A 142,206-nucleotide genomic window follows, 5' to 3' on the forward strand; every position below is an offset into this window, starting at 1 on the left:
TTTAAGGGGATAAAGTTAAATAAACTATATGATATTATATATGACTAGCATTTTACCCGTGCGTTGCAACAGGAAGAAATTCATCTTCTCTCGTGTAATCGGGATTCTATGATAATGCCACGCTGCTAAATTCCATACCGAGTCGAGGTCTAAGATGATTCAACAGAAGTAGATTGGATTGGGCATAAGGCTGACATGGCATTTGATGACTTCATCCATCTCATGCGCAACTCGTCGCTAGGTGGGGCTCGATTCGATAGGTAACAAACCTAATTACTATTAACTGCAAGCATATGCATATATTTTGAATCAAGCAATGATATATCTTGTGTGAGTAGTTTGGGCAAAGTCAGGGGGGTCTTGTATAGAACTGTTAGTCGGCTCAGCTTAATTGGAAACAGAAGATTGCGATGCCGTTTCGATCCGGATAGGAAAAGACATAGAAACACAGCTGCGGTGGGCTTGCACGAAGCAAAACGTGCGGCATGCGTTGGACTGGTGCTAAGAGATGAGGTATCCATAATATAACGTCCGAAATTAAACAAGTGACTTTCAGTTTCACTAACTCACAAGCATTACGAAGATATACACCAAAGCTTTTAGAACAATGGGTATGGTGTATGAGTATATATAATAAAACCATCTGTGAGCATGAAAGAATTACTTAGTTTATTACTGAATCAAACAGTTGGTGTCGTAGTGAAAGGGAGGGAGCAGTCTGCAGCATGGCCACCACTGAAGACCACCTGTGGCAAACATTGAGGCCTACATCAGCGGCTTTGGCAATGGTGTCATTGAATCATGGGCCAGCTTGGGCATTGCGACGGTAATTTTCCTAGACATTCGTGGGTATCAGCGGCGAGGCCTGAGATGCTGGCATCGACGAAACACGACAACAACACGACGTGGTGGAAACAGGTGGAGGCTAGGAGCGAGTGATGATGTGGTCTTCGACGACGGTTGGTGGCGGCCCGGAGGAGATCGGCAGTGGCCACTAATTGGGAAGGGGAGGGAGCACGGGAAGAAAGGTGGGAGGTGGAAGAGATTAGAAGAGGGAGCGCGTGCATGAATCAGGGGATGTGATCAAGGGACCGTGATTAGGGGATCCAGATCGCTCTCTCTTAAAAGGGTGACCTCGATACAAACTCGGTGACGACAGACGAAAAATCATACGGAAGCCTTACGTATGTTTTAAGTAGGTATAGATGTCATGTATCTTATAGATACAGATCTACTACTACGATATGTATTTAATATTTTAATATGTGACCAAATGTTATATTTTTGGGACATGTTTTGATATATCCAACTGATATGCAACTGATCTATGCAATCATTTAAAGTATGATATAATGATATATATTACCGATATACAATATGTGCATATATTAATACAATTAATAACTTATATGATCTATACAAGCATTTAATATATGAGATACTACTGTATCTTACAGATATGCAATATATGCATATATCAATGCAATTAATAACTTATAAGATCTATGCAAGCATTTAATGTATGAGATACTACTTCTCCCTCCGTCCCAAATTAGATGGCATGTATTTTTCCCCTGGTGTCTCAAAACATAAGGCACATTTTCAATTGTTGCAGCTTCTACCCGGTAATGCCCTCTCATTTACATGCATATGTGAATAAATGCTGATAGAGGGCGAGCTGGTGCATGCAGCCGGAACGTGGGCCCGCACCGTGTGGCCGTTTGGATTGACTTATTAGCTTCGTAACAGAGCGCTTCAATCTCTATACGAGATTTGCATGCTTAGTTAGTTGATTTGAATGCCCGTTCACATGGATCCTGCTAAATAGGGGTAAAAATAGATAAAACTAAACTGCATGCAAAGTCTTTGGTCTTAGCAAAATAAATTTCACACCCTCTAATTTGGGACGGAAGGAGTACTAGCAAAGACGGATCTCATACCAACATGCTTTACATGATCATGAAAGTTGAAAGGCTGCAACTTTGGTACTCCCTCTGTCCCAGATTGGAGGGCGAGTATTTTTTTCCCCGTTGTCTCAAAACATAAGGCGCATTTTCAAATTTTACACCTTCTACCCGATAATGCCCTTTCATTTACATGCATATGTGATTAAATGCCGCTAGAGGGCGAGCTGGTGCATGCAGCCGGAACGTGGGCCCACACCGTGCTGCCATTTGGATTGACTTATCAACAGAGCGCTTCAATCTATACAAGATTTGCATGCTTGGTTAGTTGACTTGAATGCCCGTTCGCATGGATCCTATTAAATAGAGGTAAAAATGGATAAAACCAAAGCATGCAAAGTCCTTGGTCTTAGCAAAATAAATTTCACGCCCTCTAATTTGGGACGAAGGGAGTATATCTTATAGATATACAATATATGTATATATCAATACAATTAATAACTTCTATGCAAGCATTTAATGTATGAGATAGTGTTATATCTTACAGGTATGCAATATATGTATATATCAATGCAATTAATAATTTCTACACAAGCATTTAATGTATAAGATATTGTTATATCTTACAGATATACAATATAATGTATCAGATGTAATATCTTATAGATATGCAATATATGTATATATCGACGCAATTAATAACTTCTACGCAAGCATTTAATGTATAAGATATTGTTATATCTTACAAATATGCAATATAATGTATGAGATGTTATATCTTACAGATATGCAATATATGTATATATCGACGCAATTAATAACTTCTACGCAAGCATCTAATGTATAAGATACTGTTATATCTAACAGATATGCAATATAATATATGAGATGTTATTGTATGTTACATATATGCAATATATGTGTATATATCAATGCAATTAATGACCTATAGATAGTAGCATTCAATTTCCACTATAGACCTCCCCTATTTAAAACCCAAGCATCCTAATCAAACCACTCACCACCACTATCAACACAACTCTTGCATCACCATCTTGAGAGAAACCAGGGAGATACACACAAGCAATAGCCATGGCGAGACAACAACTCCTAGGTTTGTTCTTGGTCCTCGCCATTATGGTGGCGGTCGTGTGGGGCGACCCTAGCGGCGGCTGCGACCAAGACCGGCAGGACATGATCCGGGAGTGCAAGAAGTACGAGGGGTGGCCGGCGGAGCCCAAAATCGAGCCGTCAAAGGCATGCTGCGCCGTGTGGCAAAGGGCCAACATCCCCTGCCTGTGCGCCGGCGTCACCAAGGAGAAGGAGAAGGTGTGGTGCATGGAGAAGGTCGTCTATGTCGCCAAGTTCTGCAAGAAGCCGTTCCAGCCTGGCTACCAGTGCGGAAGTAAGTGAAACATATCTGTAGATTTTATCCTATTATTTCTACTTGTATATATGTCCATGTATTGGACTATATGCCTGATATTGTTTTTGTATGGTTTTGCAGGCTACACTGTTCCATCGAGCCTAGGGCAATAAATAGTACGTTGTTACTGATTTTTATTTTTCCTTGTGACAGAAGAAGTACTTCTGGGATTAGTTTTCATGTCTCGTGACATGCACAATGTATAACTTCTGTGATTTGTGTGGACTGCAAAAGTGGGAAAAACTGAGAATTAATAAAAACAGAAACTTCTTCTAATTATATTATCTAGTTCGTGTATTTACTTTCACTTGTAAAGTATAGTAGCAGGCCCCGGTCCAGTAATTTATCCACCATGCGATTTTGCTGCCAACATATTCTACTGATGATTAACTAAACCATCTTAAGAATAATCCAAGTCAGTTATTCGAGAGGCATTGTTTGGCTTTAATCCATCGCTATTAGGGAGACATATGGTTCAATCATATGAATATATGCAGCGGTGTACATATATATATCTTTACTTATACAACTACTAGCCATTAGCCACAATAGGCTACGTACTCAGCACTTGGTACCACGCCCAAATCAACCAAATGAGCAGGCCTCAATTAAACCAACGTTAAGCAACACATCCCAATTCCCCGAAAACCTGGGTCGAGCAAACATTGTCAGGCCGCGCCATCTGGTGGTCAACAAATTAACCAACACACACATAAACACCGGTGATTGATTCTCGGTACAATGACACCAAAGATATATTATCTAAAAAAAATGACACCAAAGATATATATTACATCCTTCGTCTTATATTATAAGTCGTTTGAATTTTTTCTTAGTCAAATTTCTTTAAGTGTAATCGAGTATATAAAAGATTATACTAATATTTTCAATACAAAACAAACATATTATCAAAAAATATTTTCAATGTTAAATGTAATGAAGCTAATATTGTGTTGTAGATGTTGCTACTTTTTTTATAAACTTGATCAAACATAAAGAACTTTGACTAAGAAAAAAGTCAAACGCCTTATAATATAAAATGGAGGGAGTACAATTAATCATTACTCATATTAACAACATTTAGCTATAACCAAATTACTCATCACATACACAATCTTATGGATCTCTGTGGTGAGAACGGACAACATGGGAGGGGAGAGGGATGATGATATATAAGTGATCGACCAAGGTATTGTTGTGTATGCTATGTATTTACTATTTCCAGAATACATCTGGATCGACCTCATCTGGATGTTGACGTCATTAAAATGAAATGTGATACTGCCATAGAAAATTTGTTTAATAAAATGGTCACAGATGGAGATTTCAAGTGAAACCGCGTTTATATTATAACAAAATAACGTTATTTAAGCTCATGTAGAACATCTCATTACATATGTATGTTTACTGAATAAGTACTTCTACGGTGGTCTATACTGATATAATTCTACAACCAGTATTATAATTAGTATAAATAATCTAAGTCATTGATTTATGAGTTTACTACCAACAGTAAAAAGGTAATCTACTCCTATTACATGAGGTGGTAGTTTAAATAGATATAATTCATTTGATAAGAAAATATGAGAGTTCTAGATTAATTCTACTATAGTAGGGACCACTGTCTTACCATTTCCCTAAATTGCCTATGATATGCCTTTGATGGTTGGGCAAACCATTTTGTTGTTGTGACTACTGTGATGAACTATATCATCCCACACAAACATCATTGATGGTTTTCTGAAAGCTAGCCTCATCATTGTAGCGCAACCTTTGAGTGAGGATATAAGAGTAACTATATGGTGGAAACACTAACTTAGATGAAAACCGGTGTAAACTCCAAACGAAAAATCATCTAAATTCACTAAAAGATGCCTAAAGGTAGACAAGAATATATTACACGACAAATGTAAATATCTTATCCAAACTCGCTTTTGTCTGTGAGATATAAAAATAAAAAAATTTGAAAAACGAAGCTAAATTTGGACATGGATTTTTTACATGGTTGTGTAACATTAACTTACCTACATGTATAATTTATTTTGTGAATTTAGACGAAATTTCCATTAGGGCTTACACATATTTTCAGCAAAGTTGAGTTTTCACTATATATTTACCCACTGTATACCTCTGTCATGAAAGCATGTGATTTACAACAAAAGGTTATTCAACACTTTTAAAATATTTTGATTGCGGTTTCTTTTAAAAATTTGAAAAGAGGAGAGATACAGATTGAGACGCAAATCATATTTTATAAATTTATCTTAAAAAATTATCTGAAAATAATATGTTACAATGTTCACGGTCCAATAAGAATTTCTTTTTTATGCATAGAAGTATACGCATGTTTATATAAGTGTTTGCATATGTACTATGTTTTAATAATAATAATAATAATAATAATAATAATAATAATAAATGTTTTCGTAAGCTTGAAAGAAGGCATTTGGGTGCTATGCATGCCGGCCGGCCCGTACGTACCTGCACAATATATTATGCCAACTACTCACATCAAGGGTCAAAGTGGTGAGTTGTATTCAAACAAGCGGTAATCCCACGCGCATTGTTCGCTCCCCTGCCTGCCTCCCAACATGCGCTCCAAAACCTTAAACAAATTCGCACTCCAGAAGATAACCAGCGCACGCTGATCTCGTCGTCTTCCTTGCATTGGCGCCGCTCAACTCATCTCCATCTATAAATACGCACACACAATAACACCATCTCACCCATCGGTCGAGTCTCTCGCAGCTTTAATCTCCTTCAAAGCCAATTCAATTAATCAGCTCGATCATATCACATTACTGAGAGAGGGTGCAAGCTAGCTAGCAACAAGCTGCCATGGCTAATAAGCTCGCTGCTCTGCTCGTCTCCTTCGCGATGCTCATGGCGGCGGCCGCCGGCTTCTACACCCCGCCAAGCCCTTCCACGTGCGGACTCAAGGTCGGTTACTACCACGACAAGTGCCCGCACGCCGAGGCCATCGTCAGGGGCGCCGTCGGCGCCGCCATCCTCCGCGACCCAGGCGTCGGTGCCGGCCTCATCCGCATGCTCTTCCACGACTGCTTCGTCGAGGTAAAATCATACTCCATCTGTTTCTAAATATTTGACGCAATTGACTTTTTAACACATATTTGATCATTCGTCTCATTAGAAACTGTTGTGAAATATATAAAACTACATATATATATATAAGTATATTTAACAACGAATCAAATTGCAGGAAACGAATTAATAATTACTTAAATTTTTAAGACAAACAGTTAAACATATTTAAAAAATTCAACGGCCTTAAATATTTAGAAACTAGAAAGGGAGGGAGTATATATAATGGTGTCACGTTACGTATGCCAAGTGTGGCCAGTCACATGTCGGAATGTTACTGTCATGGCTGCATTGACACGGTCTTATGACTTGAGTTGACGACATGAACGCGTGCAGGGATGTGATGCGTCCGTGCTGCTCGACCCGACGCCGGCCAACCCGCAGCCGGAGAAGCTCGCCCCGCCCAACAACCCCAGCCTCCGCGGCTTCGAGGTCATCGACGCCGCCAAAACCGCCGTCGAGGCGGCATGCCCGGGCGTCGTCTCCTGCGCCGACATCGTCGCCTTCGCCGCGCGCGACGCCTCCTTCTTCCTCAGCAACAGCAGGGTGTCGTTCGACATGCCGTCGGGCCGCCTCGACGGGCGCTACTCCAACGCGTCGCGCACCCTCGACTTCCTCCCGCCGCCCAAGTTCAACCTCGGTCAGCTCGTCGCCAACTTCGCCGCCAAGGGGCTCAGCGTCGAGGACATGGTGGTGCTCGCCGGCTCCCACACCGTCGGCCGCTCGCACTGCTCGTCCTTCGTCCCCGACCGCCTCGCCGTGCCCTCCGACATCGACCCGTCGTTCGCCGCCACGCTGAGGGATCAATGCCCGGCGAGCCCGAGCTCAGGCAACGATCCCACGGTGGTGCAGGACGTCGAGACGCCGAACAAGCTGGACAACCAGTACTACAAGAACGTGCTCGCTCACAAGGCGCTCTTCACCTCCGACGCGTCGCTCCTGACGTCGCCGGCCACGATGAAGATGGTGCTGGACAATGCCAACATCCCCGGGTGGTGGGAGGACAGGTTCCAGAAGGCAATGGTGAAGTTGGCCGCCGTCGAGGTGAAGACCAGCGGCAATGGCGAGGTCAGGAGGAACTGCCGGGCTGTGAATTACTAGTTGAGAGCCTCAGACAATCATGAGCGTCCAAAGCGTTCACCATTCCAAGCCTATCTTTGCTCTGTTAACAGCTGATATGCTGATGCATCTTGTTTGTTTCATTCCTTCATTATTATTGATTTTCATGTATTGAGTCTGTTGTATGAGTGTAGTGTGTTTCAACATGAAAGTTAATAAAGTAACCATTTGGGAAGTTACATTTACAACTCCATGTTTGCTTGCAGGAGGGTGAGATTACCGAAATTTCAGAATTTTTGAACCGAAATTGCAATCTCTGGTCTCAATTTCCTTATTATTATTTAATTAACCCCTCTAGTATTTAGAGAGGATTTTTTTCACACCTATTATGGTATGTAATTATTTTCCCTCAATCCCCTCTGATGACTCTCTTTTGGGAATTAATCAAAGAATGTCTGGGTTGAACTTGCACAACCAGGTAAGCAGACTGGGGAACCTGAGCTAAAAGATGAGCCTTGGAATCCTTAGGACCCAATAGCAGTGAAAGGAAGGAATCAAGGTACACCAACAGTAGCAAAGTTCCCAACCACACCAACGAGCTGCCAATAGAAGTGCTTTCTGATACTTAGTTATTTTGATCGGCAATTTCATTGCGCTATCTTGACCCAAAATTAAATCTTTTTACTGTGGGTACTGGGTAGATGAACTATTGTATAATAGGTGGTAGAGTGGAGATATTAGCTGTGTTTTGGTTGCAACAAAATTGTGAAGAATGTTCAGTATTATGTTTTTATTCCTGTTTTAGCAACTTTGGCTCATCTAATAAGGTAGTAAATTAAGTGATAAAATTATGCCAACTTCCATAGAGCTATTAATATGTCCTAGTATTTTTTTTATATTTTTCCTTGAGCTTTTTAGTGCTAAGCATAGTTGTATGAATTCACAAATTCAATTTTATGAATGAAATCATGCATGTATGCAAGAAAATCCAAATACAAGCCAAAAACAATTCTAGCATAGAATATCAAACACCTAGTACTTCTCACTACATCATTTGTATAACTTTCCATTACGTCATTCATATAACTTTGTTCCTAGTTTATCATACGAAAATTGAATTTAATGTGTATTTGAAATTTACTTAACAACGTGATCTATCTGTCTAAAAAATTTTATTATAGGATCATGTGGCTAGTTTACGTAGTCTATAAAGTTTCGACATATTTATAAGGGACAATTGATCATTTGACCCTATTCTAAAGCTTAACTATCAATTCAACCTACTATTTTAAGTTTGCTTGTTTGACCTTGTGTTGATGCGAAAAACAGACACTGGCCTGAGAGATCTGCTTAACTCCAGTGCAGGTCCAAAGGTTGGTGAGATGCAGGCGTGCCAGTCAGTTTGATCCTGCAACTGACAAGATATGTAAACAGTAGATCAAACAGCCGATCGGCTGACAAGCCGATGTAGTAGTTCCAGCCGATGCCAATGCCAGCCGATAGCAATAGGGTTTTGAGCTATCGGCTATATGTCCAATGTATATAATGATATAAACGCAATCGGCTGATGATAATATAATATAGCAATATAATCCAGTATAAACCAATTGGCTAACAATATGATAGAATAAGCACTGATCCGAAGGTTAAAGCATACATCGGCTGAAGGTCTGATGTCATAAAATCCAAACGATTAGATAAATCAATGAAACCTTTGTCGTAATCGGCTAAATCCAATACGTATGCAATCCTTGTAAGCCGATGCAACGTCCAGATAACTCATCGGCTGAAACCTCGATGAAGCTTATTGGCAATCAAGAAGCAGGCTAGAGATTATGGTTCTAAGCACGACTTAGTAGATCAAACTTAACTGATACAGCACTAAGTATGAAAAGAAGCATAATATCTAGACAATCAAACCGTTGACTGAGTTTTCAGGGTGGTAGATGTCTAAGCTAATCTAATCTAGCAACACGATTTAGCCGATACCGGTGGAAACCCTAAAACGAGAAGTAGCTGATAGAGCTAAATTGATATGCTAAGACTAGATTAACAGAGACATATGATAAATAGGTAGGCAAATATACAGTCCAAACCAGAGCAATCCAAGAGGTCGAATGTCCTGATGCAGCCTTGAACGACGCCAACGTAAACGATACAATTGTCTGGGCCGGCGGAACGTAGGACTTACCTCTTCACCGGAGATCGAAAGCCGACGCAGCCCCGCGTCAGGTGCCAAATTCTGCCGGATGATAAATAAAAACCTCAGTAAAGAGGGTGGCGATGCACCGAGAGTAGTTGTATTGATCGATATATTGATAGATTACAATGACCCCGGGTGTACATATTTATACCCATAGGGAGATACTAGTCCTTATCGGACAAGAAAGAAACTAAAGATAAAAGGAAAAGATAAAGTCCTTATTATAGGACACTAAACACACTTTCCTAAAGATAAAAGGAAACTAACAAACTATTCCTAATTAATAGGTAACTTGCCATGCCGCATTCTCTTTGAACTCGGTCTCTTCTGGATAAGCATCCTTTAGTAGATCAATTTCCTTAACCGAATATAGTAAGAATCCGACAACTGACGACTTGATAACTCTCATCGGCTAATCTCAGGACTTCGAAGCCGATGCTGACTCTAAGCCGATGATTACTCCGGGCTTACCAAATTTCACTGATAACACCTTGTTTTTCTAAATCGAAGTTGTCGTCTGACCCTACTTTCACTACATTGTGAGTGTTTTATCTAGAAAAAAATGAAAAAAAATATGTATTTACAAGCCCAAATGACTAAAATGTCCATATAACGACATTTGCCCCTTGTAAAGAGGGAAAATTTTCTAGTTTAATTTAAATTTGACCATATCCTCCTTTCCAAAATATAGTTACTTCTAACATTAAAATTCTGTGTCACAATGTGCAATTTCTCCTCCTACTCTCTTATTTCAATCAATCACAACTATCTACCATTTAATTTTTTAACATACTTCCTCATCTGAACCAATCATAACTATCCCACACTTAATTTCCCCCTCTACATAACCTCCGTAAAAAATCCATAAGTTATTTTAGGACGAATGAAGTATTTGACAAAGTCATTTGTGATGGTATTTTGTTCACGAGACTAGGTGCTTATGGGACTTCCATTTATTTCTTATTCAGTGCTGATTTTTTCATACCAACATTCACAGAATTAATGAAACATTCTCAAAATGTATTTTAACAATTTTAATAATCTATGTTTCCATAATATAATTTCTCAGTACGTTAAAGGTAAAGATCCCATTTCAGGGTGTGTTCTTGTGGCAAAACCATATTTTTGCAATGTGTTCAAGCAAGGCCTCAATTTTTAATGTGATCCTTGTAGTTTGCCTTTGAACTACCCAATCGAATTTTCCTAGCTCAGCTATATATTGTGGCCTTTGTGGAGAAAGGTCAAGCTTCAGAGTTTGGACTTACCAAATCAGCAACGTACGTACCAACCGATTTATAGCTTGTTAATTGCGTTGAGGAAGCCAGTATAATAGTCACTGACACTTTGACAACTTCAATTCAACTCGATTTCTTTTCTATTTTCTGATTTTTCAACGACAACGACTCCCCCCTACTTTGCAATGATATATAGCGTAGTTGATTGAGGGGAGTTAAGGTAGACTATTCGGCATTGACTTGTCCTTGATCGGTAGCTAGAATATAATTGGGATTAGATATCGGCGCTTTCACTTATATGTATGTGCAGATATTTGATCAAAACCAACCCCATTGACAATGCATACGCAAAATGCAGCATGCTCCAAAACTTGTCATGTCAACGCCGTCGACTAAGCTAGAAGAAACTTTTATCAAGGTATATAAATGTGTATGACAGCACACAAAATATCGAGCCGATCCATATTATTGGACAGAAACTGTCCACTAGACCTAAACAATCATGGTAATGCTTTGTCCATGCTAATTGCTGTGCACTAGCTGTGCATTGGCTTTTTTTATGTTAATTATTTTCGTTTGAAAAGGCTAGTTGCTTGACTTGCTCGTACATATTTTTTTCGTATATAAATGTCAAGTTACATTTTACTTAGAAAATAATTTGGATTAGATGGAACTAGGGTTAAACCAAGTTTAAGAAAATTGTAGAGTAAGCGGTCGGTTGTATAGTGCACTAATTAAGTAGCTGTGAGAATGAGATCAACTCAGAATTTCATGGAAAATTTTTCTACATCTTGCTAAATGGCATAGGCCCAAATACCACTCTCTTGGATAGTTGGATTTTCTTTCCCATTAACTCGCACTAAGACTCTTCCATATACCACTATTCACACTTTTATCATTCCATGTGGCATCACTTTTGCAATCCAACCCCTCCCCCCCCCCCCCCCCCAAAAAAAAAAAAAAATTGATGTAGAGGATGAGGCAAAAAGACCAAAATATCCTTGAGACCAATTGTAAGGTGCATGGTGGCGTCTATGTTGTTTCCTCCCTGGCGATGGCATCGTTGCCACCTTCTTTGAGCCAGTGCCCAGCAGAGAACACCACCGACTTCAACTACAATCCCTATTTGACACACGCCATCATGGCTTGAGGCCCACGTCCACGGGCGTAAATCGTTGATATTATTCAGCTACCACTCAAGCGGAACTCGCTGACTCGCGAAAGTGTGAAATTATTGTCATGATTAATATTTGTGATGAACAATTGGCTTTGCAAAATGATTTAATCAACGAATTGGTTTGAAAAGATGTGTGGATGTTGGTGTGAGTGCGTGTGACTAATGTGGGTCAGGTTGTAATATCTGTGCCCAGGAACGGTTGTTTTGTCTGATTGTGTGCAGGTAACTTGAGGTCAGCCTTGGTCAATGGTGAGGACCGGGACTATGCTCATGGAGGAGCATAGGTCTAGTACGGTCGGGATACCATGTGAGAAGGTGACAAGAGTTCGGATTCTTGGAGATCAACTTCGGTCAACGGTGGAGATCGGGACTAGACTCAGGGAGGAGTTGAGATCCAAACGGTCAAGGATACCGGGTGACGAAGTTGGATACGAGATGGCATACGGTGGATGGACATCGTGTGGGAGATATCTTCGCAACGGGTTTCACGAGGTGTGCGTGCAACGTCGGTGTTCGCGGAGGAAAATTGTGGAGTATTATATGGTTGCTACAGTACTCGAGGTACTGTAGCGGTGTTACTGTATTGTGCATATATGTGTACATAGTGGCGTGTATGCGTGTATGTGGATGCATGTACACGTGCATGTGGCTGCATGCATGTGTGTTGATCTGATAGGTTGGCTCGAGGCTGTGGCAAGCCGAGTCAGCTCAGGAGAACAGGAGGACGTGTCGCTGCTGTGACGGCGAAGAGAGTCCGACTTGTCTGTGGCCGATGTGGTTGCAGGTTTTGGGAAATTGTAAAAGGTATGGAAATTGTGTATTGAATCCTAGTGGAACTAGGAGTTCTACTCCTACTTTAAGTAGAAGGTTTTTGTGGTATAAATTGAGAGGGAGCGTGAGGCTTCCCGGTATCGCTTTGAGAACAATTGAGTTGATAGTTTAGTTAGGGTTTCGAGTTTAGTCGAGATTTTTGTAAGGAGTGCTGTTGTTGCACTTTGTAAACACATAGAGAAGCAATAAAGTTGTCATTTACTTTGAGAGTTCTTCGATTTGTGTTTCTTCGGGTTCAGGCGGCAGGAAGGCGGTCTAATCGGTGGCGTGCGAGCGGTTCGACCGGCGACAACAGGACTACGTCGAGATTTCCTTCGATTTGAGGGTAACTTTTATTTCCGCTAAAAGTTTTTGGGTTTTTGGTTTTTCCTACCATTCACTCCCCTCTGGTAGGCTTAGTTTCTTGTGTTCGATCCTACAGAAAGTCCCTGCTTCATTCCCCTTCTCCATCTCCATATTTGAGCAGAAGTGAGGGGAGAAGAAGTCTCCGACAATTATTAGCCCTTAGAGAGCCGCTACTCTCCTACTTCAGCTCTCTGACTCGGCTCAGCCAACCTCGCTACCACCGGTGGTGAAGTGGAGGTCTTCCATGTCATCCCGCCATGGCATCACCAAGGTTGTGCCTATCAACGAGGAGGCACATGCATCATCGGTATCCCTTGTGCTTGGGCAGAGGTGCTTCGTCGACAATGACTTATTTGAGCACTCTGTGATGATGCGATGTGATCCACTTTCTCTCGAAGGAGCAATCGATCCAGACCAAGGGTTTCCTGCACTGCTCACCCGTGGCAGTGGGCACCCATATATTCGTCCTCCACCACATTCTTTCGCTCCTACCTCCCCCATCCTGATTTCTTCTCCTGTGCATACTCTGACATCGAGAGGATGTGGCAGTGACGCCACCATGTACCATACAGCTAGACCCAAGGGCATTTAGCTCGATCTTTTTGCCTCATCCTCCATGTAGAACAGGGGAAGAATTGTAAAAGTAATGCCACGTAGATGATTAAAGGGTAAATAGTGGTACAGAAGAGTTTTAGTGGGGACCAGGTGTCAAAGGAAACGAAAGTCCAAGAAAGTGGTAGTAATTTTTTTCGAGAAAAAGTGGTAGTATTTGGGTACATAACATTTCAGAGGATGGTAAATAGGAAATTGTCCCGAATTTCATAGAGCACAATCTCTACCAAACCCATTATAATAATCCAACATCTCTTAAGAATAATTGAAGTGTCAAGCTTGCAGGTCACAATAAATATGCGTTTGAGAGACTTAATTGGTTTGACTTTCGTCCCTAGACAGCTTAAGAAAAATAATCCGTGTTGATGCTTCAACCATATGCAGGTCGCATTTGTGTTTACGTACAACAAGGTGCCGCTCGCTCCACACTTACAACACACACGGTTCCGAGCTGTCCATGATCAAGCACGGTACCCGTCAATTTAGCATTCCATTTCATTCAGCACAAAACAACACTTTCACTTTACAGAAACCATCTTTATCGGTCGACCAAAAATAGTCCCGATGGCAATAAAAACCGGGACTAAAAATATTCCCGGTTCAAAAGGTTAGAGCTACTTTTTTATCTTTAGTCCCGGTAACTAAAGATTATTTTTAGTCCCGGTTAAAAAAACGGCAGGCAGTGTCAAACCCCTCCTTTATTTTTAGTCCCGATTGGTAACATCTATTTATAGTCCGGGTTGTTAAACAACCGGGAAAAGAGATTGGCATGCGCGGAGAGGATGAGGCGTGCGCGCAAGATCAAGGAGGAGGACGCGCATGGGATCAGTTAATAAGTTATATCTCCTTCTACTCCCTTACCTTTATCTCCTCTTCCTCTCCTCTCCTCACTCACCACATCTCTTCCTCTTCCTCCTCTGGATCCGCCCCCTCCCCTCTCCTCCCCACTTCTCAGGCGGCCTCGGGCGGCGGCGGCCTCGCGCGGCGGATCCAGGAGGGGAGGCGGCCGGGCAGCGGCAGCGGCCTCGCGCGGAGGGCCCCGCCCGGCGGAGGCAAGCGGTGGAGGCCAGTGCGGCTGCACATATTTTTTTTCTTTTTTCCTTCTCTGTGTTGAATGTATGATTCGATCTGTGTTGAGAATGAACTATGTTGTTGTGAATGATTTTGAGAATGAACTATGTTGTTGTGAATGATTTGGGATGAACTATGTTGCTGTGAATGATTCCAGACGATGGGCGTGAGCTATATAAAATAGAAAAAAAACTTAGTCCCGATTGGTGTTACCAAAGATATCGATCTTTAGTCCCGGGTACTAAAGATCGTCCCGGGTACTAAAGATAGCGATCTTTAGTTCCGGATTCGTAGTCCCGGTTAGAAAATCAGGACTAAAGAGGGTTATCAACCAGGAGTACAAACCATTTCTACACCAGTGTTTAAATTTTCAAACTTTCAAAACCTTCATATCAAACCTATATTTAAAATGGTAAAATCTGATATATCATCTTCAAAAACGATCACGCTCGCGTTCGCCAAAAAAAAACGATCACGCTCACGAAAACAATCAACTTGGCAGATTCACCTTAACGAAATCCTTGTAAAAAAATATTAATAATGATGTCGGTCCAACCGGAGTGTTTTCGTAAGCCTGAAAGGAAGCATTTGAATAGTTTCCATGCATGTATCGCCTACCTGCCCATTTAATTTGATCATTTTTGCCAACGAACACATCACAGGTCAAACTGCTGCGTTGTAGTACGCTATCTAACAAACAGAAATCCAACGCGCATTCCGCGTTCGCCTGCCTCCCAACATGCATGCATTGCTCTCCAAACTAAACAAACTTGCAATCCAGAAGCCAATTAACCTTCTCCATCTATAAATACGCGTACACAAGAACACCACTTCATCACAAAGCTAGCTAGCTCCATTGTTCGATCTCATCTCCCTTAGCTAGCTACTCGATCTTAACAGTGAGCTTCCATTACTGAGAAGCTTTGTGCATTCTTAGCTACTACCATGGCTAGGCTGGCTGCTCTGCTCGTCTCCTTAGCGATGCTCATGGCGGCGGTGACGGCAGCCCGGGTAGAAAGAGCGGGCGCCGGCTTCTACACACCACCAAGCCCTTCCACCTGCGGCCTCAAGATCGGCTACTACCACGACAAGTGCCCGCACGCCGAGGCCATCGTCAAGGGCGTCGTCGCCGCCGCCCTCCACCGCGACCCCGGCGTCGGCGCCGGCCTCATCCGCATGCTCTTCCACGACTGCTTCGTCGAGGTACGTACGTACGTACATTCATGTGTACGATATGATTGCTTGTTTCTGATCATCTTTGTGGCCGCGTGCATGACACTTGACACGTCTACATCGCCATTGCCGACATGTGGGTGCAGGGATGTGATGCGTCCGTGCTGCTCGACCCGACGCCGGCCAACCCGCAGCCGGAGAAGCTCGCCCCGCCAAACAACCCCAGCCTCCGCGGCTTCGAGGTCATCGACGCCGCCAAGGACGCCGTCGAGGCGGCGTGCCCGGGCGTCGTCTCCTGCGCCGACATCGTCGCCTTCGCCGCGCGCGACGCCTCCTTCTTCCTCGGCGACAGCAGGGTGTCCTTCGACATGCCGTCGGGACGCCTCGACGGGCGCTACTCCAATGCGTCGCGCGCCCTCGACTTCCTCCCGCCGCCGACCTTCAACCTCGGTCAGCTCGTCGCCAACTTCGCCGCCAAGGGGCTCAGCGTCGAGGACATGGTGGTGCTCTCCGGCGCCCACACCATCGGCCTCTCACACTGCTCGTCCTTCGTCTCCGACCGCCTCGCTGTCGCCTCCGACATCGACCCGTCGTTCGCCGCTGTCCTACGAGCCCAATGCCCGGCGAGCCCGAGCTCGAGCAACGACCCGACGGTGGTGCAGGACGTGGTGACGCCCAACAAGCTGGACAACCAGTACTACAAGAACGTGCTCGCGCACAGGGCGCTCTTCACCTCCGACGCGTCGCTCCTGGCGTCGCCGGCGACGGCAAAGATGGTGGTGGACAACGCCAACATCCCCGGGTGGTGGGAGGACAGGTTCAAGACGGCCATGGTGAAGATGGCCGCCGTCGAGGTGAAGACCGGCAGCAACGGCGAAATCAGGAGACACTGCCGGGCTGTCAATTAACCAAGTTATCAACGTTTTCATACTTTTATATCTATATATATGCTCCTTATCAGTTACATCTTGTTGTTGGATTCCTTATACATTGATTTCGTGTCAAATGTCAAATGTGACTTTGCGAGACGCCTGTACTATGATTGTATCATGTTTAGTTAAAAAAAATAATAATGTTTACCAAGCAATTACATATATTGATTACTTCAAAAAAATATCACATATATTAATATTTCTGCTCTAGAGTGTCAATTTCAACAACTATATACTCCCTACATGTATGACATCGTTGACTTTTTTTATCAATGTTTGACCATACATCTTATTTAATTTTTTGTGTAAATATAAAAATATTTATGTCATGGTTGAAAAACATTTGATGATAAATTAAGTCATAATAAAATAAATAATAATTACATAAAGTTTTTGAATAAGACGAACGTTAGTCAAAAAAATCAACGATGTTATACATTATAATACGGAGGGAGCACTTCTGCTAGATCAACTAGACTGGATGCCTTCAACATTGGAGCAGAATGTTCTGACGACAGCACTAGATTGCAGAGGAGCAATATACTACCTCCGTCCCAAAATAAGTGCAGCCGTAGATATCCGTGTCCAACGTTTGACCGTTCGTCTTATTTGAAAAATTTGTGAAAAGAATAAAAAAATTTAGTCACACATAAAGTACTATTCATGTTTTATCATCTAATAACAATAAAAATACTAATCATAAAAAATTTTCAAATAAGACGAACGATCAAACGTTGAACGTGAATAGTGCAAAACTGCACTTATACACTAATAACCCTACTAAACCCTGATAACAAATATAAACCTTTGTGCAAAAGGGTAGATCAAATTCCCTTAAGGGGATGTCCCTTGTTTCTTCCATGCCATTCAAATAATTATTTTTTTTAAGAAGAAATTGACAACATAGATCAATATTGTTCTAAATTTCCTCAACAAACGATGTTGTTCTAAATACAAGGTGAAATACAATGTTGTTTTTTTTATTTTTTTAGTTTTTATTTGCGAGTTTAAACTTCGGTATCTGTCAAGTGATATATATCACATATTGGTCTATGTTGCCCTTTTTTAAGAAAAAAAATTATAACTCTTTTAATGGTACGCAAGAAACGAGGGACATCACCTTAAGAAACAAAATGACTTTACTCGCCAACTTACTACTTAACACCACCGCAGTTCACCGACATTGAACTGTGGAGCGAGCGCGGCCGCGGGAGCGGGAGTGGAAACAGATGCTTCCTAGCTGTGGTGGCTAATCCCAAGAAGGCCACCACCAAACCCGACATTAGGGTAATCATACCTTGTCGCCGGAGCGTTGTGGGCAATGCTGGGATGGTGATCACTAATGGAAGCTTGAGCTTGAGCTTCAGACGGTGCCGGTGCCGCCATGTAGCTCTACGGCCAATCGATAGGGAAGCTGGGAATGGCATGCCGCCCTTCGTAGGAGTAACGCCTAAATGCGGGGTTGTGGTGTACAGAGGAGTAATTCTGGTTCATCATGCTCGCACCGCAGTAGCTGCTGCTGCCACTGCTCCCGTCTGACTATGTTTCTTGAGGCCATGGAATGGTGCCTCCTCCAAGTGGAATGACGAAGGTGGGCACCGGCGGCGTTGCTTGTGGCGGTAGATGCAAGAACGCCAACGCCGTAGTCAAGTATGGGACATCCAGCGGTAGTGTGGCGGCCATGGCTTGTTGCATCTGCATTGAGTAGTCTGTGTTGAAATTTAAGGGTAGATGATCATCGAGGAGTGTGAGCTATGTGTCCATGAAGACATCTCCTTGAGGATGGAGGTGCGATGGTTCTTCTGGCAACAGTGGCGTTGGCAACGCCGGTGATCTCTTCTCGAGAAGGAGGTCAGCATTATTCTGGTTGGCATTTGTAGATTCCTATGGAGGATTGTTGCCTTTCTTCTTCTTCTTCTTCTTCTTCTTCTTCTTCTTTCTCTCCTTGCCGCCCTTCTTAACACCGGTGGAGTTGTTGTTCTGCTCCTCCGCCGATGTATTACCTTCATTGCTGCCGGAATCAGGACTAGGTGCTTTCCTCTTCACTGCCTTCTCGTTGTTCTTGCCATAGGGCTGGACGAAAGCCCGTGCCTCGTTAGCTCACTTGGCTTGTGCCTAACTCGGCTCGGCTCGGCTCGACTCGATATGGTTTTGTAATGAGCCGAGCTGACATTTTAACTCGTTACACATAACGAGCCAGCTCGAGCCGGCTCGCGAGCTGCTCACGAGCTTAACGAGCTAGACAAATAGGGAGTAAAATCAGACTTTAGAAAATAGCAGGCCATAACTAGTGGCCCATCGCCCATCTTGGTGGCATGCCCAGACGGCTAGACCAAAATATAGAATATAAAAAACCCTAGACCGGTCAATGCCTCATCGATTCCTCTGCTCTCCCATCAGTCGTATCCTCTCTTCTTCCCGATCCAGATCCAAAGCGCCGCATCGAGCCGCCGCCCGTGCGCCACTCCCTCCAACCCACCCACGACACCGTCGAGGCTCCCATTCCGGCGGCAAGCATTGCGCTCCGTTCCCTCCATCTCGTGGCGCTGTGTTCCGCTCCCTCCATCCTACAACATCGTTACTTGTTCCAGCGACCAGTGTCGAACTTGCTCACTCGATGCCCATGGTCCATGGAGTAGGAAGAGCAGGTAGTGCTTGTGCCGCATGCACACACTGCCACGCATCCATGTATGTATGCATGGATGGATGGAATTATGTTGCTTGATACTATGAATGTGAGTTTGTGAAAAAGTCTATTGCCCGATTTCTTGTTTGAATGGGGGACAGCCACATCCATACGAAGGATTTTTATTTTATGGGGCAATTGTGTTCTTGCCCTTACTTTCTATATCAATTGTGATTTTACCCCTGTTTTTTTAGGGTTTGTGGTTTTGCCCTACTTTTTTGAAATGAAGTAACCGTCTGCCCTTGGTTTCGACGGTAGTTAGGTGGGCCTGTAATTTCCGAATTAAACGAAGGAAGAAAATGGTATTGTATTTTGTGAATGACCATAGTACCCTTGTTTCACTTAGGGTCAACCACTTGCTGGAAGACCGATTTCCCCAATCCAAAACCCTAGAGCGGCGGCGGCGGCGATGCGCGAGCACGGACTACCGGCAGCGCCAGCGCGCGGCAGGGAGGCGCGGCGGCCCCGTGGGCCAGCTTCCGCGGGGCCAGCGCGCGGCGGAGAGAAGCGGGGTCCTCGCGCGCGGGCACGGAGGCGCGACGGCCTCGTGCACGCGCAGGGAGGCGCGGCGGCGGCCCCACGGCCAGCGCGCAGGGAGGCGTAACGGCATCGGCGGCTCGTCGGCACGACGACGCGAGGCGGAGACGGCGGCTTCTCAACATGAGCACCAGGCAGCAGAAGCTCTTCACGGTGGGTACACGAGCACCAGGACGCGGCGGTGGCTCGATGCGAGCATGAATGTGGGAGGTGTCATCGCGTCCTGCACATCGACGGCCTCCCCGGACACCGCCCGCGATGGCATCGGGAACGAAAGGAGTCGGCGGAGGAGTTCGATGGTGAGGACGTCGTCGGGCAGGCCGTGGTCACCGCGTGGCCAGCTCCGAACGGCGATACTCCTGGATTGTGCTCGATGAGTCCGTGGAGACGCATGCAGTGTGTTTGGCTGCTTGCACAGTCCTGCTATGAATTAAACAAGTTAGGCCTGCATGGTTGAGGTGGGCTGCTCCTAATTTCACTTGTAATATAAATGTTGTCCTGATCCCGTTTGTGATGAAATTGCAAGTGTCAAAATTTTGCCAAAATATTTGTTCTAGTTCGGCTCCGATTTAAATTATTTCACAAAATCTCAGTTCAAAATAATTGTAAGTTTCATATACAAAATAGGGGTAAAAGCACTACTCCCTCCGTTCCATAATATAAGGCGCAACTACTTTTTTCAGATGTTTCATAATATAACGCGTGCATGCATATATGCAATTAATTAGTACCTCTTCTCCATTAAATTATTTTTTTAAAAAATCCTCCACCCTAAAGATCTCTAATTGTATTGGGTGCATGCATTTTATTTATTAGGGTAATACAAATTAGGAGGTGATAATAATTGTTTCTTGGTGTTTGGATTAAGGGTAGTTGTGCCTTATATTTTGGAATGTAGGGAGTAGTAAGCAAGGGTATGTATGTATTTTTCATGTCCGACTTAACACCATTAAACTGTCCATCCAAACCGGGGGTAAAACTTTCCTTCATTTCAAAAAAAGTAGGGGCAAAAACACAAACCCTAAAAAACAAGGGTAAAATCACAATTGAACTTGAAAGTAGGGGTAAGAATGCAATAGCCCCTTATTTTATTGTGATATGTGAATATATGATGTTATAAGCATTTTTTTTCTTTGTTGTTGTTTTCGAATTTTATGAATTTTGTGTTGTTTTTGGATTTTATGATAATATGATTTAGACAGATGAGATGTTCCATTGAGCTCATCATGTTTAAAGTGCTGATTGCTGAACAAATGTTTTCAGAATATGTTCTTCCCTGTCTGCTATCTCTGAAGTGATGAAATGGTTGTATTAGCTTACGAGCTAGCTCGAGCCAACTCGAGTTAGCTGGCTCGTTAACCTACCGAGCCAGAGCGAGCCGAGCCGAACCAAGCTAGCTCGATATCCATCCCTAATTGTCCGTAGCACCCACTCATCCAACTACAATGATCAAACAAAGAGATGTTATATGGTCTCTATCCCACTGTATAAGGTGTGGTCGTACTTGGAATGGGCGACGATAAAACTATTCTTTTGACATAATTTAGCTTTATCATCATATTAATGATTTGTAGCAACAAAATAGAAATCGAATTCATATATCAATCTAATGATATTAATGTTATCAAATAAAATTTAACTTAGTATTAGATTAGTTGTTAGTCAAATATTTCTATTTGTAGAGTTCAATCTTAAAATAAGTGTGTGTCTCCTTCTGTGGAACAGAGGAGGCAATAAAATAGGAGAGTATTAAATTGACATCTTTTCATGCCAAACTATTTAATTAAACAATTGCTATTGAAACATTGTTCACAAATTTATATACTGTCAAACCGCGTGTTCTCAAAACCAATTTGACATTTTTAAATGTACAGACTATTTTTAATATATTGTTTGGGTTTGACATATTAGTAACAGAACAAAAACTTGGACCGGCCAATTTATGAAATAAACAATCATTTTTTGTGGAATTCAAATATTTTAAAATATCTAAAACTAGACAGTGATTCTACTATTGTAGAGTCTTTGGTAAAACATATCTCTTACATCTAGTCACCAATGAGATGGAGATGTATGATCGGGGCGTTGCTCGAGGAGATTGATGAAGATGGGTAGCAACGGTGGCAGGCCGGCGATCTTGTGGCGGAGGAAGTGAAGGACGAGGTCATCGTCCGTGGGCTGGAAGTGGAAAGCCAGGGGCAGCTTCAGCGCCAACTTGTTCTGAGCAGAGAACTCCATAGTATCTACGCATGCCGACGGAAAGCTCCGATCATCTGAATGAATCGGGAAAGATTCTTGGATCTGAAGCTACGAAACTGACTCTGTTCCTTCTTCCTGTTGTTTTTATGTGTGTATAGAGGCAGGGCTTGGGAACGTAATGGCGATAGACTTTGAGAAGAAAATTTGGAAGTAGAGACGCGAACTGCAGCTGCGTTGGGAAAAGCCGCTTCTTTTTCTCTTTGGGAGGAGACACGTTGCGGGCTTTGCAGCCCAACCCAAAAGGCTAAAATGCTGGCCTTTCACCGAAAGTGAGCCCAAAAAAAAAATGCAGCAGCGAAACAATGCCGACTCCCATCGGTGCGCACCGCGCGCCCCCGGCTACCTCCGCACCGCCGCCGCGCTCGCCGCCGTCGTCCAGAGCCTCCTCGACGAGCCCCGGCCCCGGCCGCGGCCCGGGTCCCAGACCCTCCACGCGCAGCTACTCGAGTCCGGCCTCCGCCCCACCGACGACCTCTCCGTCAAGCTCCTCCTCCTCCACCTCCGATGCGGCTCCCACCACAACGCGCGCGCGGTGTTCGACGGAATGCCGGCGCCGACCCACGCCGCGCACAACTACCTCGCCGCGGGGTACTCCCGCCTGGGCCTCCCCGAGGAGGCGCTCGGGATCGTGAGGCGGCTGGCGAGGTGCACGGGGAGGCTGAACGTGTTCGTGCTGTCGATGGCGCTCAAGCTGTCCGCGGCGCTGGCGCTGCCCCGCGCGGTGAGGGAGGTCCACGCCCGCGTGGTGAGGTCGGTCGTCGAGTCCGATGACGTCCTTTTCGCGGCGCTGGTGGACGCCTACGTGAAGAACGCGTCGCTTCGGTACGCGCGGCGGGTGTTCGACGTAATGCCGGTGCGGACCGTGGTGTCCTCGACGGCGTTGATTGTCGGGTGTATGAACGAAGGGCTGTACGAGGACGCTGAAGAGATATTCAACACGATGGACGAGAAGGACGTCGTGGTGTACAACGCCATGGTCGAAGGCTACAGCAAGACGGAGGAAACGGCAGAGAGCTCGATGGAGGTGTTCAAGTCGATGCATCGGGCGAGGTTCCGGCCGACCGTGTCGACGTTCGTGAGCGTTCTCGGCGCGTGCTCGCTCCTGTCCTCACCGGAGATCGGCGAGCAGGTGCACTGCCAGGTGATCAAGAGCAGCCTCTCCTCCGACATCAAGGCCGGGAGCGCGCTGCTCGACATGTACTCCAAGTGCGGCCGTGTCGACGACGGCCGGAGGATCTTCGACCGGATGGCGGAGCGGAACGTCATCACATGGACCTCGATGATCGACGGGTACGGCAAGAACGGCCTCTCCGACGAGGCTCTCCAGCTGTTCGAGCAGATGCTGCGGCAGCGGCACGACGACGCCATCCGGCCGAACCACGCCACGTTCCTGAGCGCCCTGTCGGCGTGCGCGCGCGCCGGGCTGCTGTCCCGGGGCCAGGAGGTGTTCCAGAGCATGGAGCGCGAGCACGCGCTGAGGCCGCGGATGGAGCACTACGCGTGCATGGTGGACCTGCTCGGCAGGTTCGGCAGCGTCCGCCGCGCCCACGACTTCATCAGGGGGATGCCGGCGAGGCCCAGCTCCGACGTGTGGGCGGCGCTGCTCGGGGCGGCCACGCTGCACGGGGACGTGGAGACGGCCGGCCTCGCCGCGAGGGAGGTGTTCGAGCTCAGCCGCGCCGCCGGGAGGCAAAGGCCCGGCGCCTACATGGCGATGTCGAACACGCTCGCGGCGGCCGGGAAATGGGACGGCGTGCGTCAGGTCCGGGAGATGATGCGGCGGCGAGGGGTACTGAAAGACGCTGCCTGCAGCTGGGTTGGCTCCGAGTGAAAGTTCTCCATCCTTTTGGATGGTGTAATCATGTACATTAGCTAAAACATTCTATAAATTTTATTGTCTAGTCTTCTTCCTGCAAGCAAGCAATAGCCTGCTCGTATGTAATATTTTGAGCAGGTCGTATTCATTGTTTTTGTCGCAAATTTCTACCGTTTCAGATGCCATAGATGCAGAATTTAGCTAGAACTTTGGTATATTGAAATTTTGACTGGTAAAAGATCTCATCTCTATAATGCATTTATGCACACAACCAAAAGGCCGGGGAGTATACAAGCATCAGACGCGGGAATCTACTGACTTCATATCTAATACACCAGGGAATAAAATATACAGGCACTAAGAATTTTACAGCATGTCGTAGTATCTTATGACCGCAATTAAGCTACTCTGAAGAAACGAGCTGAACTCCGCCTGCATGGAACTTGCAAGCACAGTCATCATAGACCTCTGATAATTTCTACCGACAGCAGTCTCCTATTACTAATCTGGAAATTTTGAGCAGGCGGAGCAAGTCCTGGGATGTCGCGGATGTTCTTGTTATGTGGGTTGACAATCTGTTAAAAGAATAAAATATTGTGATTAATTGTTATTCAAGTTCAATCGTGGCATAGTAACAACAGTTAGTGGTATGATGCCTAAGAATTGCAAAAACGAAATAGAAGTTTGAACTCAATTGGCCAAAACAAAAGTGCCAGATATGTCATTTGTGTAAGCAGTTGGACAAGTAGCATTAACAACTAATCATAACTCGGTTTATAGTTAAAAAAATGTTTCAGAGAATTGTTTCACTCCTAAAGTAGTGAAGGACAAATAAGCAATATGCTATAAGAATTTTTCATCACCAATGAAATTTAGTTGTGTGTTTGATTGGATAATCCACTCATAATCCTCAGGAGATGGAAGTACATAGAAAAAACCTGAAGAACATACCTTAACAACAATAATTGCAATCACACCACAAACAATCAGAAAAAGCAATGCCATAATGCATTTGTCAGTTGCAACCTGCAAGGATTTCAAATTTCAGGTACTGCTGGACATGCAAAAGCACAAGCGCACGCAGAGGGAAGAGAGAGGGATGGGGGTACCTGACGGCCAATCTCTTTCACCAGCTGGCTAGCCTTCTTTAACGAAAAGTGAACAGTATCCAGCTCATTGCCAATTCTCTTCATTTGTTCCGTCTGTAAAGCAAAAGAGATTTGTTGTACTAGATTGCATACTAAACACACAAGTATACCAGATTGCCAAAACAGGCATGTCACAGGAAAATCTTGTATAGTATGTAATGTAGAAAAACTTACTTGCTGTGATAGCGCTGAAGCAGTTTGTGTTCCAGTTTCAATAGTTTGTGCCACAACCTACAAGAAAGATGTCCTGTAAATTTGACATGAAAGAACATTGACAAGAGTGAGTGTAGTTCGTAAAGCAACCATTTTTGAACGGTCAATAGCTTGATCAGTCTGAGTCATTTGTTCTCTTCCAGCATCCATCAGTTGTTGGTTTGTCATAGCTGCAAGTTTAGACAGGTGATTACATAAGAACTAACAGAGATATCTAGCTTTCCATAGTGTCATTGTCAGCGTGATAAGATCAATGAGCCAGCAAAACCCAGTAATAAGATTTTTAGTCTTGAAATAAATTCTTTTAGCTCCTCTTCAGTTTTTGAGAAACTTGTATCTTGCAATCTACCAGGCAAAATTAATCATCGTGAAGCGAAAAGGTATTTATGAATTATATAACACTATTGCCTTCAAATCAAACAAGATAAATACCATGCTTCATTTGCATTTCCATATAGTGGATGCTGTAATGTTACTTAACCAAACAGCTCAACCATGTTCGAAACTAATTGTTTTCTCTACTTTGTTGTTCAAAAGAAAATCTATAATATAGTCTACTTGTCATTATAGTATCAAAAGTTAAGAAATCGATCCGTCACAATACTTTGTAATTTCATATACTCTCAACATGATTGCAAGCTCTGCATCTTATGCTCAGCAATCATAAGGCAATTATTACATTTAAGAAGATTATTAGCATGGCATTAACCACATTTGAAAAAGATTCACGTGATTATTTTCACCTGATGCTATTTGGATGTTGTCCTCGGCAGCAGGTTCACTACTTCCAGCGCCCATATCAAAGAGCTCAACCCTCTTATTATTATTACCTAGGCTACTTTGATATCTGCAACAGATAGTTTGTGTTAGCATTACTAGAAGTAACAAAAGACATTACAGAAGAATATTGCAGGAGGTACGGATGTTATAAACAAGAGCATTTTTTTTCAGTTTAAGAAACTGGGTTTCCTCCCAATGGAATTGGTTATATATAATACAACAGAGACTAAACTAGAGGTTCTGTGAAACATATTTATTCATCAAGAGAACTTGCTGACTTACGTCTTCCTCAAGGTGACATAGGAATTCAACTCTTTGATCTGTACAGTTCATAAGAAACTTTTACATGAGTATGCACAGATGGGCTACAACAAATAGCATATCAAAGGGAGGTACCAACCATATATTGCTTTCTGTCATTTAGCTGCTTGTGGACCTCAGGAGGGTTGTTTGACTCCTCATCTTTCAATATACGATCAAACTCTTTGATCAAACTGGAAAGGACGTTTTAAAAACAGAATCAGTGTATATTCAACAAAGCGGAAACTCTCGTAAATCCAACAGATTACATCTTGTTGTCTGTTTAATTGTGAATTAAAAATAATAATATTAACACCGTATATCAACAAATTATGGTCTAGAGGGTCATACATTATGGAAAGACTTCCATGCTTTCATTTAGGAATAAAAGAAAGCTGAAAGGAGGAGCCTATGAATAGGAAAATAACAACAGTATAGGCATCAAAAAGAAAACAACAATTTCGGGATAGCAGACTGAAGAACGCTCAGCTTAACCTACCGCTTGCACTCCTTCATTTTTGCTGTGAGATCCTCCAGCTGTTTAGCTTGCCTACTTGAATCTTTAATCTTGTCCATCTTTTGAAATCCATTTCTGCAAAAAGAAAAAAAATAATAGGAAAATTAAAATTCCCTGCAAGATCAAGTTAGCAATTAATAAGGCAGGTAGTACAGAAATATTTCAAATGTGACCAATATAGATTCAAACATATGTCGCTATGGTCCAATGTTATCAAGAGTACAATTGACTTTGGACCAACTCGTACTGTGCAATTGTTAGGCATGCTCATAAGGTCAATACGTTAGTGCTTGAAACTTGTCCCTTGGGAAACTTGTAACTGTTTCATTGGAATTAAATACACTCAAAATAAGAATGGTTTCATCAAGAAAATATCATGTCCCACTGAATGCACTAAAGTTTGTTGTTTCAAGTTCCGACGGTACTCTTATATTTTAAATCTTTAGCTGCCATGGCCTCCCAGATGTGAATTTGAATTTGTTGATTTTAAGCATATTGATTTTTGGAATGTTTGACTGCGCAACCTATAAAGTGCCATATTAAAAAGGATGGAGTGCCCTCAAGATTCTGAAAAGCAGTAAGGTAGTATCTATGTGGTCACCCACCTTGCGGAAATCATGTGGCCTAACAGGCCACTTCTGCAGCCTAACTACCAACTATTCAGTTACAAGTTGAGTACTCATTCCTTATACAGCCTTATAGAGCCCTTTTTTTTCTTTTTTTGAAAAAAAAAAAGAATACTGAATTATACATCAGGCTGTCAAAAATATATGTTTGTCGGATACTCAAGCAGTCCAAAAAGTTCAATTTGCAAGGCGCGCATGTTATCGGACAATTTGGTATCTAAATGTTCCGAAAACAAGTCGAAGTATACTATCATTATCCAAATTCATTTAGTTAAAATCGTTGAAATCGCACCGGAGCAAACAATCTGACGATCGCTTGGGACAGATTAGGCATCCAGTTGGCTCAAAACAGGAGGGAGTAAAGAAGATAGAAACAACGATTGAACCAGCGTGGGTTGGCCTCAGCGCAGAGTTGTGTGTGCGCATATTAATAGTACTACTAGTAAGTACTGAACAGAAGAGAAGAGTAACAGTAACAATAACAGGGGAGGGAGAGATGTGGCTCACTGGAGGGCGCGGAAGATGTCCTGGACCTCGCCGTCGATCTGCTCGAGCTCCGGGCTCATGGGCACGTCGCTCGCCATGGCCAAAGGCTTCCTCCCTCCTCCGAGACCGCCGCCCCCAAACCCTACTATACTAGAACTCTACTCCAGCGGTGAAGCACCAACCACGTAGCTCAGGGTTCCATCGCGATCGGCCGCGGAGGGGAGGAAGGAGAAGCCGAACAGGGATTGGGGATTGGGAGGAGAAGAGGAGGAGGAGGAGGAGGAGCCTAGGGCTTGGCTCCGAGTGGTGGCGTGGCGTATTAGCTGGGGTTTAGAATAGAATCCAATCTGCCGCAACACACAAAGCCAAGAAACGAGAGGAAAGGGGACGGGAAAAAAAAAAACTGAAAGAAAGAAAGAAAGCGACGCGCTCAAGCAGCTTACGGTTGACAGCGAGGACTCTCAAGTCAGATAACGTTGTTAAACAACAAGAAGGTCGCAATCTATCGGAGTGTCAGGCCCAACTACCTGCTGTGCTGGCTGCTTATTCTTCTTCTGCTGCTGCGCCAATGGCATTTTTAGGCCCCCATTGAATCAAATGAAAAACCATATAAATTATGGAGGATTTTATCATATGAGAAATAATCCTGTAGATTCCTTTGAAACAAAGGATTGTTTCCTATCAAATCCTTTGAAATTCCTATGAAATAAATCTTACTAGAGCAATTTTGGAGGAAAATAAGTATGAGGTTTCACCTCATGTTTTCCTCTTCATGTGTCTAAGATTCATTCCTGCGTTTTTCCTGTGTGCTAATCAAACGATAGTTTGGAGACTTTATTGTGTTTTAAAATCCCATAGGAATCCAATAAATATGACATTTTATTTCTACGTTTTTTCTACTCCTATGTTTTTTTTTCAATCCTACAATTTAAATGGGCCCTTAATTTTTCTTTCTTTCTTCTACTAATTACTCCGTTCCTACTGTTCCATTATATGTGGTAATATTTTGAGACGGAGAAAATAATCTTCTTCCGTGCGAAGGGTTTTCACCATTTTAGGATTTTGCCTGTTTGAAACGTACTAAACGACTTTTTAGCCTTGAATAGTCAGCATAATTAATATTTTTGGTAACAACAACAATATCCCAAATCTCAACCTTACCCTTTATTTTGGATAATGCTCAACCTTACCCTTGAAAACACAAGCTAAATCCATTAGGCATGGAAGAAAAAGAAAAGAAACGGCTGAGGCCTTTCACAGCGCTCCACGGTGGATCGGTGCTACACCCTGCCACGCATGAGTTTCACTGAGGTGGAGGGGGAGACCGCGCCCACGCTTTGTACCTCGTCCCCACACATAGCGACGCGGTACCTGCCCTTCGACGCGAGCACGCACGGCTAGGAGGAGGCGACGGCGTGTGCAGCGGAGTGGGAGGAGGCACGGCAAGAGGAGGGCGAGGCGGAGAGACGAGAGGAATGGCTGGAATCGTCGAATGGATAGGGTCGACCCTCGCTCTAGGAGGGGTAGGTGAGGAAAATTTCTTTGCCCCTCCCGTGACCTCGCGCATTGTTGGGTAACGCCTACTGTGGGCTTGGTACTCTTCATCAGTGTCTCTATCCACACATATATGGGTGCTTGCACTGTGGGGTGAGTATCTTTGAGCTGTGACTTTGGGCTATGGGTATGGACCCATATCTTGCATTGCTATTGCCCTGATATGTTAGGGCTATTTTGGAACGTAAGAATCTAAAATTGCTGAAATAGGAAAAAAAAACTGTATATCTTGGTCCATTGAATCCTGCGGCAGATAAAACCATAAAATTACTCAAAATAGTAGTAGATGTTTGGAATTTTTGAAAGAATTTAAAAAAAAATGAGGCCAGACCTCATGCTAGAAATCCTCTAAAATATGAAGGGTTTTTCTTATCCTAAGGCCCCCTTTGAATCGCAGGATTGAGAAAACATAGTAATAGGAAAAACATAAGATTTTGATAGGAATGTAAGTGTAAAACAGAGGATTGCAAAACACAGGAAAAACACAGGAATGACCGTTTGATTGAACCACAGGAAAAACACATGAATTGGATGAGAGAGATAGACTCAAAGGAAAGTTAGCAAGAGGTTGAAGCTCTTGCTAAATTTCATCCAAAATCTCTATAAGATTGTCCATTCTATAGGAATTTTAAAGGATTGGATAGAATTCAATCCTTTATTTCAAAGGGTTTCATAGAAAATTTTCCTATAGGATTGAAATCCTCTAAAATTCCTATGTTTTTCCTCCAAATCAAAGGGGCCCTAAGAAGTTCTTTTGAATCAATCCTACAAGCCAATATATCATATGTAAGCTGGAAAAAAATCTCAAGGAAAAAAAAGGAAAGGAGGGATAGAGTCGGGTGTAATGGGCCATATCTTATTTTTGGGCTCATAAAAGAACAGTCGCACCATTGGGCCTCCAATGATAAACCTCTTCTATCTGTTCGATTCCGTTCCGTCCCGGCGGCGGAACCGCTGCCACTCCGTCATGCTTGAGCCGGTGAGGGTGAAACACTAAGGAGATGTTTGGATGCTATACTAATTTTACCACTATTGACCATACTTTTATGCCATACTTATCTAAGTTGTGGCTTATAAATAGTGAGCCGCACCTTAGCTAACAAAATAGAAATGTGCCACACTTTATTGAGTTGATGACATATGGAGCCATAATGTCAATAGACTTTATTGAGTTGTAAAGGAATCTTGTCACAAGTGTGGCTATGAACCAAACAATAGGCTAACTTGGTCAAACTTGCCTAACATGAGGTGCGGCAACTTTTGGAGCAAACCAAGCAACCCCTAAGGTTTTTTTTTTCTTTTTGAGTTTTTTTTCTTTTTGAGGATGAAGCAGTTAAGTTTAGACGTGGTTATGTATGTTATCTATTTGATAGCCGTCATCTGGTTTATTTCTTTGATTATAAAATTCAGTTGTAACCCCAATGATCCTATTAAATTTGAATTGTTGCAGTTTTGCATTTCTGCTTTATGGCCATTCGACAATGAACCTATGATTTTGAGGAGCTTTTCTCCGTTTCAGTACAGCCATCTGAAAGATGTCCTTGTTACAGGATACAAAGGGGCCATAGAGCAACCTGAATTTCTTGCACATATCGCGGAGCTATTAACTGTTGATACAGTTGAAGCACCGTGGAATGATATCTTTGGATACGTCATACGAATCAAGCATCAGCTTAGAGCACCATTTTCGTCAAATTGCAGCTAGTTACCTTCATGAAAGGCTTTCACCTGCAACAAAGCTTTGTGTTGTTAATTTCTTATTGTGTTTCTTAATTTCTTCTTCATTGGTACACCTGCTATGCTGGACACATGGCTTCGACAGGCTTGGTGTTTCTTTGGGTTTTTGCCCAGTCAAAAAAATGACTCTGGGTAATACCACTGGTTAGTCTTGAACATTTTGTGGGATTCTAATGATGAACATTTTGTACTCCGACACTAAACTCTACAAGAAGGTTACTTGATGGCAACTTAATTTTGTTTTTATATTTAAGCTATTGTTCATAGACAAGGAGACTCTAGAGAATGCTTTTATGCTCAAATTGTAGCATGTTTACCTGTCTATAGGCCAGCTTGAATTTCTTGTTCGTATCGCTGAAATTAAAAACACCCCTGGGCTGGAGTTATCAACTGTTGATACACTTCAAGCAATGTGGAATGATGCCTTTGGATATAATAAATCAAATATTAGCTCAGTGCATCACCATGCTCGTCAAGTCGCAGCTTACCTTCGCAAAAGACTTGCACCTACAATAAAACTTGTAATCAAATCCACTTTCTCCGAGACCTTGGATAGAGGAAAACCAGAATGTCCATATCTAAGGTCATTCTCAACCCAAGACACTAGGCATAGTTTCCATAAACTTCATATCATTAAGAAACTAGTACTAGAAACTAATCTTCCAATGCAAACGTCACTATTTTATACTTAAATTTAATGCTACTTATCTCACATGATATCTTAGATGTTATGTAGAAACCATGTCTCATTCAAGACATGGTTTCCTTCTCTTTCCTCATTTATTCACTTGCCACGTCATTTTTTATTCTATGTGGCAACTTATTTAATACTATGGACACCATCCTAGTCATTGCGTTAGGAATGACCTAACTGCCTCCTCCTCTTGCTGCTGAGGCAATGGTCCTTGATTTTGTACTACCTCCGTCCTAGTTTAGTTGTCACTTTGACTTTTTCTTTGTAACATTTGACTATTCGTTTTATTTGAAAAATTAGTGCAAATATAAAAATTGATAAGTTATACTTAGAGTATTATTGATAACAAAGCAAATCACAAACAAAATAAATAATAATTTCATATATTTTTAATAAGAGGAATGATCAAAAGTTAAAAAAAAAAACTCAAAGTGACAAATATTTTGGGACGGAGGTAGTATCTGACAATGAATTACCTGATTATTTGCTGATTTACTCAACCATGGAGTTTCACTTAATGCCTGATGATATTTGCTTTGTTTGTTCTTTGAGATGTGTATTGTTGCATTGGCCATATAATACTTGTCCAATTTGAACTATGGCAAATTATAATAACTAAAAATTGTGTACAAGTTTAAAAATGTATACCCATATAATTAATTTTAATTCTAGCAATTAATATTAAACTCGCTAAAACCAGAAGTTGACAGTTGACGCTTTATGTTCAACTTATTTATGTAAATGTTCCTCTTCTAAATTTGTACAAAAGATGTACTAGATATGATAAAATAGCAATAAATTACTGAAAATAGCTTAAGAATTATCTAAGCTAATTAATTATTACGTGTTAAATACTCAATATACACAACAGTTATGTCGCGCAAACACCATGCGTCTTAAAAACCTACATGTATTTATCCAAATAATTAACATTCTGATATTACATATAAAATATAGGTCATAGTTACGTAAATGCGTGACTTAACAGGCTAGTTTTCTTGTGCAGTTTACTTGATGGCCACTTATTTTGTTTTTTTTAATTAGTCTGATTATTTCAAAAGAATGTTTTAAGTTGAAATTGAGTAACGAGAGAGCTACGTCTCGCTATGCAGACCTCGGTTGTCAGCCATAATCACGAATAGCGTCATAAAAAAGGAATGATTAGCTGCAATGTCACCCTCAGGAAAGAACTTTATCTATCTCCTGTTCTGAAAGAAATATGAAAGTGGAGCCTTTTTACAATGAAAGCACTAATTTTCACTATTTATGATCATACAAGTGTTTCAGCTAGCTGAGGTAAGTCAAGGGTCAATATATATATATATATATATATATATAAATTTTCATTCGGTCCGTGTCCCCGAATCTTGGCAACTAATGGTACACACGTACGCAGGCATAATCAAATATAGCGTTCATGTGAGTGGCCATGTGAAGTTATAGTTTGGCATCAACTTCTTCAGATATTTAACATGTATCTTGTGAGCCTTTCCTACATCTTCACGATAAATCTTCAACTTTGTTAGTTATAGAAAATAGACAATAACAGACTAGCTGATTATTAAGCACATGAAGGCTGTTGTTAATTAGCAGAGTTGTAATCTGAAGTCAACTCCTAGCAGTCTGAAAAAGATGAACTGCGTGTCACACTACTAGAAAAAGTATTTTTACAAGCGGCCAAAAGCGATTTTTTCAGGCGGAGGGAAGGCCCGCCTGTAGCCCAACGACTGATGATTTTCGCAGTCGGGACAATGGCAATGGCCCGCCTGCGAAAATGCGTTGAAAAAGCAAAAAAAAATCGCGGGCGCCGCCGCCACGCGCCTTGCCACTGCCGCCCTCCCCCGGCCGGAGCCGCGCCGGGCGTGGTCGTCGCCGCCGCCGCCCCCGCCGGCCTCCCCCCTCCCTCCTCCGGCTAGATCTGGGAGGGAGGGGGGAGGGGAGCCGCCGCCACCGCCCTTGCCGGCCTCCCCCTCCCTCCTCCGGCCGGATCTGGGAGGGAGGTGGGAGGGGAGCCGCCGCTGCCGAGCCGTCGTCGCCACCGCCCCGCGCCGCCGCCACCGCCGGTAGAGGGAGGGAGGGGAGGGGGCGCCCAGACGCGCGTTGAGGGGAGGGGAAAGTGTTTGAGGAAGAGAGAGAGCTGAGTGAGGGAAATAAGTGATGGGGAGGGGTGGAGGAGAAGATAAGACTTAGAAATTTTTGGGGTAGGTACCATTTTCGCAGGTGCGGTTTGAGTGGTCCGCCTGTGAAAATGATTTTCGTAGGCGTCGCTTAAGTGGTTCGACAGCAAACTTCACCCTGATTTATATTTTTGTAGGCGGTCATTTGACTTCAAGGTTTATGTTTGTCTATGAAAATCAGACTTCTATGTTAGAAAAAATGCATTTTCTAGTAGTGTCAGGCTGTCAGCAACCCATGAAATGGTTAACAAAAGGCTAAGTAATGCGACTCGACCTACCAGACCCCAAAGTAGGTTCGTAACTCATCAGTATACTAGTTAGCATCTCCACGAGTATACTTAATTAGCATAAGATAAACAAACCTGACTGAAATCGAGAGTCTTATTAAAAAGTACTGACTGAAATCAACTTGTATTTTTGCTCCTGCTCCTTTATACCAACAGCGTCACACCTCACACGCAAATTTACACAAAATTTGACAATCGAAGGCCAATTCGAATACTCCTATCTCTGACCAAACGCACATCTTAAATTTGGTCACAACAGACAACTACAACTCCTTTATATATATATACAAGTCCAATGCAAAAGATCCATATAGTTAAGCTGCGTAAGTAGAGTGCTCCTTCCGTCTCATAATATAAGGGATTTTGAGTTTTTGTTTGCACTGTTTAACCACTCGTCTTATTTAAAAAATTTTAGAATTATTATTTATTTTTTTACTTGCTTTATTATTTAAAGTATTTCACAACTTTTCGTTTTTTATATTTGCACAAATTATTTTTAAATAAAACGAGTGATCAAAGAGTATAAATAAAAAAATCAAAATCCTTTATATTCTAGGACGGAGGGAGAGATCTGATCAAAAAAATCTATGCGTCGTCAAAATTGATCGAATCGAGAGTTCGTTTGCAAAGGCGACAGGAAGATACACACGCTTTGATGCATGCATGTCCGTGTAAAGATGGTGTTCTTTTTTTTTTTCTTTTGCCTCTCTGACACGACACGGACAAGTGACGTGGCGATCCCTTGTCCCCACCGATGGGGGAAAACAAGCAGCTGCATCCACCGTTTTGGACCGGCTGGGGCCGGCCAAGTCGATCCGGCGTGGCCCATCCATCCGTCCGAGTCATCCCGCAAAATCCATCCCCCAACAAGTGGCAGATGGTGTGCGTGCATCTTCACTCACACACTCTCTACAAATGTCTACATCGTCGATCAACTTAAAGTGAAACAAAATTACTGGAGCATTTATATGTGCTTAATTATGGCATGTGCTCCGAAGATAAGGTTAGGAATTTCTTCTTCAATACATAAAGTGGGGTAGCTAATTAGCGCATATTTAATTAAGAATAGTTACGAAATGAATCAATACGATTTTAAATTACTTTTCTAACTTCTTTTTCTTTTACAAAACACACTGTTTAGTTTCCTACAATCACACGATCCAGCAGCCACAGAGCCAGACATTATGGAGATTATCCCAAAGACCCACGCACGATTCGCCACGTCGACGGTGACCCCACCTGTCAGAGACACCGGCGCCCCCCCGCTAGATTCCTTCCTCAAACGTCCCGTCGCGGCGGCATCGCATACCACGGGGACCACGCGCACCCCCTACTGTAGTCTGTACCCTACGCCATCCCAGGAATCCGCGCCCTGGGCCCCACCATCCTCCCCCCGCTGACGAGGTGGGGCCCACCGCCACCGCGCTCTTCTAGTAGCCCAAAGCTCCTCCCCCGCTGCTGCTTCTTCCACGCGCTCACGCGGCTCCCGTTTTCGCGGCTGCGTTTTCTCGCTTTCGCCGCGGCTCCTCCCTTCGTCGTCCGTACGACGCCGGCCGGCCGATGCGCCGCCGGTCCAGGGGCGCCGCGGGGTGGTGCTGTTGTCGGTAGGGAGGGAGTGGGGGTGGGTGGGGGGATGATGGCGTACTCGGAGCCGGCTGCGAGGGCGGTGGCGGAGGAGGTGGCGCGGTGGGGAGGGATGAGGCAGACGGGGGTGACGCTGCGGTACATGATGGAGTTCGGGGCGCGCCCCACGGAGAGGAACCTGCTGCGGTCGGCGCAGTTCCTGCGCAGGGAGCTCCCCATCCGCATCGCCCGCCGCGCGCTCGACCTCGACTCCCTCCCCTTCGGCCTCTCCACCAAGCCCGCCATCCTCAAGGTGACCACCCCCCTCCTCTCTTTTCTTTCCCCACCAGAGAGGATGAGAGGAGGATGAGGAGTGCTCCACCGCTTTGCGTTTCTCTCTAGATTTGGGCCAACCAGTGCCTCGACTTTTCGGGAAGATTTTTTTTTTTTTTGCTCTCCTTTTGGAGAAATCCGATTTGGGACTGGGATTTTCTATGAAGTTCTTTTTTTTCCCATTTGCTAAAAGTAGTAGTACTAGCTTTCTAGTAGGAGTATTGGTTAATCTACTGGGATGTTTATTTGCGACCATTTTTAAAAATAAAAACTGTTCTGTTAGGATTTAGTGATATGTTCTTCCAACTCGACTGTTAAAATTTTAATAAATTATCACCCCGCTCCATTCCTCTTTTTGGTGAGTTTTTTTTGGAGGAGGAACGGGAGAGATGACCAGTGTTGAGACGGCCGCATTTGTTGGGGAATAACAAATTAAATTGGTCCTTCTAAATTATAGTAGTATCTGTTTTTTTTTTACGGAAAACCAAATTTTATCTGTTGTATTGCTTTCGTTTAATTATGCAGATTTTTGTGAGTGGTGACCGTCAATTCTCGACTAACACTGTAGAGTAGTTTAAATGTCACACTCTTTCATATCATTCGCTTGAAATAACATCACCGAAATCTTCTTGTTCAATCCCAGCCAGCTTTTCAAATTTTGCTAAATTTTCCATTTGTTTGGTTGTTTCAGTTCTTCGGAAGTAGTGTAGCACAGCTGTGTTTTGGGACTAGAGGAATTTGTTAGGTTCCTTCTCGCCAACTTGCTTAAATCGCTAGTGTCTTTTTTTAAAAGACGCATTGACTCCTCGAAATTATCAGCTCGGCCAATCTAAAGGCCCTGAACTTGTCAAATTGTAAATTTTCTAGGAGGATTTGCAAAGTTGAGTCATTATGTTCTTGCCAGGGAAAGATCCATTTGCAGGACTAACTTTTGGTCTTTCTCCACTGTGAAGGTGAGAGATTGGTATTTGGACTCATTCCGCGACTTACGGTGCTTCCCGGAGGTGAGGAACCGGGATGATGAGCTTGCATTCACCGAGATGATCAAGATGATTCGAGTGCGGCACAACCATGTGGTGCCCACCATGGCGTTGGGTGTGCGGCAGCTGAAGAAAGACCTGGGTGGCACAAAGGCCTTTCCCCCGGGCATTGATGAGATCCATCAGTTCCTCGACCGCTTCTACATGTCAAGGATTGGGATCCGCATGCTGATAGGTTAGCAGATTCCGCATGAAGTATTTATTAAATGATGATGGAAATGGAATCTATCTACTAATATAATGGCCTTACTTTTAGGCCATTGATATTCCTTGGCCCTTGCCTGCTGGATAAAACTGGCTAAAAGCCTTGTCAGCACTTAACAATCTGGAAAATATAGTTTTTCTTTGCACATGAATATTTTATTTATTTTGGTATAACATGTTGGCTATATTAGAACAGCAATAGCTGTAATGTCCAATCAGGATGTCTTTTTCCTCAGAATGTGGTGATTAGAGGATACTCAATCATATCGTTCTAGCTTCTTGTCCAGAAACTAAAGTTACCACAGAGCAGCTATCAACCATTTACGGTTACATGTCAATAAGAATAATCCTTTTTTACTTTATTTATGAATGGAAGAAATTGTTTTTCTTTTTTTGATGTGAAAGTGATGCTAGCATAACAAATAAGTGACAATTGCTACTGCACTTTTTTTTTACTGAGTTGTACTAACTTGCTTGATTTCAGGGCAGCATGTCGCTTTGCATGAGCCTGATCCAGAACCTGGTGTTATTGGACTCATAAGCAAAAGATTATCCCCCATGCTGGTGGCTCAACATGCTACTGAAGATGCACGTGCTATTTGCATGAGGGAATATGGATCAGCCCCTGATGTGAACATATATGGAGACCCAGATTTCACATTTCCGTAAATCCCTGATTTAAATACTTGCTACATGTTTTTGTTTAATTTGATTTAATAGCACTTCATTGTTAGTTCTTCTTTGCTATTAGAAATATTTGTTGGCCACCTAGTTTCTGTTGTCATTTAAATCTTCCATGACTTCTACGCAATTGTCAACTAAGCTGCTCTGCTTACTAGTCCATGCACAAATCACATTTTTTGGCCTTATTTCTGTTTGTCAGAAACCACTCTAGCTGAACAACCTCTATACTGAATTTTAATCAGAATATGGCTGAAGGACAGGAAGTATTAAAACAGTTGTCCTGAACTGCTTTGCCTTCTTGATTTCAGATATGTTAAACTACATCTACAACTGATGATGTTTGAATTGGTGAAGAATTCCCTCCGTGCAGTACAGGAACGATATATGAACTCTGATAAGCATGCGCCTCCTGTTAGAATCATAGTCGCTGATGGAGCAGAGGACGTAACAATCAAGGTATGACTCCTTCCCCAAGAATTATGCTGACTTCGAAGTGTTTTCTGGACTCAAATCATGCTAGCAGATATCAGTTTTCGCAATTTTTATTGATGTGTAAACAATACACAGTAGTGATTAGAAATTCTGAGCTATTTTTAAATATGGTTTTGAGTTTATTTAAATAGTATGGTGGTCACTTTGGTCTTGCAGTTTCTGTTTAAAGAAAGACTGGTGTTGCAATAGCATAGCAAGTTCTGCTGCATTTTCTAAAGTGATCGTTATTCTGTGCTGATAGTAATAAGGTCATTACTGTTACAGAAAATTGGGTCAGTTTTTATGTGAAAGCATCACCCATTTCTCCCTTTATTTTTCATGTTCTTCTCTCTTTCCTAGTTTCTCCGCGTATGATAGCTTTGTTGTGACTTTTTATATAGATAGTTCTTATGTATATGAGATTACAAAAAGATATTACGTGTTTATCTATCTTTGATAGTTTAATTATTTGCAGTTACCCAATGTATTTATTATAGGTACGCCTATTTCAGTTAGAACCTTTTTGGTGCAGATTAGTGATGAAGGTGGTGGAATACCCAGAAGTGGTCTCTCGAGAATTTTCACATATCTCTACAGCACAGCAGAAAACCCACCTGATCTGGATGGCCGTAACGAAGGAGTGACCATGGCCGGGTACGGCTATGGGATCCCGATTAGCCGTCTTTATGCTCGATATTTTGGCGGGGACCTGCAGATCATTTCTATGGAAGGATATGGTATGTCCACAGTTCACTTTCTATGTCCTGTGAATTGAAGCTCTTCTTTTTTATATGGTAAAGAAGAGTAATGGCCAAAAGCCCAAAACCCTTGGGATTTGGAGGCTTTCATCTACCATGCGTTCTCTTTCTCTATAATCTTCATAAACTGCTGTGAGAACTTACCACTCATGAAACATGATGCAGATGTTATACTATCATCATAATTTTGCATAAACAAGACAGTTTCATCATCTAATTGACTGTCATTACCTCTTTTGTGTAGGAACCGATGCTTACCTCCACCTATCACGGCTAGGAGATTCGGAGGAGCCCTTGCATTAGGAGATCTGGAGGAGGAAACCCTTTGCCTCAGTTCTGATACCACTGCTGTAATTAGGATGCTATTGCTTTTACCATTGCTGTGCTGGTATGCAAATACATAGTTCCCAAGGCCAGCCAGCTCTATGTGCTTCCAGTTTGCTGGAGCGTGATCATAATTCAGATTTCAGAATCCCCTCTTGTTCACATTGCCATTAGAACTCGTTATCCCTCGCCCTCGGTGGCTGCCTGAAAAATGTGATGTACAGTTGTCCGTTTTCGGAGTTCTGAATGGGGAGTATTTTTTTTTCAGAGTTCTGCTTCTGCGATTTGGGTAAGCAAGGATATTGTTAGAAAAAAATATTTCTTGTTTTGCTCAGATAAAAAAAAATCGGGGGCTGCTAGCTCCCAAGTAAAGTAACAGCCTGACATCTTCGGACCTTACCTTCCTATCGCGGCAGCCGGCAGCCATGTGTTCGGCAGTGAATGTTTCTACTACGGCAAATTTTACTACAGCACATTGCGACTTCGTGGTTTTAGCTGTAGGATACCGCACGAAGTCACTTTTAGAAAAAGACACTCTTAAAATGTGGTTATTTGCTAGGGGACAAAATGTGGTCATATTTTGTTTATGCAATAAAATATTAATTTCTGGTTCAATAGAAGAGATAAACAGTATAAAAGGTCAAAAATGCCCTGGGGCCCACTTGTCATATTCTTCTCCCACCCCAAACCTCCCTCCTTGCCTCCTCTACCCCCACCGGCGACAACATCCTCACCCCACCCACGGCCACGAGCAATGAGCTCGGCGCTGGGATGGGCGGCCAACTTGGCGCAGGGGGAGGCGGCGCGCGCCGACGGCGCCCACGGCGGTGGCCTCGTTGTAGCTTCGCCACGAATCGAACTCACGGGGTCGAGATGAAGAAGCGGAAGAGGCGCGGCAGTGGCACCTCCGCTGCCTTTGACCGGAGCGTCTTCCCCATCCTGCTCGCCACCCCGCCGTCGGACAGCGCTAACCCGTGACCCCGAGCAGCCTCCGCCACCGCCTGTCGCCGTCCCACCGCCCCAAGCTGCGTCCGCCCCCCGGCGCCGTCCAACGCCCTCCTCAGCGCCGCCCACCGCCGCCGCATCACGCGACGCCCTCGTCGGCACCGCCCGTCCCCGCGCGCCACCGCCCACGCCCGTCACCATCCCGCCGCCCGCCGCTGCCGCATCACGCGACGCCCTCGTCGGCGCCGCCCGTCCCCGCGCGCGGCCGTCTTCCGCGTGTGCCTACGCCCCGCCGCCGCCCACGCCCGTCGCCATCCCGCCGCATCACGTGACGCCCTTGTCGGCGCCGTCCGTCCCCGCGCGCCGCCGCCCACGCCTGTCCCCATGCGCCGCCGTCTTCCGCGTGTGCCCGCGCGCCGCCGCCCACGCCCGTCCCCACGCGCCGTTGCAACGCCTCAGTAGCGACCTCGCTGTTAAAGGAGGAAGAGAGAGGAAGAGAAAGAGAGAAGAGGGCAATTTGGTCATGCCACTTAAAAAAGTAGGCCCCTTTCTCGCTTAGTCAGCACAAAAATATTAATTTAATGAATAGAGTGTCCCCTGGCAAATAACCACATTTTGAGAGTGTCTTTCCCCAAAAGTGACTCCGTGCGGTATTCTACAGCTAAAACCACAAAGTCGCGATGCCCTGTAGCAAAATTTGCCCTATTACTTATCGTTTTCTGTACTCATGCTTTCAAGCTAGTATTAAGAGCAGGTACAATAGCAGATTATTAGCCAGCTATAAATATATTTTAATGAGATAAAATATGAGAGAGAAGAGTAACGGGCTACAGATCTGTAGCCAGCTGCACCGCGGACTCCAAGACGCAATGTGTGTATGACAGGTGGGACCATGTATTAATAGTATAGTAAGCAACTATTGTATGAATTGGCTATAGATGAATTGGAGCTAGTAGTGGGCTATACTATTAAACTTGCTCTAAGGGGGTGTTTAGGTGCATGGGTGTAAAGTTTTGGCGTGTCACATCGAATATACGGATACACATTTGAATTATTAAACATAGAGTAATAACAAAACAAATTATAGGTTCCGTCTGTAAACTACGAGACAAATTTATTAAGCCTAGTTAATCCGACATTAACAAATGTTTACTATAGCAACACATTGTCAAATCATGGAGCAATTAGGTTTAAAAGATTCGTCTCGCAATTTACACGCAATCTGTGTGATTAGTTTTTTTTCATTTATATTTAATACTCTAGAATGTGTTTAAACATTTGATGTGACGGGGTGAAAAATTTTGCCAGAGGATCTAAACATGCCCTAAACAAAAATTATATAGGAAAGTTGTTTAAAACAATCATATTAATTCATTTCTAGAGGTCTTTTTATCTGAAGTTACTTAACCATGTGTCGCTCTATTTTATGCGTATGAAGGGTTAGTCCAATCCATACTAAAGAACACAGCTATGGATGCATTTTTAGTCGAAGCATATATATCCTTTGTTGGCACACTGACAACATGCATGCGCTCTAAAATACCAGCGTAGGTCAAGAGTTACACATGGACTCTATCCAATAGCATTATCACGGTTTTATATCCAACCATTATTCTAGTAGAATACATATATTCAACACAAACTATCTCCTTAGATCGTCTATAAAAACCGCCTATTCATAATTGTAACTGTACTCAAATTTGATGAATAAATTTCCACTACATATCTCTCATGTAATACAATGAATTTACTATAATTAAGTTTTATCACTTATTTATTGTTGGTAGCACAATGTCAAAGTTTTCGATTACTGATCATTCAAACAGTACAACAGTTGTATTAATGTTACACTATTCAAATCTCCCGCCATGAGTCAAGTAGTGGATGAGTAAATGACAACGTCAAGCCTGAACAACAAAGAGTTCCTTCTTCGCCAGCAACATTTTACAAGTATTTTCGTTCTACAACAACAGATATACTGAGCCTGGGTACGCAACCACTTGATTAGCACGGAAGCCGGCCCTGTCACTGAAGCCGCCAAGTTACCTTGACACAACTCATATAGGTGAAGATCAGTAAAACACTAGGACATAGCAGTGGGCCTGTTTGGAAGAATTTAAGATTCTAAAAATAGTTGGTTGGTAACCAGTTTTTAAGAATTTAAAAAAGCTAGGTTTCCCAGCTTCTAGCTACTAGTTTATTTTGTAGATTCTACAACTGCACCAATAAAAAAGTCACAACAAAGCTATCATACACGAAGAAACTAGGAGAGAAAGAAGAACATGGAACATAAAGGGAGAAATGGGTGATGATTTCACATAAAAACTACAGCTTCTAGAAGTTAAACGGTTTAGGGAGCTTCTGATTTTAGAAGAAGCTAGAAGCTGCAGTAACTATAAACTCCCCCGGACAGACCCTGTGTCTTTGCGTAGCCGTGCCCTTATCGATTTCTTAGTGTGGAAGAGTTGATATGATCCATTCATCTTCCATCGGACGGCCTACATCGACTACAGTACAGGCTCACCTGTCTCCGACTCCGATTCCTTCTCCGCGGCGGACAGCGCCGGCGCACCAATAAAAAGAGGCCCCACCCGCCTCGACGACGCCTTCCGCTTTCCCCCTCCCCCGCCTCTCTCCGGCGCCGGCGAAACCCTAACCCCGGCAGCCACGGCTTGCCACCCGAGGCAATGGGGGATCGCGCGGCGGCGGCGGCGGAGGCGAAGACGTCGGTGTGGTGGGACATCGACAGGTGCCGGGTTCCCCCGTGCTGCCGCGACCCGCACCGCGTCGCCCACGGCGTCATCGCCGCGCTCGCCGCCGCGGGGTGCGCGGGCCCCGTCTCGATCTTCGCCTACGGCGACGCCGCCCGCGTCGCCCCGCCCGTCCTGGCTGCCCTCTCCTCCACCGGCATCTCCCTCAACCACGTCCCCGCCGGTATGAATGCTCTCTTTCCGTCAAATATAGCAGCATCTGCACTTGCTCACTGCGCGCTACTGGTGTGAAATCCGCATCATATTTAGAAGGCTATTGATTTTTCCACCTCCAATAATTTGCAGGAGCTAAGGATGGAACCGACAAGAAGATGCTCGTCGACATGCTCTTCTGGGCATTCGACAACCCGCCGCCGGGCAATTACTTGCTTATTTCGGGCGATCAGGACTTCTCCGACCTGCTTCACAGGCTCAGGATGAAGCGATACGGTATCTTGCTGGCGCAGCCCTCAACTGTGTCATCTCGAGTGCTTGCTGCGGCGGCGAGGACTGTCTGGTCTTGGGAAAAACTTGTGGCTGGAGAGTCTCTGTTGGTAGAGTCCACACATACGCATGGCTTGCCGGATTGCAATCCTAAATTAAATAGCTTGGATGTATCGAAGTGCTCGCAGAATAAGAGCTTGGATGCGTCGAAGTGTTCGCAGAATAAGAGCTTGGATGGATCGAAGTGCTCGCAGAGTAAGAGCTTGGATGGATCGAAGTGCTCGAATAGTAAAGTTCATGCTGTGTGTGGTAACGGTGACAGTAATGTGAAGGCATGTGATCGGTATAAGGTGAAGCCTCTTCAAAAGTATGTAAAGAAGACTAATGCAGTATCGAGTTCCACAAATAACCAAGGTCAAGTAGTCGTGGTCGATGGATTTTCTGATGATTCTGCAGGAAGCACTGGTAGTGAGCAAGATAAGAGTTCTGTTTCGTCATCGTCATCAAGTTCTGAATCATTGGAGGTCGATCTCCCAAGTCTGCTAGGAACAACTCCTTTGGCTGACCTCCCAAGTCTGCTAGGAACTCCTCCTTTGGCACAGTCATCAGCTCAGGAGCCTGTGGTGTCTACTAGTTCTCAACAAGTTGGACCATTGAACATGACAGGTAAGAAACCTAGCACATCAGTCAAATTTGTACCAAGAAAGGGAACTGTTGATCTTGGTCTCAGTAAACATCATCACCAAATGTTTATGCAATCACAATCGTCTGAAGTAAAGAGTAAGCTTCATTCTGAGTATGATATAGCTGAAAAGAATGCAAAGAAGGGTAACCAAAGCAAGTCAAATCCAATTCAAAGGTATGTAAAGAAGACAAATATTACATCTAGTCCTGCTAGCAATCAGCTTGATTCAGATGGAATGCCTGAGTGTTCCACGGGGAACACTCCAAGTAAATTGAATCAGTTGCCTTTCTTACCACCACCAAACTCTGAATCACTGGAGGAAACAAAGGTGGATCACTCGAGATCGCTAGGTATTTTTACCTTGCCCCAGTCATCATCTCAAGCACCAGTGCTGTCTACTCATTTGCATAAAGTGGAAGAACCACATGAACTGATTGTTGGCAAGCAGCCCTCTTGCACATCAACTGAGCTCGCATCAAGAGATGGAACCAATGATTCTCGTGTTAGTATTGGACATTATCATTCAACCTCTATGCAATCCCAATCTTCTCTGGCACAACATACGCTTCATTGTAACTATAATATGGGTGATAAGGTTGGCAAGGCAAAGGCAAGAAATCAGCATAAGGTGACACAGCGTCAACAATATATAAAGAAGGCAAATATTGTATCTAGTTCTGCACACAATGAAATAGATTTGGTTAAAGGATTTTCTGGTAATTCTAAAGGAAGCATCTTGAGCAATACAAGTAAATCTGTGTTAACATCGTCAATTTCTGAATCTCTGGAGGAGGCAAAAGCGAATTGTTCAACTCCGCTGAAAAATCCTCCTTTCTCCCTGTCATCAGTTAATAAACCTGTCACACCTACTGATTTGCAGCACCTGGGATCAGAGTTCATCTTTGGTAGTAATCATAGCTTATCAACTGAATGCATGCCAAAAGATGGGATTTTTTATTTTGGTGACATTAATGGTCAGAATAGTCCAGCATGTCAGCAAGCCCATTCTTCTCTTTTGCCAGAAATACATAAATCTATTCCTCCTAGTGCAGCTGGCCATTCTAACTCAGTAAATTCAGATGTTGGCAGCTCATACCCAGCATCAACTGGGTTTAATGGTGTTCCTTCTGCTCAAATACAAACATCGCCAAGTGGCTTAACCTTTCAAAACATGCTTGACATTTGCTCTGATTTCAGTAGATTGACTATTTCTGAGTGCCCTCCAGGAACAAGTGAGAAAAGGCCACCTTTTCAAGGTATGCCTTCTAACTATACTGCTTTTGGTATGCCAAATACTTCTGGACATCTTAGAGTTCCTCATGAGATCGGATCCACTTTCCATCCTGGTTCTGTTGTCAGCTTCCATCCGAGTCACTCTAGTGCTCGTCAGTGTGCCCGATCTCCTTCCTGCAACATGCAAAACACTGGCGATCATGGAGAGACGGAAGGCTCTCCACCAAGTTCTTCTGAGCCTGAAGTTACTATAAGAAATATATTACATGCTTTGCACATACTGAAGGCTGAGAAGATATTCCCAACGGAATCAAATATTGCAGACTGTATACGTTACAGCGAGATGAATATATCAGGTTTTGATGTTAAGAAGGCTCTTGAGCTTGCCATTCGACATCAAGCCGTTATCATGAAGAAGTTAGTAAATGACATGCCATTGTTTGTTGCGAAAGATGAAAGCATTTGGAAATGCGTCAATGTGACAAATAGCAATGCAAAGCATTCGAAGGAGACACTAGATGCGGTTCATAAGTACATATCATCCACTGATGGTTGGTCAGCAATGAAGAATTCTCAGTCAAGGTGAGGCTTTTTAAAATCCATTCATTCTTTTTTGTGTTGATCATTTCTTCATCTTCTGTTCTTTGACACGCCATTACATGTTCTCCCTTTATTGGTAGGTACCAAGCTGCGACTATTTTAAAGAAATCGTGCTTGCAGCAACATGCCCTTGGTGATGTCCTCCAGATTTTGCAAATTATAATTGTAAGGAAGAAATGGCTTTTGCCTCATTCTTCAGGTTGGCAGCCGTTGTCCATAAACACAACAGTAGTTGATGCAACTGCTGTCGCTGTTGGAGAAGCTAGATCTTGATTATGTTCTCTCTGCTGATGTTGGAGGGATGTTTTGGTGCGCTGGTGAATGGCGACTACAAAATATCTTCAGCATCTGCGTTGGTCTGAAGGTTATCTGAATGCCGCAATAATAGTCAATCTAAATTCTACGGTAAGCAGTTGGGCGGCACCAGAAGCTGTCAAGACTTTACTAGTCCCTTATGGGAAGATTATGCCCCAGATCAAAGGACTGTGAAGATGCTGGTTTTGCAGCAATTCAGCTATCAAATTGGTTCTATGTCATCAGCAAGATACACGGTACAAGAGAGAGCTTGTCTCTCTTCCTAGTTGTGTAGAATTAACTCCTAGTTGTATAGAATTTCCTCCTAGTTGTATAGAAGTGCCTGGGGGCTTAGAAGACGATTGGAAAAGGCTTATCTGTTACTACGTGGTTGCAGAACTACATTACTGCCCTGATCTTCAGTGATGTGGCAGCCCTTGGATTAGCAAAACTCCAGTGGTTATATTCCCAGGAACTGGTGCCCTCTTAGCTTGATGGTAAGCATCTGAAACGCACCCAGAGCAGCTGCAAAGACTGCGACCGCAAAGAAGCCAGATCGGTAACTTGGGTGGATGTTTCAGTTCTCATCTTGCTTTCACTTCTCTTTTGATGAGTCCTGTCATGTGGTGCTAGGTGTTGGTTGGGTGTGCAACTTGTCATATGGTGTTGCAACTGTTCAAATGTACTTCACCTTTTTTTTCGTCAGTTTCTCGCATAAATAATGTCAGTATCCGGGGCTTTGTTTGGTGCTTTTTGTGTTCTGATCGATGCAACTCTCTGTAACTGTACTCCTTTCTGTCTGTAGCAATCACTATTCTCTCTACACATCACATCATCATCATATCATAATTCACAGAGGCATTTCAGATGTTCCATTCCATGTGCAGTGCAGCACTAACTGATGAGGAGGACCAGGCAACTAATTAAATTTTGCACAAAAAAGAAAAGCTTTTTGATGATTCTGATAACTCAATTATTTATTCATACTACTAATTCTTATGTGAAAGAAGCAGAGAATGTGAGGGAGACTGATGAATATTTAGCGACCTGAATCAGAATCACACAAGGAATAATCATAATAATACCCCTACTGTCCCAACCCCTCCTGCTAATCCTATCTGCAAAACAAACACCTTCATCTTCCTTCCCTGTCAGGCTAAGCGACAATGTACTATGAGGTGCTGACGTCACTGCGTCGCCGGCGGCGTGGACTTGAGCTCCTCCAGCGCCGTCCTCACCTGGTCCTGCAGCAGGTCGATGCGCCGGAGGTACACCTCCAGCTCCAGGATCCGCTGCTGCCTCCACCTCTCCCCTTTCATCGGGATCCCCGGCGCCGGCGGCTCCAGCGACGGCGGCGCCATCCCGGCGGTGAGCATGGCGCGCACCATCTCCTTGAACAGCGGCGCCAGGATGCCGCCCTCCGCGTTCGCCGCCGCCGACGCCGCCGCCGAGGCGGGATCCACGCCGTGGACGTGCGCGGTGGCGGTGACCGCCGCGCCCTGCGGGAAGAAGTGCGGGAGCGCGTCCTCCGCCTTGACGGGCGCCGGCGCGGGAGCCGGTGGGTAAGGCTGCGGCGGCTCGGATGCATCGGCGTCGGTGGCGGTGGCGGCGGCGGCGGCGGCCGTGCGCCTGCGGCGGCCGCGGCGCTGCTGCGCTCTTGTGGAGGAAGGGAACCTGACCTCCCCGTTGGCCGGGGCGGGAACGGCGACGGCGGCGGCGGCGTCGGGGAGCGCGTCGTCGTCGGAGTCGGCGTCGCGGCCGTGCTTGTCGGAGGTGGGGCGCCAGATGCCGCGGGCGATCTCGAAGATGGCCTGCTCGTGCGGCGAGCGGAAGGAGAAGGACTGGCCGGTGGCGCGGAGGCGGTCGACGCAGTTGCGGTACTTGCGCTTGAGGCGGCGGAGCTTCTCGACGAGCTGGCTCTTGGAGAAGTCGAGCTGGAGGCGCCGCCGCATGTCCTCGTAGAACGGGTCCGTGTCGTACTGGTGCGACGCGAACGCCGTCCCGCGCTGCGCCGTGAACTCCGCGAACGCTCGCAGGATCACGATCTCGTCCTCCTCCGTCCACAGCCGCTGGAACAGCGGCCGCCGCTCCCCGCCCGACCCCGACCCCGCGCCACCGCCGCCGCCCGGACCCGCCGCCGCCGCGGCGGCGGCGGCGGAGGAGAAGGCCTGGGTGGTGGCGTGGTTGGGGTCGGAGGGGAAGTCGATGTCGTCCGAGTCCCCGTTGCCATAGACGTCGGCGTCGGGGAAGGAGGAGGAGGCGGCCGCGCCGACTGCGGCGGCGGCGGCGGCGGAGGGGTCGTCGACGACGGTGGGGAGCATCGGATTGGGGGATCGGATCGGATGGGGATCGGTCGCGGCTGCGGCTCGAGTCGGGATTAGGGTTGGGGTGGGGTGTGGGATTTGGGTTGTTCCGTGCTTCACGTGACCGAGAGAGACCGACCCAAGGGGGGGGAAAAATCGTAGGACCTGGTCATGTTCTCATCGGGATGATCTCCACCCTCCACGTCACATAGCACAAAACCTTGGAGCAAACTTCCCTAAAATTAGGTGTTTGTTTAGGGTTTTCAAAAACTTGGTTTTGATTTGTTCTGCTGTGGGCTCAATCAAAACAAAATACTCAATCAAAACTACGATGTTCGGCCAAAACAAAATTTTGGTTCATATCCATATTCATAGTATTAAGATGTATTGTGTTTGTTTTTTAGTGATACAGAGAGTAGTACCTACTATTTAAAATTTTTATGAAATGCACAAATTTTTCAGGATTTTCACATGAACAAGTTCAATTCCTTCATTCTAAAGGATGCCTTATCTTATACTATTACACACACAAATTTAAACTTTTATGAGAACACTATCTTTTCAACTCTATATTTTCTATATTGAGACCAAACCAATTCTAGAACCTCCAAAATGACTTGGCATTATCAAAATATTTGATAGATCATCGACCATGAAGCCTCAAAAAGACTTCAACCTTGTCACCAAAACCCTTTTACAGTCCCATCCTAGATCCTAAATATGTCTATGTCCTTGTTCACTCATTGGCTCCCCAGGGCATATAGGCTTTTATTTTTACCAACAAACTCTATACATATAAAATTATGTTGTAGTCATATAAAAAGGTATTGGAGAAACAATCCATTAACTAAATTGGTATTTCAATTACTCAAATTAGAAAGGAAATAAGTCAACCGTCATTTGCCTATGTTGACACATCGATGTGGGAGGCCATGTGCGAGGCAACATCTTTTGGGCATCAATGTAAGGTGGTGTATCAACATTGTAAGCAAGGAGCGGTGATATGAGATTAGCGGTGTTGATTTCGCAAAGTGTTGTTAGTGACTTCGGCGTGCACGTGAGTGAGATAGCATTGGCAGTTGGATACTTAGTCAACGACTATGATTTGAGGGCTGAGTCACCGAGGCGCAGTAGGAGATAAAAGTTTGTGATGGTGGAGAAGGAGTAGAGATGCCAACGACGGTAATAGTATGTTGATATAGAAGGATTGGATAAAAGGACTAAAGAGAGGAAGATGCAAGTAGCGGCACCGAATCTTATATACCGAATTCAAGGTTGGAAATCAGGCATATGATTGGACCACGTGGCATCTTGAGAATTTGGGTTTAGCTCCTCTAAAAATATGCCACGTGTCCCATCGTCACCCTCATCCACCTCTTCTTCTCCCCTCCCCTACTATCTGGTGCGACGCTCGCACGCACTGCTGCCTCCTCCCTCCTCGGGTTCTCCTCACTGCTTGCTTGCCATTGTTTCTCCGTTCCCTCCTCTCATTTCTCTGTACCACCATCGATTATTCCTTCCTATCTCTAGCGTTGTCCCAAAACCCCCCTCCCTCTACCCATGTCGCCTTCCTCACCCCCCTGTCCTCCTCACCCTTGTAATCACCCCCATGCTCCCCACCCGCGCCACTCCCCACCCCCGCGCCCACCAAGGAGGTCTACCCCATGCCACCGACCCATTCTCCAAAGCCGAGCCCAACCGATGCTCCTCCAGCGGTGGTTGTAACGACGCCGAGCGCAGTTTGTACTGCTCCCGCTTGGGAGAGGACGAGACCGGGAGCTGCACTGCGAGGACGGTGGTAGGGAGCACCAAGATCGGAATGATGGGAAGGAGAAAGAGAACAAAAGGAGGAGAGGGAGGGAGAGGGAGAGGAGCAACCGCATTCACACCTTCTACCCAAGCTCCTCTTCCTCCTCCTCCTCCTCCTCCTCCTCCTCCTTGCCACCATTGGCATCCGCCCCGCCACACCGGTCGTAGATGCACGGCCACCTCCCGAACACCGTATCTCCGGTGCCGCTGCTCCGTGCTGTGAGCCTCTACAGTGAGGCTTGGGCGGGCAAGGGATTCCTCCATACCATCCGCTTCCACCAGTGCCGATCCACCACCAGATCCATACGCTACCACCTGTCCACCTCGACATGGAGGTGTTGTAGTTTATTTGAAGCAGTCGCATGTAGCAAGGCATGGCACTGGACATATTTATATAAGATAATAACAAATATGGATATTAGGACCTCCAAACCAATTCTCGAATCTCCAAAATGACTTGGCATTATCAAATATTTGATAGATCAATCCCGAAGCCTCCAAAAAGACCGCAACCTTGCCACCAAAACCCATTTTTAGTCCCATCCTAGATACTACCTCTGTCCCTAAATATTTGACGCCGTTGACTTTTAGCACATGTTTGACCGTTCGTCTTATTCAAAAACTTTTTTGAAATATCTAAAACTATATGTATATATAAAAGTATATTTAACAACGAATCAAATGATAGGAAAAGAATTAATAATTACTTAATTTTTTTTGAATAAGACGAACGGTCAAACATGTTTAAAAAAGTCAACGGCGTCAAATATTTAGGGACGGAGGGAGTATGTCCTTGTTCACTCATTGGGCCCTGAGGACATATGGGCTTTTATTTTTACTAACAAACTCTATACACATAAAATTCCGTACTAACCATATAAAAAGGTATTGGAGAAACAATATATTAACTAAGTTGACATTTCAATTATTCAAACTAGAAAGGAAATAAGTCAAAAGCCCTTTGCCTATGTTGACACATCAATATGGGAGGCCATGTGCGAGGCAACATCTTTTGGGGCATCAATGTAAGGTAATGTATCAATATTGTAAGCAAGGAGTGGTGCTATGAAATTAGCAACGTCGATTTTGGAAAGGTGTTGTTAGCAGCTTCGGTGTGGATGTGGGTGAGATGGTATTGGCAGTTGGATAATGAGTCAACGGTTATGATTTGGGGGCAGAGTCACCGAGGCACGGTAGGAGACAAAAGTTTACGATGATGGCGAAGGAGTAGAGATACCCGATGATGGTAATAGTATGTAGATATAGAAGGATTAGATAAAAGGACTAGGGAGAGGGAGCTGAGAGTAGCGGCACTCAATAGTGCAGCTGTGCAGTGCAGATGGGGTGTAGTGGACTAGTGTTTGTGATTTTTTTTACGGGAAGGTTAAATGGCTATCGAATGATTTTTGATAGCTAAATCATTCATGTTTCAATATATTCATAACAGTTGTTTCATACATTGTAGCAAAATGTTTCATGAGGTGATTTGATTGCGTTTCAGCTTTTTAAAAGATTGGAACAGTTTCGATCTACTTGGTGAAATATTTTCGATGCAAATCCCATATAGACTTTTTCTCGATGTACTCGGATTTGTTTCATGTTTCAATATATTCATAACCGTTGTTTCATACGTTGTAGCAAAATGTTTCATAGGGGTGATTTGATTGTGCTCCAGTTTTTTAAAAGATTGAAACATTTTCGATCTACTTGGTGAAACATTTTTGATTTATTCGGTGAAACACTACATGATAGAAGCCTAAAAAAATCATGCGAATCCCATATAGACAGCCCCCTTTTTTTATATAAACTATTCTTTGGTCTTATAGTGAGTAACTTACAAAACTCAAAAATAATTAACGAAAACGTTGACTGCTGTGTTATCCTTAGGCCATTTTGCTAGATATCGAGAGGGTTGGACCTTTTTAACTAGAGGATTTCTAGGGTTGGACCTTTTTGCGATGAATAAATTATGCAATCTAAGGTGCTAGTAGGTGAATGTGTGGGGGAAAATTTAAATATATGGACCTGTTTGGTAAAGCTCAAACTTCTAGATTTAACTATAGGAGTTGTATCTAGAGTGGAGTTGTGGAGCTGTCTTTCAGTTTCAGCAATAGGAGTTGTATCTAGAGTGGAGTTGTGGAGCTGTCTTTCATTTTCAGTGGAGCTGAAACTGTTTGGCTGGGCTCCAACTCTATGACATGTGAACTTGAGTTGGAGCTATGCCAGACAGGTCCTATGTTTGACGCAAATTTTATGATTTGGGAAAACAAAGATAAAGCATGTTTCAAATTTGCATAGAGCATGCATTTTCTATGCTTATAATAAGTTGCATTTCACTGTTGCAGACTAGCAGTCTGTAGAAAACAAATACGCAAAAGGGAAACTGTTGTAAACACTCAGGTGGACGTCCACCCATTTCTTGCACGCCACCTAAATGGTTATGAAAAATTTTCAAAAAAATTTGACATGACGCAAAAGCATACATTTCACTGTTTCAACAAGTTCCTTTCAGGTCTGGTGCATCGGCATCAGTGTTTCTCTCTCAGTGCATAACACGCCTTGCCATGTTAAGTGTCGAGCAACCATATATGAGTCATGTTAAGTGTTCTTAACTCACAAACTAACCACACTTTTTTACCGGAGATTATGATAGAGCAGAGTAGCCGATCGAAGTGCCGAGAACCAATGGACCAATGTCCACAGTTCATCATTATTATTCCCTTCTCCATGAACACACGACCTGCAGCAGCAAAGCCACACGTTGCTGCCCCAACTCCAACTCTGCAACAAGAAACAACTCACGCTGTCACTCACGCACGCATATCTTCCAAACAAAGCAAGCGAAAACCTGCAGCCCTCTCTTCACCTCCGCATGACATGCCCAAGCAAGCAAGCGTTTGCTCACCACAAAAAAATGAGATGGCCGATCGAGCAATGCAGAGCACGCCCCGATCTAGTAATCTTAGTCCCAGCTTAAAGCATGCAAAAAGCCCTTGAGATTTCGATCGGTATCCACATCACCCCAGGACAAGAGTGCAAGCAAACCAACCCCAGAAAAACCCAAAAGAAATCCTTCCAAGCAACCCTCTCAATTACTCCCCGGACATCACCTCTAATCCAAATAGAGTAATACTCGTATAATTAACCCCGCAAATATATATTCTCATGCACCAAGCAACCACACGTACACCTATATAAATCATCACACTCCCAGCATTCAATCTACTCACACACGCACGCACCAAGAAAGCCAAGAACCGATCAGCTTTGGTGTTCGATCGATCAAGACGAGGCGGCGGCGGGGCTGATCGAGATGGCGGCGCCGGCGGCGAGGTCGGTGAGCGTGGCGGACAGGGCGCTGCGAGGGGTGGCGGACCTGATCAAGCTGCTGCCGAGCGGCACGGTGTTCCTCTTCCAGTTCCTCAGCCCGCTGGTCACCAACAACGGCCACTGCGCCGCCGCCTACAGCAAGGCCCTCAGCGGCGCCCTCCTCGCGCTCTGCGGCGCCTTCTGCGCCTTCTCCTCCTTCACCGACAGCTACGTCGGCTCCGACGGCCGCGTCTACTACGGCGTCGTCACCGCCAAGGGGCTCCGCACGTTCGCCGCCGACCCGGACGCCGCCGCCCGGGACCTGTCCGGGTACAGGCTCCGCGCCGGGGACTTCGTCCACGCCGCGCTCTCGCTCCTCGTCTTCGCCACCATCGCCCTCCTCGACGCCGACACCGTGGCGTGCCTCTACCCGGCGCTCGAGGTCAGCGAGCGCACCATGATGGCCGTGCTCCCACCCGTCGTCGGCGGCGTCGCCAGCTACGCCTTCATGGTGTTCCCCAACAACCGCCATGGCATCGGCTACCAGCCCACCCGCGCCACCGAGGACTTCGAGCACAAGCACTAGATCGTCGAGGACGACGACGACGACGACGACTAAATTATTAATTAATTTGGGTGCTTGAATTAATTGATTTCAAATTCAAATCTTAATTTAAACATTCATGTGCGTGCGTGTGGTTTGCATGGTCAGGGTTTGATCCTTTGGATTTGGAGACTCGAGTCAAAGTGTGAAGTGGCTCTGTGTACATGTGTGTTTGATACTTTGATTGTTTTTCATTTAATTTGATATACTACGAGCTGCCACTGAACATAATAAAGTCTACAATTGTACATTGTTTTTTTGTTTTTTAAATTTCACTGTTCTTCAACAGAGTTTCGTATATTTGCTTGTAAATTGTGGCAACTCGTGAGGTTTGCTTCTACTCAACAGCCTGAAATTCTAATAGCTCTCATCTGTCGCCATCGATTTGTGACCACTGCCGACCCAATCTGGACCTAATTACGTACTCTAGTTAGCACACATGACTCTTGCCTTTGTGTTCATCTTTTTCGCTCTACTTATATATACATATATTTTCTTCTGCTTTTGTAGTTTTGTGTATGCATGATATTATTTCGTTCGTGTTCGTTGGCTCGTTGCTGCCACGCCACACCCATTTCCGATGTATTGCCGATACGTAACTTTCGGAAAGCCGAGACATCTCAAACCTTAACGGCCCGTTTGGTTGGAGAGAGTTTTTAGGAGGGATTAGAGTTTAGAGGGATGAGGCTATTAAGTTTTTTGTTTGGTTGGGAGACATGATAATTTTGGTGGGATGGGGATGTGGAATTGAGGAAGGAACTCCCTCCTTTTTAATACCTGGGTAGGGGCAGGTAATTGGGAGGGAATTTCTCTTTTATTTTATCTAAGCAAATATCAGCCATCCGTTTTTATTAATGACCTAATCTCCAACCAAACTCCCTATCAATTTCCATCACCTCTACCAAACAAGATATTGAGATTAAAAATCAAATTCCCATCTTAATCTCATCATCAATTCCCTCGTATAAACTCCCAATCCCCTTCCCTCGAGTTACCAAACAAGCCGTGAACTAATAATCCTTTTCACACTTTCGGAATATGACAACCCAGCTTTCGAATTCGAAGTTAGTAGTTTTTAAAAAATCTTCTCAAACAAACTCAAACATATTGGGTTGTCACGATGGGCCGGGCCAACAGATAAGCCCAGTAGCGGGGCCCAGCTCCAGCCCACAATACCTCGCCACTAAACCCTCTTCCCCTCTAAAACCCTCCTCCTTCCTCCTCCCCCTCCAGCCGCCGCCATTCGCCTCCCGCGAAAACCCTAGCCGCCGCCGCCGCCGCCGCCGCCGCCGAAAATGTCCACGCCTCCGCCGGCCGCCGCCGCCTCCCCGGCCACCGACCAAGGCAAGACCAAGTCGAAGAAGAAGAGCAAGAAGCATCAGGAGGACACCTCCTCCTCCCTGGCCGTCGCCGCGGCGTCGGTGGATGAGGCGGCGGAGGCCAAGGCCGACGGCTACCTGATCAAGCCGCAGTCGGTGGCGCCGCCGCTCGACACCTCGGCGTGGCCGCTCCTCCTCAAGAACTACGACCGCCTCAACGTCCGCACCGGCCACTACACCCCGCTCCCCGCCGGCCACTCCCCGCTCAAGCGGCCCATCGCCGAGTACCTCCGCTACGGCGTCATCAACCTCGACAAGCCGTCCAACCCCTCGTCGCACGAGGTCGTCGCCTGGATCAAGCGCCTCCTTCGCGTCGAGAAGACCGGCCACAGCGGCACACTCGACCCCAAGGTCACCGGCAACCTCATCGTCTGCGTCGACCGCGCCACCCGCCTCGTCAAGTCCCAGCAGGGCGCCGGCAAGGAGTACGTCTGCGTCGCGCGCTTCCACGCCGCCGTGCCCGACACCGCCCGCGTCGCGCGCGCGCTCGAGGCGCTCACGGGCGCCGTCTTCCAGCGGCCCCCGCTCATCTCCGCCGTCAAGCGCCAGCTCCGGGTCCGCACCATCTACGAGAGCAAGCTCCTCGAGCACGACGCCGACCGCCACCTCGCCGTGTTCTGGATCTCCTGCGAGGCGGGCACCTACGTCCGGACGCTCTGCGTGCACCTCGGCCTGCTGCTCGGCGTCGGCGCGCATATGCAGGAGCTCCGCCGTGTTCGGTCGGGGATCCTCGGCGAGACCGACAACATGGTGACGATGCACGATGTCATGGACGCGAGGTGGGCGATGGACAACTTCAACGACGAGTCCTACCTGCGGCGCATCGTCATGCCGCTGGAGGTCCTTCTCACCAGCTACAAGAGGCTTGTCGTGAAGGATTCCGCTGTGAATGCTATCTGCTACGGCGCGAAGCTCATGATCCCCGGGTTGCTTCGATTCGAGAATGAGATTGAAGTAGGGGAGGAGGTGGTTCTCATGACAACCAAGGGGGAAGCGATTGCGATCGGCATTGCGGAGATGACCACGGCTGTTATGGCGACTTGTGACCATGGAGCGGTCGCCAAGATTAAGAGGGTGGTGATGGACAGGGACACATACCCGAGGAAGTGGGGGCTTGGGCCTGTGGCGCTCAAGAAGAAAAAGATGGTTGCTGAAGGGCTTCTTGACAAGCACGGGAAGCCAAATGAAAAGACACCAAGTGAGTGGCTTCGCAATGCCGTGCTTCCGGCTGGTGGTGATGCAATGATTGCCGGCATTGCTGCAGCACCTGAGCCAGAGAAGCCAAAGGTGAAAGAGGAGGCAGATTTGGCTGAAGAGACCAAGGAGAAGAAAAAGAAGAAGCATAAGGACGAGGCAGGTGACAATGCTAATGAGGGGAGGAAGAGGAAGGTTGGAGATGATGATCTCTCTGCTTCTGTGAGTGCGAAGAAGATTAAGGTTGAGGAAGAGGCTGATGCAGTGGAAGGGGAAAAGAGTGAGAAGAAGAAGAAGAAAAAGAAAGACAAGGCTGAATCGGCATCTGCCGATGGAGAGGTAAAGGCTGAGTTGTCTGATGGGGAGAAGGGTGGCAGTGAGAAGAAGAAAAAGAAGAAGAACAAGGAAGGAGAAGCTGGGGATGATGAAGCTGAGAAAAGTGAGAAGAAAAAGGAGAAGAAAAAGAAGAATCGGGATTCAGAGGTGACACAATAGTTGGAGAGTGTAATTTTAGCCAGATCGTTGACATTGTAGGTTGCAGATTGGAGGTGTCTCCATTGACCTCTGGCTTGTTGTTCACTTGCAAACAATAATCATTCTAGAGGCCTAGTTTAGCATTTTTATATCACTATCCGTTTACTGCTTTGGACATGAAATGCAAATTAACTAGGCCAGCCTTTTTATATTGCCCCACCTCATGATGACCTATTTGTGTTGCTGTTCCAGTTATCACTTAGATGTGATGAGTTTTGCTCTATTGAAGTTATTGGTCTTTTGATTTGGTACATTCTGCTGCCTCATTTATGAAATTACTTGCCTTGGTGATGAAATAACATTCATCTTGATCTTTTGTAGCTATCAAAATGCTAGTTTTGGTCAGTGGTGTTGTCAATTGTGTGACTGTTACTTGGATGGTGTATGATATCTATCTTGGAAATGTGACAACTTTAAAATGCAGCTTTGTTGATATTAATTTTGGTCTATTGTGTTGTTCCAGTTATCACTTAGATGTGATGAATTTTGCTCCATTACAGTTTTTGGTCTTCTGATTTGGCGTATGCTGCTGCCTTGTTTATGAAATTACTTGCCATGGTGATGAACAGTATTCATCTTGATCTTTTAATAGCTATGAAAATGCTAGTTTTGGTTGGTTGTGTTGTCGACTTGTGGTATTGCTCAGGATGGTAAATGATAATATTGTATCTATCTTGGAAGTGTAGTTATTTGAAATGCTAGTTTTGTCGATCTTAATCTTGCATTGTAGGTTTTGGCGCTCTCTGTAATCTGGTGGAGATGCTAGGTTGGTTTTCAGAATTTCTATATGTGCTTTTAGGATTTATTACATCATTGTTGGTCACTTTGCTTTATCCATTGCGTTAAAACTTACAGTACCTATCATTGACTGGCCTAAATCTACTTTACATGTGAACATGTGTACCATGGCCCACCTTGTTTCGTTGTACAACACAATTAGTTGGATTGCAACCTTTTCTGTTTCTGCAGCCTGTGATAATGTGTTAGTTGGGAGCCTCCCTCCGAGGCAATTGATTTAAGTTTCTCATCCGCACAGCATGGTGCATCCGGTTTTACTCCGCGAAGGACTGGATATATTCTCCTCCATTTCTGCTGCACAAGAGGTAAGCCTGCTTTACATTTGTCATAAGGTTTGTTTGTTTAGCTGTCATTGAGAAACGAGCTAGATAATTTCTTTGCGATGTTCGTTAAGCATTATCTGTGGTGGTCTGTACTCTGTTTGGTTCACTCCCTCACTTTACCAAACTTTGCCACACTTTTTAAGACATATGTTTGTTTCACTTCTAAACTTGTGGCATGCCACAGTTTTTTAATTCAAAGGCCCACATATCATACAACCATTTTTCAGCCAAACCATGCCTAAGGTGTGGCCATCAATTTATAAGCCACATATTTGGCTAGGTTTGGCAATGTTTTGGAGGTAACCAAACAACCCCTACATTTGTCACCAAATTCTTGCAAGAAGATCAGGAGATTCAGGCTAGCACACACAAAGAAAAAAAAAACCCCTGCTTTCTGTTCATTTAGGAACAAAACTTTACTTTATTATTGGTAGCTTAGCTGAACTTTTTGCTATCAAGTGCACTGTTTACAGAGAGGAGACAACACTACTAGCCTCAACAACCCTGCTAACCTCTGCACCATTGAAACAGACTAAGCTAAGAACTGAAACGATCAAGAACTCCTATATTTGACAGTTGTTGCCATTTTCATTTTCCTACAAGAAAGTGTCCTTACATTGCAGGCTCTTGAGAAAGAATCGAAGAATCGAAGAAGAAGAAGCAGTGCGTTCCAGAGTATGTGATGTGCGTTGGCTGCTAGTGATTGACAATTACCCAGACGGCGTAGATGATCCCCGGGAGGTAGCCGAAGAATGAGAGCAAGAGGCAGATCCAGAACTTGATCTGATAGTCCATCCAGGCGAGAAGCCAAAATTGCACATTAGCATCGACGCCAAATCAAAATGATCAAGCAGAATGCGAAATGGGGATTCTGAATATGCAGATTTCAGAGAGAGAGATTGGAGGAAGCTTACCTCGCAGCCGACCTTGAGGAAGACGCCGAGGGGAGGCAGGATGATGGCGATGACGAGGTCCACGAACGTCGCTGTCCTGTCGGCCATCGCCGGCGGCCTGTCCGCCATCGCCGGCCGATCGACCCCAAACACCGGCGAGGGCGACGCAAAGGGGGAGAGAGGATGGGAGGAGACGAGACGACGCGGTGTCAGCGGGGAGCAATTCGCCAAGTTTAGGGGGACACAAAAGCCTAACCCAATCGCCCAAAGTGCATGGCAATTTTTAGCCTCTTAATTAATTTGCTGCTCCTGAGAGTCAGTACTGACGCTAAAAATTATCGTTGTTTTTATTACCATTCGACAGCACAGATGATGGCGACGATGGCAACAGATGAACGATCGATCCCCTTCACTTTCGTCTGTGCTGGTATGCTGATTCTGCTCATGGAGGACAGGATGCAGTCAGCTTGGCTAGTGGAAACATGAGGCGTGTCCGAGAGAAAAGCATCAATTGCCACTACATTATCTGTCGCCATTTGCCGATACAGTCGTGTGCGTTTCTCAGTCTCGAAACGACACCTAGGACTTTTAGGACAGAAACAAAAGGGCAAACGGCGCCTCCGTTTTTTCTTGGCTCACTCAATCACCTCGCTTACATCGCCATTCTCTCTTTGAGCAAGTTTAATACTATATCTAACTATTAGCTCCAAATCATCTATAGTCAATTTAATAGCCAATTTATATAATAGTTATCTATAAACATATACTACACTAATAATAGCTGATCTTACATATCATACGCGTCATGAAACCCGTACTGCAGCTGGTTATAAATTTGTTATCTCCTTAATATATATTTATATTTAGTTTATAGTCTGCTAACCTACTCTTATCACTAACCACAGTCTTCTCCTAGCTTATACCTTGTTCCAAAGCGGCTTTTCCTTGTTCTTATCACACGTCTTTTGACATATGGCGCACGCACCTCTCCTCGCTTTTCACGGCTCGCACGGCATCAATAGTCCCTTCGTTCTAAAATACATTCCAAACAAATCAATCTACGTGATACGTACTAATACATCAAATCTCAAAATAAGTAAATACATCAAATCTGAAAATAAGTATTTAAATTTATTATAGTATTAGAATGCGTCAGCTATAGAGTACTTCCTCCGTTCCATAATATAAGGGATTTTGAGTTTTTGTTTGTATTATTTGACCACTCGCCTTATTCAAAAAATTTGTGCAAATATAAACAACGAAAAGTTGTGCTTAAAGTACTTTGATAATAAAGTAAGTCAAAATAAATAAATAATAATTCTAAAATTTTTTGAATAAGACGAGTGATCAAACAGTGCAAGAAAAAAAACTCAAAATCTGGACGGAGGTTAATTTATTTTGGAACGGAACGACGACTACTTAACCCAATACCTCCGGCATTTTACTTGTCAGTTGTCACTCTGCTCAGCTGCGCTCGCCAACGAGGTGCTGCAATGGCCATGCAGCCCATGCCGATGCCGCCGCCGGGGCCGGGCGGCGACGCGCCACCGGCGCCGATGATGATGCCCGGCATGGCGATGCCGATGACGACGGGCATGTCCTTCACCTGGGGCCACCGGGCGGTGGTGCTCTTCCCGCGGTGGCCGGGCGACCGCGCCGGCGTCGGCATGTACCTCCTCTGCCTCCTCCTCGTGCTCGCCCTCGCCGCGCTCGCCGAAGCCCTCTCCGCGGCGTCGCGCCGGCTCGACCTCGACCTCGACCTCTCCCGTTCGCGCGGCCGGCGGCGGCGGCGGCAGCTGCTCGCCGCGGGCGTCCACGCGGCCAGGATGGGGCTCGCCTACCTGGTGATGCTCGCCGTCATGTCCTTCAACGCCGGCGTGCTCCTCGCCGCCGTCGCCGGCCACGCCGCGGGGTTCCTCCTCGCCCGGAGCGGCCTCCTCGGCTCTCGCGCCGCCCCGCCGGAAATCGACGCCGCCGCCGCCGCCGCCGCCGCCGCCGCCACGTCGAACGGTTCTTCTCTCCATCCATCGTCAGAGCCGAAACCTTAAAAAATATGTAATTCTCATCATGCTGTCCCGTAATTACCAGATAATGAAAATTGTAGTCAACGGAGATTATATTAAAGAAAGACTGCAAAATTGTACTGCATCAAAATGGTTTATTACTGATCGATCGTCTCTCGATCTGAATTTCGTTTTCACTCCAAGAACTTGTCAGGCTTGTCCTGTAGCTTCAGTTTTTGACTTGTCAAAATTACAAGATAAGTGCAAGTATTAATCACACTGACTTGCTGGCTAGTGGCTACACTCTTGAGCTGGTAGTACAGTATCTACTAATAATTGGCAGCTAGGTTACTGTAGTTGTCGTAGATTGGCTCAAGCTAGCAGCTAGCTGCAGCCATGGCGACCTTGCTGCTGCTGGCCGTGGCGGCGGCGGCGGCGGCGTGGGTGTGGTGGGGGCGGTACGCGTGGCGGGCGCGGGCAGTGGCGAGGAGGCTGGCGGCGCAGGGGGTGCGGGGCCCGCGCCGCGGCGGGGTGCTGCGGGGTTGCAACGACGAGGTGCGGCGGCGGAAGGCGGCGGCGGAGGCGGACGGCGTGGCCATGGACGTCGGCGACCACGACTACCTCCGCCGCGTTGTCCCGCACTTCGTCGCCTGGAAGGAGCTGTACGGTACGCACCCCCCCTCCTGGCCCTGTGGCAACAAGAGCAAAGAAGAAATTAATCCTGTGCTTAATTGAATTAATTCTTTGGATAATTCATAGAATTTTCGATCTCTATATCTACAGAATCAAATAGTAATACAGAAATACTACTTGGTTTCCACTGAAAATTTTCCGCCTCACAACTGAGAAACAACAATATAAAGAACAGCAACAATAAAGACTAGAAGACTAAGCCTCGATCTTCCGTTGCCTAACATGTCATATCGAATCTAACCATTACATCAGATCCAGCCACTCCGGTCATCACCGGCATCGATAATTGAATGAATGATCAAACTCCATCTCAAGAAATTTCTGGGGTTTTTTTTGTTGTTAAAAACACAAGGACATGAAGAATAATTATGTTGTTTTCATATAGCCTTTTTTTAACGAAAGATGTTTTCATGCCTTCTTTGCTGGATCTTGTCTCAAGCGGTCAAGCCTCAAGCCCGGGGGATATATTGGAAATAGTAGAAATGAAAATCATCTATTCTTTAGGTATCAAAGATGAATATTATTAATTAACAAGATGTTGAGCAGTGCAGAGTGGAAAGTTTTATGCCATAATATTATACTTGTCGATGGAAACAGAACATATATATCCCTGTTCTTTTCGGATGAATGGATTAACGAACATGTTTCCAAAACTCCTAAACAATATGTCTTTTAAGACATTTTGTGTATATGACTTTCTTAGAATATTTTCTAAATCTATTTTTCAAATTTGTAATAGTTAATTTATTTGTTTGCACCCTCAAATAATTATTACAAATCATTCGGCTATTTAGCCCTTCAAGCCACACAAGATCATATGACAAGTGAGAGACACACAAGATCATATAACAAGGGAGAACAACATGTAACAAAAATGGGGAGAGAAAAACCTAGCAGAAATGACCGTGCCTAGAAGAGAAAAAAATGCCATAGTTAAATAAGTCACCAAATACTCCCTGTTCAATGCAGAAAAATAGCCTATTCAACTATATATCTTGTAAATAAATTTCAGTGATTTATATGAACCTCCAACCTGTACTTCTTGACTGTGGGAGTGAGAATATGCAATTCTGAAGCCATTCCACTTCAGCAACTATATATATACTAACTCTTCAAATTATATGTTTTCATTTGAATGGTGTGTAGGAACGCCATTTCTGTACTGGTTTGGCCCTCAACCCCGAATCTGCGTCTCCGATTACAACTTGGTTAAGCAAATCCTTTCGAAGAAATATGGCCATTTCGTGAAGAACGACGCACACCCAGCTATTCTGTCAATGATCGGCAAAGGGCTGGTGCTGGTGGAAGGCGCAGATTGGGTGCGGCATCGTAGGGTGCTCACCCCAGCTTTCACCATGGACAAGCTAAAGGTAAATGGTCATTCTAACCTGGCTCCAATTTCTAGCAATGGATTCCTAGTTCCTTCAGAAAATCTACTCAGATTTTGTTTGGGAGAAGCTTCCTATTCCTAATTCTAATCAAATTTATTTCACTGTTCTGCATTTAGGTGATGACAAAAACAATGGCCAGTTGTGCTGAATGCTTGATCCAGGGGTGGTTAGATCATGCATCGAACAGCAAGAGCATAGAAATAGAAGTGGAATTCAGCAAACAGTTCCAAGATTTGACGGCAGATGTTATATGCCGTACAGCATTTGGGAGTAATAGTGAGAAGGGAAAAGAAGTGTTCCATGCACAGAAACAACTGCAGGCCATTGCCATAGCAACAATACTCAATCTGCAATTACCAGGATTCAAGTAAATCTATCTATTCATATTTCACCAGTACTTTTTTTTCTTGGTACAACCTTACTGCTAACGGATGACTTCTTTTTGATTGTAGGTATCTCCCTACCAAAAGGAACAGATGCAAGTGGAAGCTAGAAAACAAGTTAAGGAACACGCTCATGCAAATTATACAGTCCAGAATTACCTCAGAAGGAAATGGATACGGCGATGATCTTCTCGGCGTGATGCTCAATGCTTGCTTCTCAACAGAGCAAGGAGAAAAACGAGATGAGCTGATCCTGTGCGTGGATGAGATCATAGATGAATGCAAGACATTCTTCTTTGCAGGGCATGAAACCACATCGCATTTGCTTACATGGACAATGTTCTTGCTCAGTGTGTATCCAGAATGGCAGGATCGGCTGAGAGAGGAGGTCCTGAGAGAGTGTAGAAAGGAAAATCCAAATGCAGACATGCTTAGCAAACTGAAAGAGGTAAGAATATACCGTGCATGGATTGCGCAAATTAAAACAGAATTTAGTTCTTGAAAGTATGTTTTGGAGGCTACGGTTTGACAAGCGTTTCTGTTTTCTATTGTTGTGGCATGTCAGTTGAATTATTCTTAGTATCTCATTGTGGCAATTTGTAGCTGTAGCTAACATTGAAGTTTGATATTGCAGATGACAATGGTGCTACTTGAGACACTGAGACTCTATCCCCCAGTTATTTTCATGTTTAGAAAACCTATCACCGATATGCAACTGGGAAGGCTCCACTTACCTAGAGGCACCGCGATTGTGATACCTATTCCAATGCTGCACCGAGACAAGGAGGTTTGGGGTGACGATGCCGATGAGTTCAACCCGCTGAGATTTGCAAATGGGGTCACAAGAGCAGCAAAGATCCCACATGCTCATCTGGGATTCTCCATAGGACCAAGGTCATGCATCGGTCAAAACTTCGCAATGTTAGAAGCAAAGTTGGTGATGGCCATGATCCTGCAGAAGTTCTTCTTTGCTCTTTCGCCAAAGTATGTCCACGCACCTGCAGATCTGATAACACTTCAGCCAAAGTTTGGTCTTCCCATACTCCTGAAGGCTCTGGATGCATGAGATAATAGTTTTGTATGTAGCTACTATTAGTATGATTTATAAAATATGTATATTACGGGGTTGCTAGAGCTTCGGGCGTTATAGTTCTTATCCACCAGAAAGTACACCATAAAACTAGAAGATATGCTGAAGAAAGGCTGCAATCTACATTGTTCAGTGTATTCTGCATGTCCAGTCTCTTATTATCTATAAAACTTGTCAAGGATATGCCCAGATTATGTGTAGAAGATATAAAACCTTCAAAGTCTAATCTGAATTTTGGATGGACCACCTGATAGCTTGGTCTAGCAGCCAAAGATAGAAAGCCTTTTCCCAGTTACTGCCTGATTTGGAGCTCTATATATTGGCCTGTATGACAACAGTGGAAAAGCAAGTGGAAAAGCAAAGGTTGCCCACTCAATTGCATTTATGCAGTAAGTCCAAATTGTCCTTTCAGCTTTGGGTGCTCCATTGATTGCCACAAGTCATATCTAATATTCAATTCGTCTGTATGTGAACAACATATTTCTTGATGTGAAAATGAAGTACAACCAATACATGGTGTGTAAATCTCGAGAAAAAGAGAGATGGATGACACCTGTTTGAATGGATTGCACATGACATGAATAGTCCAGCAGCTATGGCTGTCAAACTGATCTGTCCTGAACTAGTGATTAAAGAACAGGACAAGTGATAACGAATGCAGGGTTGTTCAATTGTTAGCACACTGTTGTGTCATATGGTTTAAAACACCTCTAGAAAATATTAAAACAGGAGAATCAAAACATCCATGTCAATCAATTGGTAAGGGTAAAGGTTGAGTGCTACGAGGAATTCTATGAGAAGGTGTTGACAGCTGCAGTGCTCAGCCTGAGGCTGTGTTTAGTTCATGAAAAAAGTTGAAAGTTTGGGGAAAGTTGGAAGTTTATGTGTGTAGGAAAATTTTGGATGTGATATGATGTGATGGAAAGTTGGAAGTTTGGGGTAGTTGGGGGTGAACTAAACACGGCCTGAGTCCCTTAACAGAATCCAATTATGATTCTTCTAGTGAAGACACAATAAATGAAGAGATGCACACATGTCTCGGCCTCAACAGAGCCCATATTTGATACATTACCTTCTCTTTTTTTTTTTAAGAAACGACAGTAGGAGTTCTACTGGAATTTAATTGCCCCTGTTTATAAGGAAAGCCATATAAAAAACCATACAACTACACAGTTTTGTTACAGGGAACCCGGCGAAACCCCACAGAAGACAAAGCAAAAAACCTGTGGCAAAACAACCACGAACCATAATAGTGACCGAGAGAGGAGCAAGACCTTCAAGGCGAAGCCTCCAAGGAGGGAAGTAATGACGGAAGCCGCTACCAACACCCGCCTAAAAAGGACAGGGTTTTCACCCAAAGGGAAAGAGAGTCAGCAAGGCAACACCTCCATGGAGGATACGGCACCCCCAGGCGTCGATGTTGCCGATCCTGGAATACCAGGCAGGGCTTTTGCCCGAGACTCCCTTGAAAGGTGCAGGACCTCCAAGAAACTAGAGCAGAGTGCTGAGAGTTATCGTTTCCCAGCTCATCGGCTAAACCCGATGCATTACCTTCTCTGCTGAGCCATGTAGATTGGTGGCTGTTATTTTCATTCCACTTACGGTAATGCGGTGTCCCTTTCAGTTCATCAAGGGACAGAGGATAGCATACCTGATACCTTCATTTGCTACTTGATGTTGATTGTGCCATGACGTCCTACTATCTGCATGGCGTCATGCATGACCTCATCTTCTGTATCTCCTGTACGATTTCAATTGCATACATACAAACTAAAAAAATGTCTCTACTCTGAAAGTGGCCGCACAACCCAAAAAGACCAGGTAAATGCATACGAGAAATTTGTAAAGTAAATAATTCTCTGTTCCATTATTTTTCTTCTAGAAAAAAGGCAGCAGGATCTCTGCCCCAATATTTGAGATAGAAACAGCATGGATTCTAAACTGAGATTAATACACAAGTAGGCACTGTACGGCGTACGATTAGAAAAAACAGAATGCACAAGAGAACAGAGTTCTTCCCCAGTTCTTTAATGACATAAAACACAAACTATGAAGCTAGAAGGATGTGCAACAAGGCAAAACCTGGTTCTGGTGTTTCCATGTAGTTATCCTCGATGTCACTCTTACAGCTTCATCTTCTGATTGCCAGAGCCTCAAAGGTCGTTAAGAAGTGATAGAAAGGAAATTCAGCATGGTTTCTAGAACAAAAGGATTAGATTCATGACTACAAATTAATATACAAGTAGGCACTGTAGCATGTACGATAAAAAACAGAATGCACAAGAATAGAAAACAGAGTCCTTCTGGGCAATATGCCTTTTCTCTAAAAAAATATAGTCCTTCCCCAATCTGTTAGCGACAAAAGGACACAAAATATAAAGCTAGAATGATACACAAAATATTGTAGAAATCTGTCGTGTCTCACTCACAATTTTACCTTCTTTTTTTCATAACCTCAAAGGTTGGATCTCTCTATCACACTATTGGTAAGAACGCCTTTCATGTAGTTTCCCTGGTAAATTGAACTATGCTGTTGCTCTGACATGAAGAAGTTAATTTTGAATGTGCTTACACCGAAGTCTTTTTTTTTTCATTTCCACTCAGCCAACTACTAGAACAATGTAGAGAGAGAGAGAGAGAGAGAGAGAGAGAGAGAGAGAGAGAGAGAGAGGGAGCAAAAAATTAGTTTCGCAAGGACCACCTTCAGGGCTAGAAGGCTAGGACAGACACATGTAAGGACCAACTTTTTTCTTATGTCATCTTTTGTATAAATACACCATAAAAACTATAAATGGCCGAGGATATGTAAATAACCCCCAGTTCCTTGAAAAAACCATATCTCTACTACTATAAAAGCATTGCCATCCTCCTCCCTCCCCATCACATTGCGTGCACAACCAGCAATCCTCGAGAAAACCAGAAAAAAAAATCAAATGGTTGGTTAAAAAAAACCCAGAAAAGGCGGTTGGTTAAAAAACCAACCGGTTGGATCCTATCTCAGTCATGCAGCTCATTCTCATATGGGCCTGTTACAATGCACGGGCATGGTACTAGTGACTATAAATATTGCACCACCTTCCTTTCCTCTCCTCTCCATAATCCACCACCTCTTTGCCATGGCCTCTCTTGCTCTGGTTTTCCTTGCCCTCTTGTTGCCTACCATCTCATGGCTATGGGACTACATCATTGTGCCCCATATATGGAGGCCTTACATTGCAGCCAAGAGGCTCAGGGAGCAAGGAATCCGTGGACCACCCTACAAGTTCTTGAAAGGCTGCAATGAGGATGTGAAGAAAATGAAGGATGCTGCAGATGATCTGGTTATTGATGTTCATGACCACAATTACCTCCCAAGGGTTATGCCATAGTACCTGAAATGGAGATCTCAATATGGTACTAGATCTGCTCAATGCTTTTTTTTTTTTAATATGCTGTTGTTTTAGTGCTTGGTTAGCAATGCTGTATGGTGGCCAAGCAACCTGACTGACAATTTTCAAAGCTAAATGCTCATCCTTCACTATAAAACTAAGAATAGATCACTAATGTGGATGGTAAGCAACATTGCAAATGTGAATTGTTGCAGGAGAGCCCTTTGTATACTGGTTTGGGGCAAAGCCTCGAATCTGCATCTTCAACTATGGGTGGGCCAGGCAGATTATTTCAAGCAAGTCAGGACATTTTCTGAAGAATGACACTACCCCAACAGTGTTGGCGTTGCTTGGCAAGGGATTGATTGGGAGCGCCATCGCAGAGTAATCAACCCTGCTTTCACCATGGATAAGATAAAGGTAATCTTATCTCAATCGTCTTAACTTGTAGGTGTGCTAGTGCTACAGAACTGAGTATGGAAATGCACCCCAGAAACTATAATAGGTTGAGCAGAAAACTCGAGGCAACTTAAACTAGGTTGTTATATGTTTGCATGTCCATTTGCAATTTCACATGACAGTTCGTTTGTAGTAAGAAAACACCAGATAAAAAGAAACCAAAATATCGAAACCATAATGAAAAAAAAAATCAAAACAAGACAATAGAAAATATATCATACCCAACACATTTAATTGCAACAAAATTAATATTAGTATCGCTTCACTTTGATATCCATGCAGATGATGACAAAAACAATGGTAGCTTGTGCTCAAAACATGGTGAAGGAATTGGAAGATCAAGCATCCAGCAACAAGAATGGAGAAACTCAAGTGGAATTGGACAAACAATTCCAAGAGTTAACAGCAGATATCATATCTCATACGGCCTTCGGAAGCAGCTATAAGTTAGGAATAGAAGCGTTCCATGCACAGAAAGAGCTCCAGGAAATTGCTGTAAAATCTCTCCTCAACGTGCAGATACCAGGATTCAGGTAATATATCTAATACTCCCTTCCAAAGCTTGTAGAATGTGAAATTAAATCCCACGAACATGCAACCATATTTTGGCTCATTCATTCATATATTTACTTCTTCTTTTTTTTTTTTTTGAGTTCAGCTACCTTCCTACAAAAGGGAATTGGAGGAAATTGACACTTGAAAAGAAGCTTAGGGGCACTCTCATGCAGATCATACAATCCCGGTTATCATCAAAAGGAAGTGGATACGGAAGCGATCTCCTTGGTTTGATGCTTGAGGCTTGCATTGCAACAGATCAGGGAAGGGAGCAACATCAGCTCAGCTTAAGCATCGATGAAATTATACATGAGTGCAAAACATTCTTCTTTGCTGGTCATGAAACCACGTCACTTCTTCTTACCTGGACAGTGTTTTTGCTCAGTGTGTATCCAGAATGGCAGGCAAGACTCCGGTTGGAAGCTTTGAGGGAATGTGGAAAAGAAAATCCAAATGGTGACAACCTTAGCAAACTGAAAGAGGCAAGAAAACTAGTACCTATGTTGCCTTTTATAATCTATTTTGATATCTTTTTTTTCTTGTGATATGTAACTCCATGTGTATCATTCTAATAATAATGGTTCATGTATGGCTAACTACAACATAACATATATATATATATTGCAGATGTCAATGGTATTCCTTGAGACCCTAAGGCTCTACGGTCCTGCTCTTTTCCTTCAAAGAAAACCTCTAACAGATATTACAGTAGGAGAAACAAAAATACCCAAAGACCATGCAATTATCATACCTTCAGCAATTATGCACCGGGACAAGGAGATTTGGGGTGACGATGCAGATGAATTCAATCCATTAAGATTTCAGAACGGGGTCACAAGAGCAGCCAAAGTTCCACATGCCCTACTGGCATTCTCAATAGGGCCAAGGTCTTGCATCGGTCAGAACTTTGCGATGTTGGAAGCCAAGTCAGTTATGGCTATGATCCTAAAAAAAGTTCTCATTCACACTTTCCCCTAACTATGTTCATGCACCTGTAGACCTGTTAACTCTTGAGCCTAAGTTTGGTCTTCCTGTTGTTCTAAGGCTACTGGATGCATGAAGTTAGATGATTTACATGTTACCAAACTTAAATGGAATCTGTATGCCAAAGGTTGCTACTGACCTACGGCACTATACATTGTACCCCACAGTGGATGTATCCTTATAAAATAAAATAGCTCGGGCCATGATTCAATGTGAATTACTGTTCTGGTGCAAGGTTGGTACCATTTTAGCATAATACTCCGTATATAGATTTAGTATGGATATTATACTATCATTGCGCGCTACACTTTCGGGGCAACATATTTTTTTTTTCTGAGGTATCTTTGTGATGCTACTTATGATTGCAGGTCTCCTCTGAAAACCACACAAATTATTTCAAATTCTTATTTGCACATAAAGTAATCGAATACGCAAATCCCTTGTAAATTCACTTCCATAGCAAAACAATTGCAAAATTGAAGGTTAGTAATCTTGTAGATAATTTTCTGCAAGCACTCCTATCCTTGCAAACTACCAGCAGTAGCTGTGCAGGTTTCTGCTACCTTTGGCTTATGAAGGAAGAAATATATAACCTATATATAGATCAGCTGATTTTTCATGTGGTTTTGATCCCAAGGCCACTGGATTAGATTCCATAGAGTTGCTTGTTCAATTTGATAATTTCACATGGTAAGGAACTCAGCGCGTAAAGCGATGAACACTTTTGATTTCTGAAGTGGGCAAGTATATATATGATTTGGAACAAAGAGAGAGACATGAGCAGCATCAAGTACATCCAAGCAGGGCATCCGGGAGCTCACCTCCGGCGTGGGCGATCGAGAAGGATCAACCACCACGGGGCCGCTCCATTGCCGGCCCTCGACCGCTGCGCCCCTTGCTGTTGGGGATGTAGCGCACCTTGCCCAGCCATGTCAGACGCGCCTCGCCGGGCGGCTACCACCACCATCACCAGCCGGCCGGCCGGCCAGCTCCAGTCCCCCGGTGCCCGGCATCCTACTGACGTCGACCCTCTCCCGACGACCCGACCGCCACGCGCGCGGCGGCGCGGCGGCGGCGGCGAGAAATCAGGTTGCTTGGGTCATCAGTTCGGCACGATGACGGGGAAAGGAAAAATCGATTTGACGCCTTGTGCCGCGGAACAAATTTGCGATTTGTCACGGATTATTTACCCTGTCTTTAAAAATAAGTTTTCTTAAAAAAAATTGAGGGAGACTATTCTACTTTTTTTAAAAAACCTGTTATCTTTGTGGAGTTTTTTTTTTAAAAAAAATTAATTTATCTATATAGTTATATAGATAATCGGTAATAATAATTTAGTGAATAGTGTATGTTTCAATCTAATAGATGGAAAGCTAAACTTAGGGTGCGATGGTTTCAACTTTTCAGGATTAGATTCTCCTCGTTTTCCGTTAGCACGCTTTTCAAGCTGCTAAACGGTATATTTCGTGCGAAAACTTTCTATAAAGAAGTTGTTAAAAAAAATCCAACAAATTTATTCATAAAAAAATTATATAATAATACTTAATTAATTATATGCTAATATTATTTCTCGTTTTGCATGCGGCTAAACAATCCACCGCCACCGCTGAAACGATCGCACCCTTACTCGAAAAGTACTAAAAAGCATATAGCTAATAGCTCCCCGTTTGTTGTAGCAGAACGAGAAGGGCTGCTTCAACCCCTAGGGATCCCTCACCGCCTCTTCGACCACTCCATGGTGAACTCCTCGTGACCATGCAAATCCTAGCCAACTTTGGAGGGGTTTTTGTCTTAAAAAAAACTTCTCCAAATGTTCAGCTGTGTCGATCCATTGTGAGGATGGTGACTCGGCTATGATCCAGGGTGAACTGCCATGTTCGGTCGCATCCTTCCTGTGCAAATATCTTGACATTCCTCTCTCCACCCATAAATTGAGGAAGACAGACCTGCACCCATTGTTGATAAAGTAACTTGATGGCTGCTCCTATAGAAAGCGGAGAAAATGGTGCCAATCGGTATCATGAAGGTGAAGGCAGTCCTAAGCTCAATTTCAATCTATTTATTGGTTTCAAGTGGATGTACCAAAATGGTTCCTTAAAGGAATTGGCAAAATCTACCATGGATTCCTCTAGGCTGGATGGGCAAATGCACAGGGTGGGCATTGCCATGTTGCCAGGTCAAAAGTTTGTGCCATAGTCAACTATGGCAGCCTTGGTATCCTAAATCTTGGGCTCATGGGTGAAGCCCTTCATTCACGATAGATTTGGCTATAACGCACATCACCGTTGAAGCCTTGGTAGAGACTAGTGATCCCAAGCTTGCAGAAAAAGCGCGACTTTGCAACGACGTTGGTGAATAGGGAGTCTGCCTCTTCTGTGAGAACAATTGGTACATGCATCAGGGACTCGTTCCTTGGCGCCGACTATCCACGACTGCTTCCCCACATGCATCTGTCACCGTAGAACGGTTGCACAAGCACTGCAAGCTGGCACATGGATAAGATATATCCAAGGTGCTCTAGGGATCCATACCATCTTGGAATATTTGCGGCTATGGTCTTTGGTCAGTTCTGTTCAACCCATCAATGACTAGTCGGATCAATTCATCTAGAAATGGGAGAACTCAGGGGTGGTACTCTTCCTATTCTACTTATCAAGCCATGTTCATAGGTCGAATTACTTTCCAATCTTCAATTTGGAAATCTCTTGCTCCTCACGTTGCAAACACTTTCTTTGGCTTGTGGCACTTTGGTGTTGTTAGACTGCGGATAGGCTTGCAAAGAGAGGACTCCCGCATCCAAGCCGCTGCATTCTCTGTGATTAAGATGAAGAAAGCATTGATCACATACTAGGTGCATGCTTGTCCGGAATCAAGATAGCTACGGTGGCTTGTGTTCAATACAATAGGGTGCACATGTTGTTTACCGATGGCCGAATCATCCTTTCATACATGGCTATGAGATAGCCAACCGAGGATCCCGAAAGAACGAAGGAGAGGTACCATTGTCACTCTAGGGGTTTAGTCTATCTAGAAAGCACGTGACGACAAAGTGTTTAATCAACAACAGTGGAACTAGGTCGACATTGCGAACACAATAGCGGAGGAGGCAACTCTTTAGCAGCTGATGAGGTTTGCAGTTCCACAACTACTTTTGTAGCACCGGTAGCCTAGGTCGCCACATCTATCGTGAGAATACAAATAGTGAAATCAGTCCCTTCTCCTCCCCTTCCTTTCCCTTTCCTTTTTCCTTTTTCCTTTTAGGTTCTCAGCTCTAATCAACAAACTTTACTTCCCTTAATCACTACAAGATTCCTAACTTTCACCAAGGGGGGTTTAAATCATCGGCCACCTATTAAAACTGCATCATTTCCGAGAGTTAAATTAAACCTCTCGGTTACTAATATACCCCGTCATCCACTTATAACCATTTCCGAGTGGTATCTTATAACTCTCACTCACTGATATATCCTGTCAGCCACATGCTACATAGCTGAATGTTCTCGTAACAACCCTCGTTAAAATTTCAAACGGTCGGCCACCTAAATCTTCCTGACGGTCTGTAGGATTTTTTGTTTGGATGCTTGGCAAATCTTAGGATTCTAATAGTGATACAATGATACACAAGTCTTATACATATTCCCCCAAACAAATGAAAGCTAATTAAACTAAAGCATGCCGCGCACAACAAGAGTAGCTGACGAAAGATCCACTAATTGGAGTAGGTTTAGAGTTTGTGCAATGATGCAGCTCCATCTCAAATTTGAAAAGAAATGCTTAAACCCAGTTTAAACAAATACTATTCGCATATATGCCTCTTCATCTAGACCACACAACCAAAACCATTTGTCCATTTCCTGTCTCTTTCAGTCCTCCAGCAGTCCAGCATCAAGCAAGGCTGCAAGGGTTTTGGATTGGTAGCGTCGCGTGAAAAAAAAAAAACAAACAAAAAACACAGGGCTGACGAAAAGAAGCCGCAACCAGATTATATTAAGATCATGAGGAAGTTAACGTTACAATTGTCAACAACATGGTTGCTGAAAGGAAGTTCTTAGCATGCCAAGATCAGGTTCTTACCTCCGAAGTTAGATAAACTTTTGGATAAAAGTGGCAAGCTTTCCAAACGGCTAAACGGTACGTTTCGTACGAAAATTTTATATACGAAAGTTATTCTAAAGTATTAGATTAATCCATTTTTCAAGTTCGTAATAATTAAAACTCAATTAATCACGCGTTATTACCACCTTGTTTTACGTGAAACACTTAATCTTTTATCTTCATGAGATTCAAACACCACCACCTTAGTGTAAAAACGAGGACCTACAGTTAAAAAATAACAAGAAGCATAAGAGTAAATTTTACTTCGAACTACTATATATATATCCATCAAAGTTGCATAATAGATTAAACTAGACTCACCTTTTTACTTTAATGTCACTGGTAATCTGCCCGTGCTAACGCTACGGTAATATTTAACAATACAAATCAAAATAACTTTTGAAGAAACATATTCAAAACATGTCTAAAATACAAATATCCAAGCAAGATATACATGTCTTTATCCGAATGCTAAATGATCTGCGCATATTTATCATTAAAATAATAACTCCCCTTTATCACAAATTTATTGTATTTTATAAAGTTGTTGAAATATAAAATTGTAGTCAAACGCAAAACCCCAAAGATAAAATAATTCAAAAATCGCATGTTTTAATTTTTGTGAAAGAGAGTAGTAAATTAAAATAATTCAAAAAATCAAATGTTTTAATTTTTGTGAAAGGGAGTAGTAAATTTAGATGGAGCAATTAATCGCATATTATGCACAGAAGATAAATTAATTAAATATTTGCATAAAAGGTATATGCACCAATATTATAACACAAATTGTTTCATGTCTTCTCCAAAACAGAACATTTGACATTCTTTTATCCACAATTTGCACACAGATACATTCGGTCAATATCAAATTTTTCTCCATAAATTTACCATCAGAACTTCACGCCTAACGATATACATATCTCTCCCCATATCTCCGTCCTAGAACTATATCCCTATGTCTCTGTCCTAGAACCTCGCATAACCTGTCAACATATTTTCCAGGAGGATATGGACAACTCCCACAACTCATCACCCAAGAAGTGCACCTAGGTAACACATATTGATATCCTAGGATTGTTGTAGCAACAGGTTTCATTGTAACACAATAAATTTTAATGCACCTGTGAAACCTCATTTAACAGGTCAACTTTTAAAATTGAAAAAATAATTAAAGTAAATTACTATTGATAATATAAAAGTATCGTACAATACAAATATGCATTTCATCACTGCACAAAATATCTCAATGATAAAATTGCACCAGAAGGCCCAAACAGTTAGCAACGTACCATGACAAAGCACAATTCATTATTGGACCATTTGCTCAGGTGAACAGTTTGGTGCCAAACAGACATGCTCTCGGGAATATGAAAAAGTTTGAAGCCATATAATTAAAGAGGTAACTTATTGAAGAGAACTAAAGAAAACTCAAACAAGCCTCGTCCAGTATTGCAGTTCCTAATTATTCAATTGAACCATCATCCATGCAAGAGTATTGATGGTCTCAGCAAACAATGGGAGACTGCAAGCAAATCAAGAAGATAGTACCCTTGGTCACTGCACAAATGCTATTTGCTCTGAAAAAGATTTACTGCTTATAAATGCAATAATCTAGACAAATGCAACATGTAAAAGGGTATGTAGCCTAATGGTTGCAGTAACCTGAGTAGCACCCCAAGGTCCTGAATTTAAATCGCTATAGGAGCGAATTTCAGATTGGGTTATTTGAGGGCTAAGTTCTTAATTTAAAAAGGTTGCATATATCCAGTTGGATGTAGAGGCCGGGTAAAAAAAAGACAAATGCTACATGACAGATTTGGCACTCTCTTGGATATGATGTAACCTCTATGAATGAAAACAAATATACAATCTCTACAGACAAAAGAATACGCTGTTGATGTCAAAAAGGGGAAAACTTTGATCTTACCTATGATGCAATCCCATTTGACTTGCTTGATCTGGTTTCATGAAGCCTCTGTTTCATGATTAAACAAAAAATAGTAGCTAGCACTTATGTCTCTTTTCATCACCACAGGGTAGCAACATGATCCATGGGTGTTTTAATACTTTATTGGATCACCTTGTTTTTTTTACTTAGTTGCCTATAACAATCGAGTCTAGTACATCGAATTCAGGGCTTTCTCAGAAACTTATATAATTAATCAAACGGTCAAATAGTAAGACCATGTACTTTGTTTTTTTTTTCGAGTAAGAGCATAAACTAACCTGTATCAATATGACCAGGAAAGAAGAGTAAATGAATAGTTTTATGTGTACCACTGACAGTTAATTGTAAGGCACATTCTTTCTCATACCTAACTATTGCTTGCTGCAAAATGGATGAAAATAAGTGTGTCCAGAAAAAGAAGCAAAACCACAAGAATTACTCATACCTGATTTCATATCTCCCTCATAGGTGAACTGGAGAGACACAAGCATTTGTAAATGGAAGAAAAGGTCATACAGATTAGTCAGGATTAGTCAGGACGTCACACAATTATGCGGAACTGTATAACTGAAACAACAACCTCATTACCACCGACACCCCAGCCATTTCTTCTTCTCCTTACCCAAACACCCAAACATGAGCAGATCACCTAAAGTAATGCAAATCTTCATTGATCATGAGGGAAGCATCATATCTCAAAGAGCAAAACCATGTTCAATGCCACTGTACAAAAATTAAAAAAACAGTAGTATTTCGTGCACCCTACTAATTTCAGGAGGGTTTACCTCAGCAAAATTTAGAAGGATGCATGCCATAGGAGGGTTAACCTCAGCAAAATTAGAAGAAACAACTTCAGCTATAAACACTCTTCAGGAAATTATACTTAGATAGGTTGTAATGAACTTTGCTCATGCAAGAAATGCAAGTTTACCTTATTTTTTTGTAACTATCCTACAAGGAAGAAAACTAACTTGAGCTATTTACAAAAAAAACTAATCGCACACCACTTCTTTATATTCAACTGATCCAACTGAGCCTATTCGTCCTGATTCAAAGTGCACCCAAGTTTAGAAATATAAACTGAATATCTCGCGCATAACAGATGTACTTCAAAGTTTGCCCTTAACGAATCAGAAATGTGTCATTATCCTAGAGAAATTAGTTATGCATGTATGTAGAGAAAGATTATCTGGGAGTTACTAAAACAGTTGTAAATATTCCACCATATCTTGAGCTAACAAAACACCTTTTTCAAGCAATTGGTTAATGTCCCCTTCTCCAATCAAACTTATAGGTGTGTTTAAGAAACCATATAAGGCATAAGGATTTAATTTATCTAAATTTTCTTAACAGCGTACATTCCAAGAAAGCTCTCCAAATTTCATATCAGCATGTACATTCAAACAAAAGTAATGTAAAAGCAGCATATACTTATATAAAAATTGAGCATATGCATCTAAATAAATATTGTAGTACAGTCTACATTATTTTAGATACATTACTAAATAAGAGAGTAGTACAAATATACAGGTACAGTATTAACTACCCGATTATTCATTTGTAAACAGAAACTAAGTAAGTCTGCTAGACCTAAGATTTTCTGGGAAACAAAGACAACTTGAACTTTATAAATATCGTACCACAGTCTACATATTTAGAAACATAACTTGGGAAAAAAACATGGCCATTTACTGATATAAACCAAATCTGTGGTCAATATATCGACTTAAACACTGAATATAAATGGCTGGCCATGTATATAGCATTTCCCGTTGCAACACTGAATCACTATTAAAATTTTACAAAGAAATTTATATAGTTTGTAAAAATATTTATGCTCCTAGGATTATACATGGCCAGCCATTTAGCTTTGAAGTTACCTTTAGATGGCACGAGGAGAAAAGTAATTCCAGCGTTCAATAAAACAAATGCTAAAAATCCTGGATCCTGGACAGTTGATCCTCGGTGAGCACCTGAGTTATAATTCCCCTGGCCATGCAAGTGTGTCGATGATATATGCCACTAACTCCTAGGGTCCCATCATTCCTATAGCATTACTGCATTACTTTTATAAACAAATTATAGAACAATAATATACAGTAAAATTTTCATAAGTCAGTCCTTGCATGGAATTCAGAAAGTGGTAACTTTTACCAAACGGATTTGAAAAATTGAAGGATTTTGACTACACTCAGATCTGCGCCCCTGATGGCATTCCCAGAAAAACACTACCTTTCATTTGGTTGTGAAATCAATTGTCAATCTCTCACACCGGGACAATTATGGAAAACAATCCCAGATTAATGAGAAGTTTAGCTTCACATTTGATTAAAAATTAACAAAATCTCTATTTGCTACAATCTAAAAAAAACTCGATAGCAGAACACTAACCTTTGTTTCTCAAGGGGGCACATCTGGTGTAGTACAAGTCTTAAAATGCTTCAATCAAGAAAAGCTTCTCTATCTGCAGAATGTACATGTACAGAGTTGTTGTCATCATGAGCCAACATTCTCAAATTCTAAATCAGCTTCCGCATTTGAAAATACTGCAGAACTTATCATTTTCTGATTCCATCATAAGCAACCATATATTCAGGCATCCCAGCATGTATACAACATGTTATTTGTCCTAGTGTTCTGAAATGCCGAGCTCATATGTAGTTTGACACCAGCCAACCGGAAAAGCTCACTCCAAAAGTGCCCAGTGAAAACAGGATCTCGATCACTGACAACGGATGTCGGAATCCCGTGAAAACGAACAATGTACATTCAAACTAATTTGGTATGTTCACTTATAAAATCATATCAAGAGATTTTTATGAAATGACCATCAGACTATATGCTTATATGCTTGAGAAGATTTTTCTAACTTTCAGGAAGGCCGTGGTCGCACTTATATTCTGATTTTCTATAGACTTTGTGCAAATTCTCGAAAGGAACTATACTATATATTAATAGCAAAACATAGGCAGTGGTTGGCACTTATGAAAAATCTGCTTAAAATATTCTATTGTGTGGTCTAGATTATGTAGATAATAGTCGCCTGAACCATTATATTGTCCATGCTCTAAGAGGAAAGATCTAGCTAGTATGTACACAATCATATATGTGTATTTACATAGCAGGAAATCTGGTCAAACAAAGTATATACGAGAAAATGAAATTCATCAAACATCAGAGGTGAGGGTTAGAAATTACCTCCACACTCAGATCAGTTGATGGTTACTTCATATTGTTAGATCATATAATTATGATGGTGCCTCCCATTCGACAGGTTTCTGACAAACAATGCACATACACATTACAAGAGAATTGTCTGTGACCTTGCAGATCAAAATGGGGACATGTGGTCAACCTAACAAATTGGGTATTTCTGAAATGAACCCACCCCAACAGAAGAAAAGAAAGAAAAAAAACTGTCCGGTATTCCTCTGTCTGCAAGGTAGGGAAAAATCATTACCAACAGAAATCATTTGTATAATCACACCCCAATGCATCAGCTATCAATGTAGACCAAAAGATTCAGCAATATGAAAGTTGAATTAAGGAAACCATTATTGATCAACCTATAACAGGAAAAGATAATCTGCAGCATATCATTGTATACCCACAGCTTTTTCACATAAGTATTTTAACAAACACAAATCGTGCACACACCTGATGGAGACAGGGAAGCAGCAGTCCTCCACACTGCCACAGGAGTAGGCGTCGACGGCGGTGGCGTTGGCAGCGGGGAGGAGGAGTCACTGCCAGGGGTGGCGGCGTCGGTGGCAGGTGGGCGGAAGGAGAAAAGGCGGGGGGATCCTGGGCAGCAGGGGCGGCGGCGGCGCTACGCGCCGGCGGCGGGGGTTAGGGTTGGGAATCGCGAGGTAATCGGCGGGGGAGGCGACCTGAAAGAGAGGGAGGGCGTAGGCGCAATGGCGGCGCGGTGGAGAGCGATGGGCGGCGGAGACGCGGTGGAGAGCGGTGGGCGCCGGCGCGGCGATGTGGGGGAGGCGCGACCCTCCTCCGTAGTCCGCACCACCATCGCACCGCGCGCCCCTCCGTATTGCGGAAAATCGCCGCGCCAACCCTCCCTCGTCGCGCCTCCCCCACATCGCCGCGCCTCCCCTCCCTAGTCCGGAGGAGGAGCGCGTCGATTCAATGAAAAATCCGGCGCACGGCGGCGAGGGAGCGAGGGGGAGGCGCACGGCGGCGAGGGGGCGAGAGAGCGCGAGGACGCCGAGGAGGAGATGCGGCGCTGATGGTGGAGGATGCGGAGAGAGCGCGAGGAGAGGAGATGCGGCTCTGTGTGGTGGAAGATGCGAGAGATGCGCTGGGCGGTCGGATCGACCTCCTCTGTTGATTTTGGGCCATTGGATGTGTGACATAATGAATGATGAATGAGTAAAAGCATTCGTTTAACTATAGGGCAGATTAAAAAATTGTATGATGATGTTTTGATTTATTTTTTATCAAGCAGAAAAAAATAAATCTTTAACGCCGGGAACGCATGTCACGAGCCATAGCTCTTTAAGGTGATCATGATTACTACCGAGCACTTTTCGAAAAGAAAATCGTTCTAACCAAATCAGAAAAATAAAATATATCCAAGACTGCATAGTTGACGATGCATATATGGTATCAGAGCGGATCCAGGTCTCGAACCAATGGAGCCATGGCCTGATGGAGCACTTTTCCCATCCTCAAGGAGGTACCATGAGATACGAGGTACTGTGAGATACCAATCTAATCCAGGACTAGCTATATTTATGGCACCATATTTTTCATCAAAAAATATTCGGTATGTATTTACATTGTAAATCTTTAAATTACATATGTAATTTTAGTATATTTACAATGTAAGTCCTAAAATTACATATAATTACATATGTAAGTCTTAAAACTACATATGTAAATCCCAAAATTATATATGTAAGTGATTTGTAAGTGGGGTGTAACTAGTATGTAAATTTGTATAAATACATAATTACAACAACAAAATTGACTGCTACAAACCCATAGCAATTCCGGATCAACAAATAAAGTAAAAAAATTACAAAGGGATAAACAGGTGGAGAAACGGATGTGCATCGTGCACACGATGTCCAGCGCAGTGCATCCCAGCCGTTAAAATTTGACTGTACTCAGCCACATAATGTGGCGACACTTTTTCAGCAAATCCGATCTAATCCAACCGTTGGTTTAGGAAAGGTATGATGGGGCTAAAACAAATCACCGCCTGCTCGACTAAATCGCATCCACCGATGACAGCCTGATGAAAAGCATGGTTTGGCCTGATGAACTGAAGCGTGCTGCGTGAGAGAGGCGTTGTACATGCTGCTGGTGATGGTGATGGGGTCTGCGTGCACCTACTCCTGCTGCTACCACTCCAGGCTGCGCCAGCAATACGAGCTCCAGGAGAAACCCTGCGGCGACTGTTGCCATGCTGTGTCCACTGGTGCTGCGAGCCCTGCGCCCTCTGCGACCAACCTCCAGCTTTGGCTCCCCCAACTCTCGATGAAAAGCCACCACAACAATCGCCAAGCTCCGCCCTTGACCACCAAAAAAGACTGGATTTGGGTGACCGAGAGCCCGACGAATGGCTGCCGCAACCATTGCGGCCTCCAGGTACCGCATCGACGAGCTCTTGCCCTTGACCACCAAAAGAATGACTGGATTTGGGTGACCGAGATCTCGACTAACTCCAAGGCAACGCAGTCGGATCCTCCCCACCACGGCCGCCATGCGTTGTTGCCTCCGTGCCGTCGTCGCATCCAAGGCGCCGCGGTCCTGCCGTTGGATCCACCCCACCACGGCTGCCGTCTCATCGATCCCGCCGCGGCCGCCATCTCATCCACCCTGCTGCGGCCGTCGTCGCATCCACCCCGCTGCGCTGCTGCCGTCGCATCCATGGTGCTCTCTCTTGTCCTGCCTGTGATGCTGAAGAGATGTGTGCGAGAGAAGAAAGAGATGTGTGTGTCTGTGCGATACGGAAGAGAACACGAAAAGACAAAAATACCCTTCCACCTATGGTACCGCATCGATCCTTCCTGTAGTACCACGCGGTATAGAGGCTGTGTCAGCCGTTTGATGGGGCTAGATGGACGGCCACGATTCGGTACCGCATAGGGTCAAGGACAGTAAAAAATCTCTCCAATGTGTGAATCAAAATACACTATAGGTCGGTCTCAGTCTCTTAGACCTTGATATACCACCACCATCAACCACAGAAATGACCTGGATATATATTGCACCATCTTCCTATCATCTGTTCTCCTCCCCTTTCTCCTCCAAAGCTACATCCATCCCTGTGTGTTCATGGACTCCATCCTTCTCCTGCCTCTGGTTGCTCTCCTAGTTGTTGCCATCTCATGGCTATGGGATTACACCGTCGTGCGACTGATTTGGAGGCCTCACTGCATAGCCAAGGAATTCAGAGAGAAGCAGGGGATCCGTGGACCTGCCTACAAGTTCTTGGGAGGCAACAATGGCGAAATCAGCAGGTTGAAGGAGGAGGCAGATGACCAGGTGTTGGATAATCTTCGTGACCACAACTACCTCCCAAGGATCGCACCTCACTTCCTCAAATGGAGGGCTCAGTATGGTATCGCTTTGTGCTTAGTGTTTCCTTTTTCTTTTCTTGGGCCTTGTTTAGTTCCAAACTTTTCCTTCAAACTTCCAACTTTTCTATCACATCAAAATTTTCCTACACATATAAACTTCCAACTTTTTCATCACATCGTTCAAATTTTAACCAAACTTTCAATTTCGGCGTGAACTAAACACACCATTGTTTGTGGTGATGCTTGTTGCTGTTCTTGCGTTTGGCTCTTTCTTTGTTGGAAGCATTTGCACCAAGGGAATTTTGATGCTACTTGTCAATCTCTCTCTCCTCTCTCTTTCTCTCTCACACACACAGACACACACAATCAATCAAGTAGTATCTATCAGTGCTAAATACTACTCCCACGTCTCATTATAAATGCAACTATAAGTTTCCGTCCAACGTTTAATCGTCCGTCTTATTTGAAAAATTTATGAAAAATTTATAAGTTAAGTCACACATAAAGTAATATTCATATTTTATCATCTAATAACAATAAAAATACTAATGATAAAAATATTTCAAAAAAACGGATGGTCAAAGTTGGGCATTGAAACCCACAACTGCGCTTATTATGGGACGGAGGGAGTACTAATATAGAAACAACTCGAAGGGGGTGTTTAGATCCAGAGGTGTAAAGTTTTGGCGTACCACATCTTTCTATTAACTTATTAAAGGAATAAAAAAAAGGAGCCTCCACGTTCGCTCTCATGGCCTAGAAATTCTCACATTAATCAGAGAAAAAGAAAAACAGAGTCCATTTAGGAATACAGTTTAAAAATAATTGAAATTCGGAATTGAAAATAAGGAATATAGGAAGAGAAGACTAGATTCCATACCGGTATACAACTAATGGAAATTTCGAAATTAAAAAAAATAAGAAAAATAAAATTAGAGGTTAGATCCGTATAGTAATACAATTTAGAAATAATAAAAATTCGAAATTTAAAAATAAGAAATATTTGAAGAAGAATATAGAGTCCATATAGGAAAACAATTTTAAAATATCTGAAATTCGGAATTAAAAAAAAGGAATATAGAAAGAAAAGACTAGAGCCCATACTGGTATACAATAGAACTAATGGAAATTTTGGAATTAAAAAAAATAAAAGTAGAGGTTAGATCCATATAGAAACACAATTTAGAAATAACAAAAATTCAAAATTCAAAAATAAAGAATATTGGAAGAAGAATATATAGTTATATATGAATACAATTTAAAAATAGCAAAAATTCAGAATTTAAAATACGGAATATATGAAGAGAAAATTAGAATCCATACCAGTATACAATATAACTAATGGAAATTCAAAATTAAAAAAAAAATAAGAAAACTAAAAGTAGAGCTAGATCCATATAGAAATACAATTTAGAAATATTGAAAATTCGAAATTTAAAACAAGGAATATTGGAAGAAGAATATAGAGTCCATATAGAAATACAATTTAAAAATAACTAGAATTCGGAAGTTAAAAAAGAAATATTAAAACAAAAATACAATTTAGTAATAATAGAAACTAGGAATTAAAATAAGGAAAATTGTAAGAAGAGTATAGAGTCCATATAGGAATTTAGTATTAACTAAAAATCAGAATAAAAATAAAAAAAAAATTAAAAGAGTACATATAGAAATACAATTTACAAATAAATAAATTAGAATTAAAAATGAATATTGGCACAATAGTCTAGAGTCCATATAAGAAACAATTTAGAAACAACTTAAATTTGAAATTAAAAAATAAATAATATCGAAAGATGAGTTTAGAGTCCATATAGAAATAAAATTAGAAATAATAAAAATTTAGAATAAAAAACAATATTAGAAGAAGAGTCTAGATTATATATGGAAATATAATTTATAAAGAACGGAAATTCGGAATTGAAATAAGAAATATTGGAAGAGGAGTTTAGAGTTCATATAAGAGTATAATTTAGAAATAATTGAAATTTTAAATTTAAAATAAGAAATATAGGAATACAATTTATAAATAATAGAAATTCATAATTAAAAAAAATAAATAATGTTGGAAGAAGAGTATAGAGTTCATAAAGAAATACAATTTGGAAATAACTAAAATTCAATATTAAAAATAATTAATAAATATCAATACAATATATTACGAATATTACACATTGGTTAGTTTGATAAAGTTAGTACAAAATTTAAAATTTTGTTGTCATTTTAATATATTGTGATAATAAAATATAAAAATATATATGCTATTATATGAGAGATAATATAAGGATGCTAGCTGCGTAATTTGCGCGGGCCACCATGCTAGTTGGGTATTATATAGGATGTCGCATGGGTTGTTCGGGCACTAATAAAAAAAACTAATTATAAAATCCGTTAGTAAACCGCGAGATGAATTTATTAAGTCTAATTAATCCATCATTAGCACATGTTTACTGTAGCATCAAATTGTCAAATCATGGAGCAATTAGGTTTAAAAGATTCGTCTCGTAAATTAGACGCAATATGTGTAATTAATTCTTTTTTAGGCTATATTTAATACTTCATGTAAGTGTTCAACTGTTCGATGTGACATGGTGTAAAATTTTAGGGTGGGACCTAAACAGACCTGAAATAGCAAAAATAGGTGCTTGGATAGTACTAGTACTATCAAAAGTTTTGAATCTCTAAAATTCCGCTTGTTTTGTATCAGTTGTCCCATTTCAGATTAAATGGTGTACTTCCTTCAAATGGATGCTTGCCCCGACAGATGAAATTTGTTTGATGGCTTCTAATAATAATAATAATAATAATCCTTTTGTAATTCTTTAGCAGAAGTTTTCAACTCAGGGTCAAGAAACAGTAAGAAAATAAACAACGTTTCGCAACTCTTTTCACTAAAAAACGCAAGTCACGGAGTGAAAAGTACTTCGTTTGTTTGTTGAATACTACTGGAAAGTGGAAACACAATCAACTTTGCATCTCAAACAAATCAGAGGCATATGCTGAGAGATTTTGTAAACAATAGCTCTTTCAAATATGTATAATGAGATGCTGATGATATACGAATATTTGAATGGTTGCAGGAGAAGCGTTTCTGTTTTGGTATGGAGCAAAGCCACGCATCTGCATTTTCGACTATGAGTTGGCTAGGCAGATTCTCTCGAGCAAGTCTGGACATTTTCTGAAGAATGATGCGCCCCCAACTCTGGTGGCCCTAATGGGCAAGGGATTAGTACTCTTGGAAGGCACTGATTGGGTGCGCCATCGCAGGGTAATCAACCCTGCTTTTAACATGGACAAGCTCAAGGTAACAGTAACACCACCATCAATCTCTTCTCATACCAACAGATTTCGAACTTCACCTGTAAGTTTTATGGTGTACATGATTTCAGATTACAGTCATGAATGTATCTCTTTCAAGACCTCTTAATGTGTAAAACTTATTAGAGCTAGTGAGTCCAGAAAAAAGAAATATACAGGACTGCATACATAGAAGGCCATAGGTGAGGTATTTTTATTTCATGAATAATTTTGACTTTGTGATTTACAGATGATGATAAGCACAATGACGGGTTGTGCTCAAAGCTTGGCCAAGGAGTTAAGAGGATGTCGCAGCCAAGAACAAGGACAGAGTAACAGAGGTCGACCTCAACCAAAAATTCAGAGAGCTAACAGCAGATATTATTGCCCATACTGCCTTCGGCAGCAGTTACCAATTAGGCAAAGAGGCCTTCCAGGCACAGCATGAACTGACAGAGATCACCATGGCAACTTTATTTCAAGTGCAATTACCAGGGCTCAAGTAATAAACTCTGCTTCCCTCAATAGTCTTTTTTCCTTTTGTAAAACTGTCACTCACTTTCCTAATGGATTTGTAATATGTTCTCTCATTCTGGATGCAGCTATCTTCCTACTGAAAGAAATCGGCGCAAATGGAGGCTTCAGAAGAATCTCAGGGACACACTGATGCAGATCATACGATCGCGGCTATCATCAAAAGACGGCGAGTACGGCAACGATCTGCTCGGTTTGATGCTTGGCGCCTGCGCTTCAGACGAGCAAGGGGAGGCCAGCAGCTTGAGCATGGACGAGATCGTAGACGAGTGCAAGACGTTCTTCTTAGCCGGCCATGAGACCACCTCCCTCCTCCTCACATGGACCGTCTTCTTGCTCAGCGTGTACCCCGAATGGCAGGAAAGGCTCAGAAACGAGGTCTTGAGAGAATGTGGGACGGATCAGTGTCCTGATGCCAATTCACTCGGCAAACTGAAGGAGGCAAGGAACAAGAATCTCTTTCTCTACACCATTTAATTACATTTATCTTATATGTTTTAGTGTTTAAGAAAGCAACTTGTTCCGTTTTAGGATATAAGGTGTTTCGACTAAGTTTATAAAAAAACTTAGCAACATTATTGGCACCAAACAAATATATTATAAAGAATATATAATGGTGGATGTAATGAAATTAATTTGACATGAATGCAATTCCTCCAAGTTGATCAGATATTTAGGTTATGTTTGAGGAGCTTAAAATTCTGATAAGTAACTGTTTGTCAGTTAGCTTCTAAGAATCTGCCGGGTTTCCTAACTTTTATGTTCCATTTCATTTTCTATATTCTTCTTTATACCTACAGATTCTTAGAGTACATGTGAGAATCTGTACTGTTCGAGAACCTGGATCAAATAGGGTCTTTTTACTTGGGACCAAATCAAAAACACCTTACATTCCGAAACGAAGCGAGTAATTAACTACAAGAGTAGCATCTACATTTTGTTTGTTTGCAGATGACAATGGTGCTCCTGGAGACACTGAGGCTGTACAACCCGGCGCTCTTCATCCAGAGGAAGCCCACGGCGGACATCACGGTGGGATCGCTGGCGATCCCCGCCGGCGTCGCCGTCTACATCCCGGTCCCGATCATGCACCGGGACAGGGAGGTCTGGGGGCACGACGCCGGCGAGTTCAACCCGCTGAGGTTCCGGGGCGGGGCGGCGGCGGCGGCGGCCGGGATCCCGCACGCGCTCCTGTCCTTCTCGATCGGGCCGAGGTCGTGCATCGGCCAGGGCTTCGCGATGCTGGAGGCGAAGGCGGCCATGGCCGCGATGCTGCGGAGGCTCTCGTTCCGCGTCTCCCCCGGGTACGTGCACGCGCCCGTGGATTTGATCACGCTCAAGCCCAAGTTTGGGCTTCCGGTGATCGTGAGGCTGCTGGATGCATGAAGTGGGGGTGTGTTTCGATCACGTGTATAGCAATAATAAAAACCAGTCAATAGTAATACCCCACGTTTTGCTGCGGAATATGTGTATATGTTTAAATAGCGTGGAAACGATGTGAAGATGATGACTTGATATTGCTTGCATGTTAAGTTCTAAAAATACAACAAAATTGTAAATGTTGTGCCGTGTTTGTGTGAGATTGAAATCGGTAAATGATGTGTCATGGTTGTATGAGATTTAAGATACTCTAAATAATAATTGCTAGTGGATGATTATGTGACGCACTTTATCTATTGAGTTTTAGTAGTTAGTGGATACCAACTATATATAGAAGGTATAGATGGCATGATTTGATGATGTGTGGTGTATAACTAAAAGGCAAAATTTGCTACAAGACACTAGAAAATCATACTGGTGGAGAAACCATCTTTCGTCGGTCGGCCAATTTCCACAATAGTCCCGGATGCAATAAAAACCGGGGCTAAAGATCATCTTTAGTCCCGGTTCGAATGTTATCAGGGCATGTCAGGCCCCCCGGGATGTTTACCAACCAGGACTAAAGATCGTAACTTTAGTCCCGGTTGGTATTACCAAACGGGGCTAAAGATCCTGGTGATCTTTAGTCCCGGTTGGTGCTACCAATCGGGACTAAAGTCCCACCCCTATATATATATATGTCTTCTTCCTCCTCCAGCTGCCCGAGCAAGTTTCAAAATTTCTTCAAAAAAGAGGGGAGGTCATGCCAAAATTTCTATTGAATTTATTTTGGTGATTACATACAAATCGGAGGTGCCTAAAAGGTTTGCAACTTCATCCTCCAATGTTTTTTTTGTCATACTACATTTGCACCTATGTTTTGCACACTTTTTTTTTGTCTCCAAAATTTAGTTGTAAGTTGATGAGAGAGAAAATGTGTGTGGGGAAGAAAGAATATATAGAAATTTAGTTCATTTGCTAAACAAGGTTTTATAAAATAGTTGAGAAGGAAAACTCTAGTGAAAGTTAATCTTAAATAATAGAAAACAAACTAAAATGAAAATTAAAAGAAGTAAAACACATTAAAATTAGTTTAAAACTTTACAAATAGTTTTTAAGAATTATTTGGTGTAATATTTTACGATTTTTGTATGAATAAAGATATCTTATAATTATTGTATGACTGTCATTATTGTAAGAATAATTATTTGTGTACGGTTTTTTTTGACTCATGTAGATGGATCGGCAATGGATGTACGCTGACCGGCGGTCCAAAGAGTTTATTGACGGCGTGCACTATTTTTTGAGAGTGGCCGAAGCTAACAGGCAAAGGGGTTTTATTTGTTGTCCATGCAATAATTGTAAGAATCAAAAGGAGTATTTTGCATCTAGGACTATTCATTTCCACTTGTTTGAGTCGGGGTTCATGCCAAGCTATAATTGTTGGACATCCCACGGAGAGCAAGGTGTTGAAATGGAAGAAGATGAAGTGGAAGACGACAATATTCCGGACTTTGCTCAGTATGTTGGATTTGAAGAAAATCAAACGGGCGAGGAAGAAATAGCTGCTGATGGTAACGACGTTGCGGATGATCTTGGTCAGATGTTGCAGGACGCCAGGGAGGACTGCGAAAGTGAAAAGGAGGCCCATAAATTGGACAAGATGTTGGAGGACCACAGAACTTCGTTGTACCCAGGTTGTGAGCAGGGGCACAAAAAGTTGGATACCACTCTGGAGTTCTTGCAATGGAAGGCAAAAAATAGGGTTAGTGACAAGGCATTTGGCGATTTATTGAAACTCGTCAAGAACATTCTTCCGGGGGAAACAAATTGCCCGAGACAACGTACGAGGCTAAGAAGATAGTCTGCCCGTTAGGACTGGAAGTTCATAAGATTCACGCATGTCCGAACGATTGTATCCTATATCGCGGTGAGGAGTACGAGAACCTAGAAGCATGCCCAGTTTGCAAAGCACTACGATACAAGATTAGACGAGACGATCCAGGAGAAGTTGACGGGCAGCTAACAAAGAAGAGAATTCCTGCTAAGGTGATGTGGTATTTCCCTATAATACCACGGCTAAGGCGTTTGTTCAGGAACAAGGGGATGCTAGAATGTTGCGATGGTACGCTGAAGAGCGTCAACAGGACGGGATGCTGAGACACCCCGCCGATGGTTCGCATTGGCGAAACATCGACAGAAAATTTAAAGAATTTGGAAAGGACGCACGAAACATACTGTTTGGTTTGAGTACGGATGGCATGAATCCTTTTGGAGAGATGAGCAGCGGCCATAGCACTTGGCCCGTTACGATGTGTATCTACAACCTCCCCCTGGCTATGCATGAAGAGGAAGTACATAATGATGCCGATTATTATTCAAGGCCCCAAGCAACCTGATAACGACATCGATGTGTACCTAAGACCACTGGTCGAAGATCTTAAACAGTTGTGGAAGAAGGAAGGTGTCCCCGTGTGGGACGAGGACAAACAGGAGGAGTTTAACCTACGAGCGGTGCTGTTCGTAACCATCAACGATTGGCCTGCACTTAGCAACCTATCCGGACAGTCCAACAAGGGGTACAAGGCTTGCACTCACTGTATGGATGAAACAGAAAGTACGTATCTTAAGCACTGTAGGAAGGTTGTATACATGGGTCATCGTCGATTCCTTGCAGCAAACCACCCGGTACGGAAGAAAGGCAAGCACTTCGAACATAAGGCCGACCACCGTACGAAGCCTAAACATCACAGCAGGAAAACAGTGTTTGCTATGGTTAAAGATCTTAAAGTAGAGTTCGGAAAGGGGCTTGGAAGCCAGCCTATAGAGAGCGAAGATGGTCACGCGGCGATGTGGAAAAAGAACTCTATATTTTGGGAGTTACCATATTGGGAATTCTTGGACGTACGCCACACAATCGACGTGATGCACCTCACTAAGAACCTTTGCGTAAACCTTTTTGGCTTCCTAGGTGTGTACGGAAAGTCGAAAAATACACTGGAAGCACGTAATGATCTGAAGCATATGGAACAACGCGGCGACCTTCACCCGGAACCAAAGGAGAAAGGAAGCCATTACTTGAGTCCAGCCAGCTACACTCTTAGCAAGGCAGAGAAGGAAAGTATGTTTGAATGCTTTGAGAGCATAAAGGTACCGTCTGGATACTCCACGAATATCAAGCGAATAATAAGCACGAAGGAGAAGAAGTTCACAAACCTAAAGTCTCATGACTGTCACGTGTTGATGACACAACTGCTACCAGTTGTAATAAGGGGTATCCTTCCAGACAATGTCCGGGCAACAATAACAAAGCTATGTGCATTCATGAACGCAATTTCGCAGAAGGTCATCGATCCGGATAGATTAGAAGCCCTTCAGAATGAAGTGGTGCAATGTCTCGTCAGTTTTGAGTTGATATTTCCACCTTCATTTTTCAATATAATGACGCATCTGCTTTGTCACCTTGTAAAAGAGATCCGTATTCTCGGGCCTGTGTACTTACACAACATGTTTCCTTTCGTGAGGTACATGGGCGTTCTGAAGAAGTATGTTCGTAACCATACTCGTCCAAAGGCAAGCATCGCCAAGGGTTTTGGAACAGAGGAGGCTATCGAATTTTGCGTAGAATTTATCGAAGACCTTCGCCCAATCGGGGTACCTGAATCACGCCATGAAGGGAGACTACGGAGAAAGGGAACTCTCGGAAGGAAAGCAATAATGACGGTAGACAACAATTTATTCCGTAAAGCCCATTTCACTGTTCTGCAACACTCTTCATTGGTAGCTCCTTACATCGAGGAGCACTTGGCTCTAGTTCGCGCCAGGAACATCGGTAAGTCTGATGCATGGATTACACGGCATCACATTGATACTTTCCCCACGTGGCTACGACAATATCTCATGGGTAACGAGTCGATCAACCAACAACTTGCCTTCCTGGCGAGGGGATCGTCTGGGTCGATCGCGACATTCCAGGGATATGAGATCAATGGGTACACATTCTACACGAGAGCCCAAGACATGAAGAGCACGAACCAAAACAGTGTTGTTCGTGTCGATGCCATGGGACACGATGGAACAACTGCCACGTATTACGGTGCCATCGAGGATATATGGGAACTTGACTATGGTCCTCTCAAGGTTCCTCTGTTCCGGTGCCAATGGGTTAGGTTGACTGGTGGAGGCGTAATGATTGATGACAGTGGTATGACAACTGTTGACCTTAACAAGGTTGGATACTCGGACGAACCTTTTGTCCTTGCCAATGATGTAACGCAAGTCTTTTTCGTGAAGGACATGTCTAGCAAAGGAAAGAAGGGCAGAGGGCCTGACGAGCCTAAGCGTCAAGTGGTTCTCCCAGGCAAAAGAAAAATCGTTGGAGTTGAGGACAAGACTGACGAGGATTACGATCAGTTGGATGGGCAACCCCTTTCACGGTGACGATTGACCCTAGCATCCTCCTATCAAATGAAGACACCCCTTACTCACGCAGCGATCACAAGGAGGGAACAATAGTGAGGAGAAAGTACGTGCAGTCAACCGTCACCGCCGATGTAATGCCGTAATTATTGTGTACACGATGTAAACTATTTTGGATGTATTGATTATCCATATAAATCAATTGATGTATGGCATAATTTACTATCATTCATATGCTACATTTAATTGACTATCATTCATATGCTAATTACAATTGACTAGAGAATTTTTAAAAGTATTAAATCATTCATGTGGCATTTACAGATGTTAATTAGAGTTTTTCACAATTTAATTTACTATCTTTCATATGCTACTTATATATGACTATTCGAATTTTTAAAAGGTTTAAATCATGCATGTGGCATTTACATATGTTAATTAGAGTTTTTAACATTTAATTTAATATAATTCCAACGCTAAGTATATATGATGATTACAATTTTTATTAATTTTAAATCATGCAGTATGTACATACATATCTTAATTAGAGTTTTTACCAATTTAATAATATCATTCATATGCTAAGTATATATGATTATTGGAATTTTTATTAATTTTAAGTCATATATTTGCTTATTACGATTTATCCACTTAATTTATTACAGACAAAAATAATTTTTCGAAGTAATTGTCATTAATCTTTATACTTTAAATAATGTTAATACATTAACTTCTATTTTAGAAACACATATGTAAGCGAAAATAATATGCAGTGCTATAATCTTTAGTCCCGGTTCTTAACCCTAACCGGGTTTAAAAAGAATTTGAAAATAGCGGGAAAAGATCTTTACTCCCGGTTGATGAGAACAACCGGGACTAAAGATATCTTTAGTCCCGGCTGTTAAGAACAACCGGGAGTAAAGAAAAGAGTTGTTCTTAACAGCCGGGACTAAAGATATCTTTAGTCCCGGTTTTTCTCATCAACCGGGAGTAAAGATCCAGGGGTATATATTTTCCCGGTGCGCCCTCGTCTTCTCCACCAACACTTAACGTTTTCGGCCGATCGATCTCTCTCGGCCTCTCTCCTTCGCCGCCACTGCCTAGGGCAAATCCCCGCGCCGACGCCGTCGTATCTCGCCGTCGTCTCGAGCTCGTCGTCCTCGCCGCCGCCTCCGCCTCCTCCGCCGCCGCCGCATCTCTGGGGTGAGAGCCGCCGCCGCCTCTCCCTTCATCGATCTCCGATCTCGATCTCTCTCCCCGTCGCGCCGCCCGCCACGAGACGCCGCGCCCTGACGACGCCGCGCCACGCCGCCGCCTTCGCCGCTGCGCGCGCAATGCCGCCGCCGGCACGCCACGCCGCCGCCTTCGCCGCCGCGCAACGCCGCCGCCGTATGCAACGCCATGCCGCCGCCGCCGCCACGCCGCGCGCCAAGTGCCGGTCCGATGCCGCCACACCGCCGTTAACGAACACGTGAACGAGAACGAACACGTCAACATACGTTGCCGCGAGAACGTGAACGAGAACGAGAACGATCGAACGAACGAGAGCGAGAACGAACACGTCAACGTACGTTGCCGCGAGAACGTGAACGAGAACGAGAACGATCGAACGAACGAGAGCGAGAACAAGAACGATCGAACGAATTAACGTGAACGAGAACGACAACGAACGTGAACGAGAATGAACGTGAATGAGAACGAGCGAACGAACGTGAACGAGCTAGGGAACGTGAACAAGCAAACGAACGTGAACGTGAAATGCAATATATATATATGTTACTTCGTATTTATCCTAATACATATTTTTTGTATCTTGTAGAAAAGACGTGTTGTCGGAGTCGTCCCTCAAGCCGGAGTGGAAGAGCTAGCCCTAGAAGGAATTCGTGCAGGCAAGTGACGTAATAATATAAATGATTGTTATATTTGTAATGTAATTAAGAATATTAGACTTGTAATTAGACTTAGCATATAAGATTGTGTAGTGTTCTAATATTATTTGAGTTTTAATATAAGATTATTTTATTGCAAATTAGACTTAGTATGTAATTATTGACTACGGAATTGGTGCGACTCCTAGCAATTGACTATTGTAGTCTTAATTAGACTTAGCATTTACGCATGAAACACTTAGCATACATGACTATTTTAGTCTTAGCATGTAATATTATTTGAGTTTTAATATAAGATTATTTTATTTGTAATTAGACTTACTATATAATTATTGACTACGGAATTGGTGCGACTCCTAGCAATTGACAATTTTAGTCTTAATTAGACTTAGCATATACGACAGTTACACTTAGCATACATGACTCTTTCAGTCTTAGCATGTAATATTATTTGAGTTTTAATATAAGATTACTTTATTTGTAATTAGACTTAGTATGTAATTATTGACTACGGAATTAGTGCGACTCCTAGCAATTGACTATTGTATAATATACGTCACCTAGACTTAGCTTATATCACGATTTGTAATTAGACTTAGCACGTAAGGTTGTGTAGGGTTCTAATGTACGACATTTACACTTAGCATACATGACTTAGATTGTTAAAACATAAATGTCTCGTGACTTAGCAGATGTTTCTTGTATCAACAGATGGCTGACCGCGATGAGGAACAGATATTGTACGATACAATCGCGAGGGAAGCAGCCAGTACTGGAATGAAGAAGAGGGGAACGAGGATCCAAACCAGTACTTGAACGAGGAAGGGAACGTGGAGAGGGATGCGGAGGGGAACCAGCAGGGGCACGTGGAAAGGGATGTGGAGGGGAACCAGGAGGAGGAGGCTAGTGGTAGTCAACCCTCCGTTGGACAGAAGAGGGCACGCGGGCAACGAGGTGCAGCGAAGAAGCTTGAGGGTCGGCACATCATAACAGAAGTGGAAGAAGATGGACGTCCTAGTGCCCCGGCCGAAGCCGCCAAGAACTATGTACGTCACAGCGGTTGGGTTGTGCGGGATAACGTGCCTGTCAGTACGGTGTACTGGCGAAGAACAAGGGCACGCGGAGATCATGAGAGCTTTGTTCCAGATTCGGAGAAAGAGATGCTGTGGACCACAATGCTCGAGACATTCACCCTTCCTGCGGGTACAGAGGACAAAGTGAAAAGGTGGACTCTGAAGAAAATGGCAGAACAGTTTCAGAGCTTCAAGGGAGATCTGTACCAGAAGTATATCCTGAAGGGGCAGACACCGAACTTCGACACATTCCCAAAGCTAAGGGATCACTGGGACGAGTTCGTTGCATATAAGACAGGTGAACAAGGGCAGGCGATGATGGAAAGAAACAAAGAAAATGCCGCCAAGAAGAAGTACAATCACCACTTGGGGTCAGGAGGCTATAGCGTCGGATGCCGAAGTGGGAGGAGATGGAGGCTAGTTTGATTGAGAGGGGTATCGAACCGGCAACCGCCAATTGGCCGGAATGATTGAAGTTCTGGTACTATGCTCACGGTGGAACGCTCAACCCAGCTGATGGCTCACTGGTCTTCGGCGATCAGATACGAGAGGCTGCGCGACGACTAACAGATGCAGTGGAAGCCTCCTCTCAGGGCACGTTCCGACTGGACAGAGATAGGGACGAGCTGACACTCGCCCTGCAGACTCCAGAGCATCCAGGACGAACACGAGGGAAAGGGGTGATTCCTTGGAAGATTGGTTTCAAGGAGGACATCCACACGTACAGGAGTCGGATGAGGAGCAAGAGAGATACCGAGGCGAAGATTGCAGATCTAGAGTTCCGGGTATTGAGCTACGAACTCAGAATGCAAGAGGAGGTGGCAAGGAAGGTTGATGAACGCATGGCCACACATCGATCCCATGATCCCCAGCCAACCATTCCTCCTACAATGGTGAGCCCGTCAGGAAACCGTAGCAGCTGCACCTCAACGGGGCAGGTAGGATCACAGAGCATGGACGCCATGCAAACACAGGACGAATCAACCTGTCCCGTTGATGACATCACTCAGCGGACACCATGTGAGCTGCATATTCCTTACAAGAACTTATCAATAAAGGTAAGCTCGTAGTTTATATATTTTAGATTTAGCCATTCCGCTAGTTGCTGCTTATATATGTTGATTACTAATAAATAATCTCTCACAACATGAAGGTGGCGTCGGGCATGGCCATCCCAACGGACCCTTCAGGTACTTACCACTGCAGGCCGATTCCAGCAGGATACTCGAAGGTCGAAGTTGAGTTGGTCGAAGGCGCGTACGAGGACCTCGAGTTGGATTACCCTGGAGGAGACGGTGAGACGCATCTACGAGACACAAGCCATGCCATTATTCTATGGCACAGGCGGTACATCATCCTCCCTAGGCGACAAGCGGTGTCTCGTGCACCATCTCCTCCTCAGGATCCAGCACCGTCTCCTCCTCATGCTCCGCCAGCACCGTCTCCACTTCAGGCTCCAGCACCGACTCCTCCTTAGGATCCTGCACCGACTCCTCCTCGGGCTCCTACACCTACTACTCCGCAAGCTCCTCTTCCGGCACCTTAAAAGTCAAGGGCCCCCCCAGCTGCACCGCCTGCCCACACAAGGGCAACGAAGAAGGCGAAAGTTGACGCCGCCAAGAACAAGGACCCGGGGTACGATTGTATGCAAGAGGAGCTTGACGCTTACGTTGCATCAGAAGTCAAGAGACAATTCAAGCCTCGAAGTCCAGAAAAGAAGATTCCTATAGACCCCAGTGTCAGGAACTTCTTCAGGGGTATGTCTGCACCTGTCAAGGAGGCCATCAAGCTATCGGACTATGAGCGAACGCTGAAGAAAGCATCTTCTGGAAAGTCTAAACCAGTCCCTCAGCTTGGAGAGCAACCAAACCAGGAGATCGAGCCGTTTTTGACCGGGGAAGACATGACGATAGAAGAATTTATTATTGACACCGGTCTAACTACGGATCAATTGCTAGGAGTTGAACCAATAGAAAAGGCGGAATTGAAATACATGTACGAACTCGGTAAACCGCTTGTCAAGCCCGAGCTGGTGCAGTCCCTACCCACACAAATGTACAAGTTCCATCAACTGTACATGGAGATGAGCGCCACCGGTAGAGAGATGATCGGAGCGAGGATCAGGGACCCGGACTTCTTGCAAGGAGATGATATTCTCTGGATCAATTTCAAGGGAATCTACGAAGTATACCAGCTGGATGCCCTCGACGTCTCTATTATGAGTTGCTGGATTTTGTAAGTAAGTATATCGTTCAGTTATATTTCTTAATTACTACGTCTCCTTTAATTAATTAGGTCCTTGTATATAAGTAAACTATATAAAATTAAATACTTCCTTTTATCGTTGTAGAATGGAGATTCAAAGGGCCCGACGGCGGAGGGTTTTCGATACTGGATTCATCGACCCTTGGAGAGTAAACGTCGCAATGCTCGACCAATATCCACAAGAAACAGAGGACAATCTCGTCCATCTCCTGAAGGCGCAGCATTACAAGACGTTCATACTGTTGCCGTACAACACAGAGTTAGTTTAATTTTACTGTCTTCCTACATATCAAATTTCATTCCCGTACGAACTTGCTAAGTGTTTCATATGTAATGCATCCCACGCACATTGCAGATTCCACTGGGTGCTTTTACTCTTCGACCTGTCGGCCTGCACCGTCAACGTATATGACTCAATGGATAAAAAAGAGTCTACGTTTGACAAGGTTTTCGAACTTATAGACAGGTACTGGTATAAGTTCCTCTGTTAATTAAGAAATTCTTGTTATGTTAATTATTTCTACTACGAATCATATCTTTAAACTCCATGTAGGGCTTGGTATCGGTTCCGTCATTTGGTCCGCGGCAACTAGAGAGAAAGACTTAGGCGGAGGTTCAAATTTCCTGTGAGTACACATGCTCTACATTTATATTTCTCCGATTCAAATTAATACATAGAAGTGTATATTAATTATATCTCACGCCGTTAATTTGTCATTTATTTGTAGTGCGCAAAGCAAAAGCAGGGAACTAACTTGTGCGGCTACTACGTATGCGAGTATTGCCACTGCCTTGCAGACTAAATCATCACCACAAGAGAGCTCGATGTATGTACAAATAAATTCAAAATTTCATTACGTAACGATTTCTTGTTTAATTACTAATCAATTTCATATATTCATATAGTTTATTCGCATGAGGGATAACCTGACCACACACAAGGAATTTATCGCGGCGGTTCAAGAACAACTCATGGGATTCATCAACGAAGAAATCCTTGATCCCAAGGGTGAATTCTACAACGACGGAAACACAATTCACCGGTCCTTAGCTTCTGAGCTAGCAGCGAGTACTACTACTACGTCGAAATCGTAGCTAGCTAGGACATATAATGGATTGTAATTAATACATGACTACATATGTTTCTATATGCATGTGTACACATTTTCTATAATGTAAATATATTTTGGTTATATATATATATATACACACACATATGCATTTGCATAGCATATATATGTATAAATACATATATATTATGCATGTACATATGTACTGAACCATATATACATATAATATAATATATATATATATATATATATATATATATATATATATATATAAACCATGCAGCAACAGGGTCGTGCAAAAAAAAAAGTCAGCTCGATCTTTAGTCCCGGTTATTTCACCCGGGACTAAAGATAGCGATCTTTAGTCCCGGATTGGTACTCCCAGTTTGGAAACCGGGACTAAAGGGGTTACAAACCGGGACTACAGAGGGTTTCTCCACCAGTGTCATGTAATTGGCTGGGAGACACCGTAAAAACACAATACTGCCGATGGATACCATAAAATTTGTGTAATTAGCTGTATGACACCGGAGACAATATGTTATCATTTCTGGTGAAAATGATGAGAGAGAAATTTTAAAAGGACATAAATGCCCTCAACCTCACACTCGTCGTTCACCCTCACACCCAAAATCCCCATCCAACTTAACTCTAGGCTACTGGCGGTGACGGCGAAGGCGGCGGCGGCTTCGGCATCGGCCGTGGCTGGTTGCGGCGGCGGCGGCGGGTGACCGGTTGCTTTGATGGTGGCAGCAACTAGCGACCGGCTTCTTTTTTAACGACGGCTGGTGACGGTGGCGGGCAAGCAGCTTCTGCTTTGACGGTGGTGGGTGACGGTGGCGGCGGCTTCGGCTGGTTACGGTGACGGTCGAGCGGCGCTGGGAAGCGACGGTGGTGGTGGTGGCTCGGCTTCTCACGGGGCGTGGACCGGACGAGGAGGGGTGGTTGCTCTTGCTCGTCGAGAACCTCTAGCTCCTCGTCCTACTCATCACTTCCCTTGCCATCCTCGTCGGCTGCGGCATCACGCTACTCGTCTGCCACTCCTCCATCTCCACGCCCGCTGCGAAGCAGCAGGAGGCGCACCCGCGGGCCCTCACCCCAGCCAAGAAGAAGCAGGAGACCAAGCCTAACCCCGCTAGGAAGCGACGGCGGTGGCGCGGCTTCATCTTCATTCGTGTGTCGCCTCACTAGTGGTCACTAGAATGGATACCATCATCTCAATCGGGCGGCAACCCCCATCTCAATCGGGCACGACGTCCGTCACAGGCTAGAAGTCACTGATGTGAAAAGTTATCTCAATCGGGCAAACGGCCATCACGGATGAACCTATCTTAATCGGGCCCTAATTAAAGCCCGTCACTGATAGCTTTGACCCAGACGACATGTCAAACTATAGCCCGTCACGGATGACCTATCTCAATCAGGCCTAAACTATAGCCCGTCACATATGACCCTTATGTGTGACGGGCATTAACTATAGCCCGTCTGAATGAGTCATCTCAATCGGGCCTAAGTTAATGCCCGTCACAGATGAGTCATCTCAATCGGGCCTAAGTTAATGCCCGTCACTGATGAGTATAATCCTAAAAAAAATAAATTTTATTTTTGGCTAGCCTTGCCATGCCGTCCCGCCCCTCTCAGGGGAATCCTTTTTTTTTTCCTTGCTCGTGTGCACGAAGTGAACACTTCGTGATCGGTCATCCATCCTGAAATTGCTCTAGGCTAAACACGCTTAATATCAAAGTTCTTTGGAGATCGGCTTCCGGAAGAGTAGTTGTAGCTTGTTGGTATAAGTATTCTATTAATCCTATTAAACTCTAGGCCGGGATATGTGACACTATGCTTCAGTTTCATGTAATCAATAAATCGATGATACTTTAATAATATAGCTAGGAGTAGTATATATATATATATATATATATATATATATATATATATATATATATATGCAGCGTAGAACTAACTAGTTAACGTACTTAGTGCGCGTAACAACAAATTTAACATCTCACCAGTTACGTTAATTAATGGTAACAGCGCAGCATATGAATCTATATATATATATATATATATATATATATATATATATATATATATATATATATATATATATGCAGCGTAGAACTAACTAGTTAACGTACTTAGTGCGCGTAACAACAAATTTAACATCTCACCAGTTACGTTAATTAATGGTAACAGCGCAGCATATGAATCTCGATCAGTTATGCGGGCGGCACTAAAGCTAAGCAATAACAACAAATTGATTACTTGTTATACCGATCGTATCCGACGTGGGTAGATCGAATTCACCCCGCCGGCATGCACCGCTCGATAAAAAAAACATATACTCTCTTGTTTTTTTTAATGAATGACACAATTGATTGTTTAAACGTATTTAGCATGACTTAAGTTTTCTATAGTATTTAAAAGAAAGTTAAATAACACGTAAGAATGATTGAACATTTGTAAAAAAAAAAAATCAACAACGTGTTGTATGATAAAAAGCCGGAGGTAGTATGATATATATAAAGTTTATAAGTAAATATCCAGAGAGGATAAAAAAGCTAGCAGCAGGCGGTGATCCTTTAGGGCGGAACTACAGTAGGAAGGCAATGTTGTCATATGGCACCAACAACTTTCGGTAAAACCTATAACGAAACTGTTTATTCATATGTTGTAACACCATGATCTAAATATAATTAGCATACTATAATATCGATGAACACGTTATGACACCAAACGAATCAATTTTCTGGTTCCACGCTAATCTAGGCCTAGGCGGGATGGCCCTCTCACGTTCACGTACGCAACGCCGATTCGATTTCGATTCGATCCGATCGCAACGTACGGATAACGGACGGATCGCCTCGTCCGTCCGTCCGTCCTGGCGCGCGCCAACTAACGAACACCCACCCGCTCATCTATATAAACCCGCCCCGGCCGGCCACCTTGTAGCAAGTATACCATTTCTATACTCACGCTAGCTAGCAACGCCGCACCGGCCATCTCGATCGATCGATCGGTCACCCACCCATCCACACACACACGCACACACGCACCGCAAGCACACGCGGCTATGGGTTTGCCGCTAGAGCAGTGGTGCGGCGGCGAGGCGGCGGGTGTCGTCGCTGCCGGGAAGGAGTCGGCGGCGTCGTCGGCCGCGGCCGCCGCCGGGTGCAGGACGCCGGGCGGCGGCGGGGCGCGGGAGGGGGGACGAGGCGCGGCGGTGGCGGGAGAGTGCCCCGGGGCGCCGAGGAAGAGGAGGGCGGCGCCGGGCCCCGTGTCGCAGATGCAGGAGCAGCACAGCCAGCGCAGGGACTTCTACTCCGGCCCCGACGTCGACGCCTTCTTCGCCGCCCACAACCTCTAGCCACACACGCGCTAATTAATTAACCCATCTCTAGCTGCTTGTAGCTAATTAGCTAGTTAACGTTACGTACGTGCTGAATAATGAAGACCAAAGTACCGTGTCGTCGCGTCGACCCCTGCGAGCGATCGAGAGGCACATACGTTACAGTGAGTGTGTGTTGCTAGCTAGCTTTCATGATGGTCCTTCGCTTTCAATAGGAAAGGGGGAAAAAAAGACCATCATGTAGTTATGTGGAGTACATTACTATTTTCAGTTTTTGAGCTTGTGTGTTGCACCGCACGCATGCAGTGGCCATGCATGTCGATCAACAATGTGACTCAGTAGTAAGTTTGTTCTAGCTAGTCGATCTCGTCGCTCTTCAATATGCTATATATATTGTGTGTTCTACTACTTGCGTACGTACGCACTTCTTGTTATTTAACTATGCCGTCATATATACGTGCTATCCTGTTTGTGTATGTGCCTGGTATGTTTAAGGTGATTTTACCTCCATTTCTTTCACGCTGCGCGTAATTGCTATAACTTACCCCCCCCCCCACCCCTCCCCTTCATTGTAAACTGTCAGTGTATCACTTAGCTTTTTACACGGTCTTGCTTTGACCATTGATTTCCCTTTTTAACATATTTTCATATACAGATTTAATGATACATGTATATAACACTAAACACACGTATTGTTAGTTAAGTTTTAAATGTTCATTTTCTTATGAAAATAAGGGCAAATGTGATAACGGGGAGGGTATAAGTTATTATACTAACAATTTCAACCTTCATACATGCAAGTGTATGTGGGGAAAAATATTGTAAATGTATTTTTTTTTCAAGATTGTGAATTAACCATTCATTACATTTGGGATTATATATGCGTGCAATTCCTGTATGTTTTTCATTTTTGGGATTGCTACAATTATGGCGCCATATTTTTCGTTTTAAGTTTAGTTACTTTTTTCCCTATGTGTTTGTTCTCTCCTAAATGTAAATACGCTATTATTTCTCCTATCTCCTCTCTTTAAGTATATTATAAATTATTTGTGATCCTAATTCTCTTTAGAATGTGTATTTAAAAATAGAATGTGAATGTTCAAAATGACAATGTAATTACAGGCATATATAATTTTGCAACGTAACAATCATTTGACTATTTTGTTTTAAAAAAAATACGCCGGCATAAATATAGCTACTCACCTTTTTAACAATTCTGATATGTCGTTATATTGCATACTAGAGGTCCAAATGCAACGCAAGCATATATATTACTACTGTTATTTCCCTTTTCTTAATTTTAGTTTTGTGCGTGAACTGCGGTCTCATCTACTCATTCTATATATCACGAGCGCGGTGAATCATATATAAGATGTCAGCAGATCACATTATAACCGATCGCGAGATGCCCTAAGCTAGCTGCTACCATATCTCTATCGATCTATAGTGTGCCCTTCACACCTGCCCCCTGCATTTTAGTCTTGTGTATGGTACATTGGTGGTATACTCGATCATTGCCAACTGCAAACAGATCACGTAGTACTTGATCGCTTTGCCCTGCAGGAACTGGAAGCCTGGAACAAGCTAGCTAGGCAGTGTTCCATGCATATAAGTATGTTGCAGGCATCCAAAGCAGAGGAATATCTAGCAAACGTACAAAGTACTAGTACATACACTGGTGGAGAAATGCTCTTTACTCCCGATTTAGAACTCTTTGTAGTCCCGATTTTCCAACCGGGACTAAAGATCGCTATCTTTAATCCCAGTTCAAATAACTGGGACTAAAGATCGATCTTTAGTCCCGGTTGGTAACACCAACCGGGAGTAAAGAGGGGGAATCTTTAGTCCCGGTTGGTAGGGGAAGTGACAGTTCCTTGAGATCTTTTTTTTTTATTTTGTTGTTGATTTGCTAATGGCTAGTGTTCATCCATGTATTTTCTCCCGAATCGAATGGGATGCACATCCCCAAATCAACATCCCAAATATCAAGTTACTTATACACACAGATCAAATACATCACAAATCCTACATACAGATCAAATACATCACAAATCCTAAAAAACTACACACAAATTAAATACATCACAGATTATCGAGAGGTGACCATCTCTAGCGGGAGGCTGTGAGGCCCCCCTTTGAGAGTTTGGCCGGGGACAGCGGGTGAGATTCGAGGATTTAGTAAGCGAAACTATGTGTGATCTTGATCTCGGAGACTCCTCCAAGATGATGAGACAAAAGAGGTTTATACAGGTTCGGGCCGCTATGAAGCGTAATACCCTACTCCTGTGTCTATGATTCTTCTGTGCTTCGAAAGTCCCTGAATCCCTGGTATGCAAGCTAGGGTTAGACAAGCTTTGGCTCAGGGATCCTCCGTCCGATCCCCCTTCCTCGCTAGGCATGGTTCTCCTTTTATACTCTAAGGGGATACCACATGTGCTGCGAGTGCTACCTAGGGAGAAGGGAAAATATTCTCTATATTAATTACATGTCTTGTGCCTTAGCCCAGAATCTATCTGCACGTCGGTTGCTGCGCGGGGCCCATCAAATCATGCAGGGTGCCCTTGTCATTCGCCATTTAATGGATGAGGACTTCCGGGTTTTCGTTCACACCAGAAAACGGGAACCCGGGTCAGTTCAGAGTGGTTAGACCAGCTCTGACCGGGATAAGAGGCTGTGAAGCCCCTCATCATTATGATGGGACGGGACGGAGCACGCCGCTCGCCGCCTGACACACTGACAGGGCGGGGGTACACAGTCGCCGTCCCATCGGTCATTCAACCGGTCACAGACCGGTCAGATGCGCAGCACGCCCATTAAATGCGGCATGGCGCGGTTGTATAGACCGCTATAAATGCAGTTAGGTGGCCCACCTAACCCTGTACACGTGGGCTGATATGTGGAGGGGGTCGGGGCAGCTCGACCCCAAGCGAGGGCGGCCTCTCCCTCTAGCTTGGAGGGGGCAGCCGCCGTGCCACCCCGGGCTCGACCCCCCTCGGGGGGAGCCACGTGGGTTTGGGGGCGGCCCAACCCCAAGCTAGGAGGGGGCAGCCGCCGCAACACCCCGGGCTCGACCCCCCTCGGGGAGAGCCACGTGAGTTTGAGGGCGGCCTTCTCCCTCTAGCTGGGAGGAGGTAGCCGCCGCGCCACCCCGGGCTCGACCCCCCTCCGGGGGAGCCACGTGGGTTTGGGGGCGGCCCGACCCCAAGCTAGGAAGGGGCAGCCGCCGCAACCCCCCGGGCTCAACCCTCCTCGGGGAGAGCCACGTGGGTTTGAGGGCGGCCTCCTCCCTCTAGCTGGGAGGGGGTAGCCACCGCTCCACCTTGGGCTTGATCCCCCCTCGCGGGGAGCCACGTGGGTTTGGGGGCAGCCCGACCCCAAGCTGGGAGGGGGCAGCCGCCACAACACCCCGTGCTCGACCCCCCTCGGGGAGAGCCATGTGGGTTTGAGGGCGGCCTCCTCCCTCTAGCTAGGTGGGGGTAGCCACCGCTCCACCCCGGGCTTGATCCCCCCTCGCGGGGAGCCATGTGGGTTTAAGGGTGGCCTCCTCCCTCTAGACGTGATACCCCCGGGCCCATATCACCGACACAGATTATACAAATTATACATCTCAGATCCATGCGATGTAATGAATCACAAAATCTAAAAAATTATACATCTAGTGAAACACAAATTATATATAAAAAAACAAACGAGCCGGCGCCCGGCCGCCGCCCAGTCGCCGCCTGCCCGCGCGCAGCCGCGGCCGCCGTCGGCCGCCTGCCCGCGCGCGGCCACGCCGCTGCCCGCCGCCCACCTCCACGCGCGCGGCCGCGCCGCCCGCCTGCCCGCCACCGCCGGCCTCCTTCCTGTCGCGGCCTCCCCCTTCGCGGTCGCGCCGCTGCCGCCCGCCGCCGGCCGGCTGATGAAAGACGGAGTAGGGGGGAGGAGGAGGAAGGAGAGGGGAGGAGAAGAGGAAGGGGAGGAGGGGAGGAAGAGAGGGGAGGGGAGGAGGAAGAGGATTGGATCTGAGAAGAGGAAGAGAGGGGATGTTCCAATCTTATCTAAATTTCTGTCTGGGACTTAACCGATCGAATGTGGGAGAGAAATATTTACTCCCGGTTGATAACTCCAACCGGGACTAAATATCGATCTTTAGTCCCGGTTGGTAATACCAACCGGGAGTAATGATTAATCCATCTTTAGTTCCGGTTGGTGGGACTAAAGTGGTAATCTTTAGTCCTGGTTGGTAGTATCAACCGGGACTAAAGATCCTCGACCCCCTGACATACATTTGACAGGGGATGAACCGGGTTAACCGGTTTTTAATGGAACCAGGACTACTGTGAAATTTGGTCGACCGACCAAAGATGGTTTCTCCACCAGTTATATATATGGAAGTGGATTTTTTCCCTCGAGGGGACATCCCATCGTTTTGTGCATGTCGTTCAAAAAGTTATCAAAAAAAATTTATCAAGATAGATCAATATATGATATATCTTTTTGCAAATATGTGAGTTAAAATTTCACCTATACAGTTCGAAACAAAAATAACAAATTTGACCACGTGAATTACGTGTTCTATTCATATAGAAAATTTGCTATTTTTGTTTCTGCTTGTATAAGTTGAATTTCAATTTGCATGTTTACGAAATGACATATCACATATTGATCTATCCTACTGAATTTTTTCATTTTTGCTTGTATAAGTAAAAAAAAAAGAGGGGGCATCTAGACTGTTGTTATCTCCTCTTTAGTCCCGGTTGTTAACACCAACTGGGACTAAAGATAGGGATCTTTAGTCTCGATTGGTGTTAACAACCGGGACTAATGATCGATCTTTAGTCCCGATTATTTCACCCGGAACTAAAGATAGCGATCTTTAGTCCCGAATTCGTAGTCCCGGTTGGATAACCGGGACTAAATGTGGGTTACGAACAGGGAGGAAAGATGGTTTCTCCACCAGTGATTCAAAAATAAGCGATATCCCTTAAGGGATGAATTGAGTTACGATCCTTTAGTATCATGTGTTGAACAGCACGTACGAATGAACTTTCTACCTTCAGGTGCTATGTACCAGAGCACACCCTACATGAGTGAGACCTTTACACGTATAGTCCACCATACCCTGGCTGTCCTAGCTATAGCATGCACTGCATGCTGAGAGATGATATTCTCCATGAACCAGCTAGCTATAGCTGCAGGGGACCAATTGCCTGAACCTGGAGGGAGGTGTGCATATCTGTGCATGTGAAGTACGGAGTACTACACACACAAACTCTAGTAGACTAGCTCAATGCATTATGCATGAAATGAGAGAGATGTCCATTCGCCATTGCCCCCTGCAGGTATGTTAAGATCTTGCTTTGTACAGTTGTACTGAACCAGAGATCAGGTAAAGAAAAAGCTCAGGTTGATTTCAGGCCGGCTCGAGATATGCATGAGTAGTACTGGTTTCAGATGCTTGCGGTACTGAATTACCTGCATGCAGGTGGCTAGCTCTCGAGGCAAGGTTTCAGACTTTAGATGGTCCGGGGGGATGCTGCTTATACGTCATAGTGCACATGAAGTTGTTAAGATATTCTTCCTCCTGAATCCTCCTCATCTTTTGAAAAGTCTTTCTGATGATCCGCCCTACTTACACCCGGCCCTTGATCAACTCCATATGGGGCACCATGGTGCCCGGGCACCATGGTATCAAATGCACAAAATCACTCAAATTTTTCAAAATTTTTAAATTGTGAGTATATACCTAGTTATAATAATTTGATTCATACCTATACTTATCAACAAAACAACTCAAATTTAACTTTATTTCACAATCCATGATTACATACCTACCTAATTATATGTATGGATGCTATATACCTAGAATCAAAATCTAACAAAAACAAGTTCAAATTCAGTTCAAACTTGCTTTAAAATAGTTAGTAAAGTAGTTAATGTTAATACCTAAGTAATTAAAAAAGTTTCATACTCATTTGAATTGGGTATATACTCAATTTCAACGATGGTGCCTGGGCACCATGGAGCACCAAACAAATTTAATATATATATATATATATATATATATATATATATATATATATATATATATATATATATATATAGACACACATATACAGCACGCAGTAGTGCACTTTGTTGATTTAATTTCATTAGTATAAATATATTAGGCCTAAAGATATACCGAAATAAATCTTTTGGCAGTTGCCGCCACTATGCGATCGACTGCTGTCTCTGAGAAAAGAGTATAGCTTGATGAAGAGTTATATATATCCTAAAAAGGTACATATGCGATTGTTTCGGAAGTGGATTTTTCCTCTCGAAGGGATATCTCCTCGTCTTGTGCGTGATGTTTAAAAAGTTATTATTTTTTTAAGAAAAAGTTGTCAAGATAGATTAATAAATAATATATCTTTCCACAAACATACAAGTTACAATTCAACTTATACATTTCGAACCAAAAATAACAAATTTGATCACGCGTTATGCGTTATATTCATAGTAAAATTTGTTTTTTTACTTGTATAAATTGAATTTGAACGTACATGGAGTAACATATTATATTGATCTAACTTACTAAAATTCAATTTTTTATGGCTTTTTAAGTAACATGTAAAAATGAAAGGACATCTCCTTAATGGATGAAATAATGTTTCGGTATTTTTTTTTTGTGTTGATGCATGGTTGTAGAGTGGATTTGTTTCTTATTTTGAGAAATAATGTTTCAACATACTTTCAATTAATCAAAGATCTCTCAGCATTTTCTTTCTCACAAACTTTCTCATCGATCACTATGTAGTAGGGTCAATTGATCGATGAATAGTACTACTATGCATGGGCCAATTGAGGAATCTTCAAACATTAATTGCCTGTAGGCTGGCAAGCAAGATCTATGTACATAGAAAAGGCGAAAGAAAAGTCATAGTAGGCCGGGGAATCTTAGCAGACAACGTAAGTACATTGCAGTTACCGATTACTTCATGCATGGAAGCTTATGTTATACTATCAACTGATCCGATCCATCCGATATCGATCCTTTGCATTTGCATATCCACCCTGCTGTGAAGGGAGAAAAGAGAGGGCATATGTACTACACGTACGCTAGCTCTCTCTCTCTCTCTCTCTCTCTCTCTCGATCAGCTACCGATTTATCTCTTCCATTTCATATTATAACTACTTCTAGCATTTAATATTATATTGTCCTAAAACATATATACTAGGTACTTCTACAATAACTATTTCATCTCAAGTAATTACAATTGCTTAAATGACTGTTTTCACTTCTATAAAACCCATCATAAATATCGGCTTATAGATTCGGTTTATTAAAACACTATTGGAAAAATGATCTTTACTGGGTCGGTTGTTTTTCACAATAGTTTCGGTTCTAATAAGAACCGGGACTATTTAGTCCCGGTTATAAAAATTTTGATCTTTAGTCCCGGTTTATGGCCTGCCAGAGGCATGTCAGGGAGTCGAGGATCTTTAGTCCCAGTTGATACTACCAACCGGGACTAAAGATTACCACTTTAGTCCCGGTTGGTGTTACCAACCGGGAGTAAAGATTATTTAGATCTTTAATCCCGGTTGATAATACCAACTGGGACTAAAAATTTGTCTTTAGTTCCAGTTGAAGACTCCAACCGGGAGTAAATATTTCTCTCCCATATCTGATCGGTTAAGTCCCAGACGAGACTTCCTCCTCACTATGATATTTAGATAAGATCAGATCATCCCCTCTTCTCCTATCCCTCATATCTCCTTCCTCCTTCATCCTTCTCCCCTCCCCTCTCCTCCTCACATCCGGCGGTTGGCGTCGGCGGGCAGGTGTCCAGCGGGTGGCAGCGGCCGGTGAGGCCGCGCACGAGGTGGCAGGCGCCGGCCGTGGTGAGTGGCGGCCATGGCGGGCGGCAGCGCGCCGGTTCTCCTCTTCTTTTTTTTATATAATTTGTGATTGAGAGAATTTGTGATTCATTGCATGGATCTGAGATGCATAATCGATCTGTGATGCATTTGATTTGTGTGTAATTTTTTTAAGATTTGTGATGTATTTGATTTGTGTGTAAGTAACTTACTATTTGTATTTGTGATGTGAATGATTTGGGATGTTACTTTGATTTGGGATTTAGGGTTTGATTTGGGTATATGCATGGCATTCGATTTTGGGATTTGGTGTTTGATTTGGGTATATACATCCCACTCGATTTAAGAGAAAATAAAAAGAAAATGGACCAACCGGGACTGCCCCTTTCCTTTCTTTAGTCCCGGTTGGTGTTTGGTAACACCAACTGGGACTAATTAAAGATCGATCTTTACTCCCGATTATTTCACCCGGGACTAAATATAGCGAGCTTTAGTTCCGAATTCGTAGTTCTGGTTGAAAAACCGGAAGTAAAGACGCTTTCTCCACCAGTGAAAACTAGCACCTACGCATCTTTTCGCATATCCATGGAAGGAAAATATATACAACCGACATATTTGGAGAAGTATAGATGCTAGTTCTAAAGGAAAAACGACACCAATATTATAGGTTCCGATTTTTTAAATGGTTAATTAAAAACCGATACTATCGGTTTTATAAACGACCCGTACCTATAAAAGCCACCACTTCATACTATTTTTTCTTTTTTTCAGGGAACCACCACTTCATTCCTTAATATACCTTAGTTAAAATAAATCCAGAAGTAGCTATAATATGGGTTAGAGTTAGTAGCTACTAGTACTACTAGAAGTAGCAAGAGCTAGGGTATAGTGGTGGGGATCGAGCTAGCTAGCTAGGGACCATCGAGCGGTGGGTACGGACGTTTGGGGGGTACTACTGGCCGTATGCATGTGATCAACACGGTGACTAGTAGTACGTGTCCGATAGCTAAGCTAGCGCACGCGAATAAATGAACAGTATGCAGCTTGTTTTTGTGGGACACATGGCATATGGGTCATTTGGTAGTGTTTGGACCTCTAAATTTAACTTTGAAAGTTGATTTTAAAGTAAAGTTGTGTAACTGTCTAAATCTGACTCCATTTTATGAGAACATCTCAGGCTGTGTTCGGAAATGAGAAGTTGGGAACTAAACTCCCCGCACAGAAAACGGAGCGGTTCATTAGCGCGTAATTAATTAAGTATTTGCTATTTTTTAAAAAAATAGATCAATATGATTTTTTAAGCAACTTTCATATAGAAACTTTTTGCAAAAAAAACACACCGTTTAGTAGTTTGAAAAGCGTGCGTGCGGAAAACGAGGGAGAGGGGTTGGGAATATGGGATTGCAAACACAGCCTCAGACAGCTCCACTCCCTTTTTGGGTGGAGCTAAAACCGTTTGGTTGGGTTCTAGCTCTAGAAGCGATGGACAAACGGGTCCTATATATACTAGGGGATATCCTGCTCATTGTGGTGGTATATTGATGTATGTGTACAATACAGTTATAAATTTTCAGCGCTAGATATTTTTTTTAAAAGATCAAATGCATTGATCCGGTTTCATGAGAGAGCCCACACTACTTAAAAAATGATAATTCTAGACGAGACCCTCTTTAGGTTGCAGATGGATGTAATTGGTCGCGTCTGCAAAAATCGACTCCCATTTTCGCATACCTTAAGAGGACTCCACGCACAAATCGATTTTCGCAGACGAGTCTATTAAGAATCCGCCTTAAGTCTAAGTTACCTCCTCATTTCCCTCTCAACACTTATTCACTCATCTCTCCTCATTATTTCCTTTCCATTCTCACATCCTATCCTCTCTCACCTCATTGGACGAGACAGGTGGCGAGCGATGGGCGGTGTGGCCGATGAAAGTGGACGGTTCCGCCTCCACGGGCCCGGCGGCCCGCGACAACCGGATCCATGAGCGGCGGGTTGCGTGGCCGACGTCCGCCGACCTCGCGACGGGTGGCGCGGCCGACTGCGGGTGGCGGGCGGCGCGGCTGACTGCGGGTAGCGGGCTCCCCCTCGTGTCGAACGAGGTGACGACAGCTCCCCCGTGCGGATTCAGCTGGCGGCGGGTAGACGAGCTCCTCCCGGATCAAGCGGTGGTGGCTAGGGGTTGTTTTTCGATTTTATTTTTTGGATTTTTATTTTTGTGTACGAACGACATAAGCACCGCCACGCGTGCGGGTGTGCCATCCGCATAATAAAATAGTGATTTTTTCAGACCCTTCCTAGTAGACAGGCTAGAGTTCCACACGTGAAAAACATTTTTGGCCCGTCTGAAAAAAAATGTTTTTGTAAGATCAAAGTGTGTTTTGATTCTTATTCTGTGATGAATAATTGGCATATGTGATTATTGGTTTTGATATTTGGAGATTATCGTCGAATTGGTTTTGGAGATAATCAATTTTCAGGTGATGATCGGATTCTGTTATTTTATGTGTCCGGTCCGACCGGGCGGAGGTTGCCGGTCAAACCGGCCAGGCCCGCGGTCTGACCGGCTGACGCTGAGTCGGTTTTGGTTTCAGGTTGTTTCTTTGGATATCCGTGATTATTTCATGGTTATGGCTTCTAGATGGATTCTATACGTATGTAATACTGTTGTTTGCTACTAATGAGTCAAGTTGGGGATAGCTTGGTCTCGGAATATGGTTTCTTTGTTTGTTTCATGTGTAGGTGACTCGATGCCTCGGGAGAATATTTGCGGTGATGGACCGGGAGTCGGCTTGGTGGTAAGACGATGTCCGTGGTGGTCATATATCATGCGGGATACTAAGGCTAGAGTTGATGCACGTGGTTGGTGAAGATTTCATATGGCATACGATGGAGGTATTGTGTGCGTATGGGATGTGGAGTCAAATTTGGAAGGAGTCCAAATTTGGTACGATTGGTAATGTGAAGTTTCTTTCTTGTACTAGAGGGTTTCCTAAGGTGTTTAGGACTCTTAGTATGAGTTTGGTTCATGGCTTTAGGCTGCCTACCTCATGTATAAATAGAGGGGAGCGTGAGACTTCCCGGTATCGCTTTTGTATCGCTTTTGAGAGCAATTGAGTTGCTAGTTTAGCTAGGGTTTCGAGTTTAGTCGAGATTTTTGTAAGGAGTGCTGTTGTTGCATTTTGTAAACACAAAGAGAAGCAATAAAGTTGTCATCTACTTTGAGAGTTCTTCGATTTGTGTTTCACCGGGTTTTTGCGGTCTAACCGACATCTCTCCGGCAGTCAGACCGGCGGCAAGCGGCGGTCAGACCGGTGGCGCAAGGGCGGTCAGACCGGCGGCGACTTCAGTCGGCAGCAGGCGATCTTGGCGGTTCGACCGATCGATCTACATCAGTCAGATCGACGTTTATCAGGCGATCAGACTGGCGCATCCACTTCAGTCAGATCGACGTTTATCAGGCGATCAGACTGGCGCATCCACTTCGGTCAGACCATGATCCATCAAATTCGAGGATAACTTTTTATTTCCGCTAAAAGTTTTCGGTTTTTGGGTATACCAACCATTCACCCCCCTCTGGTTGGCTTAGTTCTTGTGTTTCGATCCTACAGTTTTTACTAGTGCCAACAGAGCAAAATCACCCTCATTATAAATTTCAGCGTAAGATATTTTTTCTTTTTTTTTCAGCGTTGGATGTGAGAAAGACTATGGATTAATCTGAACTATAAAAGCACCGTCCGGCTGACGGTAAGATAACAGATGATCTAACTTGGAAAACTCAAATCATCCCTTAAGGGATGCCCTCATTTTTGCATGTCACTTAAAAAGTCATTCAAAAATTTGGAAAAAACTTAGTAGGATAGATCAATATGTGATATGTCACTTCACAAACTTGCAAATTCAAATTCAACATATACAAGTAGAAACAAAAATAACAAATTTTCAAATTTGTTATTTTTTTTAGAACTGTATAAGTCGAATTTTAACTCGCATGTTTGCAAAAAGATATATCATATATATTGATCTATCTTGAAATTTTTTTTTAAAAAAAATTGATAACTTTTTTTGAACGACATGCATAAAACAAGGGGATGTCCCCTCGAGAAACAAAAATCCACTTCCGATCTAACTTCTAGGATGTCTTTTTTATAACAACAATAATTACTATACTAAGTGGGGGTTAATATAATGAATACTAGGTGATTCCCGCGCTTTGATGCGGGAATTACTAAGCAATTCTCAATATATATATATATATATATATATATATATATATATATATATATATATATATATATATATATATATATATTACAATCAAGCTAGGAGTAAAAAAAATGAAACATCAGGGTTTATTAGTCAAATGATATCCGTGCTTTAGTGTGAAACATATTGATAAGTATATGTTAAATATTGTAAAAGTGATATATAGATTTGTTAAAATATTGTACAAATGATATGAGAGGTGATGATTGGATATGCTTGCATTTTGATTTGTAGTATTAAATAAATTATAGATCATGTTGTATGCTTGCATGAGATTAATTATGTAATTATTACTAGTGGGTGATGATGTAGCATGATTGCATATTGAGCTTTAAACTTAGTGGGCTTTAACTTTATAGAAAGCATAGATTGAGTAATCTAGCTAGCATCCAATGAGAAATAGTAAATGCGGACACTTAATATACTACCTCCGTTTTTTAATAGATGACGCCGTTGACTTTTTCTCACATGTTTGACCATTCGTTTTATTCAAAAAATTTATGCAAATGTATAAGATATAAATCACACTTAAAATATTATAAGTGATATAACAACTCATAACAAAATAAATTATAATTACGTAATTTTTTTTAATAAGACGAATGGTCCAACATGTGAGAAAAAGTCAACAGCGTCATCTATTAAAAAACGGAGGGAGTATATTAGATGGTTGTGATGAAGCATGTGAATAATCCAATAACTCTTTCTTTTAGGTGACATGGCTCAATATATGTTAAGTTTTTTTTCGAACTATATAGAACATATAGATATGAGCCTAAACAGGAAAAAGAAAAAGACCACTGATTCGAGGGTCGATCAGCTAGCTGGGGTATCGATCGTTTGCTCGATGCAAATAATCAAAGGAGGTTGTTAGACAAGTCCACAGCAAGATAGAGAAACCCTCCCACGTTGCATGCTTTTCTTTCATGAAAAGAGCTACTTTCTGCGAGGGGAAAGAGCCCGGCCCTCTTTCAATTCTGCCATGGAGTAGTACTTCTTTGTGTTAGTTAGTTAGTTGACTTCTGTTTCTTTTCATGAAAACAGATGAGAAAGAGATAGTTAAAGGCATAATTGTAAGTTCCTTTTTATGTCGATTCCCTGCAAATAAAGAAAAACAAGTTCTTTTCTAAACAACCATTTGGAAACTGACTTTGGGGGCAAGCATTGTCGTCTATTCTCTCACCTTTGTAGAATCTAAAAGGTTTGACATGCTATGTACGTATGTCTACAACACACCGTCTTCGAAATTCTTATTAGCCCATTCTTATGTAGACTAGTGGGCCCACGTATGCCTATAACATTCTATTATCACTTTCGTTTTCATTTTATATAAATGGTCAACTTGAAGGTACCATAGTTAAAGCCTCAAGGCTATAACTAGAGATCCCTCACGGATACCTCCACTATTATTAAAATTGAAGATGTTTTTGCCGGTATTTTGGTACGTCATCCGTGTATAAGTTGGTTTATAAGTTCGTTCGCTTATGGAAATACAGATCCGTATTTAAGTCGGGTTTTAAGTTTGTTCACTTTTGGAAATACAAAAGGAGTCGTATAACAAATTTCTTAAAAAAAACTTGCATGCTAACTTGACATGATTTTCTAAAAAATTATATATCCAAACAAATTCTCACAACGATTTTCACAGTGAATAATAATAAGATTAAAATAACCTTCATCCGTTGTAATGCACGAGCATTTTTTTTCTAGTATAAATATATCTATTTCTCCAAGAGAAGAGATGCTACTCGTGCCGACTAAGGAAGAAGTTTAACAATAATTAAGGTATGTACAATAAGATGAAAAAGAACAGCACCCAAACTTTTCAATATTAACTAAGAATTATTATCTTTACGAGTCCCAAAGGACATCGTGGTGTAAAAACAACCAAAGCCTCTCCGAGCAAAAGAGGGCCAATGCACCATAAAAAAAACAACAAACTGATATTCAAGCCCTAGCCATCAAGTATACCAATCGAAGATCATGACAAGAATCAGTAAAGCTCCTACTCAAGGATCTCACCGGATTAGTCGACTAGATTAGATTAGGGTTCCTCGTCTCGTTGTGCTCCAAACATTCTACCAAATCAATACATACAATAGGACATAATGCTATTATCCTGAGGATGGCGTGCACATGTATACACTATTTGTGCGTCACAAGGCCTAACATCTTCGATCCTTACACAAGCTACCTTGCGGTATACTTGAAACAATTAATTTATTGTAAATAATCAGCATTCAACCTAGTCATAAATAAGTGACATTTCAGAATACGTGAACTATACACATTTAAGCTTTGATCATCAATATCCTTTTGAACATTTCGATTTTAACTTTTAGAAAAGGTATGGCCAAATGTGCGTCTTCTAATATATTTCAAAATACTATAACTGTGCTATTTTCTTGTGAAACACTGTGCGCATGTGCTCTTATACACGCGTGTACACTCACGTCTATCAATATATAAACATATACCTTACCCCTGTAAGCATCCACAAAGACCGAGTCATCATATGTTAAGATTGACAGAGTCACTACATACGTCTCGTTACAGGGACGCCGATCAATTACCACTGGAAAAATTATTAATCATAAATATAAGCACATATTCTAACATATTCTAAGTATAAAAGTTGAATCTAGTCGGCCAATAGGTTTCACCATAACAATATACGAGACTATATTGAATAACAATACTATATAATTTTTTCAATCTTTTTCTGATACTAAGACTGTGTTTAGTTCACACTAAAATTGAAAGTTTGATTGAAATTGGAACAATGTGACGGAAAAGTTAAAAATTTATATGTGTAGAAAAATTTTAATGTGATAAAAAAGTTGGAAGTTTGAAAAAAACTTTAAAACTAAACACAGCGTAAGTACTTAAACTAGCACAGCTGTTCAAAACACCACAGGTGCACGTGATGAGAAGTCAAAGTGAGAGGGGGTCGACATGTATAATCATGAGTTGGTTTGCACCCTGTCGTCCTTTCTGGCGAGACCACCCCAACCTTGGTACTAGCAGTAGTAGCAGTAGTACTACTCCAGCTCGCTAGCTAGCTAGCTAGCACGAGCACCCTGCATCTTTATCCGCAGCTATAGCTGCCCCTCATTACCCCCTCCCCCCAATGATTATTATTGCTCAGCGATCATCGTCGACAAGAGAAAAGAGAACTACTCCATGCATTTGATCTCCTCAGATCTCAATGATCAAAAGATATGCCCCTCTCTTTCTCCTCTCCCTGGCCAACCTCTCTGCAGCTAATTATTGAAACTGCAGAGATAGTACTAGCTAGTACTGCCTGACATGTGGGCCCACCACATTCAGTTCGGTTACTGCATGATACAGTCATACACCCTCCGTCCCAAAAATAAGTCCATTTGTGATCAGATTTGTGTCTAATATTTGATCGTTCATTTTATTTTTTAAAAAAATTATGATTAGTATTTTTATTGTTATTAGACGATAAAACATAAATAATACTTTATTATTTTTTATTTTTTTATAAATATTTTACATAAGATGGACGATACAGAAACTACAAATGAATTTATGTTGGTACGGTGGGTGTACTATATAAATATTCAGGAACACGGTTACTGCCGGGACCAAGGCACCATAAGCATTGCATTTGCATTTTGCATTTCCTGGTGTGTGTGTGTGTGTGGTGTATCTATCGATCGGTATCATGAGACAGGCACCAACTTGTGCACTGCCGGTGCTGGACCTCAGACTCAGTAGTGGACGTGATCTGGCCTCTCGCCCCGACCCAATAATATCCCTGATCACCCCACTCAGCCTCCGCTCGTGCAAATGCTTGATCGAGCTGTTTCCTGTGAAATTCCTTGGACAAACCCTGGTCGGGTCAGAGGACTAACTTTTGGGGGAAAAAGGAAATGGAATGTAGGTTCCGATCATTTGAGCTACGGCTGATAAGGCGCTTAAAAATAATAAATGAAGCAACCAAAAATAATTTATGGATAATTTTTTTTACGTTTGTACTATTGGCGGTTTATATACTAATGCTGGAGGATATAGAGACAATCAAGTTCAAATATAAAATTGTGTTTCAACTCAAATTTTGGTTGTAATAGGATAGGCTGATAATTAAGCAATCGATGAGATGCTAAATTTATTGAACTCTTGCTTCACATATATCCGATCGAGAAAAAATAGATACCTCATGAAAAGTATATATCAGAAATATTTAGGACGAGATATATATAGTACAACTGGATAATTGAATCAGAGATATTTAATTTAAATATACAGTTTTTTTAATAGATGACACCGTTGAATTTTGGAATAACGTTTGACCATTTATTTTATTAAAAAATAGTAAAAAGTATAAGTCGTACTTAAAGTAACTTTAATGATAATACATGACACAAAAAGATAAATGTCATTTGTATAATTTTTTTGAATAGCACGAATGGTCAAACATCATGTTAAAAATCAATGATGTCATCTATTAAAAGCAGAAGTGAGAACTAGGATAATTGAATTTAAATTAAACTGTAGATTTTAATGAATATTTAAAATATTTATTTATTATAAAATTAAAGGTCAAAGTTTGAAAAAAATATCCTAAACATCATATATTTATATATTTATGACCAGATGAAGTATATGACATACAAATTTATCTGTATATATTTGGATCCATTTTGGGTATAAGTAAAAAGGGCTCATCTTATAAGAAATTCAGAAAAAGAAACTCTGCGAGTGGCAGCAATACTGTTCCCGAGGTTGAAAAATTACCATGGGCCATACTTGGCCCATACCTCATGAAAAGCCTATCATTGTGGCCCAGTTCTATCATCTCAAATCTCAGTACTAGGTCAATTCACACAGATCTCTGATAAACTTCTGTCAAAATAAACCGACATAAGAATTAAGAAATATAGGGAAATTAAAAACAGATGCCACTATATGTGTTACTCTTAACCATTACTCCTACAGGACAAACGGATGGAGCTTAATGGAAACAAATTACGCCCACGGATCAACCAAACAGTTGAGCCAAAGCCAAAGAAACGGGACCAAAATTTGCAGTAATGGACAAATCAAGAAACGACGAAAACGAGAATAATGAGGGGCCCCGAAAATAAAGTCAAATATAATTATATGTGCATGACTGCACGCATATGATGATGATGATGAGGCCCAAGATTAATCAGCTAATAATTTTGGTACTCTTTATTTAACCACGTGCATGCATGGCCCATCATCGATATCCCTCGATCTCTCTCTCTGTAATATATGTACCAACATTACCATGTACTTTACATGTGTGGCAAATTAACAGCTTAATTCAATGTCACACTGACTTAGTTAATCTGCTCAACACCAAAATATACAACATAAATATAGGGTGAAAAAAATAATTAAGAAACACCAAATTGGAACACTACTATATATAGCAGTATAAATTTGATGTGTAGTGTTGGAGCGTAGTATGTACGTACTTCCTCCGTTTTAAGTTATAAGACATTTTAACTTTGGTAAAAGTCAAACTGATTTAAGTTTGACTAAATTTATAGAAAAAAAATAGTAACATTTTAAACCCAAGATAAATTTATTACGAAAAATATATTCAATTGTTGATCTGATGACACTAATTTAGTATTATAAATATTATTATATTTGTCTATAAACTTAGCTAAATTTAAAATAATTTGACTTTAATCAATGTTAAAACGTTTTATAACCTGAAACGGAGAGAGTCGTATATATGGATGTCTTGGTTTTGCGGTGCTGGTTTTTTTTGGGTTGGTTTGTTGATGGATTAGGTTACCGATGTGTAATTAGCACCAGTTGCTTAGGCTATGGACGTCCACGAATTGGACTGCATCGTCGACGTCCTTGCCGCCGCCGCCGCCGCCGTCGTAGAGGCACTGCCCTTGAAGGGCGCCGCCTTGGGTGGCCGTCGTCGCTGCTTGGTATGCGCCGTCGAAGTAGTCGGACCACCGGAGCTCGTCCAGCACGCCGGCGTAGTGGTCCATCGTCGCGATGGGGTTGGCGTGCCCCAGGTCCAGCCACGGCAGGTTGGTGGTGGTGGCGGCGGCGGCGGCGACGTTGGCGCTCTGCTCGGCGGCGTCGGCCGCGGCGGGGCTGAGGCCGGCCATGGAGGTGAGCGTGCTGGAGCTAGACGCCGAGGGGGCGACGACGACGCCGCAGTGCGACAGCGCGTCCATGTCGAAGGCGGCGGCGGCGCCGCATCCGGCCGCGGCCTGCTGCTGCATGCTCAGCGCGTGGTGGTAGGCCGAGAACGTCGTCGTCGACGACGAGGGCGCCGCCGCCGCCGCCGCCGCAGGCCAGTAGTCGTCGAGCGGCATCTTGATGCCGTCGACCAGCTGCATTGCGCCGACGAGCGGCGCCTGCTGTTGCTGCTGCACGGCCGCCGCCGTCGGTATCTGCAGCTCGGCGTCGCTGAACACCGCGCGGCAGGTGGCCGTCGACCTCGACGCCGCCGCCGCCGTCGTGTTCGTGGGCGTCGCGGAGGAGTCGGCAGCGAGCGGCTTGTGGGTGGCGGGGTCGATGCCGCGGTCCCTGAGCTTCTTCTTGATGTACGAGTTCCAGAAGTTCTTGACCTCGTTGTCGGTCCGCCCCGGCAGCTGCGCCGCGATCTGCGACCACCTGGCCAGTGCAGTGGCAGTGGCAGCCGCCATTGTCAGAGATGGCACAGAACGGGAGAGAGATTGACAGATGTGTGTGCTACTACTATACAGTACGTACTTGTTGCCAAGCATGGAATGCAGCTGAATGATGAGGTCTTCCTCCTCCTGGGAGAAGGTGCCCCTCTTGAGGTCTGGCCTCAGGTAGTTTATCCACCTCAACCTGCAGCTCTTGCCGCATCTCTCCAGTCCTAATTAACATCACAATAAATTCTCAACTGAATTTAGCTTTAGCCAAGATCGAGCAACAGTAACTGTAGACCACTGACAAAACATTGCATGCAAGCGAAAGCAACACAACTGTTCTTGCATGCTACTCAAGCAGAATTAATATGCTTTTTTTTTTTGAGAATTAACAGATAATGCAGTAGTATGCATTTGCATATGGGTTAAATTAGCTACCTGCAAGCTTGGGGACGGAGCTCCAGCAACCGTGGCCATACTTGGCGATGTGATTCATGAGCTTCTCGTCCTCCTCCGGCGACCACAGCCCCCTCCTCAGCTTCTTCTTGTGGCAGCACGACTGCTTCGCCATGGTAGCTCTAGCTGAGGTTGGAAAGGCTGAGAAGAGGAGAATTAAGCTAGCCGAGCTCCCAATGAGCTGGTATAAAAGGGGAGGAGCAAGCAAGCAAAGCCAGCTCAGAAATGCAGATGAGCTCGATCAACGAATTAGCTAGACGGAGAGAGAGGGGCCGGAGGGGCGGAGGTCGCTGTCAGGTAGGTGCCTGGACGCACAGTACACGCTGCTCCAGTGCACGCATGCCCTACTGCTCCTGCTGCTGCCTTCGATATCCCTTTCGATCCCTCTGGCTGATTTGCTGTGCAGAGTACGTGCCAAGGGTAAGGTAAGGTAAGGTGATCCAGTGATGAGCCCCAGCTAAGCTAGCTACTAGCTGCATGCATGCATGAGAGAGATTAGTAAAGCAGGTGGTCATGATAAGCTATAGGCAAAATCGACCTTCACCTCCACCACTGCCTGTACCTTTGTGGGGGCTGTTGCATTGACCCTCCCCTTTTTTAATTTCGGCCCCTGATGCCCCCCCGGCCTTTTCTTTCTCTAGCTTAGTTGCTTGGTTGTTGTATCATTACCACTTTTTCTTAATTTCCTCTTCATATATATTTGGCATGCTTAATGACCTTAGCTTTTTTTCCTTATTTTTATTTGTTTTGGAGGAGGTGGGGAAAGGTACTTTAACTGTACTTAATTGTACAGTGCCTTTTATGGGATCGAATTTTGATTTAGACCTTAACCTTGCATACCTGTAATCTCTCAAATATCAATTGAATAAGTTATGAAAATATTTTGATAATTAAGTTGAAATTACTGATGACATAGAATTTCAATTTTAAAATATAAACATTTATGGCTTTGTACCTTACAGGATTACACATCAACGGGAATGGATTCTAATCCCTCGAGGGGATATCCCCTCGTATACTTTTTTCTTTCAAATTCGATGCAAATAGTTGTGAAAATTTTTTTAAAAAAATTGACAATATAGAGTATAATGATACCTACTAGTCCACCAAAATTCATGTTCAAATTCGATCTACACATCGAGAAACAAAAAAAAAAGACAAATTTAGATATAAACAGTACGCTACTATTCATACACTGAATTTGTCTTTTTTATATCTCGACGTGTGAGTTGAGTTTGGACTTAAGATTTTGTGGAGTTGTATATATGTGTTGTATGAATGTTGTCAAATTTTTCTAGAATTTTTCATAACCGTTTAGATGGTTTTTAAGCAAATGAGGGAATATCCCCTCGAGGGATTAGAATAGTTTCCCCACATCAACAAGAAACAGAAAACACACAAATTAAACCCTAAATAGTATAGTATAGTTAAGCACTTTCAATTCATAGCTACATTTGTTCCTTTCATTTTAACTTGCATAGATTGAATTTATAACTGGAAGTGTGTGTTTGTGCAGTGACATATATGACACAACAATTTATGTATGTTACCCCTTTTTATAAAAAAAATTCCATAATAACCAATTAACCATCTAGGGAAGGGTGCACCCCCGTAAGGACTTAATTTTCCCACTTTTATGTCGCAAAACCTACAAGCTTGAATTGAAATGCATGTATGTAAACATAACCGTGCAACGGGGTGTGGATCCCCGGGAGTTGCTTCCAAATCCACCGGGTGGATTTACTTCATCCAAGCCATCCCTTTAATTTGATGGATTAGATTAAACCAATCCCTTCTCCTCCTAGTTGCTGCTATCTCGTAAAGCCTATTTTCTTTCAAAAAAAAAATGATGTAGAGTCTATAAAAAAAACGTTATCCAGTATAGGAGAGAACTTGTTATCTTCAAACTTTATGACAACAATTAGATAAGAACAAACAAAACAAAAACATTGCACCGATAGAAGCTTCTTGTTCTGTCGATTATTAGGATGAATGAGTTTGATGCAGGTCTCGATACTGTTAATTTTATAACAACTCAGTTAAAAAAAGTTTCAAGATAATTAATTTTTCCTCCATGATGCTCTTTGGAGGCTATTGATCTGAATGGATGGGCTACGCAAAAAATTAAAGAAAAAGTAGATAAAATTGTTTCTATTGTAAATGTGTAATTGAAAAGAGGTGACATGGCTACATCTAGCCCGTAGAAACAAAGTAAAGGGTCCAAATTCACCGGGTGAAGTCTAGTTGGAAGCCAACTGCAGTGTATCTGCACCCCCGCGGAACGTGTAACAATATTGTTTTCTGAAAGTAATTAACTTTCGCTCTTTAATTCCAACCAAAAGTTACTTCATATCTTCTTGACGGCGCCATGCAGGATTGAAAATGAAGGTATATAGTGCCATGCTGCACGATGCTCCTGTAGTTACCGTCCTGCATATATATACATTCGTGTTTTGCTTTAGCATTATTACTCTCGTGATCTCTCTTCTTTCCTTTGAAAGTGAACTGACATATGCCCCTGGCACCTGTGTCATCTGCGTCAGGCAGCAAAATTCACGTGCCATTGTTTCTTTTCTCATTGATACGAAGATCACTTATCCAAAACTAATTACTATTAGGGGAATAGTTTTCAGGTGATTGAGATTTTCCAAATCTTAAACACCTGCTCCTGTTGACTGTAAAATTCAACAGCCACAGAGTCGTCTTTAATTTTAAGCTCGGAATGGAAGGGAGAGGGGGAGAAAGAAGGGAGGAGTAACTCATCGATGGTGGCCATTTTTTTATGATGGCGGTGGCGACCTCTGGTGGAAGAAATGTGGCTGAGGATCTAGGGTTCCCGGTTTAGGAGGTGGTGGAGGGGATAGGAGGAAGGTGAGGGTGATTTTGGAGGGATCACCAGGGAGGTGGAAGACTGGAAGCCCATAATTAAGAGGGTGGCAGAAACGAGCAGGCAGTCAAGCAATGGGTGGAGTTGGGGTGGGTGGCAACAGCGAGAGTGTTAGGAGGAGGGGCAATGGAGGCGAATCCAGTACCGCAAGCTAGTAGTGATAAAGTTTATTAAAATCTCGACTTTCTTGTATGATTTTACGACTTTATGATTCTACTTGCTAGAATCTCAACAATTCTAGCATGTAGAATTCTACAATTTTTGTGCATACGATTATATCATTGCAACCCTACTTAAAGACATTCAATTCCAATTCAAGGTTATGATTTTAACAACCTTAACCATTACGAGGAAAAACCGGTGGGATGGATGCTTTATGTCTCTATGCTTAAAGAAGAAAAGTAGTAGTCAAGGGAGGAGCGAGGGAGGATGCCGGTCGAGCAAGGCTCGCTGGTGTGTCTTTGCCGGCTTCACGCACCGACGACAAGACTGGGTGGCAGCACAATAGGGCGATGGAGGTAGCGGCGTGGGGGTGGGAATGCGAGTGAGGGAGCATGCTAGGAAGGCGAGACACGTGTTGTGGGGAAGAAAAAAGGGGGCCATGTATGGAGGATAAGGTTTATGTTATGTATATATGCATCTTGGTGTAATCGGAGTCGTCTAAAAGTAACTGAAATTTGTGTGTATTTTCAGGTTAAATAATTAGATACCCCCTTGATGTATATATAAATCAAGATCAAATTAAGTACGTACGGAGTAGCAGGCAAGGAGCATCATCCATGGGCAGGACAGTCGTAGGACATCGATAAAAAACATCGATCGATCGGATCAACAGTTCTTCGGATGGAACAGAGCCTTGACACTGTGCATGTGTTCTGTAGTCTAGAGATCACATCACCTGCATGCAGTGTGAAGTGTCAACACTGAACGCCCTGTAGCTATCTGCTTAATCAGATATGCAACCTAACCACACGGCCACTGTGCATGCTTGCATTGCTGGCCAAAAGCAGCTGTTCCCTTTTTCTCCTTAACTGTTTGGAGCTTAGCTGATACTAGCAGTTAATTAACTGTCCACTTGCACAGTATACTTAAGCGTGTGAACAAGCATACACATGCCACACCCCATACATGCTTTGCTTTTTTTCACTAACAAGAGACCTCTAGTTACTTTTCACTAATCTATCTTAATTTCTCTCAGCTTAGCTTGTATATAGCTGACTATAGATCTACTCATGGTTACACTTAAAATAGAACGGAGGGAGTATTTGAAAAAGCTCTAGATTCAGATATGTAGCTATGATAGAAATCTAGGTTCATATTTCGGCTTCTACTTTATTTTTTGGATTTCACAACTACAGCTTCATTTCTAGAATCTGAACGGTAAGCTGGACGGTTAATTTAAAAGATCTTTTGATTCTAGAAGAATTTGGAGCTATGAGAAGCTCCTCAAACATACCATGCATATAGCTAAGTTGGGTAAGGTATCTATACGGAGTGATTTGTTACCTCGTACGTGATGAGACGGAGAAGAAAGAAAACCTCACAACTCATGCATGCATGCATGTGACGTGAAACATCGAGGGGCTATATGGCCGTAGATCACCATCCAAACCATGCATACATGCACGTACATTCGTAGTACGTACACATATATGGCGTCGATAATTAACGTCGATCCAAAATAATTTAAATTCAATTCGTATAAGTACTGTACGAAAACATGGCACAGTGTAGTTAGTGGTGGCTGGCAGCATGAACAGGGGGCCTTTGATTTGGACCGACGACGTGGTGATAGGTGTGGGCTACCTAGAGGGCCATGCACATACGTCTAACCACTCATGCTACCTACGTGGCTACGTACGTACGTACTTTGTGTAGTTGAGTACGTACCCGACTAGAGTTAGTGCATCTAACCAAAAGTACACTTGCCATCATGCACCACCAGCTCCTTTATTTTTTTTTCGTTTTCCTTTTAATTATATTATGCCCTGCTTACCATGTGTGTTGCTTTTTTTTTCTTTTATTTTGATGTACTCCTTCTGTCTTAAGAAAACTAAATACGAGCTATTAATCTGGATATGTTTGTTCAAATTGATAGCTAGGATTTTTATGTTGGGCTGAGGATAATATATTCAACCTAGTCTCTACATTGAAGAGCTATATCTAGATATCTTGCATACTTCTTTTTAAAAGAGTCTAAGACCTCTAATAATTAAATAGCCGGTAAAAATTAAAGTAAATTAAAGCCCGCGACAGGTAGAATTTTACTTTAATTTTGCAGGGTTTTACAGTGTGGATATATAGTTCAATTCCTATATGGGTGTGAGAGAGAGAAACATCAAAAAGGTGTCAAATTGGACATAAATTGTATTTACATGCAAATGTCTGTTCTACTGCATCCACATGTGTATTTAACATGTATGAGCTTTCCACCCTCCGGTTTTAGAAATATAGGTATATATGTCTTTAAAATGGCAAATGAAGTCACAATTTTAAGGAATTTTAAGGAAAACAATTAACTTTTGCATGTATGTTTGTCTACCTTGAACTTTAAAAGACCAAATAGGGTAAAGTTTCTGAACTACAAAACATGTAGTTTTTCATCGTAAAATATGAAAACCAGACATATGAAACCCCGAACCACTTCTCACAGTGGCTTTGATCAATACGGTAGTGGTTTTTTTGGTTTTGCTAATACAAACTTCAATTAGGTATGTTTCATAGTTTTGGACCTTAAACATATATAGTAAGAATATAAATTAGAAAAATAACCTCCTATTTCAACCAAAACCACTAAAACGCCATGTTTCAAAGTGTTATTTATCCGGTTCTGAAAGTTAGGATGAGAAACAATCATTTAATTTGTAGGCCAGGGTGAAAAATGTACTTTGAACAAAGTTTAAGAGCAAAAGTTAATAAGCTTTATACAACCGAATATCTACCCTAGACATTTACTAAACCATCGATCCGTCTAGCCTTTCTAAAGTGGTTTGGATGGTGGTTTTGGGGACACTGATGCGGTATGTACAAAATTGCTTATATAGGTTGGGAGAAAATGAGATGTATATCAATAATAAATGAAAATGATATTTTTAGGAAACAGTACTTTGTAGTTATGTTATTTGTTAGCATGCATATACTCCCTCCGTTTCGTAATATAAGACACAACTACTTTTTTTTTGGATGTTCCATAATATAAGACATACATGCATGCATACAATTAACTAGGACCTCTTCTCCATTAAATTATACTTTTTTAAATCCTTCATCCTCAAGATAAATTGGATGTATGCATTATACTTATTAGGGTGATCCAAACTAGGAAATGATAATAATTGTTTCTTGGTCTTTGGGTTAAGGATGGTTGTGTCTTATATTTTGGAACGGAGGGAGTATAATACTACTTCCTCCATCCAAAAGTATTAATTTATTTTCTAGTTTTTTTCAAATGAGATGGTTATATTTGTAGTCTCCATGCATCTAAAACTTAAATGCAGAAATCATCTTTTTGCGGTGCTAGATTAAATTGTTGCAGTGCTAGCTAGTCTCTATATGCATCTATTTTAATATTCGTTGGTTATATGCATGCGTACAATTTCTAGGTCTTTGTAACATGAAACATGAGTTAAATAGTACGTCATTTGAGACTTTTGGATGAAGGGAGTATCAATTATGGCATATTGACATTTGTGAATGCTTTATTATCGCATAAATTTCTGAACAAAGTGGAAAGTTTTATGACACGTAAAACAATAGATTATTTGTGCAAATAAATTGATTCTCAACCTACAAACTTTATATGCACATAAATGATTATTTGTGACGCGCGTTCAATTCTCCAGTACGTCTTTCTTTTGTGACATGGAAAATCGATTGAACAGTTATGGTTTAATGAGCATCGATCTACAAACTCCTGTTGCAAACAGAAATTAATCCGTCGAAGGGTCATTATATGCAACTCCTGTATATATGGTCTAGCTATATATATAAATCAATTAAAATCATTATGTTTTACTATCATGCTTTAATTTGAAAGCTTATTAACCCTTGAAAGATTTTAAATTTATAATAGTAAGTACAATATACTTAGTTGACGCATATAGTTTAATTATTAATTGGGTGATCATGCTTGTGATGCACGAATATAATTAATTAACAATTAATAGTCTATATATTTTTGGTGAAGGATTATGTACATTAAATGGAGAAAATACGGCTGTGTTTAGTTCACGCCAAAATTGAAAGTTTGATTGAAATTGGAACGATGTGACGGAAAAGTTGGAATTTTATGTGAGTAGGAAAGTTTGATGTGATGGAAAAAGTTAAAAGTTTGAAGAAAAATTTGGATCTAAACACGGTATACATCGTGTGCCATATGGATATGAATATGATGGACATTTAGCAAGACTTTGCTTTTTTTTCACCTAACAATGATGGCTTTCATCTTGTATATGGCTTTAGCTTTTACACTATCTTAATAAATTTATGCGTAGTGCTACAACTTCAACGCTGAATTTAATTTGTAGTAAGAGCCGAATGCTTGAATTGTTTCCATTTTCTAAAAAGAAAATGTGCAAAACTTTTTTTTCTACCAATATAAGTATAACTACTGTCGTTATAGCTTGGTCTGACATTTTGGAAGAACGGTATTCATTTCAAAAAAAAAAAATCCATTTGCTAACAAGAAAGATTAATGTGTAGATAAGTTGGTAAAAATAGGTACATAAGAGGGAGAGGTTTTGGGTTTGAATCTCCATTCTCCACCATGACAAGAATTATATTTGAGTTGAAGAAAGTAATAGAAAACTTCCTATATGCACACAACTAAAGATGGTAGGAGTATAAAAATATTTTTCTTAGTTTTTAGGAGTATAAGAATATTTCTCTTAGTTTATTCATAGCCCAAATTTTAAATTTGGATCCGTACCAATGTCGGTTGTAGCCACCAACCGGCACCAGCACTGTGAGCCCTCATCAGTGACGGTTCTTAACCCGACACCAATAACCTCTGGCCCCTATCAGTACCGAAAGTATAATGCCGGTTCGATTTCGGGCACTAATATGGGGAATACATTTTCTGTAACTGTGAGTACTATGTATCATAATAAAAATATAATCATGCATGTATGATTGGCGTGCGTTCAAGTGCGTTGATAATTGGCTAATTAACCTTGCATTATGATGGAATAATGTTCGGGGTCCCTTATCCCAATGGAGCTGGCAGCAAAACGACATGTTCATGACTATACATACATATATACATGATGTATGTATGTTAATTAGGTGTGCCGCATTTGTGCGCACAAATTATTGAGGAGGTAAACAGCTGCATGCGTACTACTGTAGATACATCGATCATTTCTACATGGACATCAATCGGACAATGCAATTTACCCTGTCGACCATTGTCTGCCTGCGCGTGTATGCATGCGCCAATTTTATATACTACTTCCGTCCCAAAATAAGTGCAGTTTCAATGTTTGACCGTTCGTCTTATTTGAAATTTTTTTATGTTTACTATTTTTATTGTTATTAGATGATAAAACATGAATAGAACTTTATGTATGGCTAATTTTTTTTTAAAATTTTCATAAATTTTTCAAATAAGACGGACGGTCAAACGTTAGATACGGATTTCGACGACTGCTCTTATTTTGGGACGGAGGTAGTATAGTACAGTACACTTCTCATATGTACGTGTACGGCTTTGCATTATACGTACTTTAATTCGTATCTCAGCTTAGAGAGTATTTATGATTACACCCAACTCTTCTTTTGCTATTGCATCGGTCACGTGTGTTGCAAATTAAGGGAGGGAAGGAAGAGAGAAAAAAAAAAAGAAAGAACGGGTTGGACCCCCAACGACCTAAGCCGTCCATGCAACTTTCACATGATTAACGGGAGGCGATCGACTGATCGATCGATCATTGGCCACCCCTGGCTGTACCGTTGTACTTGCGTACGAACGCCTTCCATTTGTCGACCGACCGACGACCAGGCGATCCAAGCCACGGGTAGGCAGCGCATGCGATGCAACTCGTAGTGACCTTTTTTTTTACAAAAAAAAAGAAAAAAGAACAACACGGGACGTTTTGTATTGATATAACAGAAAAAAAATTACAAGACAATAGTATTGGGACGCTATAGCAAGGAAATCCAAATGAAAAACAATCACACCACGCGTCTACAATAACTGTTGTTAAGAAAACAGACAGGGAAGAATCTTCAAACGTCACCATTAGTATAGAAATCATTTGTCATTTTGTGTAGATGTGCCTAATATAACTTTTTTTATATCATACCTTCGGTAGTTAAAGTTGAAGGGGCTTTAGGCTTATCATCGTATTCTTTTAGGCGGTTTCATAAGAGATCTGTCTATAGCAATCGAAGCATTACTACATAATTGTTAATAAAGACACCAGCTTGTGAATAATCTATTTTTTAGGTGGTTGTCTTAAGTAACCGTCCGCACTAATATGACCAATATTATACGTGTTGTTTTCTTAAGATTCCACGCATACACAACTACAGAAAAGATTATACATGTTGCTTTTCCCTCCCTCACGCAGATCTAAAATACAAAAGAAACCTCCTCCCCTCGGGCCGTCCAATGGTGATGGTGGTGCACCGACGACACCACATCGATCCGATTCAAAGGCCATCGGATCTGTGCTTCCCCCTCCCTCCAATGGCGATGACGGGCCGCCTCGGCCCGTCCAACAGTGACGGCGGTGCACCAATGCCACATCTAACTCGGGGGGCCCGTCAGATCTATGGTTCCCCGTCGCTCAGCGTAGAACATGGTGAGCAGTGGCCTCCTCCCCTTAGCCCACCTCCCCGTGAGCAACGACGACGGTGGACTAACAAGTAGGTACCCCACCTCCCCTTCCCCATCCACCTCTCTCAGAAATCTCCACTCCGTGTTCTTCTGGATCTGACAGTGATGGTGAGCAGCAACGTCTCGGCCTTAGGTGAGCAGTGGCGACAGTGGTTTTTTTTTTATGAATATTATGTTATATAGTTTTCTGAGATGATTCTTATTTATTGTTGTTGAATTTGTGAGAATTTTTTATTCAGTTTATGTACTTGTTATTGGTTTGAAGCATCGGCTTGATTTGAACCAATGTGAGCCGATTTTTTTTCATGGAATCTTAAATGTATCGGTTTCTAAACTGACACCTTCAACTCTCTATATAGTATTAGCTGAGAGCTGCCTGTTAGAAAATCCGATACCTATATGTACCGTTCCTAACGGGCATCTATTGGATATTCCGTAGTAGTGTGTGCTAGCTAGACTAGAGGATGCATCTACACCGTGCAAATGTGCAATCACTGGCCGGCCGTCTCCGTGTGGCCCAGCACATGGCGTACGTACACTTGGCTAAGAGCATCTCCAGCAGGGACCTTAAACCCAGTCCCTAAACAAATTTTGAGGGTTAACATAAAAAAATAGATCTAGCAGAGACCCTAAACCCAGCCCCCGAGGCCCTCAGATCCATCCCCAAGCCCCTAGTCCTGGGGGCTCCGAGCACAGCCCCCATCGACATTTTTCTGGCGCTAAATGACAATTCACTTTCGCGTTCTCGTCACATTCCTGCGCGGCACCGCGACGCTGGATCTCATCTAGGCTCCGGCGCCGGCGGCCATCGATTCCCCTACACCTCCGGCAAGATTGGCACAAAAAGTGAGAATTTTCCCTACCTCTGTCGCCCATCATCCGCAAGGGCCTCCGGCCGCCGCCCTCACGAGTCCGCCGTCCACACGGTGTTGCACGACCTCCCGCCGTCGGTCTGCACGTTGCTATCCACACACCACCCCGCACAGCCATGGTCCTCCCGCTGCAGAGCCATCGTCCCTACCGCTGTCCGCCCGCATGCCACTATCTGCTCGCCGGCAGGAGAGCCAACAGCTGCCCGCCCCCACTCTGCCCCATTGGCCCACCGGATGGAGGGCCGCCGCCTGCGCACTGCCGGAGGGCCACTGCTCCAAGCCAGCCTACACGCCACCCTCTGCTCGCCGCTCTCTGCCCCCTAGAGTTTTCTGGATTGAACTAATCTGTGTGGTAGGAGTACTACTAGTAGAGAAGTAGTAGTATTATACTTGACCACTTTTTGTGCTGGACATTGATTTGTTTTATATATTTTTTAGAACTGTATGAGTAGTAGACTTCTTCGGTGGTAGAGAAGAATCTCAAACACTGTGCTTGTACTAGTAGCACTGCATTGGATTGTGGCAATGTACATACTAGTAGCACTGCACTGAACTGTCGTTGCTATGGATCAGTAGAGTTATCAGTTAGTATGTAGCACTTCTTTTTATAGGCTTTGAGTGTTAAATATATACTCCATACTGTATTATTATGAATATAATTGTCTAGTTTGTTATTTGAGATAGTGGAAATTAAATTTTCTTATGGAACATTTGTGGGCGCTTCATGGTGCTCGATAATTTGTTTCGTTTGCATTTTCTGTCAACTATGGGTCGTGTTCAATATTTTCTTGTAGGACATGTCATTTTCATGTTAAAAATTTTGAATTCAAATTTGAATCATGGTGTTTAAAATTGTAAATTTCAATATGGTTGAATTTCATGCGCTAGAATTATTTTTTGAATTATTGTGGTGTTAAAGTAGACACAAACATACAATTTATACTAAAATAAAAAAAGAAAAAGAAATAGGGGCTAAAATATAGGGGCTACTGCTAGAGTTAATGATATTTTTAGAGTCCTAAAGAATTGGTGGCAGCCCCTATTTGATCTTTAGAAGCTTTAAAGTAGGGGCTACTGCTGGAGATGCTCTAGGCTATAGTAGAGCTGTACGTCGTATATACGTAGACTGTCGCGAGAGAGACGACGATGACCGTTTCACGCTAAGCTAGCTTGTCGGTTTAAATTAAATCAGAGTGAACCGATGGTTCATAGTTCCTCCGTTTTAATGTATGACGCCGTTGACTTTTTGATAAACGTTTGACCTTTCGTTTTATTTAAAAATTTTATGTAATTATCATTTATTTTATTGTGACTTTATTTATCATCAAATATTCTTTAAGCATGACATAAGTATTTTTATATTTGCATAAAAAATTGAATAAGACGAATGGTCAAACGTTGGTTAAAAAATCAACGGCGTCATACATTAAAATACGGAGGGAGTATCAAAGAAGAAAGAAATTAAGAAAACTGATTGTTCATAGTGGTTAATTTCTAATATAATTGATCTAATTATTAAGAAGCTTGGCACTATAACCGATACTCTTGGGTATATATCACCATCGATTTACTATGACGTTCCCTCTAAACCGATGTGGAACTGGAAAATCGTACTCCTATAATTTTCAGTGGAAGTTGCGACGGCAGCTGTTTTTTCTTTCCATGTCAACAGGACCATTAGCCATAAGCCAGGGTGCAATGAATCAACCAACTAAACACACACTCATCTCACGTAACACCTCGATGAAGATACGAGCTCAACAACACATCTAAGAAAGCTCAGCTAGATTTAGAAATATATATTTAGCTAATTAAGCCAGATATTAAAGTTCAGTTTCCTGATGAGATGCGATCCAATATTAGCTGTACGGCGTGTTGTGGTGTCGCTATATGTAAACCATGGATAAGATATATATGATAGGGCCGTATCTATGGGTGTGTGTATGTGTAAGTAATAAGAAGGAAGAAACAGGCATATGCGTTTGTGATGGGCGAAATTATATTCCAAATTTCCAGTTTGATCCTGTGCATGTTTATAATTAGCAAGGATGCACAATATGTTTCATGGGAATTGGTAAATCAACCTAACGCATTTTTACTCTTGGAAAAAGTCCATATTATTACCTAGACTTTTGCAGTTGTTCGATTTACCTCCTCAACTTTAAACCGAATATTCTGCATCTCACAATTTATCATTTGGCTTAATCTAGAGTAGTTTTGTTCCTACACGGTGCACAGATGACAGTCCAATCAACTAAAAAACAATTTTAAAATATTTATTTAGTTAAATATTGATTACTGTACTACCACAGGACTAATACGCTGCCACATGGGCACCATTGATCCCACGTATAGGATTGAATGAACACATCACATCTTTTACCTGACTGAGAGAGGTAATTTGTCCAATTTAAAAAATTTTGTAGAATGCCCGGTATTAGAGTTGAGGGGATAAATCTTCTATCTATCTATCTATCTATCTATCTATTATATTATTAAAACAGCTTTAAAAGGAGGCACCACGTTCGCCGTGGGGGCTAGAAATTCCCACATTAATCGGAGAAAAAGAAAATGAGAGTCCAAGTAGAAATATAATTTAAAAATAGCCAAATCGGAATTAAAAATAAGCAATATTGAAATAAGAGTCCATATAAGAACCCAATACGAGATTAATCAAAATTTGGAATAAAAATAAAATAAAATCTAAAATTAGAAAAGAAAAGGAGAGTCCAAGTAGGAATACAATTTAAAAATAACTGAAATTCGGAATTAAAAATAAGGAATATTGAGAGAAGAATCCATATAAGAAACCAATACGAGATTAATTAATATTCAGAATAAAAATAAAAATAAAATCTGAAATTAGCAAAAAGAAAAGAAGAGTTCAAAACTTAAATTCGGAATTAAAAATAAGCAATATTAAAAGAAGAATCCATATAAGAACATAATACGAGATTAATTAAAATTCAGAATAAAAAATAAATAATATCCAAAATTAGAAAAATTAAAAGAGGGTTCAAGTAGGAATACAAGTTTGAAACAACTGAAATTCAACAATAAAAATAAAAATATTAAAAGAAAACTATACGATATTAATTAAAATTTGAAAAAAAATAATTTCTGTAATTAGAAAAATAAAAAAAAGATTTCAATTAGGAATACAATTTATAAATAACTAAAATTGGTGAAGAAAAATAAAGACTATTGAAAGAAAAGACCATCTAAACACATGACGAGATAAATTAAGTAACAGGCCTATAAAAGAGTACAGTGGTGGCGGTTGATACGACATATAAAAACTGTAGTAAAACACCAAATAGAATCCTAATAACGATTAAAAGGAGGGATGAAAGGCAGGTCGTGAAGTAAACGGGCAAGGCGGTTACCGGGACTTATAGAAAGTAAAAAAAATAAACCCCATTGATAATTATATTCAATTTTTAAAATCACAATGACAATAAAAAGTAGAAGCAGCGGGCAGGGTGTATAGGAGTATACTACAAAGCCACCGATGGTTGGCGAGACTTCTAGAAAATAAAAAATAAATCCCAACGATAGTTATATTCGATTTTTAGAATCCCAATGACAATCAAGAGTAGGCAGCAGATGGGCCATAAAAGAGTATAGTGGCATCGTTTAACGGGACTTCTAAAAAATATAAAAAATGAAACCTAAGAAGACAATAAACTCTAAAAACTACAAGGTTCAATTTTTAAATGTTCAAAACTTCTAAAAAGTAAAAAAAACACCAATGATAATCATGTTCAATTTTAAAATCTCAATGACAATAAAGAAGGGAGGCAGCGGGCGAGCCATAAAGGAGTACAGTAGCAAAGCCGTTGACGGTTTGGCGGGACTTTTAGAAAGTAAAAAATGAACCCGAACGATAATTATATTCGATTTTTATATCCCAATAACAATAAAGAGGATAGTGGATGGGCCGTAAAGGAGCATAATGGCAGTGTTTGACGGGACTTCTAGAAATTATAAAAACGAAGCCCAACAAAATAATAAACTCTAAAAGCTATAAGATCGAATTTTTAAAGGTTTCAAGGAGAATGGATAGAAATAGTGGTAGATCGAGCAAGCACATAAAGAAGGATATGACAGAAATAAGGGGTAGCAGCTAGTGTGGCTTTTAAAAACTATATAATTAGAAATACGGGGATGATAAGATTTGGTCTTTCAAAGTCTTAAGACACTGGTGGAGAAACCATCTTTGGTCGGTCGGCCGAAATCCACAATAGTTCCGGTTCCACTAAAAACCGGGACTAAAGATCTTTAGTCCCGGTTCAAAAGTTTAGAACTACTTTTTGAATTTTAGTCCCGGTTGGTAACATCAACCGGGACTAAAGATCATTTCTAGTCCTGGTTCAAAAGACGGCAGGTGGTGTCAGACCCCTCCTTTATCTTTAGTCCCGGTTGGTGATACCAACCGATACTAAAGATCTATTTTTAGTCCTGGTTGGTGTTACCAACCGGTAAAAAAGATCAAGGCACACGGGAGGATCAGTTAATAAGTTCTGACCTTTATCTCCTTCTCTCCTCACTCACCCCATCTCTTCCTCTTCCTCCTCCCATCTCTTCCTCTACCTCCTCTGGATCCGCCCCCTCCCCTCCCCTCTCCTCCCCACTTCTCAACCTCCTTTGGATCCGCCACCTCCCCTCTCCTCCCCACTTCTCAACCTCCTTTGGATCCGCCACCTCCCCTCTCCTCCCCACTTCTCAGGCTGGGCGGCGCGGAGGCGCCCTCACGCGGTGGCCGGGCAGCGGGGCAGCACGCGGCGCGGGCGGCGGGGCTGCGCACGGGGCAGCAGCGCGCCGGCTCTCCTCTCTTTTTGTTTTAATTTGTGATTGAGAGATGTATAATTTCTTTTTTAGAATTTGTGATTCATTGCATGGATCTAAGATGTATAATCGACCTGTGATCGATGCATTTGATTTGTGTGTAATTTTTTTAAGATTTGTGATGTATTTGATTTGTATGTAAGTAACTTAGGATTTGTATTTGTGATGTGAATGATTTGTGATGTTACTTTGATTTGGGAATTTGGGGTTTGATTTAGGTATATGCGTGACACTCGATTTGGGGATTTGTTGTTTGATCTGGGTATATACATCCCACTTGATTTGGGAGAAAATAAAAAGAAAATGGACCAACCAGGACTGCCCCTATCCTCTCTTTAGTCCCGGTTGGTGGCATTAACCGGGACTAAAGATCCATCTCTTTAGTCCCAAAATCGATCTTTACTCCCGGTTATTTCACCCGGGACTAAAGATAGCGATCTTTAGTCCCGGATTCGTAGTGGGGTTATAAACCGGGAGTAAAGATGGTTTCTCCATCAGTGAGACAACGAGATAGCTATTTAATAAATTTTAAGTAAAATCGTACTGAAAAATATATGATTTTGTTTAGGTGCTAGCCGCGCAATTGCGCGGGCCACCCAGCTAGTTTAACTAATGCAAAAGTTAGAGGGTAATTTCGACCTTTTTCCTTTACTTTTTGAAGTAGACATGCTAGTTGGAAATACAAAGGAATGTACATTCCTACAAATGCTACACCCTTGTCTATAACCAGATTTTATTGAACTTAATTTTAAAACTTGCACGTTTATTGTTTGACATCTATTTTGATCATTAATTTTATATTTGAACAATATAAATTCTTATAAACGTATTATATGGTAGTATACTTTTCAAGGCAATTCTACGTACCATTCTTTTTTCACTAACACTGGTGGAGAAAGGGGCTTTACTCCCGGTTCGTAACCCCCCTTAGTCCCGGTTTTCAAACCGGGACTACCAATCCGGGACTAAAGATCCATTTGTATTAGAACGGGGTGAAAAAACCGGGAGTAAAATCCATTTTTAGTCCCGGTTAGTGTTACCAACCGAGACTAAAGATAGAGCTAGGCTAGCTAGATCCGGTTGCTCCATTATTTTTTTTATTTCTTCATTGTTTCTATATATTGATTTCACCCCATCCCCATCCCAAAATCCCAAATAAATTATTCCCAAATCCTCAAATCCTCAACTCCCCAAATCGATTATATTCAAATACATCACAAAATCTTAAAAAAAAATTACATCACAACTTTTACAAATTCATCACAGATACATCACATTCACATCACACACAAATCAAATACACAGATACGGATCACAAATTCTAAAAAGAAGAAAAAAAAAAAGCCCGTTGCCGCTGCCGCGCCGGCGCGCCGCCCGCCACCACGCTGCTCGGGCCTCCGCGCTGGCACGCCGCTGGCCACCAGTCCCTCCGACCGCCGGCGCTCAGAAGTTAGAGGAGAAAGAGGAAAAGGAGGAGAGAAGTTAGAGGAGAGAAGTTAAAAGGAGAGGAGGAGGAAGAGGAATATTAACTCCTCCTCCTCCTCGATCTGGCCTCGTACTCTCCGTCGCCCATGTTGGGCATGCCGATCTTTTGTTCCGGTTGGTGTTACCAACCGGGACTGGGGACTGGGCAGGCAAGATCTTTTGTGCCGGTTGGTGTTACCAACCGGGACTGGGCCGGCAAATTCAGAGGAGTTAGATGAGAGAAGTTAAAAGGAGAGGTAGAGGGAGAGGAATATTAACTGCTCCTCCTCCTCCTCGATCTGGCGGAGACTAGGCATCGTACTCTCCGCCGTCCAACACCAACCGACCGGGATCGTACTCTCCGCCGCCCATATTGGGCATGCCGATCTTTTGTTCCGATTGGTGTTACCAACCGGGATTGGGCCGGGAAGATTTTTTGTTCCGGTTGGTGTTACCAACCGGGACTGGGCCGGCAAATTCAGAGGAGTTAGAGGAGAGAAGTTAAAAGGAGAGGAGGAGGAAGAGGAATATTAACTGCTCCTCCTCCTCCTCGATACGAGGAATATTAACTGCTCCTCCTCCTCCTCGATCCTCCTCCTCCTCGATCTGGCGATGCCTACTCTCCACCGCCCAACACCAACCGACCGGGACCTCCTCCTCCTCGATCCTCCTCCTCCTCGATCTGGCGATGCCTACTCTCCGCCGCCCAACACCAACCGACCGGGACTGGGCCGGCAAATTCAAAGGAGTTAGAGGAATATTAACTGCTCCTCCTCCTCCTCGATCTGGCGATGCCTACTCTCCGCCGCCCAACACCAACCGACCGGGACTGGGCCGGCAAATTCAGAGGAGTTAGAGGAATATTAACTGCTCCTCCTCCTCCTCGATCTGGCAAATTCAGAGGAGTTAGAGGAGAGACGCCTACTCTCTGCCGCCCAACACCAACCGACCGGGACTGGGCTGGCAAATTCAGAGGAGTTAGAGGAGAGACGCCTACTCTCCGCCGCCCAACACCAACCGACCGGGACGGGGCCGGCAAATTCAGAGGAGTTAGAGGAGAGAAGTGCTCCTCCTCCTCCTCCTTGATCTGGCGTCGTACTCTCCGCCGCCCAACCGGGAAGCACAACACCGTTAAATCCTGGAAAATTCGCTCCCATGGGGAGTCGAACCCAGGACCTCAGGTACTACTGAGGCTCTTGTAACTACTAGGTTACAGGCCCTTTCGCAATCAAATCTTATTTTAAACGTTAAATATTTATAATCAACGAAAGGATGCAGCTCTAAATATTTATAACCAAATAAAGTATGTAGTAAAAAGAATAATACATTGGAGTAGGAGAGGTGGAACAATGGACTGAATTGTGAGATATTCTCTCAATATATCTCAGGTAGACGTGTGTATCTCGGATCGATGAGGGAAAAAAATCGTTAATTATATACGTACATAGGTTTCATTATTAACAAAATTAATGGCAATCGTTTATTAATATTCGCCTTAATAATCACATGGGATCCAAACGGCAAATGTGGCTCAATGGGCTGGTAGACCTGTCCCCACTCACACAAGTTTAAGTTACGAGTTGGCTCAAGTGTGCCCATTATTTTCATCTTCATTGTTGTAGGATCCAGATAATTGATGGCATTTATCTCGCCGATGACCTTCTTAATTACAGTACTAAATGAATACGATATGTTCCTCTTTTGTTACTGCTAAAGAATTTGGCCACACCTGTGATCAATTATTAGCTAAGAAATAAGTCTAAGATTAGTTCGCCACATGTACAAATGCATCCGGTGCAAAACAAACTAGACAATGTGACCACATACGGTTATGAGGCTGTGTGAGCTACCTGCTTAGTAAATGACAGAAGAAACCTCAAGGTAACAAGGCCAAATTAAAATGTTCCTTAATCATATATGCTGCTACAGTACAAGTCTCTGATGACACGGGCCGAAGCAACAGCTACAGCATAAAGATTCGATTCGTACTGGGCCTTAGGCCCATCAACCATGAGGTCATGTAGACCGTAGCCACTAAGGACTAAGTTCACTTTAACTCCCTCAAATATATGTCCAACGCAATCCATAACTCTCAACCGCAATACCACATAGTTGGAACCTTTAACAATTGAAACCGGTACAAAATGGATAATACATTGGAGTAGCAGAGGATGACTGTGGGCCCCCCATATGCTGACTCGGCGGTTGTACAAGGTTAATGTACCACATCAGCGCAAACCACTCTTAAAACTACCCAGGAAATCATTTTGTATCGGTTTTCTAATTGTTGAGGGTTCAAAACATCAGGTATTATAGTTGAGTGATACAAATAAAATTGGATGTATATTTGAGGAATTGAGGGAGTCAAAGTGGATTTATTCCTAGCTGCTAATAATGAACAAACAGGTCTAATGTCAACTTCACGAGTTTGAGACCGATTAAAGGATATTTTTCCCTTTTAATTTGTCTTGCAAACATTTCGGCAGATACACCCTCGTTCTCAAAATAAATTCATTTTACACCCATCCCACAAAGCCAAAAAGATCATAACACACTCACTTTCTTAAATCATAATGCAATTATTTATCTCTTTATTTGTTCCCAATGCATTTATTTTTTATTTTCACAAACTTCGATGCAACGATTACTTAAAAGCAAACTTATTATATATTATTCTCTGTATTTTAGTCCGATGTTGCTCTACTTGTCGCTAAAAGTACTAGTTGTCCCATCCATTCCTTTATATTCAAATTTTCTTCATTTTCTACCCCTAAACTACTACTCCACTCCTAACCGTAGGGTATTATAATCTTTATTTTCTTAAATTTTAGTCTATGTTAAACTATCTAGAATGACAAATATTTTAGATGGAGGGACTAGAAAGAAATATTACCAAAGCACACTTACTACTACTTTGATTTGATTTGATACGAGACTAGTCCGGCCACTTGTCCAC

At 42.8% G+C, this 142,206-nt stretch overlaps 14 protein-coding genes, 2 long non-coding RNA genes and 2 pseudogenes across 24 annotated transcripts; 13 read left to right on the forward strand and 5 right to left on the reverse strand.

The window, feature by feature from the left end:
- Positions 1-2,942: 2,942 nt before the first annotated feature.
- On the forward strand, positions 2,943-3,579 carry LOC127768578 (uncharacterized). Its single transcript, XM_052294185.1, has 2 exons — positions 2,943-3,309; positions 3,412-3,579. The coding sequence occupies exons 1-2, from the start codon at positions 2,997-2,999 to the stop codon at positions 3,441-3,443; spliced, it is 345 nt and encodes a 114-aa protein (XP_052150145.1). The 5' UTR covers positions 2,943-2,996; the 3' UTR covers positions 3,444-3,579.
- Positions 3,580-6,070: 2,491 nt separating this feature from the next.
- On the forward strand, positions 6,071-7,705 carry LOC127765683 (peroxidase 2-like). The gene is made up of 2 exons (XM_052290626.1): positions 6,071-6,402; positions 6,769-7,705. The coding sequence occupies exons 1-2, from the start codon at positions 6,169-6,171 to the stop codon at positions 7,531-7,533; spliced, it is 999 nt and encodes a 332-aa protein (XP_052146586.1). The 5' UTR covers positions 6,071-6,168; the 3' UTR covers positions 7,534-7,705.
- Positions 7,706-15,807: 8,102 nt separating this feature from the next.
- On the forward strand, positions 15,808-17,232 carry LOC127765682 (peroxidase 2-like). The gene is made up of 2 exons (XM_052290625.1): positions 15,808-16,168; positions 16,285-17,232. The coding sequence occupies exons 1-2, from the start codon at positions 15,911-15,913 to the stop codon at positions 17,044-17,046; spliced, it is 1,020 nt and encodes a 339-aa protein (XP_052146585.1). The 5' UTR covers positions 15,808-15,910; the 3' UTR covers positions 17,047-17,232.
- Positions 17,233-22,838: 5,606 nt separating this feature from the next.
- On the forward strand, positions 22,839-24,557 carry LOC127768392 (pentatricopeptide repeat-containing protein At1g28690, mitochondrial). The gene has a single exon (XM_052293968.1). The coding sequence runs from the start codon at positions 22,839-22,841 to the stop codon at positions 24,381-24,383; it is 1,545 nt and encodes a 514-aa protein (XP_052149928.1). The 3' UTR covers positions 24,384-24,557.
- A 34-nt stretch (positions 24,558-24,591) lies between these two features.
- Positions 24,592-28,802, reverse strand: LOC127768393 (novel plant SNARE 13-like). Of its 2 annotated transcripts, XM_052293971.1 has the most exons (10): positions 28,460-28,798; positions 27,309-27,401; positions 26,910-27,003; positions 26,792-26,829; positions 26,473-26,576; positions 25,820-25,899; positions 25,691-25,747; positions 25,478-25,570; positions 25,320-25,394; positions 24,592-24,943 (listed from the first exon to the last, which is right to left on the reverse strand). In XM_052293971.1, exons 1-10 carry the CDS (start codon positions 28,534-28,536, stop codon positions 24,827-24,829), a joined length of 828 nt encoding a protein of 275 aa, XP_052149931.1. In that variant the 5' UTR covers positions 28,537-28,798; the 3' UTR covers positions 24,592-24,826. The 2 variants fall into 2 exon arrangements, with proteins under 2 accessions (XP_052149931.1, XP_052149930.1); XM_052293970.1 differs by having other exon boundaries at positions 25,478-25,747; positions 28,460-28,802.
- Positions 28,803-36,365: 7,563 nt separating this feature from the next.
- On the forward strand, positions 36,366-40,507 carry LOC127768101 (pyruvate dehydrogenase (acetyl-transferring) kinase, mitochondrial-like). Its single transcript, XM_052293624.1, has 6 exons — positions 36,366-36,763; positions 37,737-37,998; positions 38,512-38,692; positions 39,020-39,167; positions 39,715-39,919; positions 40,185-40,507. The coding sequence occupies exons 1-6, from the start codon at positions 36,521-36,523 to the stop codon at positions 40,241-40,243; spliced, it is 1,098 nt and encodes a 365-aa protein (XP_052149584.1). The 5' UTR covers positions 36,366-36,520; the 3' UTR covers positions 40,244-40,507.
- A 3,212-nt stretch (positions 40,508-43,719) lies between these two features.
- On the forward strand, positions 43,720-47,920 carry LOC127767181 (uncharacterized). Of its 2 annotated transcripts, none has more exons than XM_052292434.1 (3): positions 43,720-44,143; positions 44,266-46,344; positions 46,448-46,708. In XM_052292434.1, exons 1-3 carry the CDS (start codon positions 43,897-43,899, stop codon positions 46,573-46,575), a joined length of 2,454 nt encoding a protein of 817 aa, XP_052148394.1. In that variant the 5' UTR covers positions 43,720-43,896; the 3' UTR covers positions 46,576-46,708. The 2 variants fall into 2 exon arrangements, with proteins under 2 accessions (XP_052148394.1, XP_052148393.1); XM_052292433.1 differs by adding an exon at positions 47,002-47,920 and having other exon boundaries at positions 43,722-44,143; positions 44,266-46,903.
- Positions 47,921-48,174: 254 nt separating this feature from the next.
- On the reverse strand, positions 48,175-49,645 carry LOC127767183 (probable transcription factor At3g04930). Its single transcript, XM_052292435.1, has one exon. The coding sequence runs from the start codon at positions 49,534-49,536 to the stop codon at positions 48,403-48,405; it is 1,134 nt and encodes a 377-aa protein (XP_052148395.1). The 5' UTR covers positions 49,537-49,645; the 3' UTR covers positions 48,175-48,402.
- Positions 49,646-54,525: 4,880 nt separating this feature from the next.
- On the forward strand, positions 54,526-55,377 carry LOC127767698 (protein DMP2-like). Its single transcript, XM_052293120.1, has one exon. It carries the CDS (start codon positions 54,641-54,643, stop codon positions 55,220-55,222), a length of 582 nt encoding a protein of 193 aa, XP_052149080.1. The 5' UTR covers positions 54,526-54,640; the 3' UTR covers positions 55,223-55,377.
- Positions 55,378-56,462: 1,085 nt separating this feature from the next.
- Positions 56,463-58,548, forward strand: LOC127767334 (H/ACA ribonucleoprotein complex subunit 4-like). The gene has a single exon (XM_052292635.1). The coding sequence runs from the start codon at positions 56,536-56,538 to the stop codon at positions 58,306-58,308; it is 1,773 nt and encodes a 590-aa protein (XP_052148595.1). The 5' UTR covers positions 56,463-56,535; the 3' UTR covers positions 58,309-58,548.
- A 3,277-nt stretch (positions 58,549-61,825) lies between these two features.
- LOC127767337 (copper transporter 4) lies at positions 61,826-62,417 on the forward strand. The gene has a single exon (XM_052292637.1). It carries the CDS (start codon positions 61,855-61,857, stop codon positions 62,407-62,409), a length of 555 nt encoding a protein of 184 aa, XP_052148597.1. The 5' UTR covers positions 61,826-61,854; the 3' UTR covers positions 62,410-62,417.
- A 312-nt stretch (positions 62,418-62,729) lies between these two features.
- Positions 62,730-65,964, forward strand: LOC127767336 (cytochrome P450 709B2-like). Its single transcript, XM_052292636.1, has 5 exons — positions 62,730-63,031; positions 64,204-64,427; positions 64,565-64,815; positions 64,901-65,279; positions 65,466-65,964. The coding sequence occupies exons 1-5, from the start codon at positions 62,761-62,763 to the stop codon at positions 65,895-65,897; spliced, it is 1,557 nt and encodes a 518-aa protein (XP_052148596.1). The 5' UTR covers positions 62,730-62,760; the 3' UTR covers positions 65,898-65,964.
- On the reverse strand, positions 62,928-72,465 carry LOC127767338 (uncharacterized). The gene is made up of 5 exons (XR_008016361.1): positions 72,109-72,465; positions 67,196-68,119; positions 65,162-65,222; positions 64,991-65,084; positions 62,928-63,053 (listed from the first exon to the last, which is right to left on the reverse strand). It is a non-coding gene; the product is annotated as an uncharacterized LOC127767338 (long non-coding RNA).
- Positions 68,808-71,504, forward strand: LOC127767335 (cytochrome P450 709B1-like; annotated as a pseudogene).
- A 4,138-nt stretch (positions 72,466-76,603) lies between the features above and the next one.
- Positions 76,604-81,677, reverse strand: LOC127767346 (uncharacterized). Of its 7 annotated transcripts, XR_008016367.1 has the most exons (4): positions 80,988-81,677; positions 80,686-80,765; positions 80,529-80,608; positions 76,604-79,794 (listed from the first exon to the last, which is right to left on the reverse strand). It is a non-coding gene; the product is annotated as an uncharacterized LOC127767346 (long non-coding RNA). The 7 variants fall into 7 exon arrangements; XR_008016365.1 differs by having other exon boundaries at positions 80,529-80,765; positions 80,988-81,676; XR_008016363.1 differs by lacking the exon at positions 80,686-80,765 and having other exon boundaries at positions 80,988-81,657.
- A 1,883-nt stretch (positions 81,678-83,560) lies between these two features.
- On the forward strand, positions 83,561-89,364 carry LOC127765644 (cytochrome P450 709B2-like; annotated as a pseudogene).
- A 13,389-nt stretch (positions 89,365-102,753) lies between these two features.
- LOC127768605 (uncharacterized) lies at positions 102,754-103,592 on the forward strand. Its single transcript, XM_052294217.1, has one exon. The coding sequence runs from the start codon at positions 102,855-102,857 to the stop codon at positions 103,146-103,148; it is 294 nt and encodes a 97-aa protein (XP_052150177.1). The 5' UTR covers positions 102,754-102,854; the 3' UTR covers positions 103,149-103,592.
- A 16,824-nt stretch (positions 103,593-120,416) lies between these two features.
- Positions 120,417-122,562, reverse strand: LOC127765177 (transcription factor MYB4-like). The gene is made up of 3 exons (XM_052290022.1): positions 122,324-122,562; positions 121,983-122,112; positions 120,417-121,883 (listed from the first exon to the last, which is right to left on the reverse strand). Exons 1-3 carry the CDS (start codon positions 122,454-122,456, stop codon positions 121,052-121,054), a joined length of 1,095 nt encoding a protein of 364 aa, XP_052145982.1. The 5' UTR covers positions 122,457-122,562; the 3' UTR covers positions 120,417-121,051.
- Positions 122,563-142,206: the final 19,644 nt, after the last annotated feature.

Source organism: Oryza glaberrima, chromosome 3 (genome assembly GCF_000147395.1).
Source record: "Oryza glaberrima chromosome 3, OglaRS2, whole genome shotgun sequence".
Classification (NCBI taxonomy): domain Eukaryota; kingdom Viridiplantae; phylum Streptophyta; class Magnoliopsida; order Poales; family Poaceae; genus Oryza; species Oryza glaberrima.

Excerpts from the sequence above, each read along its gene's own strand:
- LOC127767334 (XM_052292635.1), top strand. The coding sequence starts at position 56,536 with ATGTCCACGCCTCCGCCGGCCGCCGCCGCCTCCCCGGCCACCGACCAA.
- LOC127768101 (XM_052293624.1), top strand. The coding sequence starts at position 36,521 with ATGATGGCGTACTCGGAGCCGGCTGCGAGGGCGGTGGCGGAGGAGGTG. Across the intron at positions 37,999-38,511 it reads TGGGATCCGCATGCTGATAG|GGCAGCATGTCGCTTTGCAT; the intron begins GTTAGCAGATTC and ends GCTTGATTTCAG. Across the intron at positions 38,693-39,019 it reads GACCCAGATTTCACATTTCC|ATATGTTAAACTACATCTAC; the intron begins GTAAATCCCTGA and ends TCTTGATTTCAG.
- LOC127768393 (XM_052293970.1), bottom strand. The coding sequence starts at position 28,536 with ATGGCGAGCGACGTGCCCATGAGCCCGGAGCTCGAGCAGATCGACGGC. Across the intron at positions 27,402-28,459 it reads GACATCTTCCGCGCCCTCCA|AAATGGATTTCAAAAGATGG; the intron begins GTGAGCCACATC and ends TTCTTTTTGCAG. Across the intron at positions 26,577-26,791 it reads TATGTCACCTTGAGGAAGAC|ATATCAAAGTAGCCTAGGTA; the intron begins GTAAGTCAGCAA and ends TATCTGTTGCAG.
- LOC127767698 (XM_052293120.1), top strand. The coding sequence starts at position 54,641 with ATGGCGGCGCCGGCGGCGAGGTCGGTGAGCGTGGCGGACAGGGCGCTG.
- LOC127768605 (XM_052294217.1), top strand. The coding sequence starts at position 102,855 with ATGGGTTTGCCGCTAGAGCAGTGGTGCGGCGGCGAGGCGGCGGGTGTC.
- LOC127767336 (XM_052292636.1), top strand. The coding sequence starts at position 62,761 with ATGGCGACCTTGCTGCTGCTGGCCGTGGCGGCGGCGGCGGCGGCGTGG. Across the intron at positions 64,428-64,564 it reads TCACCATGGACAAGCTAAAG|GTGATGACAAAAACAATGGC; the intron begins GTAAATGGTCAT and ends TTCTGCATTTAG. Across the intron at positions 65,280-65,465 it reads TGCTTAGCAAACTGAAAGAG|ATGACAATGGTGCTACTTGA; the intron begins GTAAGAATATAC and ends TTGATATTGCAG.
- LOC127765177 (XM_052290022.1), bottom strand. The coding sequence starts at position 122,456 with ATGGCGAAGCAGTCGTGCTGCCACAAGAAGAAGCTGAGGAGGGGGCTG. Across the intron at positions 122,113-122,323 it reads CTCCGTCCCCAAGCTTGCAG|GACTGGAGAGATGCGGCAAG; the intron begins GTAGCTAATTTA and ends GATGTTAATTAG. Across the intron at positions 121,884-121,982 it reads CATTCCATGCTTGGCAACAA|GTGGTCGCAGATCGCGGCGC; the intron begins GTACGTACTGTA and ends TGCACTGGCCAG.
- LOC127767183 (XM_052292435.1), bottom strand. The coding sequence starts at position 49,536 with ATGCTCCCCACCGTCGTCGACGACCCCTCCGCCGCCGCCGCCGCCGCA.
- LOC127768578 (XM_052294185.1), top strand. The coding sequence starts at position 2,997 with ATGGCGAGACAACAACTCCTAGGTTTGTTCTTGGTCCTCGCCATTATG. Across the intron at positions 3,310-3,411 it reads GCCTGGCTACCAGTGCGGAA|GCTACACTGTTCCATCGAGC; the intron begins GTAAGTGAAACA and ends ATGGTTTTGCAG.
- LOC127765683 (XM_052290626.1), top strand. The coding sequence starts at position 6,169 with ATGGCTAATAAGCTCGCTGCTCTGCTCGTCTCCTTCGCGATGCTCATG. Across the intron at positions 6,403-6,768 it reads TCCACGACTGCTTCGTCGAG|GGATGTGATGCGTCCGTGCT; the intron begins GTAAAATCATAC and ends GAACGCGTGCAG.
- LOC127767181 (XM_052292433.1), top strand. The coding sequence starts at position 43,897 with ATGGGGGATCGCGCGGCGGCGGCGGCGGAGGCGAAGACGTCGGTGTGG. Across the intron at positions 44,144-44,265 it reads CCTCAACCACGTCCCCGCCG|GAGCTAAGGATGGAACCGAC; the intron begins GTATGAATGCTC and ends AATAATTTGCAG. Across the intron at positions 46,904-47,001 it reads ATGAAGAATTCTCAGTCAAG|GTACCAAGCTGCGACTATTT; the intron begins GTGAGGCTTTTT and ends CTTTATTGGTAG.
- LOC127767337 (XM_052292637.1), top strand. The coding sequence starts at position 61,855 with ATGGCCATGCAGCCCATGCCGATGCCGCCGCCGGGGCCGGGCGGCGAC.
- LOC127768392 (XM_052293968.1), top strand. The coding sequence starts at position 22,839 with ATGCAGCAGCGAAACAATGCCGACTCCCATCGGTGCGCACCGCGCGCC.
- LOC127765682 (XM_052290625.1), top strand. The coding sequence starts at position 15,911 with ATGGCTAGGCTGGCTGCTCTGCTCGTCTCCTTAGCGATGCTCATGGCG. Across the intron at positions 16,169-16,284 it reads TCCACGACTGCTTCGTCGAG|GGATGTGATGCGTCCGTGCT; the intron begins GTACGTACGTAC and ends ATGTGGGTGCAG.